At 35.2% G+C, this 144,179-nt stretch overlaps 6 protein-coding genes and 2 long non-coding RNA genes across 15 annotated transcripts; 6 read left to right on the forward strand and 2 right to left on the reverse strand.

Annotated features, from left to right (window-relative positions):
• The first annotated feature begins 9,044 nt into the window (after positions 1-9,044).
• Positions 9,045-77,682, forward strand: LOC100267131 (uncharacterized). Of its 4 annotated transcripts, none has more exons than XM_010654211.3 (17): positions 9,045-9,233; positions 9,465-9,576; positions 9,804-9,892; positions 11,037-11,196; positions 11,298-11,436; positions 14,669-14,762; positions 27,400-27,537; positions 36,261-36,361; positions 45,893-46,006; positions 48,986-49,212; positions 64,267-64,325; positions 64,416-64,601; positions 64,704-64,827; positions 64,915-64,973; positions 66,614-66,759; positions 66,894-67,058; positions 77,065-77,682. In XM_010654211.3, the coding sequence occupies exons 1-17, from the start codon at positions 9,173-9,175 to the stop codon at positions 77,362-77,364; spliced, it is 2,274 nt and encodes a 757-aa protein (XP_010652513.1). In that variant the 5' UTR covers positions 9,045-9,172; the 3' UTR covers positions 77,365-77,682. The 4 variants fall into 4 exon arrangements, with proteins under 4 accessions (XP_010652513.1, XP_019076768.1, XP_010652512.1 ...); XM_019221223.2 differs by having other exon boundaries at positions 9,060-9,233; positions 9,761-9,892; XM_010654210.3 differs by having other exon boundaries at positions 9,060-9,233; positions 9,774-9,892.
• LOC132254051 (uncharacterized) lies at positions 30,723-32,262 on the forward strand. The gene is made up of 2 exons (XM_059737775.1): positions 30,723-31,788; positions 32,109-32,262. The coding sequence occupies exons 1-2, from the start codon at positions 30,723-30,725 to the stop codon at positions 32,141-32,143; spliced, it is 1,101 nt and encodes a 366-aa protein (XP_059593758.1). The 3' UTR covers positions 32,144-32,262.
• LOC104879833 (uncharacterized) lies at positions 41,876-45,622 on the forward strand. Of its 2 annotated transcripts, none has more exons than XM_059738019.1 (5): positions 41,876-42,005; positions 42,747-43,759; positions 43,864-44,673; positions 44,755-44,873; positions 44,983-45,622. In XM_059738019.1, exons 2-5 carry the CDS (start codon positions 42,763-42,765, stop codon positions 45,466-45,468), a joined length of 2,412 nt encoding a protein of 803 aa, XP_059594002.1. In that variant the 5' UTR covers positions 41,876-42,005; positions 42,747-42,762; the 3' UTR covers positions 45,469-45,622. The 2 variants fall into 2 exon arrangements, with proteins under 2 accessions (XP_059594002.1, XP_059594001.1); XM_059738018.1 differs by lacking the exon at positions 41,876-42,005 and adding an exon at positions 42,028-42,493.
• Positions 77,683-84,477: 6,795 nt separating the features above from the next.
• On the forward strand, positions 84,478-87,913 carry LOC100261957 (large ribosomal subunit protein uL13w). Its single transcript, XM_002267455.5, has 4 exons — positions 84,478-84,893; positions 85,699-85,815; positions 85,957-86,044; positions 87,583-87,913. Exons 1-4 carry the CDS (start codon positions 84,622-84,624, stop codon positions 87,724-87,726), a joined length of 621 nt encoding a protein of 206 aa, XP_002267491.1. The 5' UTR covers positions 84,478-84,621; the 3' UTR covers positions 87,727-87,913.
• Positions 87,914-90,954: 3,041 nt separating this feature from the next.
• Positions 90,955-96,777, forward strand: LOC100263624 (probable LRR receptor-like serine/threonine-protein kinase At5g48740). Its single transcript, XM_002268124.5, has 16 exons — positions 90,955-91,538; positions 91,924-92,464; positions 92,548-92,999; positions 93,096-93,213; positions 93,297-93,365; positions 93,465-93,533; positions 93,622-93,690; positions 93,837-93,908; positions 94,002-94,070; positions 94,139-94,374; positions 94,452-94,660; positions 94,912-95,038; positions 95,175-95,243; positions 95,609-95,798; positions 95,896-96,028; positions 96,156-96,777. The coding sequence occupies exons 1-16, from the start codon at positions 91,463-91,465 to the stop codon at positions 96,372-96,374; spliced, it is 2,718 nt and encodes a 905-aa protein (XP_002268160.2). The 5' UTR covers positions 90,955-91,462; the 3' UTR covers positions 96,375-96,777.
• A 2,243-nt stretch (positions 96,778-99,020) lies between these two features.
• LOC104879835 (uncharacterized) lies at positions 99,021-100,411 on the forward strand. Of its 2 annotated transcripts, XR_009465961.1 has the most exons (3): positions 99,021-99,212; positions 99,932-100,027; positions 100,112-100,411. It is a non-coding gene; the product is annotated as an uncharacterized LOC104879835 (long non-coding RNA). The 2 variants fall into 2 exon arrangements; XR_002030418.2 differs by lacking the exon at positions 99,021-99,212 and having other exon boundaries at positions 99,219-100,027.
• A 30,339-nt stretch (positions 100,412-130,750) lies between these two features.
• Positions 130,751-132,150, reverse strand: LOC104879871 (uncharacterized). The gene is made up of 4 exons (XM_019220925.2): positions 132,059-132,150; positions 131,382-131,962; positions 131,185-131,269; positions 130,751-130,923 (listed from the first exon to the last, which is right to left on the reverse strand). Exons 2-4 carry the CDS (start codon positions 131,945-131,947, stop codon positions 130,831-130,833), a joined length of 744 nt encoding a protein of 247 aa, XP_019076470.1. The 5' UTR covers positions 131,948-131,962; positions 132,059-132,150; the 3' UTR covers positions 130,751-130,830.
• Positions 132,151-132,220: 70 nt separating this feature from the next.
• Positions 132,221-136,451, reverse strand: LOC104879836 (uncharacterized). 3 transcript variants are annotated; one of them, XR_786258.3, is made up of 3 exons: positions 136,107-136,445; positions 135,821-135,892; positions 132,221-132,290 (listed from the first exon to the last, which is right to left on the reverse strand). It is a non-coding gene; the product is annotated as an uncharacterized LOC104879836 (long non-coding RNA). The 3 variants fall into 3 exon arrangements; XR_786259.3 differs by having other exon boundaries at positions 135,821-135,889; positions 136,107-136,444; XR_009466035.1 differs by having other exon boundaries at positions 132,224-132,380; positions 136,107-136,451.
• Between the last annotated feature and the right edge of the window lie 7,728 nt (positions 136,452-144,179).

Below are 144,179 nucleotides of genomic sequence, written 5' to 3' on the forward strand. Positions count from 1 at the left end.
AATGCAGGGCGGTGGGTTAATTAAGTGGTAAGTTACTTATCCTTATGCTGAATTAAATTCACAATTCCTGTAGCATATATGAATGAATAAAGTGTTGATGGAGGTTGTAAAATATGTTCATTTCCACAACTTTGGCAGATTGTGGTGATTGTCTCTTGCATGATGAATGGACAACAAACACCACCAGCGCGCGCACACTATTTTGATCCTTCGTTCTCGGTGAACCCTCTAATATCCTAAATTGACATAGCCTCAAAATAGAATAGTATTTTTTTTTATGTTTGTATTGATTAACCCCACCCTTGAACAGGTTGTTCTGAGCAACCTGAAAGCTAATGCAACCAGCCAGGTCATCATGGACAAATGTCGCATGTATCTGGATGCTAATATATTGGGCCATGATCTGGGAACATGTGACATGGTAAATAACGGTTGTTAAAGTTCATTTTCTTAGTAATATATGCAATGGCATTGGGCATGACTATTAACCTATAACATAAAAGCTAATAACTCTTTAATGATAATGCAGATGTTCATCCTGGTTTGTGAGAATAATCACTAGCACGTGTATGTTGTTAATTTTGCAACTGGAAGAGTTGAGATTCTTTCCTCTTTGCCCCTGAGGACATTAGTGTTGCAACAAGACAATTATCAGTGGCAATCCACAAAGCACTGCATGCATATAGAATTCATATGGACGTGGATGTCTCAACTTTTATGGATGTCTCAACTTTTGTGCATGTCCAACCACACCTTGTCCAACAGCTTAATGGGTAAAATATTCATATATTCTAACCAAAAACAGACATTTGTAGTGAATTTTTTTTCTTAGATTTCTATCATCTACATGACAAGCCTAAATGTGATGTGTTATAGATCTGACTGTGGTATCCTCGCACTGAAGTTCATGGAATTTTGGAATAGAGCGACCTTAACTACTTCAATGGCAGAGGTTAGAGCTGGTTTACACCCTAATTTGTACTGTGTTTTTTTTTTTTTTTTTACAACAACATGAAATTAGTTTTTCCCATTTCTATAGGACAAGCTGAACATGTATAGACTCCAGCTAGTTGTGGAACTAGTGCTCAATGAACGCAATAGTGTTAGAGATAAAATTATGGCCTTCTATCATTTGTGACTTCATGGTTAATGATAAGTTTTTTCCTATCTGATACTACTTACCATATAAAGCAATGCTTGATTGTAGTTTGTCCACAAATGATTGAATTCATATCCTATTACATGTTGATATGGTTTTTTTTCCCATTCTAAATCCATTATTTATGTTCTATATCTGTTGTATCTTATTAAGTATACCACATCCCATTGTAACAGTGGCAGTTTAGTGATGTTGAATGTCAAAACTTTATGTACAACAATGGGCAGCGCGTAAGGGAAAGAAAGACTGCATGGTGATGCTGCTGCTATAGCACATGGGAAGGAGTAATATTAGACTAAGTCATATGTTATCCTCTTTCTTCAGATTGTATGAAGCAAACTTGGTTTACCATATGATCAAAATTAAGACATAGATAAATCAATTATTCAATCTTCTTCAAATGAGGAGATTCATCACTGTAATAAGGTTGTTCATTAATGTTAAATATTGTATAGGAAATGGAGTAGGAACATGGAGAGAAGTCAATATTTGTTAATTTATGATGATTACTGGCACTGGTCCATGGTGCATTGGTGACTACTTGGATAACATCTGCATTTGTAAGTTGTGATCCAAAGTGAGAAGTTTATTCTGGGGCATCTTCTGTCAATGTTATAGGTAGGTTGGAGGTTTCTTTGGTTTGTTGACTATATTAGAAATAGTTTGCTGATGTACAAATTCCATGGACTATGTTTGTGTTTTGTTTTATTAGAAACAGGTTGGAGGTTTTCCACCCAATTTCTATATATCTCTAGAACATTCTTTTCACAATAAAAAATAAATTACCACTTCCATTTTTTCATTTCATCAGTCTCCAATCCACAAAAAGATTGAGATTAAACGTCCGATCATTCGCTCCAAAATCCACATGCGCCTCAAGCTATGGCCTTACCAATGCACAAAAAATTTGAAATACAACAACCACTCAAAAATCACTATTGTGCTCCATTTTAAACAAAAAAAAATATTAACACAACAACCCTAAATACAAATTAATTACCTTCACATTTTATGTGGAGGTTAAGGAAAAATGCCATCCAATGAGATGAAGACGAGATTTCTTATTCATGAAGCCAATACATCAGAGGTGTCATTTCCATTCGGGTTCGCTATCCTAAACCAGATTTTCAATCAACACGTACCCTCCTCAAGTCGTCTTCTTAACTGGACGTTGTTTCGATGAAGTACTCCATTTGGTTATTCACAATTTCCAAAAGCAACAAAAATTAGATTAAGGTTTTCAATTAAAGGTTTACACTTTCAAATGTGTGAAATTTTGCAAATTTTGATATCGTCTTCGATTCGGAGGGGTGAGGAAATTGGGATGATCGGGTTCAAATGGTTAGGAATTTGAGAGGAGAAGGGGCTGAAGATAGAAAACTATAGATTGGAGTTTGGGATTAAAGACTTCTCAAATTAAATTAGAGAAATTGTTGAAAAATATACAGGATTCTCTGCTTTAGCTCAATAACGGAGTGAAGACAGATGAGAGGAATGGGTATCAAATGAGAGAGAGGGAAGAAAGAACCGTCGACTAGGGTGTTGAACCGTCGGCTACACTATTTTTGTGGGAAGCTCAAATCACCTCAGTGACAGGGTGAAGACAGATGAGAGGAATGGGTACAAATGAGAGATAGGGAAAAAAGAACCCTCAGCTAGGGTGTTTTTGTGGGAAGCTCAATATTTGATTTTGGAGTTTTCAACCGGTTCAGTTTCAACCTATGCTGACATGCCCTACGGATGCTGCTGACCTGGATACCGGGAGGGGCAATCTTGGTAGAAAAAAGACAACCGGCTCAGAGTGCATGAAACTCATATAAGTTTCCATATTAAAAGATGTTTTTCATATTTCATAAATCTGGGTTCCAAAAACCATATATTTAACAAATTGGCCCATCAAAACACAACTTTCCCTTTTTTATCTTAAAAAAATATGTTAACCAAGAGTTCATGAAAGCCTAAATATTTTTGGGAATATGATTTTAATTTGAAATATAGAAAGTTGGGTGTTTGTTTATTTAGTGTTCAATTTTATCTTTTTATCTTGGATTATTAAGCTATGTTTCATTATCTTGTGAAGAAAGCTCTCTTGTCATTTGTTAATGAAATCTTTCAGCTTTATTGAAAATTAAAAAATGGTCTCAAAACCAAATTATTATTTTAAAAGTTTGTCTAATTTAAGATTAAATTCAAGCTTAGTTAAACTAAATTAAGGAAAAATGTTAGTTAACATGAAACAATTGGTTACCCCATAGGAAGTAAAGATGATAATGATGACAACAACAACAACAAAACTAAATTAAGGAAGAATGTCGATTAACATGAAACAGTTAGTTACCTCATAGAAAGTAAATATGACAATGATGACGACGATGACAACAACAAGAAGTTACTCCGTTGGAAGTAAAGATGATAATGATGACAACAACAACAAAACTAAATTAAAGAAGAATGTCGATTAACATGAAATAGTTGGTTACCCCGTAGGAAGTAAAGATGACAATGATGATGACAACAACAACAACAACAACAAACCTCATTGGAAGTAAAGATGATAATGATGACAACAACAACAAAACTAAATTAAGGAAGAATGTCGATTAACATAAAACAGTTGGTTACTCTGTAGGAAGTAAAGATGACAATGATAACGACGACGACGACAACAATGAAAACAATAATAATAAAACAATAATTATAATAATAATAATTATTATTATAATTGTAATCATCATCAAACAACAACAACAATAATCATAATAATAATAGCAATAATTATAATTACAATCATCATCATAATTCGAGGTTAATCAAAACTAGTAATTAGTAAATGATTTTTATTTTATATTTTTATTATTAGATAAATTTGGGTCACTTAGATTTGACAAATAGAAATTGGGATAAGTTTGTAATGAGATTAGAGTTAAGTTTAGAAGAAGATGAATAATCCAAGAAAAAATTAATTTATGATGAATAAAAAATATAGCTAATGTTAATGGAATGAGATAAACCAAGAGATAACAATTTGGTAATTTTGATTAATAACAATTTGAGGTTAGTAAAAGCTAGTAATTAGTAAATGATTTTGATAAAAAATTTGAGTCAATATATTTAAATAAAAATTATTTAATAAGAAAATAATTTTGATTCTATATATGAATTTATATTAGTGAATATTAATATGAATATTATTCATTGCTCTCAATTTTCAACATATGGAAATTAATTAGAATTATTTTATTTTTTTATATATAAATGACAAGTCTTAAGACATTTTGCTGAATTTGTTACTGTGTAATGTTAGTCAAAGAAGTAATCTAAAAATCAAATCATTTAATTTATTTTTAGAGGGTGTTTGATATGAGAGAATGAGAAGTGATAATAAACATCTTATTTTTTTCATCCCTTATTTTCATGTTTAGATAAATTTTATGAAAATAAGAATGAAATAAAAAAATGATTCCAATAGAAATCAAATCCCACTTATAAATGAGATTTCAATTCATTGCAAGTAGGTGATTATGGACCCCGCATTTCGGCTCAATGCATTCCCACTTGATGGCGAGCTCGCCTTTTATTTTAAAGATGATTTATTTTTTTTTAGAAAATGACTTGGAGTCGTCATTTATTTTTGTTTTATTTTTAAAAGGGAAAACAAAATAAGAAAGAAAAACCCTAAATGTGACTCTTTAAGGGAAAACAGGTCTTTGAAAAAAACCAAGTCTGTGTTCAGGAGTCAGGTTACTTATCGGGAAGGTACGGTAAAGACCATAGCACCCCTCTAAGTCCCTAAAAATGAGTCTCTACTAATAAGATGAAGTAAGCGTGACAATTGGGAAGGAAATCAATGGATACCAAAGTGATCACAAATCAGAAGCAAGTTATGATAATGAATAAATGAACAAAGCGAGAGCAAGAGTGTACCTTAGCTGCAAGTAACAAAGCGCTATCATGAAATAGAGTTAGTGCACAATAACAAATACAAAATATATCGCGCATAGTGTAAGACAAAGATCAGACAATATTCATTAAGCATAACAGTTGACGATCAAAAGAAAAATCTCACATGTAGGGCCCCCACCAAAGTCCAATTGATCTTGCATGAATTAATCTCACAAATTCCATTATTTTGAAATTATGAAAATTGTCTTCTTGCTTATTTAAAATTAAGAGAAACAAAAAAACAAAAAAAAAACATTTTAAAATCAAAGGAAAATTTATGAAAGTGCTTGCCTAAAAGAAAAAGGCAAAAAGTTTATTAAAAACGGGATTTTTGGTGACCTTGAACCTTAAGGAAAGATGAAAAGTGATAGAATTAAAGAAATATTTGACAACTAGTAGTGGAATTAAAACTATTTGAGAGAAAACTGGATTTTTGGGATTTATTTGAAAATTGGAGTCTTGGGAATTAAATTTGAGAATTGGAATTTTGTAAACTAAATTTGAAAGAAATTAGAATTTTGGAAATTATTTGAGAATTGGAGTTTTGAAAATTAAATTTAAGAATTGGAATTTTGGAAATTAAATTTTAAAAAAATTAGAATTTGAAAATCCTTTGAGAATTAGAGTTTTGAAAATTAAATTAAAGAATTGGAACTTTGGAAATTAAATTTAAAAGAAATTAGCAAATTATTTGATAATTGGAGTTTTGAAGATTAAATTATGGAAATTGAAAACTTGGAAATTATTTAAAATTGGAAGCTTTGAAAATTGGAATTTTGAAGAATTATTTGAAGATGAAAATTTTAAAAATAAATAATTAAATAAAATAATAATAATAACGAAATTAATAATGATTAAATAAATAAATGTGAAAAATGGAAATTTGGAAATTAGAAATTAAATTTGGAGATTGGAATTTTGATGAATTATTTAAAGATGGAATTTTAAAAATAAATTAACAAAATAATAATGATTAAATAGATAAATGTGAAAATTGGAATTTTGAAAATTGGAAATTAAATTTGGAAATTGGAATATTGGGAGAATTATTGAAAGATGGAACTTAAAAAATAAATAAGTAAAATAATAATAATAATGAAAATAATAATGATTAAATAAATAAATGTAAAAATTAGAATTTTAGAAATTGGGAATTAAATTGGGAATCATAATTTTAAAGAATTATTTTAAAGATGGAATTAAAAAAAATTAAAATAAATAAATAAAATAATAATAATGATGAAAATAATGATGATTAAATAAAATTGGAAATTGAATTCAAAAATTGGAAAATTGGAGAACTTATTTGAGGATGAAAACTTGAAAATTACGTTCAAGAATTGGGACTTTGAATAACTAAAAACAAATGGGAGTTAAAAGAAATAAATAAATAAATGAAAATTGAATCTTTGAGCATTTTAGATTTGACCTATAGATAAAAGAATAAAAAAAACAAAAGAATGATGAGGCATGACCATTGCATGCCAAAGTGGCCCGCCTCAACATCATTTTCCTTGGAAAACTCCACTTGGAAACCTATTTGCCAAGTTGCATGTTAGGTTGACCTAGGAATGCAGCATGTTAATTGCTTGGAAACGAGCTACTGTAGGTGGACTTTTTGCTACATTTCCAGAACCTTAGTTTGCAACATAAAAACCCATAAACCTCTACCATTCCATACCCCACCGAATGTGCATTCTAGTTCTTCTGGCATGTATTTTTTTTTTTTTTTTGCTTCATGCCCATGTTTTAATATTTTCTCATGAAACGATTCAAAGACCCAAAAGCAATTGGAATTTACAGAGAAAATCGACTGAGAGAACACCACACTATAGTGTTAGAGGAAGTAAAGAGAATTTTTGGAGCTAAACAGTTGAGACCGACCATGAATTTAGAGAGAGAGAGAGGAAAGAGACTGAAACAAGGAACAAGGAAAGTAGAGAGAGAATGGTGGTGACGGGAATGCAAAGATGGGTATGAAAATGTGGAGAGAGGGGAGGGCGGTATATGGTAGAGAGAGAAATGGGTTTTGGGCATTTGAAGAATAATGTTATGGGTATGGTGGCAATGGGTGATAAATAGAGAGTTGGATATGGTAACGGGCATGGCGGGTGAAGGATGGCCATGGGTGGTGAGTGGTGGAATGAGCATGGAGATACATACATGTGGAAATAATGAAAACGAGTGGGTGGGAGGTGAACGACATGAGGAGATAGGTTAAATGAGCATGGGGGGTGATTGGGGTGGTCGTGTACATGGGGCTCCATGCATGTGAAAGAAATAATAGAAATGAGAGGAGGGTGGGTTTGATGGGTGGTGTCTTTGCATTCTTCTTTCTTCTTCCATCCATAACTTCTCTAATTGAGCCATGACTCTGAATTCCCCACAGCAACAGTGATTGTCACAAACATAGCTCCATCTATTTTCATCAAATTCCAAACCAAACAACCCACCAAACACAGCACAAATACAAGGCTAATAGCCAAGACAATAACCAGGGTGAACTATGGGGATTAAAAAAATACTAGAACATGTGATACATGATAGTATAGAGCTCCACTTCAGGTGGCATCCATGAGCTCAAAACAAGTGGGATCAATAGAGAAAATAAACACAAGTTACATTTACCAAGTTCAAAAACCAAACTCATGCATCCATCTTGTACCAAGAAAAACAAAGAAAACTCGAGAACAAGCTATGCACATAGAAGACTGAATTTAACCATGACAACCAAATGACTCTTCTTATCCACGTCGAAGCGGCAAATTGATATCCAGAAAGACAGTTGAGAATGGGAATCAAACCGTGTAAAAATGAGAAGATGATAAGCTATAGTAATCATACCTGGAAAGCACTTCTCAAGCAAAGGGTGGCTCCTCTAGAAATAAAACATGCATCTCCTTTTCCTCCTCAAATTTTATCAGCTGATCCTTCCTTTTTTTCTCCCCCTCCCGCTCTCTCCAATTTTTTTTTTCTTTTAAATCCTCTCTCCGTAACCTAAAAAAAAAAAAAGCCTTTTTCTCCACCTTAGAAAAATCTACCCTTTTCCTAGCTATCCTCCTACCTCTCTGCAACTAGCCACCTTTTCGCTCAATTATGTCCCCCCCTTTTGAAACAACTCATGCATCAACTCTTTTCTTCCTGCTTTCCATCCCGTCTAGCCACCCAAGGACAGCTCCTTCATCAACAGCTCTCTTTCACTTCCAGTCCCCTATTTGGTTGCCGAAGGACAGCTCCTTCATCAACAACTCTCTTTCACTTCCAGTCCCCTCTTTGGATGTCTTGATGCCCAAGGATAGCTCCTTCTCGGGGTTGCCAACAAAATCATAATAAAAAGAATAGAATAGAACCCCTCTATTCGAGGGGGGTCTATAGTGATATTATAATTCATTCATCCCATAAAAAAATATAAAATAGTTTAAAATTACTATTTTACCTTTGAATTTAATTCATCAAGCCTCATGTTTTTTCATACTGAAATAAGACTTTTTTTTTAATTCTTATTATTTAGTAACAAAAAAAATTCTCAAAACTTATTTTTTTTTAAAATGAAAATAAACAAACTATTTTAAACTATGTAGAAATGCATTATTATCAATTTATTCCTTCTTCAATCTTATTCTTATTATTATCAAACATTCTAATGAAAACAAATAATCATTTCAATATTGAATTCTTAAGTTCATATAAACATTATAAATAGAATTACCAAAATCATTTCCATTCACAAAAAATATAAATAAAAACAAAAAATTCATATCCATTACCTATTCCTTCATGCCAAACAGGCCCTTAAATCAAACAAATAAATAAAAAATATTTTTTTCCCTTTTCTAAAAAATTTTATTTGAATTTATTGATAATTTCTGCCTTTTAATTTTTATTTCTTATTTCTTATTATAATAATTCATGATTATTTATTTATTTATTTATGTTTCGGAGAAAAGTTGTCTAAAAATCAAAGGCGGCTGGGGTTTTAGGGGCTTCTGTTCATCCTGCACCGGGACTTAGGCAGCGACACTTTCGCCGTTTTCTCATCGCCGGTCATCATAGCAGAGCCTGTCTCTGGAAATGGCTCTCATGTTACGGCGCTTCAGGCAAATTCCTAGGGTTTTGCCCTGTATTTTCTCTGGTTAACCCTCCCCTCACTCTCCTATTCGTCTCTCTTCTTTCATTTTACTTTCTCTTTCATTCCCAACTCCTGCATTCTCATTTTCAATTAATCCATGCCATTTTCCTTGAAAATCTACTTGTTGTTTGTTTGTCCAGAAAGTTTGAGAAATCTCTTTTGCATTTAGAATTTTGGCTTCTTCATGGTCCTTGGAAGAAAAGAAAATTATTATTATTTTTCTTTATTTATCAGGTGTTCATTATCAACGATCAGAGCAGCCAATCAATCCATTTTCCACTCCTTTGCCTCATGCATGGAAAAAAGTGAATGGTGGGCTTGTGGACAGAGGATGCCAAGCTTACAGGTGAAAATTGAATTTCAATTTCAGTTTCTATATTATTGCTCGTATAAACAATTTCATTTTCAATTCTATGGTATATTTCTTACTGAAATAGGATGATTCATTTTATTTTTTATTATTATGATTATTGGAAAGCTAGATTTTTCTTACTAATTGGTTTGGGTTTTTACTGCCTCCAATCTTGGAGCTTTTCTTTGTAGGGCTAAGTTTCCAATGACAGTCCCTTGCAGGTTCTCAACAATATCGGAGTTATCGCATGAGTCTTGCCCTGAAGTTGAGATTTTGCCTTACATTGAATCGGCTTTTGATTCACTTGAAGGTATTGAATTTACTTCTAAAGAATAATAATCATGCTTAGGGGAACACTAAATTTGAAAGCATTATGTTAATAAATTCATCAATAGACTCAGGGGATTCTGTTTCATCTTCTAATAATGTAAGGGAATGATTGTTGTTTTTCCTATTAATAATTACATCAATGAAGCAATATTTGTGAGAGATATCTCTCTATCTCTCATTCATGCTCTAGATGAGTAGTGTCGTTTGAAACCACCATTATATTATAATTACATAACAGACGGAAGATTAGATTTGGCCTTTTGTGAGTATGGTGCGCAGATCAGGTTTTGATCATTTTCATCAGCTTTGGTCTTATTTAGAATAATTCAGAGGCTAAATCATTTGCTAGTGTATCGCATTCTTTTCATTTCCTTCACTGCTATTCTTGAGTTCTGTTTTTCATGGAATCCAAGCTGAAACCTCCTCATCACCACCACAACTGCTTGCCCCTTGGGCAAACCTCAAGGGCCACCATTCAATCGAATGCTTCACAAACTTTAGTTATTTTTTTGTTCCTGCATCGTAGTCTCTCTTACTTTATAATGTACTATTATTGTTCTAAGCATATTGAAATTTAAAATATGGACAGAGTCTTACATTAATGTCATTCCATAATGTGTGAAGATCATTTCGGTCATTTTTGTTATTTGACTTGAAAGTGAGTCTTCTTCTTTATAAATTATTACATTAGTTATTACACATATTAAGTACAGATAATATAATTGTTTTCACTAACAATAAGATGCGGTAAGGAGCAGTGTTGATCGCCTTTCATCAATATATTGGAATGCCATATCCATGCTTGAACATGCTAATAGGCTGTTAATCAGTGAAATACAAGCTCCTTCTTATCACAATATTTGCTATGAGGCTTTTTGAAATGGTTCTTTAACTCATGATCCAGGGGTAAAGCTACAGTGGGAGCAGGGGAACATGTGCCCCTCCCCCCCTGTCCCCTACCTCTCTCTCTGCCACCAATACCCCTTGGTTTGCATCAGCATGTGGATAAATTGTTTGAGCCTTTGATGGACAACCTGGATTATGACCTCATCATTTCATTATAGCTTGCTTTCCCTTAGCTCTTTCTTTTTTGTTTTGTTTTAAACTTTAGAAATTATTTACAGGTCCTTCTCATTGTTGGTTGAATAAAGTTGAGGAAAGCAAGAATTTCTCTAAGAGAGATCGAATCTTCTTAGTTCTTGCTGGTGTGTTTTGTGAAGATTCTTTGATGTTGGGCTTTGACTCTGTGGTTATGTTTGAAAAACTAAAGTCTCTTCAGCAGAGGTAGAGCAGAATTGGGCATTTGCTGTTGGTATGCTTATGGACTTGCATTAGTTAAATTTAAGAGTAGATGACTCCAAGCAAATTTAAATTTTCTGTTGCAGGTATCCTCTTCTCCATGTTATGGGTTTCCTGTCAGGTTGTTCAAGTTTCTCGGGTGCTGATAAAAGTCATCTACTTCAGATAATCATGAAGGAATACATTACATTTCCTATCTTATTGTCCAACAAGGATTTTTCTGAGGTGAGATACAAATCCTTGGTTTAGTTTTTGGAATCAGTACTCGAAACTTGTGTTTGCTGAATGTTATTTCTATATTCTATGAAAGAGTCATTCCTCATTAACTTGTTTTAGATGAGTTTTGTTTTGTAACTATGCTGTTCAAGAAGATGGTGGGTTAATTGAGATTACATGTTAGACATGGTTCTTTTAAGGAAACCTTAAAATATGCACACTGGTGATGCTTTTACATGTGTATTACACGCAAGTGTTGGTAGGTATAAGAGCCTAAGAGATTATGAAATGATGTACTCATGAGCACAAATGAATGAATGAGTCACTTCTCTAGTGCAGTGCCAGTGTAAGCTGAAATCAATTCTGTATGTGTGTTTCTGTTGAAATATGATATATTCGTCCACAAGTTTCTTGACATCACTGGATATTTTTATTGGAATGAGGGGGTTTAGTTTTTCCTATTATTTTTGGGTGCCACTGAATGCCATGGTAGGGTTCTCAAGTCAAAATGCCTTTTGAATTATTTTTTTTTTGAGGCCTATTAAAAAGCTGAATTGCGTTACAAGTCATCTTATATTTACGGCATTGTGTTTGATGTTGGTGTTTCTGTTTTCCCTCCAAAAAGATGAAAGCACCTAAAAATCTAACATTGGTGTAATGTCTTTCTGTTGGATTGTTATAAATGATACTAGCTTGTTGTGTGACTTGATTGGTTGCACTTGTATAATAGCTGGTTGTAAGTTTCCATCTTGGTCCCTTTGTCTAATGCAATATATCTGGTCTGTCATTGCGGAAAAAGGCAAAGGAGAGATTACAGAGATTGGTGAAATGAAGACAAAAATAATAGAAAGTGAGTCATTTCATATGAAGTTATTTGAGGCATGAAAAAGGATTATGGCTAACGTCAACATTTTCTTGTGGGAAAAATCTTAGGATCTTTTTGTATATGCAATCTACCTTGTTCATCATTGAGAAAAAAAGGGCAAAAGAAGAGAGCCTGGTGGTAAGCTGAACGGTGAGGAAAAATAATAAATTAGGAAGTGAGATTAATTCCAGTTGGAGGCATTCAGAATAGGAACAGTGTCCGTATTAATCTCAACAAGGCTGATTTCATAGAAGTTATTTTATTCTTTATGGACTGGCTAATTTCATTGAAGATATGAACATGTTAAAACAAACATGTGACTGATGATAGATTCAAATACTATCCCAAAAAAAATCTGCACACAAAATTTATGTTTATACCTTATTATATAATGCAAAACTTTGAAAAAATTAGGGGAACTTTTCTTTATATAGTTTGAAAAGTTAATGACATTTTAGTTTAAATATGCAACACCACACTTCATTTCAGGATGTCCTGAATTCATCAATATCTTTGCTGAAGCAGTGATGAGATAGGTCATACTGATACAACTTTTAAGGTGGCCCTATGAGAAATGGAGCTATCCTCATTGGTTATAAACTGATAGCATTGCTACTGATTATGGTATGGAACATCTCAATGATTAAGATCGATGCCAATAGATCTAAGCCTGACCCTGTTGTCTGTTGTCTGTTCCTTTTTTTTTTTTGCCTGTTTGTTTTATAATGAAAGGGAGACCAGAGTGGAGGCTGTCCATGAATTTAGAAGGGGCTATGTAGCATGGAGAAGTGCTTCTAGGTTTTATTTGATTGGTATGTAAAATATTAAATTAAGGAGGATATTTTTGCAGAAGGTTGTACAGCTTGCCATGCTTTATGGCATATAGTGCTGGTTAGGTAAGAATTACATGCCCATAAATGGTTGACGTCACAACTTTGAGATCTTGGTAAGATAAAAAATGATGGAAGTTGAAACAAACTTATTCAGTGCCAAAAAAGGGCATCATCCTAGGTGAATTGTAATTGATTGATTTTCTTGGAGTTCATAATCACAACCTTGTTAGATGATTCTTCTTATTAGGCTAACCATCTTTCTGCAGCTATCAAAGGAGTCTTTGGCATGGTAGTTAATATGTTGGGTGTTCCAATGTTGTTTACTAATTATAGCAATGGTGACCTTTCATTAGGTTCTTGGTCTAGAGCATTTGCACATACAAAAAAAATCCAGGGTTTAATCTAAGAAGGATCATAAAGAAACTTGGTTTGATTGTGAGGTTAGAGTAATGCTGTTAGTCCTTTCTGTCTGATGGAAAGGGTATTCTTCATTGAATCTGAGTAAGTTTTTTTCATAGTTGTGTAGTTTGGTGAGGTCAACATTGGTGAAGGAGAGGAGATCCAGCTTCAGAAATAGGTACACACCATGAGAACTGTTGCCACCGGCCTTGAATGGAGGGGAATTGATTGAGCTCTTTGGCTACCCATTTCACTGTCAGAAGAATCTTCTCTGAAATTGGAGCTGGCTAGGGTAAGCTCGTCAAGATTGATTGGATAACTGTCAAATTTACTGGTGTCTCTATGACTTTTTGAAGGTGGAAGTTATTACCAGTTACTAAGTTCTCTGATTCTGGAAGTTATGGATAGAAGGATTTCTTTAATGTGCAAATTCAAGAATGCCATGAGCTGAACTTTTATTAGCATTGATGATTCTTGTGGCTCATTAGTTGAGTCAACTCTGTGGGTGACCATCAAAGAGGTTATGATATATGATAGTGGCTGGAATAGGTTGCAATCATGAGGTTCTATCTGTGTACTTCTGGTGCAACATGAATCTCGGACAGCTCTTGACATGGTCTATTGATTTATGTAGTCAGGAATGTGTGTAAATTTTCTTTTCAATATGAAATATAATGTAGGAACTCATTGTAGAGAAGTGTCATTTTGATTGTTTTGCTGATTTGATGTGAATATCAGCAACCAAATAACTCAGGCACATACCTATCCCTTCAGTGTAAAATATCCTATAGATATGGGAATTCTTGATTATTACATTTTAACTTCCCAAAGTATGGGGATGTTGCTGGATCTCTCTCTCTCTCTCTCTCTCTCTCTCTCTCTCTTTCCTTTTTGCTTTCTTTCTCTTTTTCCTTTTTCTCCCCAGGAGTATATTGCTGGATATCTCTATTCACACAGATGGCAATCTAGTTTGTCTGTGTTCCTGGTAGAATTGGATGGCTTGTTTTTTCTTTCTAAGTATTGTGTCATTCATTGTGTTCCCTGTTTTCTGTTATTAAAGATTCTGCTAATAGTTTTGTTAATAATTTACATTAATATCCTCCTGATGTATTTTCCTCTCAAACATTCTACTGGATGTATTTAGATGGCAGGTGGGGCATGTTACATTTTATTTAAAGAGTTTAGAAGTCCTTTAATTTACCACGAGAAGGATGTGGATGTTGGAACTCTTAATAAAGGTATGCCTATTTTCCATTTTTGATATGTTTGATTTCTCTGTGAACAATATACCTTCACCTTTTTCTGAATTTGATTTCTTGACATGATTTAGATCTAATTTTGAAATTAATAACTTCCTGTTTGAATGGGAACTTCTTTCATATCATTGTATTTTGTTGGTTTTTGTGTACACTCACAAGACCTAATATTTCGTAGACTTTAATTCTACAGCTAATTCTTCTTTCTTTTTTGCAATTAGCATATAAATAATGCTTCTTTTCTTCCAATTAAAACTAGTAACCTTCAATAGAAAGTGAACAAGTGAAGAGGGCAATATAAGTCTACTCACTGGTGAACATGATATCGCTTGAGAAATTTCAATGTATGTAGATGCCTCAACCCAAAATAGAATAAAAATTATATTTTATCATCAAAATAAAATGGAGCAACATAGAAAGAGGATAACTAATTTTTCAGAGGAAAGAAATAAGGATTGCAGATAGGAGCTATAATAAGAGAGAGAAATGCATGAGGATAGAAGTGACATTTTCTTGGATTGAAGCTGGTCTCTTAGCTAAAGAGTTGGTTTCCACAATCCACGTTGCATGATATATGAGCCTGAGAAAAGCTAGAGATCACTTCTGTGGAAATGATTAGAACTTTGTTAGTTAAGTGTGAATACTTCAAAAATTCCTGGTGGATGTCCTGGGTTAATTGCTTATAATGCTGAAGCCCCCCTCATCTATGATATACCTCAACTTAGATGTTTTGCCTCTTTGAGACCTTCCAAAATGTTGGATTTTGTTGCATCACCCTAACTAGAATGTCAAAAAACCTTGATCATTGGTTTTTCATCTCTATTAATGCTGCCTATCACTAACTTTCTGAATTAATTGAGATAATAACTATCAAAGTTAAATTTTACCTTACTAAAAAGGAGGTGGATTTTGACAAAACTTAGAGGAAATGGAAGCATGTTACTGCATATAGGGTTCTGATGTCCAATTAGGAGGTTATTTAAATTTCTTTTGAACCCCTAGGGTAGAAGAGGTTGAACTCTTCCTAAAATTGATACTGTCAATCCATATAAGGTTTGAAAGATTCTATTTTTCCTATGGAAGAATGAAATTAGGAAATCCATGATTTTGTAATAAGGTAAAGAATTAGGTAATCCATAATCAAAGGGATATGATGTAATTAGGTTAGGAAAATTTCTAATTTTGGTGCTAGGATCTTTTGTATATATATATATGAGTCTCTGTATAGTCTGAATATCAATTAAAAGAATTTTATACCTTTTATTCCTCCCATCTCTCTTTTTCTACATGGTATCAGAGCCCTATGCTCATGAATCTAGGGAGGGAAGGATATTTTTTTGTTTTGGCCATCATTGTTGAGTTAGAGATCATAGTCAACCTTCATTGTTGACCTTAAGAATTTGCCTCTTGTTTGCATCACACCATTATTGCAAACAAAGCCTTAGAAAAACCAATCGCGTAACCAGTTCGAGGCCTTAGTAAAACCCTTGCCATTGCCCCCTTGTCTCAGTCTTGCCATTGCCCTTAGATCTTCCTTGTTGTCGGCCTTCCCTTTGCCTCAGACTTCCATCCTCGCATCATCACAAACTCATCGTGAAACAAAAATAGCACCATTGTTGTTTTCTCTACTAGCGACGATGATCCTTACACATGACGTCTTTGCCTCACACTGAATCTCTTTCTCACCATTGGTGTAAGCGAAGATTTTTCCTTCTATATGCATTGTAGATATTGTTGCAAATCAAGGGTACCGGACCTCTGACATACTTCTGTGAACGTCGAGATTGCCAGACCTCCGACACCACTACGACGACCATCGCTACAACCACCATTATCCCACAATGATACTAGTGGGAGCTTGAACGCGATTGTCTAAGCTCTATGGGTAATCTTTAGTGAGTCCTTTGACCTAAGACTTATTTTAAATTTTCCCAAAAAAAAAAAAAAAAAATGGAAAAGAAAGAAAGAAGGAAAAATGTTTGAGAATTGCAGAATATTCAAATGGTATACAAGCTTAATGGGTAGAATGATTTAAAATGGTCATAACTTGTTTGTACCTTTCTGAAGGGAAAGAGAAATTAAGTCATCTCTTGGGAACTGGATCAAACTTAATGATGCTTGAAATTAGTGCACATATATGCTTCATGACAACTGCTAAAGACATCTGAGATGTAGTTCATCAGACATACTCGAAGGCACTAGATGCAGCCTAAGTGTACAAAATAAAAATTAAGATTGGAGCAACGGAAGTAGGGAAACAAGATAGCCACAAAGTATGTTAATATGTTGAAAAATCTATGACAAGAACTTGATCACTATCGATGCATTGAGACAAAATATCCTGAGGATGCAACAATTTTGAAAAATTATATTGAAAAGGATCGAATTTATGATTTCTTAGTTGGTCTCAATGTCGAGTTTGACCAAGTTAGAGTTCAAATACTTAGCATAGAGCTCCCAACTTTGAATGGTACTATCTTTATTACCTGAGTAGAAGAAAGCAAAAGTGTCATGCTTGAACCTTAGAATATGAAAGGCTCAATGATGGTTGCTAACAAGGGCAATGATCTGAAGGTTAACAATGCTAATAACAAAATGATTGATTGGTTAAGGGCTTCAATGATAATAAGGATAACTTATGGTGCACTTATTGTCGAAAGGCTAAATATACATGAGAGAAATGTTGGAAACTTCATGGCAAGCCAACCACATCTAGCAAAGAGTGAGGTTACAATGGAGGCTAGTAGAGGGATAATGGGTAAGCACATTTGTCTTCTATTCAACTAGTTGAGAAACCTTCAAGTATATGTTCATTGGCTCTTTTAGGTAAGTTTCCTATTTCCATTGGATTAAAAGTCTTGGATGAAACCTTTGCCAATTCATGAGTTATAGATTTAGGTGTCACAGATCACATGATTCATTCATCACACCAATTTAACAACTATAACCCTTGTCCAAGTAGTAGGAAATAGCTACAACGAATGGTTCATTAACCATTGTCGCATGTGTAGGAGATGTCAAAATTAGTTCTACACTCACACTTAGGAATGTGCTTTATGTTCCAAAGTTGTCCACTAATCTTGTCTCTATACAAAAGCTTACACAAGATTTGGGTTGCAATGTGACTTTTTACCCTGCTCGCTATGTATTTCATGACTAGGACGTAGGGAAGATGATTGGACTTGCTAAGGTACGGAATGGGCTACACTACATTTTCAATAAAGAAAAAATCTAGCTTCATCATCATAGACTTGGACATCCGTCATTTAGAACTCTTAGAATCTTGTTTCTTTCTCTATTTAGGAAATTAAATGTTGAGAGCTTTTATTGTGATGTATGTGAACTCACCAAACACAAACGTTCAACCTTTCCCACCAATAACAAAAGAAGTTAAAAGCCTTTTTTATCTAATTTATAGTGATATTTGGGGTCTTTCTCCTATCCCTAACATATCAAAGGCATGTTGTTCAGGTGAAGTTACAACTTTTCTAGTATATGTAGTCAACATCATCATGATGGGAAATGAAGAAAAGGAGAGACAAACTTTGAGGCAATGCTTGCCTAAGGAATTTGATATTAAAGAGTTAGGAAGGTTGAAATACTTTTTAGGAATCAAGGTTGCACAGTCTAAGCATAGAATTTTAATTTCTCAACAGAAATATATAACGAACCTTCTCAAGGAAACAGGGAAATTGACGTGTAAACTAGCAAACACACCAATAGATCCTAATCATAATCTTGAAGAGGCTGGGGAAGATGCTATGTTAGATAGAGAGATATATCAACATGTGGTAGGAAGACTCATTTATCTCTCTCACATAAGATTAGATATAACATATGTTGTAAGTGTGATTAGCCAATTCATGCATAGTCTAAAAGAGGTTCATCTGTAAGCTACTAATCGAGTGTTGCAGTACCTTAAGAGGTCTCTAGGAAAGGGCATCCTATTTAAATGAAGCTTGGGACTAGTACTTAAAGCATACATAGATGTAGATCATGCTGGATCAGTGGTTGATAGAATATCAACAATTAGGTATTACACCTTTTTTAGTAGGAATTTGATGACATGAAGAAGTAAGAAACAAAGTTTGGTGGTGAGGTTCAATACAGAAGCAAAATTTCAGACAATGATCTAAGGAGTCTGTGAACTACTATGGTTGAAGATCATTTTGGAAGATTTGAAGATTAAATTAGATGACCTAATGAGACTTTACTGCGACAACAAATTTGCAATCAGTATTGCATATAATCTAGGTAACATGATCAAATAAAATAGACACATTTTATTAAGGAGAAACTAGATAGTGGATTGATCTATACTCCTTATGTAGTTATTGACTGCCAACTTGTCAGAAAAGGTTTAAGTAATACAAAGTTTCAAGCAAGTGTATCCAAGCTAGGAATGAAAAACATCTTTTCACTAGCTTGAGGTATGGAAGAATGAAATTAGGAAAATCATGATTTTGTAATTAAGGAGAGAATTAGACAATCTCGTAATCAAAGGGATCTGATGTAATTAGGTTAAGAAAGTTCCTAATTTTGGTGTTAGGAATTTTTGTATATATATGTGGGCCTCTATATAGTCTGAATATCAATGAAACAACATTTATACCTTTTATTCCTTCCATCTCTCCACTTCTACATTTCCTTCAATTCTTTTAGCTATTTTTTTTTTAAATAGGAAAATAAGAATAAACACATGAATGCCTAACAAAAAGGGTGTGCAATCTAAGTAGACCAAGAGTACACAAAATTTGGCTAAAAGGCAAGAAAAGAAAATTAGAGCTCAAATGGTGAACAAAATCTTGCAAGGTCATAAAACTATAATCCAAAGACTTCATTGACCAAAGATCAAGAGAAACTTTTATTTTATTTTATTTTTTTATCAGAAATGAAGAAATATGTATTAATAGAAGTAAAGATACAAGAAAAGGATGAGAGGTCCTTCCCATAAAATACAGAAACTGATCAAAGGAGAATACACCCATCTATAGAAAACTATATACAAAGATAAACCCCAACTATCTCAAACTTTTGAATCACAAACCGTAGTCCAGTTGAGTTGTAAAACACTAAGAGGAACTCCCCTAAAAGCAGTAGTACAAAATGCCCATAGAGAGGAATAGAAATGAGGTAAATCCCATAATATTCCTTCCAATCTCCCCTTATCCTAAAAAATCCTAGTGTTTCTCTCTTGCCACACAATCCACAACAAAGTGAGACAAGTGATTTGCCAAGGTGTCTTGCCTCTAATTGAATTCCCTAAACCTCTAAATGCAATAATCATCATGTCCTCAATACTCCTTGGTGGATGCCAACCCTGCTAGATTGAAGAGCTTGTGCCAAAGCCCAATAGTTAAAGGGTAATGAAGAAAGAGGTGGTCGATCAATTCTCCATTTCCCTTGCATAGAATGCACCATTAAAGACAAAGGGATTTTTGTAGGGTCTTCTCGACTGCAGCTTGTCATTGGTGTCTACCTTCCCATGTATTACTAACCAAGCAAGGGCCTTAACCTTTGAAGGGGCTTTTGATCTCTACAAAAAGTTGATCAAAAGGAACAAGATAAGATTTGAGAAATTTGACAAGGCCAAGAAAAAAGATTTAACAAAAAACAAGCCTGATGAGGACAAAGACCAAACTCTTGAATCTGCCACAGAAGGAGAAAAATGCATTGAACTAAGGGAGGGCATGAGTCTTTGAAGGAGTTCAATTTCTGTATCAATGAGATTACGACAAAAATTAAAATTCCAAAAGAGTGGATAGGAATTGCCAAGAACAACTAAGAAGGTGAGGTTTTTCACAGAATTATCTCTATAAAGACCAAGGAATTGAGAGCATAAAGGTTGATTACCCTACCATAGATCTTCCCAAAAACAGATTCTCTCCCCATCCCCCATCACTAGGCAAATAAATAAGGAGAAATCCTGGAAAACTTGAGCAATAGCCTTCCAAGGACATTTGTGTGACCATCTAACCACTATGTTGGCATCCCATCCATTAGGATGTGTCTCATAAATACTTATAATAACCTTATACCGAAGACCACGCCTTTCCCTAGGGAACCTCCAAAGCCATTTCCCTAAGAGAGCATTATTTCTCAAGGAAGTCTTCTTGAATCCCAAACCTATTAACTCCTTTGGCCTACAAACAACATCCTGTCTGATAAAATGATCTTTCTTCCCTTCCCTTGGCCTAGACCAAAGGAAATCCCTTTGCAGTTTCTCAATCTTTGAGGCTATTGATACTAGGATTTTGAAGAGGGATAAGAAGTTGCTTGGGATGTGGGACAGATTTGACTGAAGTAAAGTAATCCTCCCCTCCAGGAACAAAAAAGCCTTTTTTCACCCTTCAACCTTCTCGATATATTCTTTCAACCATCAGATCCCAAAAGCCTATTGTCTTTGGGTTCCCTCCTAATGGAAGACCTAAATAAGACAAAGGCCACTCTAACACTTTGCAATCATGGATCGAAGCCAAACTAGACAACAACTCCTGACTTGTATTAATACCTGATATGATGTTTTTTTCTAAATTGATTTTTAATCCTGATACTTGCCCAAAAACCAAAAGAATTAGCTTGAGGTTTTGAAGATGTTCCTGAGAGGCTTTAGAGAAAAAAATAGTGTCATCTGTAAACTGTTGTAATGACACTCTAGTCTTATCCCTTCCCACAATGAAGCCCTCAGTTAACCCAATTTCTTGTACTCTGATCATCATCTTGCTTAGAACATCTGCTACTAAGGTAAAAAGAAAAGGAGAAAGGGGGTCTCTTTGTCTCAAACCTCTAATGGCCTTAACCCAACCCTTTGCATTTCCGTTAACTAGGATTGCAAAACTTGTTGAAGACAAACAACCCCTCATCCAAGATCTCCATTTTGGGTTGAACCCCTTCCTTTCTAGCACATAGTCCAAAAAGCCCCAATCCACATGATCATAGGCCTTCTCAAAATCGATTTTGAAGACCACCCCTTCCTCTCCCGACCTCTTTTTCTCATCCATCATTTCATTGGTTATAAACATAGCATCCAAAATTTGTCTCCCTTCAACAAAGGCTCCTTGAGAGCCAAAGATTGTTTCATGGAGGACTTTGCATAAACGCCTTGATAAGACCTTAACAATTATCTTTTATAAACTTGTAACCAAGCTAATAGGTCCAAAGTTTGATATTTTAAAGGTTTGGCTTTTCTTAGGCATCATAGCAATGAAGGTAGCATTTGTACTTTGATTTATTATCCCATTAGTGTGGAACTCTAGAAACACCTTCATAAGGTCCTCTTTGATAAAATCCCAGCACTCTTGATACATTGCAATAGTAAACCCATCTGGACCAGGGGTCTTTTTCTTATTCAATTGGAAAACTGCCAAGCATACCTCCTCTTCAAAAAAGGGCCTATCTAACTAAGCCGCACTCTCTCCAGAAATAGGGACCCAATCTAAACCTTCAACCCTCCAAGAAGCACCTTCGGATTTGGAATAGAGCTTCCCAAATAAATTTACAATCTCCTCTAAAATTATTTCAATGTTGCTTAGAGTCACCTCCCCGCCCTTAGAGACCAATGACTTAATGAACTTCCTATTTCGCGTTCCATTGGCCACTTTATGAAAGAACTTAGAATTGCAATCCCTTTCTTTTATCCACTTGACCATAGATTTTTGCCTCCAACGAACCTCTTCCTTTGACCACAATTCCTCTAACTCCCTTCTTCTTAAGGTCCTTTCTGATAACAGATCATGATTCAAGTTCCCTTCTTGTTCAATTAGATCAATTCTACCTAAGTCCAAAAGAATGAAATTTTTCCTCTCTCTTAAATCTCCAAAATGCACTTTATTCCAATATTTCAACTTTGATTTAATGAACTTTAATTTCCTTATGAACTTATGACCTTCCCAACCTTCAATCGGACACTCTTGCCACCAATCACTAAAATTGTCCTTAAACTCAGAATGGAGTGGTCACATATTCTCAAAGTTGAAAGGAGTTGGGCCCTACTTTAAAGGATTAGTTTCCAAATAAATTGGGCTATGATCTAAGGTCCATCTTGGAAGCGCCACATGAAGACTTTGAGGGAAAAAATAGTCCCACTCATATGAAAACAAAAATCTATCTAACCTCTTGCAAATAGGAACATCTTGCATGTTTGACCAAGTAAAAGTTGCGATTCTTAGAGAGGGGTCAAACAAACCGCTCTCCCTTATAAACTCGTCAAAACACCTCATGTTTGGTGTTAATCTAGAAGCACCCAATTTCTCGGAGATCCTCCTTATTACATTAAAGCCCCTTCCTACGCACCACATTGGGAACATTAGACCATATAGGTCTTGTAGCTCCATCCAAAAATCCCTCATCCACAAAGGCTTATTTGGACCATACACTGAAGTTAACCAAAACGAACCTTCTTCACCAGAATTTAAGAGAAACCCCAACATTCTTCAAACTTTTGAAGTACAGACCACAATCCAGTTGAGTTGTAAAACACTTAGAGGAACTCCTCTAAAAGTTTCAGTACAAGAAGCTCATGGAGAAGAATAAAACCAAATCAAATCCCATAACATCTCTTTCGTTCTCCCTTTATCCTCAAAGATCCTATTGTTTCTCTCTTGTCACACCATCCAAATCAAAGTAAGGCTAGCGATTTGCCAAAGTGTCTTGCCTTTTAATGAGTTCCCCAAGCCTTTAAAAGCAATAACCAACATGAGGGACCCAAACCAACCCTACTAGATTGAACAACTTGTGCCAAAGTCCAATGGTAACAGGACAATGAAGAAAAAGGTGGTCAATCGACTCTCCATTTCCTTTGCAAAGAATGCACCATTGAGGACAAAGGGATTTGTAAGGTCTTCTCAATTGCAACTTATCATTGGTGTTTACCTTCCCATGTGCTACTAACCAAGCAAGGGCCTTAACCTTTGAAGGGGCTTTTGAACTCCACAAAAACTTGGCCGGAAGGAATAAGATAGGATTTGAGACTTTTGACAATGCCAAGAAAAAAAAATTCACTGAAAACAATCCTTATGATGAAAAAGACCACGCTCTTGAATTTTCCAAAGAAGGAGAGAAAAGCATAGAACTAAGGGAGGACATTAATCTCTGAAGGAGATCAATTTCTGAATCAGTAAGATTGCGGCTAAAGTTAAAATTCCAAGACAGTGGAAAGGAATTGCTAAAGACATTTGAGACAGTGAGGTTTTTCACAGAAATAACTCTGTAAAGATCAGCAAATTGAGAGCACAAAGTTTAGTTGCCCCACCAAAGATCTTCCCAAAAACGAATTCTCTCCCCATTGCCCACCACTAGGCGGACAAAAGGGAAAAAACCTGGAAAACTTGAGCAATAGCCTTCCAAGGACATCTGTGTGACCATCTAACCACCATGTTGGCGTTCCATCCATTAGGATGTGTCCCATATATACTCGCAATAACCTTATGCCAAAGACCACTCCTTTCTCTAGGGAACCTCCAAAGCCATTTCCCTAAGAGAGCAATATTTCTCAGAGAAGTCTTTCCAAAACCCAAACCTCCCAACTCCTTTGGTCTACTAATAACATCCCATCTGATAAGATGATCTTTCTTCCCTTCCCCCGCCCCAGACCAAAGAAAATCCCTTTGCATCTTCTCAATCTTTGAAGCTATTGATGCTGAGATTTTAAAGAGGGAGAGGAAGTAGCTAGGGATGTGAGACAGACAAGACTGAATTAAAGTAATCCTCCCTCTCAAAGGCAAAAAGGCCTTTTTCCAACCATCCAGCCTCCTCGAAATTCTCTCAATCATCTGATCCCAAAGCCTATTGTCTTTAGGTTCCCTCCCAATGGAAGGCCTAAATAAGACAAAGGCCACTCTGACACTCTGCAATCCAAAACCGAGGCCAAACTAGACAACAACACCTGCCTAGTGTTAAGACCTGAAATGGTGGTTTTTTCTAAATTGATTTTTAAACCAGATACTTGCCCAAAAACCAAAAGGATAATCTTGAGGTTTTGAAGATGTTCCGTAAAGGCTTTAGAGAAAAAGATGGTGTCATTTACAAACTGTAACAAAGACACTTTAGTCCTATCCCTCCCTACAAAGAAACCCTCAGTTATCCCAGTTTCCTTTGCTCTGATCATCATTCTACTTAGAACATCTGCCACTAGAGTAAAAAGGAAAGGAGAAAGGGGGTCTCCTCGTCTCAAACCTCTAGAGGCCTTAACCCAACTCTTTGCATTCCCATTAACTAGGCTTGCAAAACTTGATGAAGACAAACAACCCCTTATCCAAGATCTCCATTTCTGGTTGAACCCCTTCCTTTGTAGCACATGATCTAAAAAGCCCCAATCCACATGATCATAGGCCTTCTCAAAATCGATTTTGAAGACTACCCCTTCCTCCCCTGACCTTCTTTTCTCATCCACCACTTCATTGGCTATCAATACAGCATCCAAAATGTGTCTCCCTTCAACAAAGGCTCCTTGAGAGCCAGAGATTGTTTCATGAAGAACTTTGTGTAAACGCCTTGATAATGTGGCTTGGCAATTGTTATTGAACTGGGAGCAACAAGAATTGTTTTTTTAGAAGTTTGTACTTTCAATTCCTTAATAGGATTAACATTGAGCATTATAAATTGTTACAATCATTTAGGATCTTAAGAAGAGAGAAAAGCTCATTGGCTTCTAGGTTGGTGAGGTTGAAAAAATTGAAATTCCAATGTTGCCTGTTTTCAGGGGTGACCCAAAATTGGTTGTACAGTTGTACTTACAAGATTAAAAGATAAAATAAGTGAGGGAAAGAAACTGACTGAGGGTTGTCCCTCCACAAGAGGTTCGTTCTATAAATTACTTCCAAACCCTTTAACCAGACATGTATATGACAAATTAAGAGAATATTGAGGCTGGGATTAATGATGATTGGCAGATTGATCAGAGATCATGGAGACAGAATGTTCTGCAACAAACCCAAACTTTCGGGTTGTGTTGGGCTGTTTATTGGACCATGCATATTCTTGTAACCTCTTTTAGCTCTATAGCTTCTTTTGCTTTTCTAGAAGCAGTCTGGGCTTGATTTTTCTTATTTTGATCAGACTGCGTGTATCTTTTTTAAAGAGATATCTTGTTCTCCATTATTTTACTAATTCATTGTAATGAAATCATTGTTTCTGGTTCTGAAAAAAAAAAAAATCAAAATCATTGTTTCGGATTGGGAAGGAAAAAAAAAATGAAGAAACAAAGGACCCTGGTTGTGTTTTTGGTCTCTGAGATAGATCCATACTATTTTGGAAGGTTTGATTGAAGTGTTCTCATATGGTATTAGAAACCTCTAGATGGAGGGGGATTTAGTTGTAGTTATCTCATAGATTGCTTGAGGAATGAGGGGGATTTTAGTTGTGGGATTTGCTTCATTTTTTCGTTTCTTTTTGGGCTTACTGTACCGACCTTTTTAAACCCTACCCTTTGAGTGTTATTCAGCTTAGTTGGCTCTCGATTTGTACACATTAGGGTTGGGTTATAAGGGTTGGTTTGTTATACTTGTATAGGCCTTTTGTCCTTATTGTATAGCCTTCTTTGTTTTGTGGAGGTTTACTTAGTTACTTTTGATTAGGTTTGTACTTCATGAGGAGGACCTGTCATCCTTCTTATATTTTTATTATCTATTAATACATTTGTTTGTTTCTGATTAAAAAAAAAAAAAAAAAGGATTATTGACCATTCTGGAGGTTGAGGATGCTTCTTGGTTGGATGCCTAGGTCTGAAGACCAAGTAATTGACAGGTTCGAAGATTTTGTTGGAATTCCTTTCCTTCCTGAGTGTCATGGGTTTTGGGGTTATTGGTTGAGGTTGTAGATTGGATTTTTTTGGGTGCTTTTATGTTGCGTGGATACTTGAAATTTTCCCTTGTTATTGTTATTTTTTTCTCTGCTTTGGTTCAAGGGTGGGTCATCCTTTCTTGTAATCTCTCCCATCTTTGTTTCTGTGAATACAATTTTCTTTGGTTTCATATTGGAAAAGAAGAGGTAAAACCTTGTATTCTTGAATGCTGCTCTTCAAAGGAAAAAAAAAATAGTTCTCACTGGTATATCCGTAAAATCCAAGTACCGATATAGCCTTATTTACTGATATTTTCATCCTTGCATAAAACCCAAGTGTCTTCGAAATAATATCTGCATTGTAATTGGCAAAACCATGGCTAGTTTTCAGGGATTGGGACAGGCTCATTGCCAAGGGTGAATGCTCTAAAGTGCACTTTAAATGTTAAGGGGAGAGCAGTAGGTTATATTTTATCATTATGGAGATTAAGATTATGAACTTGACAGGTTTTTACAGTGTTTTTTTTTTTTTTTTTGCATCCCACATTTTAGAAGGGTCAGTACAGCAACCTCTGCTACAACCTGGAAGTCCTTATTACATGTTTTTTTTTTTTTTTTTTTTTTCCGTAGGTCTTTATGTCTTGCAGGTTTTTGGGAGTTTTCAATGTGCTTATGTTGATCTTCCACATACCTTCAGTTTTATATTAGTGTGGTGGTCTCCACACCTCTCCTTTCATGATTTTTTGTTCCTCTCTTTTACAGGAAGAATCTGATGTGAGAACTTTTTTTTCCTGTTATTATATTTGTTTTCAAGTTTTTTTATTATGCTCTTGTTATGCAGCTGTTGAGGAGTTATATACACAGGATAAGGGGGAATCTGCAACGCTGCAGAACTGGAAAAGCAATGGTTTGAAGCAATCTGATTCCACTAAGGAACCATATGTTGGTTCTTTGCAGAACTTACTTCTCTACTACCCAGGTGTAGTTTGCCTACCAAATAGTTTGTTTTAACCTTCCGTTAGTTGCATGAGCCTTTTTGTTACACCTTCTTGTGTCACTAAAGTTTTTCAAGTTACATGGTTTATTAACATTTTGTTTTCCTTGTTTTAAGTTTGGTCCCTTTTTTTTTTTTTTGTTTGGATAGGTGACATGATTACACAGTTTCCAGTTGTAAGCTGTGTTGAACTTGAAATTCTATGTGAAATTGATAAATTTAAGAACATCTTTCTGAGTTAGATTTAGTTGCTGTATTATTAAACTTGTTTTTAGAATTGTTTATTTTCCTCATTTTTAATAGAAATTGGAAAAAAGAAAAAGTTAACTGTAGTGGGACTGTTCAAGCTACTACAGGATGGTGTTGTTCATACTGTTTGATGGTGAATTGTTAGGGATTTATTTTTAATGTCTTGAGTTTCTATTTACATCTAATTAGTAGTGTTTTCTTGGGTCGCTAGGAGCTCTGGGACCATTCTGTCTACTGGAAATTTGTGTCCAATTTTGTTACTATATATTTTTTTTTGATCAGAAACGAAGAGAAATATATTAATAGAAGGAAAGATACAAGAGAAAGAAAAGAAAAAAGAAACAAAAGAAACCACTAGAAGGATGAGAGGTCCTTCCTACACAATCTGAACAACATAAAAACACCCAACAATAGCTAAAAACAAAGAGAAACCCCCACAAACTCAAACTCTTGAAGCGCAAACCTCACTCCAGTTGAGTTGTAACACATTTAGAGGAACTCCTCTAAAAGCTGCAGAACAAGAAGCCCAAAGAGTGGAATAGAACAAAATCAAATCCCATAATGTCTCTTCCGATCTCCCCTTATCCTCAAAGATCCTCTTGTTTCGCTCTTGCCACACTATCCAAACCAAAGTAAGGCAAGCAACTTGCCAAAGAGTCTTGCCTCTTAAAGAGTTCCCCAAGCCTTTAAAAGCAATAACCAACATATCCTCAAAACTCCTTGGAGGGCCTCAATTTTGTTACTATATTGGTTAGGCTTGTTCTAGAATTGCTTACTCACATTGTGAGTGATAGGCTTAAAGAAAAATGGTCAAAACTATGAAATGCAAGTACATGAGAGGTGTACAAGATACACCTAAAGTATCCAACATAAGAAAATTGAAAAAATGTACAAAGCCACCCATACCCAGGGAACTAATATTATCTATGAAATGTAAAAACAAAATCTCTCCTCATTATACCTTCTTGTGCCCATACATAGAATGGTCAAAGAATGATCTCTTCAGGTTTTTTTTTTTCTTTTTTTCTTTTTTTAAATAAAAAACTATACTTGTATCTTATTAATAAGAATAAGAATGTGTACAAGAGAAAGAAGGATGAGAAATTCTTCAAAAAGGAAAAGAAAGTGTACAGTTATGCTCCTTTATGGCTGTTAGTTACCCAAGACAAAATTGTTGCTGTATCCATCTGTACTAGTAAATTGGTGACACCCAAGACAAAACTGTGCTTTGGATTTTCCTTTGCAGATCCAACACAACATTCAAGCTGACACCTTGATGTGTTGGATTCATTGAGATTGGGTTGAAGAGATGGGGGCAAGGAGCTGCTAGAACCCCAGGTTCAGATGGTGGTTTTTCTAATGGGAGAAGGAGATGGTGGAGGATATTTTTTTTCAGCCTTTGTCTTTGATGATCACATGTGGTGATTTTGTTGATAAGCTGGCATGGAAGGTATCTAGAAAGGGCATTTTCACCATGAGGTCGTACAAGTTTTTTTGTCCAAAAATTGCCTTGTCTTGCCCAACCAGAAAGATTTTGAATTCTAAGGTACCACGAGAGGTGAGCTTCTTTGTCTGGGATGCAATGTAGAGGAAATGTCTTGTCATTGATCATCTTATGAGAAGAGGTTGGGCCATGGTAAATAGGTGTTGTTTCTGTATACAACAAGAAGAATCGGCTGACTGTAGTCTAATACATTGTGAGTGGTCCTTTGAACTATGGTCTGTGATGTTCTGTCTGTTTTGGGTAGCTTTACTTCTTTCTCAGTAGGTCAAAGATTTCCTTTTAGGGTGGCATGGTAGTTTTCTGGGTCATAGGAAAGTCAGTTTGGAAGATCACCCTTTTCTGCTTGTTGTGGAATATCTGCAAAAAGAGATAAAAAAAACTTTTGAAAGCTTGGATCATATGATGTTGATGGCAGAAGATGTATTTTTAAAGTTTTTGATTTCTTGGTAGAATTGTATTTGAGAGTTTATTAATATATAGCTTTATTGATAGTTTGGAGATGGGTTAGAGAAGGGTAGGTTTGTCTTACTGTCATTTTTTTTGTGGACCTTGTTGCAACTTTCATTCTTTGTGTACCTGAGTTGTGGCCCCTTTTTGTTAGGTGTCTTTATTAATTCATGTTATTTTAGTTTGGCTATGAAAAAAAGGCGTTTAACTGTCTACTTTGATTGAAAAGTTGCTTTTTAATAGGGGAGATACTTATTGTCAACAATATGGTGCATATTATATGAAGTGTATTGTCTATGCTATGTGCATCAGGCAGTCTCCTGGGCCACAAGGTAGGGATGTTAATAAAGCTTAAATCAGCATTGGGCAATGTGAGGGTACATTCTGTTCGGTTCATTTTTCCTTCTAAATGGTACAATAAAAAAAATATATAGATAATTTGCAAGAGTGTGTGTCTGTGGGCTTTGCTTTGTTTATTTTCATTTTTATTTTTTAAAAGATAGTAGCCTAGTTATTTTGATATTCTCTTGTATTCCAAAGTGCCAAGCCTCAAGTTTTGTTTTTGTGGAATTCCGGGTTTATGGATGATTGTAGGATGAAATTAGAAGATATTACAGGCTGTAATTAGAGATTTGCTAGCTGTATATAGTTGTAGATTATTTTCTATAGATAGAAGAGAATTTCCTCTCTTGTGGGATCTGATAGAGTTTTTTAAGGAATTACCAGGCTGTTGGTAATCTCCTATTTCCTTATAAATGTATATTTCTGCAGAGTAAATAATATAAAAGAAAATTCTCACAATTATCTTCATGGTATCAGAGCAATTCCGCCTAGACCTATCACTTCTTTCTCGGTTTTAATCCATAACCAATTTTTCTGGGTGCAAACCAATCTTCTTCTTCATCCCAACTCGTTACTTCTTTAAGTTTTTGTTTTTGAGTCTAGTCTCTCATAGGTATTACTTTTCCCTATGGCCTCGGAAACCAATAGCAGTGTTACGGGAACCATGTTTGGCCAGGAACTCGTGAGCAATGGTGGTGCAGAAGGTTCATCATTCCTCATCACTCGACATAAGTTAACTGGCCACAATTACCATCAATGGGCGAAGGCAGTTTTGATGTTTATCACAGGCAGAGGTAAGGATGAATACCTTTTCAACACTACTGAACCGCCTAAGAAGGATGATAAAAGATTCAAGGTTTGGAACACCGAAAACAATCTGGTTATGTCTTGGCTAATCAATGCAATGGACACAGAAATAGGTCAAAATTTTTTGTTTTATGATACTGCACATGAAATCTGGATGGCAGCAAAGGAAACATACTATGATAGTGACAATACTGCTGATCTATTTGACATTAAGGGAGCCCTACATGATCTAAGGCAAGGTGAGATGACTGTGACTCACTATTATAACACTCTTAGTCGTTTCTGGCAACAATTGGATGTGTTTGAGACCATGGATTGGGAGTGCCCAGGAGATGCTAGTCGATACAAAAGGATTATTGAAAAAGAAAGGGTCTTTAAGTTCCTATTGGGATTAGACAAATCCCTAGATGAAGTAAGAGGGAGAATCCTTGGAACCAAGCCTCTCCCTACTATTCGAGAAGCTTTCTCAAAGGTTAGAAGAGAAGAAAGCAGGAAGAAGCTGATGATGGGAACAAGGCCATTCTCCAATGTTCAGGAAGGATCAACACTCATCTCCCAAGGCTCCACAAACATTCAAGAAGGAACTGCCCTTGTTTCCCGAGGATCTACCTATGATGCAAGGCAGAAGAAAGGAAGACCATGGTGTGATCATTGCCGCAGACCAGGTCACACCAAAGAAACATGTTGGAAAATACACGGGAAGCCCACTGACTGGAAGTCAAACAAGGAGGAGGCACGAGCATTTGTGGCAGATCCTGAAGGGAAAGAAAGTAGTACCAATGATTCTGCTCTCTTTAGCAAAGAACAAGTGGAGTGGCTGCAAAAGATGTTTAGCCAAGGATCATCCACTAACCCCGTTATCTCAACCGGATCCGCTGCTCAGAGAGGTAACTTCCTAACTGCTTTACACACAAAAATTGAAGATTCATCAGGTTGGATCATCGATTCGGGTGCCTCCGACCACATGACAGGTGATATATTAGTACTCCATGATTGTATCCCCTGCCATGAGAATTACAAAGTAAGAATTGCTGATGGCTCTCTTTCCACCGTGACTGGTATTGGAAGAGTGATTATTTCCGAGACCCTAACTCTTAATCAAGTTCTTTTGGTTCCCAAGCTCTCATGCAATTTACGATCAATCAGCAAGCTTACCCAAGACCTAAATTGTGTGGCTAAGTTCTCTTCCTCTCATTGTTTGTTTCAGGATTTGGCTTCGGGGATGATGATTGGCAATGCTAAGGAAAGCAAAGGACTCTACTGGTTTAGGGCAACTAGAAAACAAGACTCTCAAGCACATCATGTATCTTTCTTTACTCCTGATCCTAGGTTAAACCTGTCTTTAGATTCAAATAAAGAAAGTACCATCATGTTATTGCATTATCGCCTAGGACATCCAAATTTTATGTACTTATCAAAGATGTTTCCAGCACTATTTAAAAACAAAAATCCCAAACTTTTCCAATGTGAGATTTGCCAATTTTCTAAGCATTGTCGTAACTCTTATCCATCCCAAAATTACAAACCATCAAAACCTTTTTCCATTATTCATAGCGACATTTGGGGACCCTCTCGTGTTCACAATATCTCTGGGGCTAGATGGTTTGTTAGCTTTGTTGATGACCATACTCGAGTTACGTGGGTATTTCTCATGAAGGAAAAATCAGAGGTAGGTTCTATCTTCAAATTCTTTCATTCCATGATTCAAACACAATTTCAAGCTAAGATCCAAGTGTTTAGAACAGACAATGCTAGGGAGTACTTTAATGTTATACTCGGAAATTATCTTCTAGAAAATGGGATTATTCACCAAAGTTCCTGCATTGATACCCCACAATAGAATGGGATAGCCGAGAGAAAAAATCGACACCTTCTAGAGGTAGCCCGATCTATTAGGTTTACCACTCATGTCCCAAAACAATTCTGGGGAGAGGCTGTTTTAAATGCTACATACCTAATAAATAGGATGCCTTCTAGAGTCTTGAAATTTGATACTCCATGCCAAACCCTTTCCAAAAACTTTCCTCTAAATCGGATTATAACTGATATACCTCTCAAGGTCTTTGGATGTTCTGCATATGTTCATCTCCCTCCGCATCAGCGAAGTAAACATGATCCCAAGTCTGTCAAGTGTATCTTTATCGGTTATTCCTCTTATCAGAAGGGGTATAAGTGTTATTGTCCTTCCACTCGGAAAACCTATAACACTATGGATGTGACCTTTCTTGAGAATGTACCTTTTTACACCAAAACTCATATTCAGGGGGAGAATCCAGTCAATCAGCAAGCAGAATATCAGTTTTGGGATGTGCCTGTGCCTGACTTTGGGGTGCCAGAACCTAATTTTTCCAGTGAACCATCTATGGCACCGGATGGACCACCATCAGAGTCATGTCAGATTCAAGGAGACAAGGAGTCCATTGGCAAAGAACTTCAAGTTTACTCAAGGCGTCAGAAGAACCCTTAACCGGTGGACCTACATCCTGAGCTTCCTCCCGTGCCTTGTCAAACTGATGACCCGAAATCAAATCCCACCGGAGTCATTCAAGGTAATATTGATTCTCCTGTTATTACTGATGACATTGACTCTATGGATGATCTCAATAGGCCCATGGCCCATAGAAAGGGAGTAAGATCTTGTACTCAGCATCCCATCTCAAAATTTGTGTCCTATGAGAAGCTATCTCCTAATCTTCGAGCTCTCATCACAAATCTGGAGAGTATTGCTCTCCCAAACTGCATACAAGAGGCCTTACAGCATCCTGAGTGGAGAAAGGCAGTGAATGAAGAAATACAAGCACTGCAGAAGAATGACACTTGGAAGATTACGAAATTACCACAAGGAAAACGCCCCGTGGGTTGTAAGTGGGTCTTCAATGTCAAATATAGGGCAGATGGGAGGATAGACCGGTACAAGGCAAGGTTGGTGGCCAAAGGATTTACACAAACCTATGGGATTGATTTTCAAGAAACTTTTGCACTAGTTGCAAAGTTAAATACAATCCGAGTCTTGCTATCCTTGGCAGCCAACCTTGATTGGAATTTGCATCAACTAGACGTCAAAAACGCATTTCTCAATGGCGATCTTGAAGAAGAAGTCTACATGGAGATTCCTCCAGGCCTAAAACTCTCCAGTAGCAACGACCTAGTCTGCAAACTTCAGAAATCACTCTATGGGCTTAAGCAATCCCCAAGAGCTTGGTTCGAGAGGTTTACTAAGGTGATTAAAGGAGAGGAATTTTCACAAGGGCAATCCGATCACACTCTTTTCATTAAGAGATCACCTAGTGGTAAGATTACAGTTCTAAGTAAAGAATTTGAGATTAAAGATCTAGGAACTTTGAGGTATTTTCTTGGCATGGAGGTAGCAAGGTCAAGCAAGGGTATCTTTGTATCACAACGAAAGTATACTCTTGACTTGTTAAAGGAAACAGGAATGCTTGGATGCAAACCCTCTAATACTCCTATGGATCCATTCAACAAGATAGGCTCAAAAGAAGATTTGGTTGCTGTTGACAAGGGAAGATATCAAAGACTAGTTGGAAGGTTAATCTACTTATCACACACAAGACCTGACATCAACTTTGCAGTGAGTATGGTTAGTCAATTTATGAACAATCCCACCGAAGAACATCAAGAAGCCGTATATAGGATACTACGCTACTTAAAGATGACTCCAGGTAAAGGATTATTCTTCAAAAGAGTGGCAAGCCGTGACGTGGAGATCTTCTCAGATGCAGATTGGGTTGGTTCCTTAACAGATAGAAGGTCTACTTCAGGTTATTGTACCTATGTCTGGGGCAATCTAGTTACTTAGAGGAGTAAGAAGCAATCGGTTGTGGCACGCAACAGTGCAGAAGCGGAAGTTCGTGCCATGGCCCATGGAATTTGTGAAGGGATATGGTTAAAAAGGCTGCTTGAAGAACTCTAGCTCGCTCCTCACGGACCTATGAAGTTGATGTGTGACAATCAAGCAGCAATCAGCATCGCAAAAAATCCAGTCCATCACGATCGAACCAAACATGTTGAGATTGATCGTCACTTCATCAAAGAGAAGATAGAGCAAAAGATCATAGAAGTGGACTACATCCCTACACGGCAACAAATTGCAGATATAATGACAAAGGCTGTTCCTAGAACCCAATTTGACATACTTCTCTCCAAGATGGGAATGATTAACATTCATTGCCCAACTTGAGGGGGAGTGTGGAATTCCGGGTTTATGGATGATTGTAGGATGAAATTAGAAGATATTACAGGCTGTAATTGGAGATTTGCTAGCTGTAAATAGTTGTAGATTATTTTCTATAAATAGAAGATAATTTCCTCTCTTGTGGGATCTGACAGAGTTTTTTAAGGAATTACCAGGCTGTTGGTAATCTCCTATTTCCCTATAAATGTATATTTCTGCAGAGTAAATAATATGAAAGAAAATTCTCACAATTATCTTCAGTTTCATGTTTGAAAATTTTCTAGAGTTAATTGAAAATTCAAAGGTTCACTTAAATGTAGGGTCAAAATAGCAAAGCTTTTGTCTAAATCAGGGATGACTTAAGCATTTTCATAATCTATTAAATTAGTCATCATGTGTTGTTGACTCAAGTTCAAGTGGATGTGCTTGTATTGTGAAGTATTGACAATGAAGCATTTAGAAATTTTGTAGTGCAATTAGAATCTGTTTTTTTTTTTTTTTTAGGTTCAGATAATAAATAGTTAAACTTGAATCATGAAGATGTCCACATTTCAATATGTTTGACATGAATAAATAGATGGCATTTGAGGTTAAAAAATTTTCAAGTGAGCTGTTTTGGTTTTGTGTCACTCTGGTTAATGTTCATTTAGATGGAGGATCTAATGTATGAAAACTAGGTTCAGTGCATTGAGGAGGGTTTTCCACATTTTGTCTCACGGTAGTGTCCTTTTGGTAGAGTCCTCAAACAGACTAATCAGGAAGATGATTCTTTGATAAAGAAGGGAGTTGGATTGGTGGATCCCTCCTCTTTGGTTATTCTTTGCCTATTCCTTGAGAGTGTGTGCATATTATATATATTTAGAGCTTTGTTGTGTTTGTTTCTTTTTCTTTGCAAAAAGATCTCTCACCCTCCTATCTGTATCTATCCTACTTTCTCTTATTGATAACATTCTTTGTCTGTCCTATTAAAAAGGCTCATGATTATTATCAATGGGAAATGCCAATTGTGCTCATTTTATCTCATTATAGGCAGTCAAAGGATGCTTTTGATCTTTGCTCTCAGGATTATTTAAATAACAAAATTATATCTGTTGAGTCATAGTAGTCACGAACTGTGTGGTAAATTAATAATGTGGTTCTGTTTTAATATGCTATCCTCTATCACAGGCTGCATCTCTGTAGATGAAAGTGGAAATCGTTTGTTCCTGTCAGACAGCAATCACCATCGGATTATTATATTTTCCGGCAATGGAAAGATACTAGACTGTGTATGTATGACTTTATATCATTCGAGTTCAACTGAAACAGTGATTCAATTTTAATTCCGTTGCTTGCTAGTATTGTTTGGTTGTCTAATACAAAATTGACATGTCAACATCATGTTTTTCTTTGTACCTTACTACGGCATGTCGTTTTTTTTTAAATCAGCAGTAGAAGGAATATGTGATCTTAAAGTAGGTACTACCTGAAGCACATAATATTACACTTTCAGCTTAATTCTAATATATTTTAAGGATGTATTGAGCTGCCTTGGCTTTAATTGAGTCTTTTTTTTTAAAAAAAAAAATTATTATTATCTTACTGTGGCTCTTCATTTGATGTTGGTTCATAGGTAGGTAGTGCTAGTTTTGTGCTAGAATGTTTGGAACTCAATCAATGACAGCCCATTAACAATCCCTTGTTTGATTTTATGTTTCCTCTAGATTCATAGTGTTCCCTCTCCCCCTTTTCCTGTTTTATTTTCCTTTTACCCACATTGGTGTTTCCCATGTATGCTTCCTGTTTTCTAGGGCCTGGTGCTTCTACTGTATCCTTTTTGTAAATAAAAAGAGGGAAAAAACCTAGCTTTGTGCAAGATGGTGCTTCTATAGGATGTTGTTAAACAAAAGAAAAAAAGGCATTACTAAGGCCTGACTACTTGTTCAGTGTAAAGGATTGTATTTTTTTCACATTCAAGGAAAATATTATTAAAGAAACCCTAGCAAAGAAGTGTATTGAATTACAAAATTTGTATACAAAAGACACCAAAAGGGAAAGCCAGTGAGAGAGAAAACAAAAACAACTCTCTCCCCACAAGTACCCAATCAATCTACAAAATCAACTACAAACATTTGCATCCCATCTATGAACATCCTTATCCACATCAAAAGAGTGCAAAGAAATATGGATTTGATCTGTTTACTTCTTGTTTTCCTATGATCTTTGATTTCTCTCCTTTCAGACGGTCCAAAATTTGCACAAAGGACAATCTCCAAACCTTTTAATGCCTTTTCCATATAAAAGATTCATGCTGACCTAATGGGGTCTCTCCAACCAATAAACCCAACACTGATGCGATTCCAAACAAAGAGAAAACTAGTTGCCATAAAACTCTTGCTTTAGCATAATGGAGGAGAATTTGATTGAATAATTCTTCTTTACCTTTGTAAAGAAGGCATCAATGCACCATGGTTCATCCTTTACTTTGTAACTAGTGCAATGTCAAAATCTTCCTCCATGTGGCTTTCCAAGCAAACAACCTCTCTTTCATCAAAACTGTAGGATTCTAAATCACTCCCATAGGGAAAGAGGCTGATTTTCCACAATACTAAAAAGGAGTATAAGGATCTAATTAAGAAGTTTCCACTCCTCAAATCTATACAAACCTATCTTCCTCATCCTTTTTTTTTTTTTTTTTTGATCGGAAACAAACAAATGTATTAATAGAAAAACAAAAGAAGGATGAGAGGTCCTCCTCATAAAACAAACCTGATCAAAAGTAACTAAGCAAACCTCCGCAAAACAAAGAAGGCTATACAAAAAGAACAAAAAGGCCTATATAAGTAAACCAACAACAGCCCCTATAAACCAACCCTAAAGTGTACAAATTGATAGCCAACTAAGCTGAATTACACTCAAAGGGTAGGGTTTAAAAATGTCTGTACAGTAAGCCCAAAAGGCAACAAAAAAATGAAGCGAATCCCACAATGAATCCGACATCCTCCAAATGTTCTCGAAAATCCTAGCATTCCTCTCTTTCCACACAATCCACAACAAAGAGAGACAAGTTATCCTCCAAAGAGCTCTTCCTCTAAATGAATTCTCAAAACACTTGAAGGAAATCACCATCATATCACAGAGTGCTTGGCGAAACCCACTCCATCCCAACTTATGAAAAAATCCTTTGCCACAATCCCAAAGCAATTGGACAATGCAAGAAAAGATGATCAATTGTCTCAATACTACTCCGACATAGAATGCACCAATCAGGACTAAGGGTTTTGAAAGGTCTTCTCAACTGTAGAAAGTCGTTAGTATTTACTTTCTTAAGTGCCACTAACCATGCAAAGGCCTTGACCTTAGAAGGAACTTTTGAATTCCACATAAAATTAACTGGGTAGAAGGGGATTGAATCTAGAGAATAGGATAAGACTGAAAAAAACGAATTAACTGGGAAAACTCCTAATAAAGACGGTGCCCAAGATCTCGTATTTGAAATATAAGGAGACAGATGGACATTGGACAGTAAGGACATTAATCTTTCAGGATCCTTAATCTTTGTATCTGTTAGATTATGACGAAAGGTAAGATCTCAAGACAACAAAGTGTTATTACCAAGGATAGCTGAAATAAGACAATTTGGTGACTCTAAAAAGACTTGGAAATTGTACACACAAAGGTTGATCCCCCCACCACAAATCTTCCCATAAACGGATTCTAGACCCATCACCCGCCACAAAACGAGTGTGTGTAGAGAAAACTTGAAGCAATTGTGCAATGACCTTCTAAGGGTAATGATGTGACCACCTGATTCTATTGTTGGCATCCCATCCATTAGGATGTGTCCCATAGATACTCAAAATGACCTTATGCTAGAGGGTAGTACTTTCCTTAGGGTACCTCCAAATCCACTTCCCTAATAAAGCTTGATTCCTCAAAGAAATTTTCCCCAACCCTAAACCATCAACTTCCTTTGGCTTATAGACTAAGTCCCAACTCAGTAGATGATCGTTTTTACCTTCCCCACATCCTGACCAAAGAAAATCTCTTTGAAGTTTCTCAATCCTCAAAGCTATAGAAACCGAAATCTTGAAAAGAGATAGAAAGTAACTCGAGATATGCGACAAAGAAGATTGAATGAGGGCGATTCTACCACCAAAGGATAAAAAAACTTTTTTCCACCCATCCAACCTCCTAGAGACTCTTATCTATCACGGGGTCCCACAAGGAACTTGAATTTGGATTTCTCCCTAAAGGGAGACCCAAATATGATAAAGGTCACTCAAAAACTGCGCAATCAGGCAAAGAAGCTAACCTGGTTGTTTGGTCAATGGTAATGTTGATTCCAGATAGAGTGCTCTTATTTAGGTTCATCCTTAGCCTCGACAAACGCCCAGAAACTAATAGAATTAGTTTCAATGAGATAAGCTCTTCTAAGGAAGCTCTAGCAAAGAGAACGGTGTCATCCACAAATTGTAAATGCGACACCCTGGTCCTATTTCTACCCACCCTGAAACCCTCAATAAGACCTTTCTCCTCCGCTCTCACAACCAACCTACTTAAAACGTCAACCACAATGGTGAAGAGAAAGGGGGAAAGGGGATCTCCTTGTCTTAGATCTCTGAAAGCCTTAACCCACACCTTAGCATTACCATTCACTAAGATTGCGAAAGTTGCCAAAGATAAACAACCCCTCATCCAATACCTCCATCTTAAACTAAACCCTTTTCTTTCAAATTTGACCAAGTGAAGGAGGCATTTGTCAAAGGTGGATTAATCAACTCACAATCCCTTATAAAGTCATCAAAATCCCTCATGGTTGGGGTTACCCTAGGCCCTCCTAGCTTTTTAGAAGTTCTTCTAATGACATTGAAGTCCCCACCAACACACCATTTAGGGAAAGTTAAGCCTGAAAGATCTTGAAGCTCCATCCAAAAATCCTTTCTAAATCGTGACGAGTTGGGACCATGCTTTCAATGTTATCTTCCCCGTCCCCTCTAGACTATCCAACTCCAAATCATTCCATTGTATAGAGAAACATGGATTCTCGAGCCTCCCTTACCTAACTAGTCCTATATATTCACCTTTCAAGCATCCTTTGTTGAAGCCATGACATAAAATGAGAGAGGGAAATGCTTAAAGGAGAATCCTTACACCACCCGATCTTCTAGAACTTCACATTCCTACCATCACACACAAAAAAAAGGTTCTACTTTTAAAAATATCGTGTTCATTTTGGATTGCTTCCATAACCCTACCCCAAATGCTTCACTTTGTGAGAACACTAACCCTTCTTTTCTTTTCCAAACTTCCTAGCAATAATCTAATTCCATAGAGGCTCACTTTCTAAAGTATATCTCGAATTCCGCTTGTTAAGCAACATCTTGTTAAGGGAAGAAAGGTGTCTACTCCCATGCATCCTTTTAGCCTTCCCATGCAAATGATCAACCATTTTACCAAATAAGACTTTTTCTCAAGCACTCCTCTACTATGAAGGAACTCTCTTTGAATCTTCTCAAGTCTTAAGCTTACCTTGGGACGACAAATAATGATACAAAATAGATGGGCATGTTAGACTATATGCTTTTGATCAGAGTACGCCTCTACCTTTTGAAAGATATTCCTTTTCCACATAGCAAGTCTTCTATTAAATTTGTCTTCCACCAGATCTCAAACTCTTGTTGACTCATAGAGGGCATCCAAAGGAAGAACCAAGTAAGTGGTAGGAAGGTTGCTTCCTACCCTAATTATAAAAATTGATCAAAACAAAAGAAAAGAAAAACAAACCAGACTACGTCAAGACATCTCAACTTTGCTAATTTAACCTTTTTGATGTGCATGTCAAAATCCAATCAAGTTGAATCATTTTGAGAGGAATGCCCTTGAAAGTTGTTTTAGTATAGGCCCAAAAAATGAGTAGAAATAGACTAAGTCCCGTAACATTTAGGAAGTCCTTTAATTGTCCTCAAAGATCCTTGCATTTCATTCCCGCTATACTATTTAAATCAATGTAAGACAAGCAATTTGCCATAGAACTTGGCCCTTAACATTACTCCTAAAACCCCTAAAAGAAATAGTGAACGTGTCACTAATATTTCTAAGAGGAATCCAACCCAAACTAGCTAGTTTGAAGAATTCATATCTCCAAAGTCATCGAACAGTGTAAAAAAAGATGATCTATCGATTCTCCATTGCTCATAAGAGTACAACAATCTAGACTAAAGGCTTTGAAATGTCTTCTCACCTAAAGTAAATTATTGGTATTAACCTTTTTGTTGGCCATTGACCAAGCAAATGCCTTGACCTTTGATAGGGATTTTGATTTTCCTACGAAATTAGCAGGAGGGAAGAAAACTAAAGTTGATTGATTAGATAAAGCTTGGAGATTATGTGATTCATCTTCTTTTGGTGCCACACTAATCTATCACTCCCACCCTTAGTGCCTATTTTTGTCTATCATCTGTTTTAATGTAGTTTGACTAGACATTTTTCATTGTCCATGTGTAAAAGAATATACTAGAACACCTTGGGATTTTAATGTAACATAGGGGAGAAAGAAGAAAATTTGATACATCATCATTTTTTATGCCATCCTTCATTGTATGTACATATAAAGAGATAAATGGATGGATGGATAGATATATAGAGGGAGGAAGAGGGAGGGATTTTGTTGTACCTTTCCCTTCCTCCAACAATCCCCTCTCTCCCCTCTCATTTGGGTCCATCTATCAAAAGATAAAATGAAGAAGGTACTTGATTCTGACCATAGTTCTGAAAGGCGCGCCTAGGCTCGGGGCGGCGCGACGCCACCCTCCGGCGCCTCGCCTGAAGAGAGGCGACGCCCCTTCACGAAGGCGCCGCTTAGGCGCGCAAGGCGCGCGCCTCCAGCAAGGCGCGAGGCGGTCGCCCGAGTCGCCTCCGACGCCCGACCAGGTACGCCCCTCCTTCTCCTTCTTCTTCTTCTTCTTCTTCTTCTTCTTCTTCTTCTTCTTCTTCTTCTTCAGTCGGGTTGCAGAGACAGCAGCAGCCCTAGGGTTTTTTTAGTTTTTTTTTTTATTTTAACGGCCCAAAACGACGCCGTTTGAGCACTGTGCACTTAAGTGAACAGTGACCAAAACGACGTCGTTTTGGTCACTGTGCACTTAAGTGCACAGTGCTCAAAACGGCGTCGTTTTGGAGCCTGTTCATTTAAGTGAACAGGGACCAAAACGACGTCGTTTTGGACCCTGTTCTTTAACAAATAAAATCTCCTTCCATCCAGCCCCCTTTTCTGCTCTTTTTCAACCCGAGACTACTGCCATTTTTTGCCCTAGCCTCTTCCGTGCTGGAGAAGTGAAGAAGAAGAAGAAAAAGAAGAAGAAAAATAGGGGGAAAATAGGAGAAAAATAAAGGGGAAATAGTAACGTACCTTCCGGACCTCGGTATTTTTCTTTTTTCTTCACTTTTCTGCAATTTTTTCCATTCTTACCTCATAACTCTCATTGGTAATTTTTTTTTTTTAAATATAAATATTATATTTTGAGTTTTTGACATGAAAATTTAACAAAATAAAAATAAATAAATAAAAAGCACTCATGCATATTTGTTGTTAATGTGACATTTGATAATGTGATATGCATTTTTTTTTCAATTTTTTTTCTTAATTTAATTATAATTATTTTATTGTGGAATTAGATAATTTGTTTGCAAGATGGATAATGAGAGTGAGACTCAAGTGGACTCTAGTGCAAGTGGAAGAAGAGATCCGGGGTGGAAATATGGTCGTTTGGTTAATGAAAAAGATTTGAACACCATCATATGCATTTTTTGTGATAAAGTAACCAAAGGAGGCATCTATAGACACAAACAACATCTTGTTGGTGGATATAGAAATGCTAAAAAGTGTAGAAAATGTCCGGAACATGTTAAAGAAGAAATGGAAGAGTATATGACTTCCAAGAAAAATCAAAAAGAGCAAATGAATATGGGGAGCGAATATGTTAATGAAGATTTGTTTGGTTTGGAAGATGAAGATATTGGTGAGGAGATTAATAGTAGAACGAATATCACCAACATTTCTAGTGGAGGTAGTAACCGAGGAGGAAGTGGTGGTAGGACGTTTTCTTCAAAAAAACCAAGACAAAAAGGTCCTATGGATCATTTTTTCACTCCTAATGCAGAGATGGTTGTTCAAAATCAAAGGAGTGGAAAGATGAATCAAACTACCATCAATGATGCCTACAAAAAGGAAGCAAGAGAAAGAGCTTGCACGCTTATCACAAGATGGATGTATGAGGCCGCTATTCCATTTAATGCAGTCACATATCCGAGTTTCCAACCAATGATTGAGGCTATTGGCCAATATGGTGTGGGTATGAAGGGACCAACTTTTCATGAGGTAAGAGTTACTAACCTTAAGAAAGAATTGGCTCTCACAAAAGATTTGATGAAAGATCATATGGTGGAATGGGGGAAAAATGGATGTTCACTTATGTCGGATGGATGGACCGATAGGAAAGAGAGAACTTTGGTGAACTTTTTGGTTAATTGTTCAAAGGGAACCATGTTCATGCAATCCATTGATGCTTCTTCAATGATTAAGACGGGAGAAAAGATGTTTGAGTTACTTGACAAATGGGTAGAGCAAGTTGGTGAAGAGAATGTTATTCAAGTTATAACAGATAATCACTCAAGTTATGTGATGGCAGGTAATAAATACTATTTCTTGAATTTTTATTTTCTTTTAAAATTTGAATTATCTATGATCTATCTTGAGAACTTATGTAAATTTATTATCTACAATTTCATATAGGGAGGTTGTTAGAATTAAAGCGTCCACATTTGTATTGGACACCATGTGCTGCACATTGCCTTGACTTGATGTTGGAAGATATTGGAAAGCTACCAAACATCAAGAGGACATTGGAGAGGGCTATATCACTAAATGGGTATATTTATAATCGCTCAGGGCTACTCAACATGATGAGGCGGTTTACTGGACAAAGGGAATTGCTTAGACCTGCTAAGACTCGGTTTGCAACTGCTTTCATCACATTATCGCGATTGCATGAACAAAAAAACAATTTGAGGAAGATGTTTACAAGCTCAGATTGGTCAGATAGTAAATGGGCAAAAGAGCAGAAGGGGAAAACTATAGCCAACATAGTTCTAATGCCTTCATTTTGGAACACTATTGTGTTTTGCTTAAAGGTTTCGGGTCCCCTAGTTCGTGTGCTTCGTTTGGTTGATGGTGAAAAAAAAGCTCCTATGGGATACATCTATGAGGCCATGAATAGAGCTAAGGATGCAATTGTGAGAAGTTTTAATGGAAATGAAGAGAAGTACAAAGAAATCTTCAACATCATTGATAAGAGGTGGGAGATTCAGCTTCATCGGCCTTTGCATGCAGCAGGGTACTTTTTGAACCCGGAATTCTTCTATGATAAGCCAGAAATAGAGCATGATGCCGAGATTATGAGTGATTTGTATAAATGCATCTTAAGGCTAACAAGAGACCCTGCTAAGCAAGAAAAAGTTGTGGCCGAAGTGAGTTTGTTCACAAATGCCCAAGGACTATTCGGGAATGAGTTAGCTGTTAGGACAAGAAAGACTAGAGCACCAGGTTAGTTATTTAAATGATTAGATTGTATTTTTGCTAAAATAGGTGAATTGTTTCACTAAATTGTTAATATCTATACTACAGCTGAATGGTGGGCTGCATATGGAGCTTCAGCTCCAAATTTGCAAAAGTTTGCAATGAAAGTCCTCAACTTAACATGCAGTGCATCAGGTTGTGAACGGAATTGGAGCATCTTTGAGAATGTGAGTGACCAAATCCAAAATAATTACAAGTAATAGTCTAATAGAGTCTTGAATGTAACTTAAAAGTTAAAATTTTAAAATATATTTATGAGCTTATGAATTTTTGCAGATTCATAGCAAGAGGAGAAATAGGTTAGATCATCAACGCTTGAATGATTTGGTGTACATCAAGTATAATCGAGCCTTGAAGAGAAGATACAATGAACGTAACACCATTGACCCAATTTCCTTGAAAGATATAGATGATAGCAATGAATGGTTGATAGGGAGAATGGAAGATGAGGATTCTCATGGAGGTGCACAAGATGATTTTGTATTTGATGATGACAATTTGACATGGGGTGATGTTGCTAGAGCTGCTGGAGCTGAGGAGGCCAGGTTTGATACTAGAGCTAGAGCTAGAGCAAGCTCAAGCATAATACCACCAACAAGGGGGATAGCTTCAAGTTCTAGAACTTTGCCTTCTTATTCACTAATAGATGAAGATGAAGATGGAGACATGGTTGATTCAGCAGATGAAGAAGATGGGGAAGGCTACAAATGTGGTGATGGAAATGATGATGATGATGATTTTGTTGATTTAGAGGAGGAGTGATGATTGCTTGTTGTGGACAAATTTGTGATTTAAGTGTTTTTTAATGATGTTTTTGAATTGTGGACAAATTTCATGTTTTGGACCTTTAGGTTTGGAAACTTTGGATTTGGATATGTATTAGGCAATTAGCAATATGGATTTGGATTTGTTTTTATGCTTGGAGTTCTTTATTTTTATGTTTTTTGTTTATTAAATTGAAGTTTTGGATGATATTTGATGATTTATGTGTTTAGGACAAATAAATGATTGTTAAATTTGATTATATTATATAAAAATATATATGTAAATTAGGGTGCGCCTCACTTCACTAAAGCCCGCGCCTTAGATGCGCCTTGCGCCTCAGGCTCCAGGACTAGTTTGCGCCTTGGTGCGCCTTGAGCCTTTTAAAACTATGATTCTGACTTTAAAACTATTCATATGTCAGATCGGTTCAGCCCCAGGTTTTGAGGATGGAGAATTTGAATCTGCCAAGTTAGCACGCCCTGCGGCTTCATTTTATCATGCTGATGAAGATTGTCTATATTTTGTTGATTCAGAGGTATGCATTCTGAATTTTTTGAACTATGAGTTATGAACCATATGCTATATCTTGAGCTGGTTCCTTGTCATTTTCTTTTTCTGCTGAACTGGCTGGTTTTTTAATTACTGCATAGATTCATGGGTAAAGAGAAATAGTTTTCTTTTTAGTAAGCATACTCATTCCTCAGCTTATCCCGTAATACAGTTATGGTTTTGTATAGCTTCTATGGAGGTGTTTTCTTTGGAAGCAGAAGTCACTCTGCTTCCCATTTTGAATTCCTATGCACTTGCTTTGTTAATTATGATTTGAATAGGTTGCCTAAGATTCTTGTTTTCTTTGCAGCAGTAAACTACAAATGATTAAAGACTATTCATGAATCACTAATTGGTGATCATTCCGAAAATAATTCTGAATTGCAGCTTGCTTTGTTAATTATGATTTTGATAGGTTGGCTAAGATTCTTGTTTGCTTTTTGGAAGTAAACTTCATTTGATTAAAGACTATTCATGAATCACTAATTGGTGATCAGTCTGAATGGCAGCATATGCTTCTTTTGTCCGCTAATTTATGTTTGGGTGTGCTTGTAGTTTCCCTCTGAAGATGGGATTTCGAAGAACCTTATCTTAGATATAAAAGTCCATTGTTTTATTGTATTTGGAAGGAATACAATGAAAGAATCTTTGATGGGTGCTTCCGGTTGTAGGGTTTTTCTGTTGGTTAGGGCAGCTTGTTGTTAGGGTGGTGGGCATTTCTCCTCTTTTCCTTCTTTGGCTTGCTTTTGGGCCAAATTTGTATACTCCATGTGTAGTTTTTTCCGCCTTTTTGCAAGCGCTTTAATTTATATTTTCTTACCTATAAAAAAAAAAGAGAATCTTTGATGGGAATTGCACCTGAAAAATGTTTTTATGAATTCTTTATTTGAATGGTCTGGTAGATCAGTAGCAGAGTGAAGCCTTTATTTTGTAGATTTCATTATCCGGATGTTTCTTTGGCATAAAGAGACTTTTTGTTTGCTTATGGTCTGGTAGATCAGTAGGAGAGTGAAGCCTTTGTTTTGTAGATTTCATTATCCGGATGTTTCTTAGGCATAAAAAGACTTTTTGTTTTCTTTTATTTTCATGTTCTTTTTATACATATTGTGTACGTGGATTCTGCCCCCTTTCCATTGCTCACTTAATAACATCTTATGAAAAGAAAAGCAAGCTAACATCAATGACCTGCTCCAAGTTAGGATGGTAGGATGGCTCTTGGTCATGGCTGATATTCCTCAGGTTTGAAGTACTAGGGAATTTCTTGACCAAACCAATGTACTTACAGGTGGAAAAAGTTTCTTTTCTTCAGCTAGGATCCTCTAGGTGCTTCAAAAGATATTAACCGATTAGGCACCTTTCTCCCTCTAGATTTAATGAGTAATCTAGCCCATTTCAAGTGATGCATCTCCTTTGTCTCCAAATCCATCCTTACAAAACCTCCTCAAGCATCGCCCACCCTTTTAAAGAACTCTTTTCCCCATAGATTCACCAGAAGACCCAACAGCCTTACCCACACATCGCCAATGCAGGTGCCTTCTCTAAGGCAACCAACATTCGGCTCCCACGGTCCAACTGCAATCGTCTTCCCTTAAATAAGCTAGATCCCAAAAACAAAACTCTTTTGGCCTTGGAAACATTTTCAAACTCAAACGAAATGAGATTGCCTACGAACAAAAGCAGATTTAATTCAGACCCCAAGATTCTCGAGCCCACAAATTCAGCATGTCCAAAACTGGCAATCAGTTTGAAAAACCATCCCACCTCCCCACTAGACACTTCTTGAGAAGCCCCAAATTAGGTAGACCTCTCTTGGCTCACTCCCAATCCACACTTCATCACCCAACTCCCTCATATCTCTGTTCAACACCTCTGCAAAGGAAGCAACCTTAAACAGATTGTCACCTCTCTTTTCCTCCTGACACCTGATTGGCTCCTTTGACTCCTCTAAAGGCCTAGACACAAGGACTACCCCAATGCTCCTAAGACTTGAAGCAAGGATCTTCCAACCCCCTTAGGGAGCCTTTCCTTCTGGAAAAACCAAGGAAACCCTTTTTGCCTCTATGCACATAGCTGAGCACAACAGAAACCTTCCAGCTTTGTTGCTACACAACTCCAGCTTGTAGCCCCTTTCCCCTCCATTTGACACCCTTTTGAGAGGCTCCCTGAACTTCCCTTCACAGTAGTCTTCCATCCCCTCAAGAAGTAAAGAAAGATCCCTCTCCCCAAATCTGATCCAGGAGGAAAACCCCCGACCCCTCTCTACAATCCTCTCCACCATCTTACCATTTAAAGACTCCAAAAAGATCTCAAAGGACTTTGATTCCACACCAAACCAGAAACTTCCATCAAGAGGCCTCTCCTTCAGCCTTGTTTCTTCCATCACATGCTATGACATATTGTCCAGGAAAGCCAAGACAGATGCTTCAAACATGATGCTAAAGTTCTAGGGAAGATTTCAAGGTTTGAAGGCTCAATAACAAACATCCCTTTCCCCATGCACTCCTTCATTCATGATTTTGTACATACAGATTGTCATTCTATCACAATAGAGGAGGGCATTTTTATTTTATAACATATAATTTAATTTAAAAACAAAAAATAGAGAATGAGGTGGCTGTGGAGACACTTTTGGCAGGTGCATTTAACATTTCCCTAATTTCTTTTAACATGAGGCAGGAAAATTTCTGAAATGCCACCTTTTGACAAAAATTTACTAGGTCACTGCATCCTATGATATTCCAGTGCAATGAAACGAAACTCAAATTTATTATTAGAGAGCTTAGTAACCCAAGATATAAAATTAAATTAAAACTCTAGGTCAACGTATTACACCTCCATTCTTACATGTGCACATAATATGAATTGTTTAATATAGTGGTAAGATCTATTATATTGTCGGTTCAGTTCTATTTGTTTTAGTTCTTCCACCATTGTTTTTTAATTGTTCTGGTTGCTATCTCTGAAGAACCATGCCATCAGGAGAGCTGATATGGGAACAAGGGTTTTAGAGACACTCTATCCACCATGCAACACTAACAAAAAGAAAAATGGATTATGGAGCTGGATTGTGAATAAGCTGGGAATGGAAAAAGATGCTGATACAAAGCCAGCCGAATTTGATTCAGGATTACTGATGTTCCCTTGGCATCTGATAAAATTGGTGGATGGTGATCTTTTTATTATCAACCGCAGGTAAAATTAGAATTTTTTGTCATTATTGCTTAAGCACTAACTTCTTGTTGCTTGTTTCTATCTGTTTTGACTCAATTTAAATTTTCTTTGTTGAAATTTTACTTACAATTTTTTCTTGGATGCAACTTCTGCCAAGCATATCTTAATATCTCTGCTACATGATTGCTTGTCTCATGAAAAATGAATTTTCCAAATCTAATTATAATTCTGGAATGCTGTCTATATCCATGGCCTCTTTATTTTGACTAGAGTGAGGTTGTAATGCAAGTGAAGAGCAGGTGGATTGAAGAGAGTTTGGTGACCTTTAGACCTAATAAGAAACATTGTAGGTGTTCCTGTGTCCGATTGACAAAGAAAGATAAATGAAGTGAAATCAAGAGCTCCCTTTCATGGTTATAGGATTTTATAGGTTATTATTTGGGTTTCTTGTATTTGAATGTGATATGAGAATGCATTGTTTGCAATCTGCAATTATGGAAATGGTCATCAAGACATTCATGTCATGCAAATAGTGGTGGAAGGACCATGTTTCGTCTTCCTAATTATCAATGGGTGCTCTTTATGTCTTTAGTGCTTGATTCCATGGTCATGGTATTTTGGTCATGCTCCAAAACCTTGTATTCACTATTTGGAACTAAAGGAATCTTAGAACATGCTCCAAGAAATCTTCTAGCATGATTTCTATTTTTCAATTGGTGTTTAATAGGTCTACCGCTGGTCTGCCTATCTAAACTTTAATTTTAATGTTAGTAGTACTGCCTACACTCTTAACATTGCAATAAAGAATTGCCTGGGCTGGCATTAAATAGGAGATATTATAGGGCTGACATCTGCTCAAATTTCCGAGTCATTGTTCCATGAATTGTTTTGGCTATCATAATAAATCTTCAGACAACATAAATAGAAGATTAGAAGTTTGTCCTTGCTTAATTGCTATCAAATTTGATATGTAACCAGACATAAGATACTACTTCCTTTGGGTAAGCAGTGCACCATATTGCCTCTATCAGTACCAATTTAATTCACATTAGGCTGTATAGAATAGGTTATTAAGGAGTGTGGGAAAAGGATGAAGAGTGGAGGTAGTGTCTGGTTTGGGGTTGATTCTAAGTCCTTTGAGATTTCGCTGGAGTCTCCTAAGGGAAGCTCTCTGGGGTCATCACTGTGAGGGATAGAAGCTTCTCTTCTTGGATCAGATTTGGTGAGAGGGGTCTTTCCTTGCTGCTGGAAGGGGTGGAGGCTTGCTGTCAAAAGGAGGGTTTGAAGATTTTCAACAACTCTTGGTTGGAGGGAGGGAGAAGTTACAAGCTTCAGTTACGTAGCAATGAGGCGGGCAGGTACCTCTTTTGTTCCGTAGTCTCAGTGGAGCGATTCGCTTCGTTTTAATCTTCCCTGAAGGGAAGGGGCTGCCAGGGGGGTGGAATATTTTAGCTCAAAAGTTGAGAGCCTGTGGAGTGAAGTTCCCACTCAAGGTAGGAGATGATCCTAAACCGCAGCACGGCTCTGTGCAGAAGGATTTGCCTTTGAAGGTTGATAATGTGTCAAAGGACTGGAGAAGTGTGAGTGAGTCGATATGGCTGCAGTTTAGGGGTGTTGATGCTTCCAACAAGATGCATATTCTCAACCGTTGCTTGGTGGGACAGTGGGGAGATTTTACAAATGATGCCCTGTTGCTATCTTCTTTGAAGGAGTGGGCTAGGTACCATTGGAGGATAAAGGGGAACCTCTCTCTTTCCTTGTTGGGAGGTGCTTTGATTTTGTTTAGTTTGAAAGTTCAAAGGAGGCAGAGAGGGTGCTGCAGGAAGGAGAGAGGATTTATAAGCAGAAGTTCTTGTTTTTGGATAGATGGGCCCCAACAACAGGTTGTTTCAAAGGAGTTAAAGCTAAGTCCGCTTGGGTGAGGATAATGGGCCTTCCGCTCTGTCTTTGGCGTAGGGAGTTTTTCAAACAAGTGGGTGATGCTAGTCCAGATGAATGGGAGAGAGGCTCCGGGGAAGTTGCAGGTGGTGGTAGGAGACCTTTGTTTTACTGTGCACTTGTGGTGGGAGCTCCTGCCTTGGGTTGCTATGGTAACTTCCTGCAAGGAGAAGTTAGAAGCAAGGAAGAAGAAGTTAGAGGGTTCATGCGTGTCTGCTCGCGTTGGTTTTGAGGGGTTGCTTCCAAAAGGTGAGCTGTTGATTGCTAAATGCCAAGCTCTGCAGGAGGAGTGGCTTCGTCGGCCTTTTATGTGGAAAGGCTGCGTTTGGAGCAGCAGCCTTCTGTCGGAGTTGCGTGGGAGGAGGGAAACTTGCCTCCTATTGCAGTCTCCTTTCCCCATGGACTGGAAAAGGGGTTTGTGGGCCCTTTTAAAGTGGTGGGCTGTGGTTTAGAGGAGGCCAGGCCCTCAGAAAGAATTCCTGGCCTAGTTGATGAGTTTTGAGCTAGGGATGGTAAGTTGGCCCATCCCACTTCTCCGCTGGCCCAAAAGGGCTTTAGGGTCCCTTTTAAAGCCTTGGCAAGTTGGGCTCCTCCCTGTGGGATCGATCTCTGCCCTAAGGAGGTGGTGCCCTCACTCCCGTCAATGAAGCTCTGGTGGAGGAAGCGACTTCATTCCAAGGTACAAGGAACCTTTTCTCTTCTACTTTGGGTTGGGGGCCTCTTTCTTCTACTCCTTCATCTCATGCCCTAAGGGGCTTGGTTGATGAAGCCAGACGTGATTTGGGGATGATCTGTTAGGAGGTTTTGGTGACGAAGGACAATGAGATGCCCTTTGTTGAAAAGGAAGTCAGAGATGGCCCCCTTGCCATGATCACGAAGGAGGGGTGTAAACTGAATCTTCTTTCAAATAGTGACGACTTAAAGTCTGATTTCTGGGGGTGGGAAGAGGATTTGCAGTTAGCCTTTGTTAAGAACAGTAGCTCAATGGAGTTGGGGAGGGACCTCACCTGTTCTCAGGATAGTTTCAAGAAACTACTTGCTTTTAGCAAATTTTTGGGGTTTTCGGTGGATGGCTACGAAGAGGAAATTCTGGGTCTTTTCAGGAATTTGGAATTCCGAGCAAATAAGAAGTCATTGGGGCAAGTGGTGAAAAAGGCTAGGTCCGATGGGTCCAAACTTGAGAGGGAGATAAGGAAATTAGAATGTTCAATTTCTTATAAGACAAAATTTTCAAGTGGGAGAGCAGGAAGGAGCTCTTCCGAGGTATTAGTTGAAGTTTGTCCATGAAGCTAAGAATTTTATCTTGGAACGTGTGAGGGATTAATGAGGGGGATAAGTGCAGAATCATTAAATCTTTGATTCGTTCCCACTTAGCTGACCTTGTCTATAGCTGACCTTGTCTATCTACAAGAAACGAAGGTCCAACAAATGTCAACTTGCCTAGTGAGTTTGGGTGTGGGGAGGTGCCTGGAGTGAGGGGCAGTGGATGCTAGGAGTCCATCAGGGGGTATTTTGGTTTTTTGGGACAATCAGGTACTGGAACTTTTGGATATGGAATTACGTGCCTTTTCAGTCTCTTGTTGTTTCAAAAATTGTGAGGACAATTTTATTTAGATGTTCATAGGGGTATACAACCCTGTTTTGGCTAAGGAGAGGGATGACTTTTGGAATGAATTAGGTGCTATTAGAGGTCTTTGGCACAATCCCTGGTGTGTGAGAGGGGATTTCAATGTAGTCAGATTCCTAGAGGAAAGGAGGAATTGTCCAAGATTATTGGCTTCTATGAGGTGTTTTTCTCAGTTTATTGAGGAAATGTGCCTTAAAAGATCTCCCTCTTTTTGGTGGTATGTTTACTTGGTGTGGTGGGTCTAATAACTAATCTTGTGTGATGCTAGTAAGGAAAACCTTGAGTATCTAAGTTGGGTTTTTATGTGGTTTGAGGCTTGTTCAAGGTTGAAGATCAATCTTGGGAAAAGTGAGTTGATTCTAGTAGAAAATGTCCCAAATTTGGAGGAGCTTGCAAAGGTTTTAGGATGCAAGGTGAGAGCCATCCCAACCACCTATCTTGGTTTCCCTCTTGGAGCTCCCTATAAGTTTCTAAGGTTTGGGAAGGGGTGGAGGAGAGGTTTCAGAAAAAGCTAGCGTGGTGGAAGGGGCAGTACCTCTCAAAAGGCGGAAGACAGACCTTGATTAAGAGCACCTATCTAACTTACCGATTTATTATATGTCCCCTTTTGTCATTCCTAAGAGGGTAGCAGCTAGATTAGAAAAGATTCAAAGGTATTTCCTTTGGGGTGGGGGAGCTCTGGTTAACAAACCCCATCTATTGAGTTGGTCAGTTGTTTGTTTGGAAAAAGTGAAAGCATGGTTGGGATTTAGGAGTCTTGGAACCTTTAATAAGGCCCTTTTGGGGAAGTGGTCTTGGAGGTTTGCAACTGAAAGAAACCCTCTTTGGAAACAGGTAATTATTGGCAAGTGTGGGCAAGAAGATGAGGGTTGGTGCACGAATGGGGTGAGAGAGAGGTATGGAGTGGGGGCTGGGAAGGCAATCAGAAATATGGTTGGGAGGATCTCAAGGTTAGAATGCATTTCAAGGTTAGTTCTGGAAACAGGGTGAAGTTCTGGAAGAATAGATGGTGTGGGGATGTGCCATTGAGGGATGCTTTCTCGGACCTTTTTTCTATAGCTTCCTCTAAGGATGTTCGAGTGGCTGATGATTGGGATGGTGATAGCTGGAATCCTAGGTTTATTAGACAACTGAATGATTGGGAGTTGGAGGAGGTAGATATCTTATTTGAGAGGTTGTATGATCATTCTATTTCTATGGATATTGAGGATTCAGTGGAATGGGTTGACACAAAGAGTGGTATTTTTTTTGTTAGGTCCTTCTACTCCTCCTTGGCTAGTAGAGGAGTGGATCCTTTCCCTCACAGTGTAGTCTGGAACTCCTGGGTCCCTATTAGAGTTTGTTTCTTTGCTTGGGAGGTAACTTGGGTTAAGATATTGACTCTAAATCAACTCAAAAAGAGGGGCTGGAAGATGCCTAATAGATGCTACATGTGCAAAGAGGAAAGAGGAAACGAGTGTTCATATTCTTCTTCATTGCCTGAAAGCTCGTATATTGTGGCAGCTTATTTTTGCTTTATTCGGTGTTCAATGGGTGATGCACTCTTCGGTGAGAGGTTTACTCTTGAGTTGGGGAGGCTTTCCTATTGGTAGAAAAAGGAAAAAGGATTGGAAGGTTGCTCCGTTATGCCTTTTTTGGTATATTTGGAGGGAAATAAATAGAAGAGCCTTTGAAAATTGTGAATGTTCATATTATTCTTTAAAAATTTTTTTTTGTATCTATTTTGGGATTGGGTAAGATTGTATATTGGGGAGGGCTCCTTGTTGATGCTTTATTTTGTAGATTGGTTAGGAGCTCTGTAAGTTGAGATTGTTTTTGTGTGTCTGCACTTTTTTGTTTTTTGTTTCCTTGTATGCATTGTGTATACTTTTCTTTTTAATACAATTACTTTTACCTATCAAAAGAAGAAAAAAAAATGGAATAGGTTATTATAAATAATAACAAATTTTTTGGAAGAATTAAAAAACAAAAGCTAATTTAACTATGTTACTTCTAAAAAGTAAGCAAAATCTTTAAGAGGTTTGGTTTAGTTTCCTCATCTTCTTCATTTTTAAATTAGTATGGTAGTTATGGCAGGGTATATAATGTAGATACCAAATATTGGTTCGGTTGACATTCAATGATCTATGATGTATGTTCTTGGAGTAACTTTATTATTTTCCTTTTGTTTCCGTCTACAGTTTTGGAATTGAAATTTATTTTTGTTGCTGATTTATGGTGAATGGTCAAAAGATTTTAGGCCCCTAGCGAGTCCAACCCATGAAGGATCCTCTAATGGTGGCCTAGATGCATCTTCGTCTTCAAAGCTCCTAAGACCAGGGTTCATTGCAAAGAAAATAATGTCGAAAGGTCATCCTCAAGAATCGTCAAAGCCAAAAGGATCCGCAGTCTCCGTAAGGCGCAGAGCAAGAAGTTGGCTGTAGAGATTAGAGGAGGCGTCTTCTACCCCGAAGCGTAACTTAGAAGGAGGTGGCTCACTGGAGGCAAATCGAGACACTTTTCGGGGCAAATCTCGCTCCAGTAAGAGTGATCTTTCTCCTGGTTTAGAAACATCCAAAGCTTTTATCGGCGAGACAGAGGGAGAAGAGGGGATCTGCAATGCAAATTGGTCAATAAGGTGTGTCCTCCTTTCTTACCTGAATCCGAGCAGGATCTTCCTTTGGTTGGGGCTTTTGAGCCAAAATTTCTTCCTGAATCCTCTGTTTCTTTGGTTCATCCTTCTCGTTGTTAGCCTTTTTCTTCGATTCCGTTGGAGTCAAGCTTTGCCGTTCAGCGTGGTTCCTTTTTTATCTCTCCTGTTGTGAATATCAACCGTTGTGGTGGTGCGTCCTGTTTTGAAGGTGTGGTGTTTCCCCTAGAAACCTCTAACCGAAAATTTAAAGACTGGCCTTTCCTTAGGGAAACACTCAGTAACCCTGAGGAGCGTGGTGTCTCAGGTGAGGCTTCGTCCCCAGAGCTAGAACCTTCCACCCTCCCGTTGGAAGGTTTTCAGGTTGAGGGACTTATGCCTAGGAAGATGGTCAAGGTTTAGTCGATTTTGGAGAGTTTGAGGATTAGAATTGTCAGGGATAATGGAAAAGGTGTGGAAGGAGAGAACAAGAGTGCTCTCTCTGTGGACAAGGTTTATTCCAGAAGAAAGAGGAAAAATGACTCTGGAACTCGAGGAGAGGATTAGTACTGGGTGTTGGTTGTGTCGGGTTGTTTTTGTTTTCATGAAGATCTTAAGTTGGAATACAAGAGGTTTAGGATCTAGGAAGAAAAGGAGGACTGTGAGAAGGTTTTTAAGTACTCAAAACCCAGATGTGGTGATGCTTCAGGAAACAAAGCGAGAAATTTGGGATAGGAGGTCTATGAGTAGTGTTTGGAAAGGTAGAAGTCTGGAATGGGCTGCTCTTCCTGCTTGTGGGGCATCGGGGGGATTGTGATTTTGTGGGATTCAATTAAGTTCAAGTGTACAAAGAAGATGTTAGGATCTTTCTCTGTAACTGTAAAATTGAACTCTGATGAGGAAGGGTCTTTTTGGTTAACCTCAGTGTATGGCCCGAATAAGCCTTTGTGGAGGAAGGACTTTTGGTTGGAGCTTCAAGACCTGTATGGTCTGACTTTCCCAAGGTGGTGCGTAGGAGGGGATTTTAATGTGATCAGGAGGATATCTGAAAAGATGGGTGACTCTAGGTTAACAGTCAACATGAGGTGTTCTGACGAGTTTATAAGGGAGAGTGGTTGGTTGGATCCCCCTCTAAGGAATGCGGCTTTTACATGGTCAAACATGCAAGTCGATCCTATTTGCAAGAGGTTGGATAGGTTTTGTTCTCTTCTGAGTGGGATTCTTTTTTCTCTCAAAGTATTCAAGAAGCCCTTCCTAGATGGACCTCTGATCATAGCCCAATTTGTTTGGAAACTAATCCTTTAAAATGGGGACCAACTCCTTTTAGGTTTGAGAATATGTGGTTGCTCCATTCTGAGTTTAAAGAGAAGTTTAGAGATTGGTGGCAAGAGTGTACGATTGAAGGTTGGGAAGGTCACAAGTTTATGAGGAAACTAAAGTTTATTAAATCAAAGTTGAAAGAGTGGAATATAGTGGTCTTTGGAGATTTAAGAGAGGAAAAAGCACATGCTTTCGGACTTAGGTAGAATTGATCTAATTGAACAAGAAGGGAATTTAAATCTTGATCTAGTTTCGGAAAGGACCTTAAGAAGGAAGGAGCTAGAGGATTTGTTATTAAAGGAAGAGGTTCAATGGAGACAAAAATCTAGGGTTAAGTGGATTAAAGAAGGGGACTGCAACTCTAAGTTTTTTCACAGAGTGGCCATTGGAAGAAGAAGTAGGAAGTTCATTAAGTCTCTGATTTCTGAGAGGGGGGAGACTTTAAGTAACATTGAGGTTATTTCTGAGGAGATTGTAAATTTCTTTGGAAATCTCTATTCCAAACCTAAAGGTGACTCTTGGAGGATTGAAGGGATTGATTGGGCCCCTATTTCTGGAGAGAGTGCAGTTTGGTTGGATAGACCGTTTTTTGAAGAGGAGGTTCGAATGGCAGTTTTCCAATTGAATAAGGAAAAGGCCCCTGGCCCTGATGGCTTGACTATAGTAGTTTATCAAGAGTGTTGGGATGTGATAAAAGAGGATCTTATGAGGGTGTTTTTTAAATTCCACACTAAGGGGGTAATAAATCAAAGTACAAATGCGACATTCATTGCTATGGTGCCTAAGAAAAGCCAAACTTTTAAAATCTCAGATTATAGACCTATTAGCTTGGTTACAAGTTTATATAAGATAATTGCTAAGATCTTATCAAGGTGTTTACGCAAAGTTCTACATGAAACAATCTTTGGCTCTCAAGGAGCCTTTGTGGAAGGGAGACAAATTTTGGATGCTGTATTGATAGCCAATGAAGTGGTGGATGAGAAAAGAAGGTCAGGGGAGGAAGGGGTAGTCTTCAAAATTGATTTTGAGAAGGCCTATGATCATGTGGATTGGGGCTTTTTAGATCATGTGCTTCAAAGGAAGGGGTTCAGCCAAAAATAGAGATCTTGGATGAGGGGCTGTTTGTCTTCATCTAGTTTTGCAATCCTAGTTAATGGGAATGCAAAGGGTTGGGTTAAGGCCTCTAGAGGTTTGAGATAGGGAGACCCTCTTTCTCCTTTCCTTTTTACTCTAGTAGCAGATGTTCTAAGTAGGTTGATGATTAGAGCAGAGGAAACTGGGATAACTGAGGGTTTCTTTGTGGGGAGGGATAGGACTAGAGTGTCTTTGTTACAGTTTTCTGATGATACCATTTTTTTCTCTAAAGCCTCTTTGGATCATCTTCAAAACCTCAAGATTATCCTTTTGGTTTTTGGGCAAGTATTTGGTTTAAAAATCAACTTAGAAAAAAGCACCATTTCAAGTATTAACACTAGGCAAGAGCAGTTGTCTAGTTTGGCTTTGGTTTTGGACTGCAGAGTGTCAGAGTGGCCTTTGTCTTATTTAGGCCTTCCTTTGGGAGGGAACCCAAAGACAATAGGCTTTTGGGATCCAGTGGTTGAGAGAATTTTGAGGAGGCTGGATGGGTGGAAAAAGACCTATTTGTCTTTGGGAGGGAGGATTACTTTAATTCAGTCTTGTCTGTCTCACATCCCTAGCTACTTCCTCTCCCTCTTTAAAATCCCAGTATCAATAGCTTCAAAGATTGAGAAGATGTAAAAGGATTTTCTTTGGTCTGGGGCAGGGGAAGGGAAGAAAGATCACCTTATCAGATGGGAGGTTGTTAGTAGACCAAAGGAGATGGGAGGTTTGGGCTTTGAGAAGACTTCTATGAGAAATATTGCTCTCTTAGGGAAATGGCTTTGGAGGTTCCCTAGAGAAAGGAGCGGTCTTTAGCATAAGGTTATTGCGAGTATATATGGGACACATCCTAATGGATGGGACGCCAACACGGTGGTTAGATGGTCACACAGATGTCCTTGGAAGGCTATTGCTCAAGTTTTCTAGGAGTTCTCCCCTTTTGTCCGCCTAGTGGTGGGCAATGGGGAGAGAATTCGGTTCTGGGAAGATCTTTGGTGGGGAAACCAAACTTTGTGCTCTCAATTTGCTGATCTTTACAAAGTTATTTTTATGAAAAACCTCACTGTCTCAAATGTCCTTGGCAATTCCTTACCACTGTCTTGGAATTTTAACTTTCGCCGCAATCTAACGGATTCAAAAATTGATCTCCTTCAAAGATTAATGTCCTCCCTTAATTCTGTGCTTTTTTCCCCTTCTTCATCAGATTCAAGAGCGTGGCCTTTGTCTTCGTCAGGCTTGTTTTCAATAAAATATGTTTTCTTGGCCTTGTCAAAAGTTTCAAATCCTTTAATGTTCCTTCCGGCTAAGTTTTTATAGAGCTCAAAAGTCCCTTCAAAGGTTAAGGCCCTCGCTTGGTTAGTAGCACATGGGAAGGTAAACACTAATGACAAGTTGCAATTGAGAAGACCCTACAAAGCCCTTTGTCCTCAATGGTGCATTCTTTGCAAAGGAAATGGAGAGTCGATTAACCACCTTTTTCTTCATTATCCTGTTACCATTGGACTTTGGCATAGGTTGTTCAATCTAGTAGGGTTGGTTTGGGTCCCTCCAAGGAGCCTTAAGGACATGTTGGTTATTACTTTTAAAGGCTTGGGGAACTCATTAAGAGGCAACACACTTTGGCAAATTGCTTGCCTTACTTTGATTTGGATGGTGTGGCAAGAAAGAAACAATAGGATCTTTGAGGATAAAGGGAGAACGGAAGAGATGGTTTGGGATTTGATCCGATTTTATTCTTCTCTATGGGCTTCTTGTAATAAAGCTTTTAGAGGAGTTCCTCTAAACATTCTACAACTCAATTGGATTGGGGTTTGCGTTTCAAAAGTTTGAAGATTGATGGGGTTTCTCTTTGTTTTTAGAGTTTTATCCTTTGTTCAAATTGTGTAGGAAAGACCTTTCATCCTTCCCTTGGTTTTTTTTCTCTTTCTATTGTCTCTTTTTTCTCTCCTGTATTTGTTCTTATATTAATATAATCTTCTTCGTTTCTGATTAAAAAAAAAACTTTATTTAATTATTTGATTAGAAACAAGAGATGTATATATTAATGTTAAAGAAAACATGAAAAGGATGAGGAGTTCCCCATAATTACAAAAACCTTATCAAAATATGATCGAACTCCTTCACTATACAAGGAAGTTGTGCAAAAGATTTAGACTATAACATGAAATAAATTATGCTCTCTTCTTGAATTGTTTTAGAATACAATATGTAAATCCTATTTATACACAATTGGGGATTAGATTCACCTAGAATCTCTCCCATAAATCAGGGATTTTATTCACCTACCACCTATTATCCTATAACATCTCCCATAAATCATATTTTACTAAAGAAAGAAAATGAAATAAATAAATACAAAATTATTTATAATTTTCCAACTCTCCCCGTCAAGTTGGAGAATAGATGTTGCCCATTCTTAACTTGCATGTAATTATTTGAAACTCTTGACTAGCCAATCCTTTGGTCAATACATCTGCAAGCTGCCCTTTTGTTGAAACATAAGGCATGCAAATCAAACCAATATCAAGTTTTTCCTTGATAAAGTGTTGATCTACTTTTACATGCTTCATTAGGTCATGTTGTATTGGATTGTAAGCAATATTGATTATTGATTTGTTGTCACAATATAACTTTATTATCCCTTCCTACTTGATTCCTAGATCATCAAGGACAATCCCATGTGTAATAGCTTTGAACTTTACTTCTACACTTGATCGAGCCACCATAGATTGCTTCTTACTTCTCCATGTTACTAGGTTGCCACCTAAATATGTATAGTAACCGAAGGTAGAACATCGATTTGCCACTGATTTTGCCCAATCCGCATCAATGTATGCCTCTAGGCTTAGCTCTTCATTTTTCTTAAATAAAATTCCCTTTCTTGGAGTAAACTTTAAGTAATGTAGAATCTTGTATATCGCCTCTAGACGAACTTCCTTGGGAGAATGCATGAATTGACTTACAACGTTGACGACATAGGCTATATCCGACCTTGTGTGTGATAAGTAGATTAACTTCCCAACTAGACATTGATACATTCCACATTCTACTACTGCATCTTCTTGAGCTTCCCCTAGCTTATGATTTTGTTTAATAGGGGTATCAATAAGCTTACAACCAAGCTTATTGTGTTCTTTCGAAAAATAAAATTTGGGTGGAGAGAGTTCCAACTAAAATTGTGTTCTTTGCGTGGGAAGCCACTTGGGGGAATATTATGACTCTTGACAGACTCCAGAAGAGAGGGTGGCAGCTTCTCAATCACTGTTTTTTGTGTGCTTGTGAAGAGGAAAATGTAAATCACATTCTCATTCATTGTACAATGGCCAGAGTGCTGTGGGACTTAGTTTTGGGTTTGTTTGGGGTGCAGCGGGCATTTCCAAAAACTGTAAAGGAGGTTTTATTTAGTTGGAGGGGTTCTTTTGTGGGGAAAAAAAGGAAAAAACTTTGGAATTTCATTCAGTTATTTATTTTTTGGACGGTTTGGAAGGAAATGAATAGACTAGCTTTTAAGGGGGGAGGGGTAGTAGTTAGCAATTCAGACACTTAAATATTCTTTTGTATGTAACATTTGGGGTTGGACTAAATTGTATATTGGTGAGGAGTCGTATTCCCTTATAGGCTTTCTAGAGTGGTTAGCCTCCAGATAAGGGGAGGTGGGTTTTTTGGTTTTTTGCTTGAGAGGCCTTAGTAGCCTTGTATACCCCCTATATATTGTGTGGCTAGTTTGCCTCTTTTTAATGAATTTTGTGCTTACTTATCAGAAAAAAAAAAAAAAAGCTTACAACCAAGCATGTTGGTCTCCTTAAGAAGATCCAAAATGTACTTCTGTTGAGAGATAAAAATACCCTTCCTTGATTGAGCCACTTCAATGCCTAAAAAATACTTGAGTGTTCCCAAGTCTTTTATCTCAAATTCTTTGGCTAGTTTCTTTGTAAGTCTTTCTATTTCCTCAAAGTCATCTCTTGTCACAATTATGTCATCAACATAAACTATGACAATGGTAAGTTTACCCATATGTGAGCATTTGATGAAGAGTGTATGATCTCCTTGGCTTTGTCAAAACTCCATGTCATTCACAGCTTTTGCAAATCTTCCAAACCACATTTGAGGAGATTGTTTAAGGCTATTGAATATGATGTATTTATAGTGTACAATTGTTCTTTCCCTTCTTAATATAAGTCACATATATGGTAGTTAGTTCAACCTAGCCTTGTATATATGTTTCTCTATTGTAAGAAGTTAAATATATGAATGAGAATTAAGGTTTTCTCTCTCTCTCTTTCAACAAAGGCCATAAAGCACCTTTCTTAGTTTGCACACATTGTTTCTTTTGAAGTCTCCATTGTAACCCAATGGTGTTTCCATATACACTTCTTCTAAATCACCATGCAAGAATGCATTCTTATCATCAAGTTGCTACAAAGACCAACCAAAGTTAGCTACCAACGATAACAATATATGAATGGTATTCATCTTTGCTATCGGAGCAAATGTTTCTTGGTAGTCCACCCTATAAGTTTGCATATACCCCTTGGCCACCAACCTAGCCTTATATCTTTGCAACATCCCGTCAACTCTATATTTAATAGTGAACACCCATTTACACCCAACCGGTTTTTTTTCCCTTGGGTAATTCAACTATTTCCCAAGTTTGGTTTTTCTCAAGAGCTAACATCTCCTCTTCCATGGCTTTCCTCCAATTCTCGCTTCTAAGTGCTTGAACTATTTGAGGGATTTCAATAGGAATTAATTAGGTAAGGAAGGCTTTATGTGACGGGGATAGGTTTTCAAATGAAATAAAATTCGGTTCCTCTAAGGCACTAGTTAGGAGCCAATCTAGGCCTTCTTCGTTTGGGTCATATCTTCCGTTGTTGGAGAAGCAGCCCAATAGGAGCAGGCCTGAGTTGAACCAAGAAGGTCTTTTAAGCCCCTTTGTTGTTGGGACTATTGGCTTGCCCTTGGAGTCACTGACAAATGCTCTCATTTAGACAAAGTCTTTGGGCCTGATGAAGTGGGAGTTAGGAGTCGACGAGATCCTTAAGGCTAAAGTGGTTGGTTTTGAAGATAGGTTCTCTTCCCCCTCTCCTCCTTCTCTGTTTGGGTTTCCCTTTCTTGAAGTAGATTGTTCCGCAAGGGTGGGGCCTTCCTTGGGGTCTTTGGTTTTGAGTCTCCAACCGCTTAGGTTTTTGTTCCAAGATGAAAGGATAGTGGATCTCACAGGAAGCGCACTGAAGGCTCCTAGGGCAGAGGAGTTAGAGGTTAGCAATTGTTCGGAGATTTTAGGGTTTCAGAGGAGAAGAATTTGAGCTTTGGTAGCCTCTCTGATAAGTTTGTTGCCTTCAATTGCTTTTTGGGTTTACATGTGACGAGGTTTAAGAAGGAAATCAATTCCCTTCTCAAGATATTGGAGTCAAGAAGAGGTTGTGGAGTTAAGATTGTTGGGGGAAAGAAGAAATCGCCTTTGGCAACTCAATCGGAGAGGGAGATCATAAAGCTAGAACGCTCGGTCAATTATGGATGCTCCCAACTCTCGGCTAGAGGAGGGGGAGGGGCAGCAGAGTCTATGCTCCCTCTCTTTGAGGTTGTTCTCTTGTTTTGCAGCTTGATGGCAGGTGTTGAGATCCAGATGGCCTCTAGGGTGTCTTATGTTTCCTGCCACTCTTTAGGGGTTTATTTTGGTGTGGGTGGTGCTTTCAGTAATGGCCTTTCCCGATAGGGAGAGTCCGGTTGTTTTCAGATTTTTGTAGTCTAGGATGGTTGGTTTTTCTGTTTCTCTTTCTCTCTTGCTAGCCTTTAGGCGTGGGTTGTATACTTTGTTGTGTACTTGACTGCGCCTTTTGCGCTTTTTAATATATTCTCTCATTTACCTATAAAAAAGAATGGTATATAGATCTCTAAAATGGATATGTCAAATTTAAATGCTAAACTGATAGTATTTTTGCAAAGACTATCTAAGTGCTAATATGAGGTTCGAAGTGCATGGAACACAACTCTAGAACAAAGCTGTATTAGGTTTTGAGCATACCAATTATGCTTCACCACCCACCCAAATGGTTCCACTAAAATATTGAGGAAATATCTTAAATGTCTTACTGATTGGAAAATATGATGTCTACCTAGATTTTGTCAATTTGATATATTAGTTACCAACTTTCCTAAAAACTTATTAGGCCCACAATGTATATCATGCTTTAACACCCTCCCTCACGTGTGGCCTCGTGCCCTCATACCTGCATGCAGAAAGATAGATAGGTAAATGGATGGTCGAGGACTTGTATTCAAGACCTCCAATTAACTAAAGCTTTGGTACCATGCTGAGTTATCAACCTTTTTGATATAAAAGAAAAAATTGTTGAGCTATTAACTTTCCTAAAAGCTTAAGCTATTAGGATTTGGATCCAGATGTATATCATGCTCTAACATGATATATAGTTTCCCTATAATTGATTCATTTCATTTGCAGCTTTGAAACTCTATGGATTATGGCTTTGGCATCAGGGGAGATTAAAGAAGTTGTCAGAGGTCAGGAAATGGTTCTCTAGGTCTTTTGCTTTCTATTAATATGATTTGTTTACTTATTATGTCAAATATTAACTTGCCAATATTCTAAAGGAATTCCAAAGGTTTTGGAGATTTGTGGAGAGATGATCATGGAGAAATTAGCTGTTTTGAATAAGATGCCACATGATTGGTTGCAGCAGCAAGTTGATTCCAATTTTTCTTTAGAGGGGATTCCATATGCTGGCCTTATGTCGTCATTAGCAACCTTTCAGGATGACATAGTTATTTGTGACACAGGTACCAACTTTTATTGGACAAATCACTTGTGCATCTTTATGGATATCAGTTTTTTTAGTTCTTATCCATTATTTATTATGTCTTATACACATGTTTGTGAAGTTGCTCAGAGGATTTTGAGACTGAATGGAGAATCTGGAGACTTTACAAACTTAGAGTTTTCCAATTTTGGGATCCTTGGACTACCCTATTGGTTTTCCTTCCCTCTGGAAAGAGTTTGTGCTGTGTAAGTATGTTTACTTTTCAAAAGTGAGACACTAAAATCTTGTTTGAAACCCACACAATCTTTCTAAAATTTTTGCTCATGTTGCAGAGGTAATCTTATTCGTGGAGCAAATGCTGATCATTTTCAGAGTTTCAGTTTTTTACCTGGTATGTTAATGTCTATGGATTAAATGCATTGTATTTTTGTGTATTCTTTACCTGAAATATCATGAGGTTGCTAAAATGGAGACTTTTCTGTTTCAATTCCGATGTCAGTAACTTATACTAATTTTTAACTTTGATGTAAAGGTAAACTTGATCCCTTTTCTATGTTTTTCTCCATATCTACGTTTTGATTTGAAGTTTCCCCACTTATTGCCCCCTTTTGGTGCTTTTTATTTTCCTGGAAAAAAAAAAGAGATTTGATTAGAAGTAAAATCCTACAAGGCACAGAACAAAGTTTCAAAACATGTGGAGGAAAACATTCTTCAAGAATATTTTGCTTGCTAGCTTACTATAATAGTTTCTTTTCTTAGTTTCCTCATATTAACCTGAATCAATTCAGTGTAATAAGGTGGTTAACTATTGAAGAGGTACAAAATGATTGATGGATGAAAATTCCCTTTTTGCTATCATGCTATTCAAACCCACTTTGTAGATGTGGATTTAAACTTTGGAAGGTATGGATTTATACAAAAGTTTGTAGCTATTCTTGAAGTCCTACATCCTCCTGAAACTTTGGTTGCTTTGGATGTGAAGTTAACCACTGAATTTTAAAATGTTTATTTCAAATCATGGGTGTCCTAACATAAAGAAGAAAACACTACCTTTGTTTAAGAAAATATTTTTGGTGTAAAAAGTCTCAAATTCAGGATCTTCTGGTGCACAGGCTTTTTGGGGGATGAATTCATAGGAATGTAAGTTCAGTGTGTGCCTTACAAACATGGGACTTGGTACTTTTTCTTCCCATAAAAAGGTTGCTCTAAATCTTTTCTTTCTCAAATAGTTGGACCAAGAGCTGAGTGTTGGTTTTGGTTGAACTAGGTTGAAACAGTAAAAGAGGTTCATGGAAGTTTGACAATTGGATGTGCAAAATCAGATGTTGTCAGTGAGTTAGGTTTCTCAATCTCTTGGGGTTCAGGCAACCAAGCCGTAGATTAGTTAACCAAACGAGGAGCTAAGCATTTGGCCTCCTTTGTTAGAGACTTTCTTCCCACTTGAGTGTGCTATATTTATCTTCTTTGTATCTTGGTTTTTTTATTTGTAAGGCTGGACTAGCTTTTATGGGGCTTGGCACTTGGTTACTTTATAATCTTTTTTGTACATCCTTCAAGGATTGCTCATCCTTCTTCTATTTATCTTTTTAAGATAAATGAAGATGGTTGTTTCTGTTCATAAAAAAAAAAAAAAAATTGCAATACTTTAGTCCTGTTATGCTGTCATTCTCTTCACAAGCTAAGCAAATAAGGGCAATAAACCTGTGTGAAGGTGCTGAAATGTTATTCATTTAGGTTGTAAAATTAGTGGTATGAAATTTATTGCTGTTCTTTATTTTCTTTCTGGCAATTTTGTATTTTCCAAAAACAGGAAAAAAAAAAAACAAAACAAAAACAAAACAAAAAAACAAAAAACAAAAAACAAAAACAAAAGCAAAATAAACAAAAACAAAAACAAAGCAAAACAAAAGTGGTCATGCTGTTAGATGTCCTTATCATGTTAATAACCAGAATCTAAAAAAAATACTTGATGCAATTGAGCCATGTTTACCAGTTTTAGTGATCCTCATTTCCCCCCCTTGTGTGAGACAGGCAAGATTAATATACAGTTGATGGTAGAAATTCCTGAGGACACTGAACTTGTAGAACCCTTACAAGATGGTTGTATTTGGCGGCTGGCCAGAGGGGCTGCTGCTGTAGTCTCAGGAGTAGAGGACTTGGTGGCATCATCCGCGAAGGTTCAAACAGTGCAGAGCATTTCTCTAGTTTTGTTAATTTTTCTTTTTCTTCACCTTTTGATTTTCATTTTAGAACTTTTTTGAACCAATTGAATTTCTAGTGTCTTAAAATTTCAGCTCATGGGTCCATACAGGTTGGTGTTGCCCAGCAGTGGTATGATGAATTGGATAACCTTGCCTTTTTTACACCTGAACCTGAGTCAGATGCTGAAGAGGAAAATACAACTTTGGATACACCCTTTCAGGAAGAGAAAGTTCGCATTGATTGTGCTGTTAATACAAGTCCTGGAACAAGTGAGGTACGATTGTTAGAAATTCATACTTTTACATGTTAGTTGCATTGTTTTGGAAGCAACAGAGTCTTTATAGGAGTTGCAACAAGAAATTGCAGGACTTCTCATAAACTCTTTGGCATGAAATTAAATACTGAAATGAACATGAAGCCACTGTTGCCTAGATTGTGAGATATAATGCTATTGTAATAATCAAAATTTTAAAAGCAGAAGCAGTCTAAGCATTTGAACTAGTAACCATTGAGAATGAGTTGTTTAGCCATTGGAATAGGTTTCCTTAAAAACTGAATTGAATTAGTGTTGGGACCGTCCAATCTTTTAAGCCACTTAGACCACTTGAATGCAATGAGGCGTTCAGGTCACCATATGAGAATACAGGGCCAGTAAATTATTTATTTATTAGTTTGATAGAACAAGAAGCTCTGTAGCTAAATAACAACGTTTCAGATGGTTAACATAAAGCGCCAAGAACAACAGTTGCTCATTTAACTGGTTAAGCTAATTCTTTTTCTAGGAATGATTGAGAAGAGAAACTACCCTGACTCATAAGATGAGTCTCCAATAAATGAGAGGTGTCTTGCACAAGGATCCTTTACTTTTGGCCTTGTCATCTATACTGACTGGTACATGTATTGGACACCCTTTCAAAACTCACTCTAGTTTATTCCATTTAGAGTTCACTGTTTTAGACACATTGTACTCTTGTCAAGAACCAACAACCATATCAGGGTTTATATTGCATGGGGCTTAAAAAAAGCCTGGATGTTGGGTTAATTTCTTGAGTTAGCTTTGAGATCCACATCTCTACTCAAAGTACTTGTCGCCATGAATTCAAATAGATATTTGAATTGAGAATTCCCGTAAGTTTCACAAAAACTGCTTGACGTAGCAGTTCCTTTTGTCATTTTGTAAGACCTTTGCTAATTTCAGTTGGCCCTTCTCTTGTTATTGGATGTTTTATCTGGTCATACTCAACTCAAACAGCACCAATTGGATGACTACATGTTACCTGAGTGACTTTTCCTAGAGCAAGCTAGTTGCTTTCCCCATTGTTGTAACCTTTTGTAAAAAGTTAGCATCTTTTTAAGTTCTCATTTCTTTGAACTTGAGCTATTTATAAGAATCCCTATGGCTGATGAATGGCCAAAAGAACAAAGCTAATTGACACTGATATATATGGTTTCAATCTTAGAAGCTAAGTATTGATACTATGGTCAATAAATACAACTATACACACTTTTGATGGGTGCAGATGTTTAGGTGCACAAATTCACAGCAGTTTGTCTTGGGTGCGCCTTAAAAAATTTTCAGGTTCATTGTAAAATTCTTGAGCTGAGAAGTGGAAAAACCATTAAAAAACTAAGATTGTTCACCAAATCTTCCTTTAATGGGGGAACTTCATTCTGTTTTATAGAGACCCAAGGAAATAATTAATGTACCCGTAGGGCTTTATGAAGTGTGGACCACACGTGGTGAAACCCGGCAGGCAGCCCATAGTATGACCTTTGAGGCAGAAGATCAAGATATTGATTCCTATGCAAGTATACGCAAGCACCTGCATCTTTAAGCTGAAGTATCCGAATATTGACTGATTGCTAACTACAAAAAAAATTGTTGGATTTGGAGATCAATATCTAAATAAAATTGGCAAATTTCTTCTCAGATCTCCAAAAGAACAATAAAAGGAATATGCAGAAAAGAGCTTGAAAAACAACTTCTTGAATAATTTTCAAAATTTTCATTTACTTTCTCTCATCCTTGTAAATATTTGATCCGAGTATAGATACTGCATTCCAACTTGTGTTGAATGAGAAACACTTGCCTCATATCCTACTTTGCACTCCATTGCCAATTCTAAGGATTCTTAGGTGGTGAAGTTTGGAATCTTTGTTTTTTTCAAAAATTTTCAAGGTTGGATGTCTATCCCATATTCCTAGCTATTTCCCCTCTCTGTTCAAGATCCCCTCTTCAGTGGCCAGAAAAATTGAGAAATTACAAAGGGATTTTCTTTGGTAAAGGGTTAGGGAGAGCAAGAGAGACCATCTTATTAGTTGGGATTTAGTGTGTAAGTCTAAGGTAGAAGGGGGTCTAGGGTTTGCAAAGATCTCCCTAAGGAATCATGCTCTATTAGGAAAATGGTTATGGAGGCTTTCCTAGGAAAATTTTGGTCTACAACATCAGGTTATTCTAAGCATTTATGGGACGCATACTAATGTTTGGGATGCCAACACTAATCAAGTGGTCACATCATTGCCCATGGAAGGCCATTGCATAGGTCTTTGGGATTTCACTAGGTACACTCGGTTTGTGGTGGGAGATGAGGCGAGAATCAGTTTTTGGGAAGACTTATGGGCGGGGGGATCAACCTTAGGGTTCTCAATTTTCAGGTTTATTCAGAATTGTTACAATTAAAAAGCTTCCTATCTCATCAATTCTTGGATCTTCCTATCCTTTCTCTTGGAATTTTAATTTCCATCGTAACCTATTTGATTTTAAGATAGAAGATCTAAAAAGACTAATGTCCTCTCTTACTTGTTTGCTCTTATCTCCATCCACTCCAAATGCAAGAGCTTGGTCTTCGTCTTCGTCAGGTTTATTTATAGTAAAGTTTTTCTTTGTAATTGTTCAGTCATTTTGACCCAGTTTCTTTCCTCCCTACTAATTTTGTTTGGAAATCTCAAGTCCTTCTTAAGGTCAAGTCCTTTGCTTGTTTAGTGACGCACAAGAAAATAAACACCAATAAAATGTTACAGTTGAGAAGATCCTACAAAGCCTCAGTCTTGATGTTTGTATGTTGTGAATGGAGTATGGAGAATCTGTAGATCACTTTTGTTTACATTGTCCATTGACTTTGGGGTTGTGGCATAGATTATTTAGATTGACTAACCTGGATTGGGTTCTTCTTAGGAGTATTTGTGACATGATAACCATTGCATATAAGGGATTGAGAAGCTCTAATAGAAGCTTGGTACTGTGAGAAACTACTTGTCTGGTTTTGATCGGGGTTGTGTGGTTGGAAAGAAACACTAGGATTTTAAGGATAAGGCGAGAACTTTAGAGATTCTTTGGGATACCATTTATTTCCTTACTTCCTTTTGGGCTTCTTGCACCACAACTTTTAAGGGCATTCCCATTAATGTGGTTCAACTTGATTGGTTGTCAATGTGTAGATCCAAAGGTGTGGGCTAACAAGGCAAGGTTGTTATGTGTACTTTACATATGGTTTATGGTACACCACAAGTGTTTTGATTTACTTAGTATTTTAGAGGTTCCAATTGTTTAGTTCTTTGTTTTTGGGAGGATTTCCCATTCTTCTTTTGTAATTTTAAAATCCTTATTTAATATATGTGGAAATCTATAGAATCCTTTGATCTTAGGGCCTGGTCAGCTCTAAAGGACCTATATCTAGTACATATTAGTTGTTAATATTAGCTAGTAGAATTAGTCAATCAATATACAAGTTAGGATAATTGTAACAGTCAACTTTTGACTTGGATAACTGTAAATTAGTGATTAGGACAGTTGTAAATTGGTCGTTAACCTCTTAGACACTATTTTATATGTGTATTACTTTTTAATCAAAAGTAAGAATTGTTTTTCCCAACCAATATGGTATCAGTGGCTGGCTAAACAAACCTCCAATCAGACTTTCATAGTCCCTAAAGTCTCCAATCAACTCAATAATCCTACTCTCCAAATCACCATCCAAAAACTCAATGATCATAATTTTCTTGAATGGTCTCAGTCAACCAAACTCTTTCTATTTAAGCCGAGGGAAGATGGGGTATCTATGTGAGACAATAACAGAGCCAAAAACTTCAGATCTTAACTTAGAATCATGGGAAGCTGAAAACTCTTTAATAATATTCTGGTTGTTGAATTCAATGCAACCAGAAATGGCTAAGACTTTCTTATTTCTCTCTACGGCAAAGGAGATTTGGGATGATGTTACACATAACTATTCAAAGTAAGGAGATGCCACTCAAGCGTTTGAATTGATGAACAAGATTCATGCAACCAAACAAAGAGACTTGACAGTCACAACATACTATAATACATTAAAGGCATGATGGCATGAGGTGGACATTTATCAACATATTGAAATGGAATCACCAAAGGATGTTGCAAAGCTTGTTGATTTATTTGAAAGACAAAGGATCTTTGAATTCCTTGCTAGCTTGAATTCAGATCAAGTAAGAAGTTGAATCCTTGGAAAAGTTCCCCTTCCTTCCTTGAATGAAAGGTGTTCCCTTGTGCATAGTGAAGAATCCAGAATTAGCGTCATGATGAAAACACCATCTCATGATAATTCTGCTCAAATGGTGGTTGTGGAGAACAATTCAAACACAATCAAGGGAGAGGAAAAAGATATAAGATGGTGTGACTATAGCAAAAGACCCAAACATACAAGAGAGACATGTTGGAAACTGCATGGAAGGCCACAACAAGGGAACAAGAATGTAAAATTATCCAAGCCCGACAGGAGTTTTCAAGTTGAGATAGTATCAGGCCTCACCTTTGTTGCTAATGGATCCATATCAGCTGATGAGAATCTACCTTTTATGAAGGAACAACTTGATCTTTTGTATAAGATCATGGGAAAAGCAGAGGTTACTCCCACTTCTACTTCTTGTGCTTTTGCACAATCAAGTACACTCCATAAAGCTCTTACAACCTGTATTGTATATAATTCTAACTCTTGGATCATTGATTCAGGAGCTAGTGATCAAATGACCAAAGAATCCAATTTTTTCTTGTTGTATATACCCTGTTTTGGCAAACAAAAGGTGTAGGTTGCTTCTTACTTCAGTTAGTGGTAAAGGAAATGTGCCTCTTTCACCAAAGATTACCCTCACTTCTATACTATATGTCCCAAAAATGTCTTGTAACCTTTTGTCAATTAGCAAACTTACAAAAACCTGCTTCAGTAACCTTTTTCCCAAATTATTGTGTTTCCCAGGACCTCACTTCAGGGAAGATGATTGGCTGTACTAAGGAGAGAAATGGCCTATACTACCTAGACACTGAGGAAGGGGGAACAATTTGGGCTTATCAAATAAAGGGGACCACTGAAAGATTTCTTGAATGTTATTGGCTGATGCATACGAGAGATTAGGACGTCCAAGTTTCACTTACCAACAACGGTTGTATCCTAAACTTTGTATCAACCTAGATAACTCTAAGTTCAAGTGTGAAGTGTGTGAATTGGCAAAAAACCATTAGCTTCCCTGTCCTTTAAGTAATAATAGAAGTGAAGTTCCTTTCTCTATTATACATATGGATGTGTGGGGACCTTCAAAGGTAAATTGTCTTTCTGGAGCTAGGTGGTTTATTAGTTTTATCAACAATTGCAGCAGGACTACTTGGGTGTATCTATTAAAGGGGAAATCTGAAACTATTCCCATCTTGCAAAAATTCTACAAAATGGTACAAACACAATTTGGTGTCCAAGTACGAGTGATTAGATCTAATAATGGAACTGAGTACTTCAATGAAAGTCTAAGTACGTTTTTCACTCAAAATGGCATTATCCACAAATCTACATGTGTGGATACCCCTCAACAAAATTTTGTGGTTGAACAAAAGAATAGACATCTCCTTGAAGTAGCTTGAGCACTTGTGTTTGCAAGAAATGTTCCAATGACTTTTTTGGGGGGTATTATCCTTACCACAACCTATTTAATAAATTGTATGCCTTCAAAACTCCCATTGAAACCTTGAAAAATTATTTTTCCCATATACCATGGCTTGGGACTCTCTCTTCAAAAGTGTTTGGATGCACTGTTTTTGTTCATATCCCAAGTAAAGGCAGATCTAAACTTGATCCTAGAGCTACTAAATGTATCTTCTTAGGTTACTCTCCCACTCAAAAGGGTTATAAATGCTTCCATCCTCCTTCTCGAAAGAAATTCGTTACAATGGATGTTAACTTCTTTGAGGACCAGCCTTATTATCAAAAGACTAATCTTCAGGAGGAGAAATTGGAAATGGAAGATCATTCCCAAGACTGGTCCCTACCTTTGCAAATGCCTACTTAGGTGGGTGAGAGAAATGGAATTCAGGAGGTGCCTAAAAACTCAGATCTACGAAATCGGGGGAAACCTCAAGATTCAGAGTTGTTTGTTTACTCAAGAAACTAGGCTGGAACAAGGTCAAGATCCTCTTAAGCACAATCAATCATTGACCCTAGAAAAAGGTACGTCTACTAATTCTCTTGATTCTATGATTTTAAATCCTCCCAATATTGTCCAAGCGGTTGATACTTATCTAGACATTCAGAAGCTTGGAAGGAGGGTGGGGAGATGGGTTGTTGGAGTCCTCACTTCTCAAGACGCCTTAATGATTGGGAGATGAGAGAGGTGGAGTCCTCACTTCTTAAGACGCCTTAATGATTGGGAGATGAGAGAGGTGGATTTTTTGTTTCGGAAGCTTCAACCTTTGGTTGTTAGAAGATCTGTGGAGAACACTTTGAGCTAGAGAGAAAGTAGGAATGGTTGTTTTTTTGTTAGTTCCCTCTACCGTTCCTACACAGGGGCTTCTAGTGATTCTTTCCCTTGGTGCATTATTTGGAGGTCTTTGGCCTCCAGTGAGAGTGAATATTTTTGCTTGGAAAGCGTCTTGGAATAGAATTTTGACTATTGACCAATTGAAAGGAAGGGGATGGAATTTTTCAAATAGATGTTTCTTATGTAAAGAAGAAGATGAAATCAATGACCATCTTTTTCTGTTTTGTAACAAGGTTAGCATATTATGGAATCTAATATTCTCCCTTTTCGGTGTGCATTGGGTTTTGCATTCCACCATGAGGGGAAACTTGCTTGGGTGGAATGGAGCTTTTGTGGGTAAAAGAAGGGAGAAGGCGTGGAGGGCTGCCCCTTTATGCCTAATGTGGACTTTATGGAAGGAAAGGAATGGGAGAGCATTCAACGATGTTAAATGGGCCAAACAAGCTATCAAATTTTCTTTTTTGTATAATTTTATGAATTGGGCTAGGGCATATATAGAGAATCACATTTTGTCTTTGGTTGACTTTATAGATTGGTTGTTTGTTAAGTAAGGGATTGGCTCTTTTGTCTTTGTGTTGTCTAGTTTTTTGGGCATTTAGTGTATACTTCGTGTGCATTGTTTTCTTCGTTTCTAATACATGCTCTTATTTACCTATCCAAAAAAAAACCCTTATCTACACATTCCTATAGCCATCAGAAATGGTGTTAAGAATTGTTTCAAATATCCTTTGTCAAATTTTTCATCTTATCACAGGATGAACAACAGCTATAAGACCTTTACTACAAACTTGGATTCAAGTTCAGTCCCAAAAAATATACAAGAAGCACTTGTTGACCCCAAGTGGAAGGAGGCAATAGATGAAGAAATGAAGGCCATGTATAAGAATGATATGTGGGATATAGTTGATTTACCTAAAGGAAAGCATCCGATTGGATGTAAGTGGGTGTTATTATCAAGTACAAAGCGGATGGCTCTATAGAGAGGTATAAAGCAAGATTGGTCGCCAAGGGGTACACTCAAACCTATAGGATTGACTACCAAGAGACCTTTGCACTTGTTGCAAAGGTGAACTCCATCAGAATCCTACTATCTCTTGCGGCAAATAGCGATTGGTCACTTCAACAATTCGATGTAAAAAATGCTTTTCTTCATGGGAACTAGGAAGAAGTCTTTATGGATGTACTTCATGGATTCAAGGGGCAGTTTAAGAATGGGAAGGTGTGTAAGTTGAGCAAGTCATTATATGGCTTGAAACAGTTCTCAAGGGCTTGGTTTAAAATATTTTCTTGGCCCTTGTGGGGTTTGGATATTAGCAAAGCCAAGGTTACTATGCTTATTGTCTATATGGATAACATTATGGTCATTGGGGATGATTTTGAGGAAATACAAAATTTGAAAGGTAAATTAGGCAAGGAATTTGAAATTAAAGACTTGGGAAATCTTAAATATTTCCTTGGTATTAAAGTTGTACGATTAAAAGAGGGAATATATGTGCCTCAAAGAAAGTACAATCTTGATCTTCTTCTAGAAGAAAGCAGAAAATCAGGGTGTAAGCCTTCAAATACACCTATAAATCATAATCATAAGCTAAGGATAAAGTTAGACGGAGTACCAGTTGATAAAAGAGATATTAAAGGCTTGCTGGCAAGTTGATATACCTATCTCATACAAGGCTTGACATTGCATATGTTGTTGGTGTTGTGAGTCAATTCATACATGCTCCCTTAGAAGATCACTTAGAAGCTATAATAAGGATATTGAGATATCTGAAGGCTACTCCAAGCATGGGATTGTTATTCTCTAAAAACAGTCACATACAAGTAGAGAGGCTCACATTGATGCTAATTATGTTGGATCTATAATTGGCAGGAGATCTACTTAAGGGTATTGCACCATTGTAGGAGGCAACTTGGTGACTTGGAGGAGTAAAAAAACTTGTAGTTGCTAAGTCAAATGTTAAGGCTAAATACCAAGCTATGGCCCTAGGTATTTGTAAACTCATGTGGATCAAGACTTTACTAAAAGAATTACAAGTAGATGTTGAAGAACCCATGAGGCTATATTGCGACAATAAGGCAGCCATAAGCATCGCACATAACCTAATTCAACACGACCGCACTAAACATGTTGAAGTAAATAGACGCTTCATCAAAGAAAAAATTGATGACGGTCTCATTTGCACTCCTTTTGTCTCATCTAAATTGCAGTTGGCTGACATATTCACAAAAGGAGTGTCTAATCCAAGCTTGAACTCAGTGACATGCAAGATAGGAATGAAGAATATCTTTGAACCAACTTGAAGGGGAGTGTTGGAGATCAATAGAATCCTCTGATCTTAGGGCCTGATCAGCTCTAAGGACTTATATTTGGTATATATTAGTTTTTAATATTAGCTAGTAGAATTGGTCAATCAATGTACAAATTAGGATAACAGTCAACTATTGAATAAGACGCTATAAATTAGGTGTCAGCCTCTTAGACACAATTATATATGTATACTACTTTTTAATCAAAAGTAAGAATTGTTTTTCCCAACCAATAATATATTACATTGTTGCTTCTCATAAATAAAAAAAAATTTCAAGGTTGGGAGGTAGAAATGGTGGAAGCATTCCTTAAGTTGGTTTGGAGATTGTTCTCAGTAAAAACCTAATTTTATTTTGGTATCAGCTTTTAGAGGTCCTTTTTCTAGTCAAAGTCGTTGTGAAAAACCGAAGAAAGGCTTAGAGGTTTGCCCCGTTTTGGATCACTTGTTAGGAGAGAAGTTGAAGATTTTTCGAAGGCTCAAAGCAGTGACTCAATCATTAAAGGATTCTTTTAGACGAACATTGTTTCTTTGGTCCAGATTTTGTCTGGAAGCAGGCTGCTCATCCATTCTAGATTTGTGGATTGGGTGGGCTTGCATCGATGTATTCACTTTTCTTGTTTCTTATCCTTTGTGTACTTCCTATGTACTTGGGTTCCTCCCCCTTTTTGATCAGCCCTTCTTTATCAATTGTTCGTTTGCAAAAAACTTACAATTGCTTTAGGAAAGAAACCTCCTGCGATCTCCTGTCTTTTGAATGCAGCTAGTCATTATTTATTTCAATCTTTTGTTGGTTACCATGAAGAACATTTTCTGGTTGTGATCTTATGCAATGATCATTTTAGCAGCAATGAAGATGAGTCAAATGAGAAACGGATTCCTGCAAAAAAGAAAAAAAGAAAAAGAAAACAACCATGTGTGAACCCTAAGTAGCATCGAGATGCCCATGTTTTCTTTCCTTCCCTCTACTTTCTCGACTAGCAAACAGATCATAACTAGACTTACATTCCAAGGTTCTAAGTTTCCGAGTCTGTAACCTGTCTCATCAAAACAAAACCAAACAGCAGAACCTTGAAAACTCAAAATGAACGTAGAAATCTAGACCCTTTCCAACTATAAAAAAAAAAATTATTGACGTCATTTCTCTTTTTGTAGGTGTTGAATTTGTGCTAATCCACTTCATTGTTTCTTTTGATCCAGGTTATCGTTTATGCAGCGCTGTATCTGAAACTGAAAAGGAATCCAAATTCACAAGAGAGAAACCCAGAGAAAAATGCAGCAAGAATATTGAATATTTTGGAGCCTGAGAAAAGTGGAAAGATAACAAGAGAATCATGCATCCAGTTTCTGTCAAAATGGAATGAAGATGTGGAAGACCTCATCTTCATGAAGCCTCTGCATGTAAGAATAGGGTTGGAGTCTCTTAGCCACCCAAAAGCCGAAAACGCCAAAGAGACGGTGTTAACTGAAACCTCCATCCAGGTCAATGTATTCCTTTAGCTCCTAATTGCAGCAGCTGCTCATCTTCAATTTTGGTGATATTCCTTTTTCTTGGTGTTGTAACTTATTCCTCCATAGGAGGCAGTGACTCCTTTCTTTTAGGGTTTAGATTTGGTATATGGGAATAAGCATAGGAATAGGGTAGGAATGAAGGTGAATTGTAATAGCATATAGAATAGATGAATCAAAATTCTAATGAGAGCAAGATTTGGTTTTCATCACAATGAATTTTTAATTATTATTCCCATTGTAAAAAACAAAACAATTCAAATGCATTAATAAATGAGAAATCAAATTGATTTTTTATTCTTATTAAAATTTTGATAGAATTGAGTTTTACTTCCTATGAGAATAAATTCTTGATTTGTTATTGTCATTTCTATTAAAGTAGTGATAAATAGAAAATTATACAAATTTTTCCTTATTTTTTATTTCATTTTTTATAAGAATATAAGAGTTTGTTTGGTAATTGTTTTTTAAAACTATTTGAAAAATAGTTTTTAAGAAAAAAATTTGAAAATTGTTCACTAAAATTTTGTAAAACAAAAATTTATTTAGAAATCTAAAATATTTTTAATCTATTTTTAATATTTTTAAATATGTCTTAAAAATAATTTTTATGTTTAATGTTTTATTTTAAATTATTCTATATGTTATATAATTATTTTTTAAAACAATTTTTAGAAAATAAATGAAAAATAATTAAAAGATGTTCTTTAAAAAATTCTTAATGGTTTTATTTTTGCATTTGTAATTTTGATTATGCCAAGCGAAATAATACAAAGGAGTTGAGTTGTTGTCCTCCTTTTAATTAAATATTTTATTATTAATATATTGTTTGGATATTTATTATTATTATTATTAGTAACGAGGCAAATCCTATATCAAATGCAAAAGGGTTTTGAAATTTGCTTTAAAAAGATAATGGTTTTTAAAAATTTATTAAAAAATTTAGGTATTAAAATTTTATTATTATTTCAAATTTTAAAAGTAATTTTTAAGCAGGTAAAATAATAAAGTCTATCATTATTACATAAAAATTATTATATTTTATATAAAAGTTATTTTTCTATCTTTATTTTTTAAAAATAGAAAATAATAAATATATCTAAATAAATATTAAAATATTTATTTTTAAAAATTTTTAAATATGAAAATAAAATATTTTAATAATTTTAAAAAATATGATTAATTTTCATAAAATGTTTTCCGGCCTTTTGAGAATTACTATTGAATATATTTGTATATTATTATTTTTTTTTCTAAAAATAATTCTCATTTTGGTTTCAAACCCAATAACAGTGAATTAGTTGAGAAAATTATACTCTTTTTTTTTTTCTTTCATTCCAAAATCATTGAACAAACTCGTTGATGGCACAGAGATAACCTACGGAAGTAATGTCCTACTATTTTATTCATCAAACAAATCAATTATATGAAATTGATTTCCTGCGGCATTTTGTAAAATGAAATTAAAAAAAAACGAATATAAAATAGAATAATATAAAATATTAAAAATATAATAATAAAAAGGATATAAATAATACAAAATAAAAATGATTTAAAAATATTGGAATTTGATAAAAACAAATTAATAGTAAATATGAGAAAAAAGGAAAACTCGCAAAAAAGAGTAAAAATTTTAAAATATCTTCAAATTTATGAAAACATAAAAATATTGAAATTTTTTAAAAACAAATTGATATCATAGATGTGGATAGAGGCTGTAACATAAGGGTTTTTCCTAAGAGGTGAATCATATACTTCTTTTGGGACAAATGTAGCCCATAATTAGTGCGTTAGACTTCTATCCTAAGAAAATAGTTGATTTTGTCAAAATCCTTAAAGAGAGAAAATAACATTAAGGTGAGAAATCAAATGGGTTAATTTTGAACTATTACTTTCCGTTATAATAATATTATCCACATAGACTAAAGCAACGACACTAGACTTAAGATGTAAAACCAAGTTGAAGTAAAAAAGACTTTAACCTTTTAAACCAAGCTCGAAGGACTTGTTTCAAGTCATATCATTTTTTATGTAGCTTGTACACTTGCTATGTATTTTGTTCAAAACCAGGTGGTTGCTGCATAAACACATCATCCGACAAAACCCCATTGAGAAATACATTACTAACATCAACCAACCTAATCTCCTATCCTGTAGCTAAAGCAATTGTAAGAACTACTCTAATTGTTATTGGTTTCACCACTAGGCTAAATATTTTAGTAAAATAAAAACCAACTTGTTGATCAAGTCCCTTAGCCAAAAAATTAGCTTTATATCTAGAAATTGAACAATTGAGATTTCTTTTGATTTTGAAGATCCATTTGCAATCATCGACTTTCCTATTTGGAAGTAAATATACAAGAGACCAAGTTTTATTCTTAAGCGAGGCATCATATTTATTTGACATAGCAACCTTCCAATAATCACAACTTTTAAGGCCTTATTAATAGAGGTGGGTTCACTTGTAGATAGATCAATAGCAACATAGGCTTTAGGCTTTAAAATTTCTCTTATATAACAAGTAACCACAGGTTCTAAGTTAGTAGGTAGTGGAACATTACTACAATCAAGAATAAACTAAGACAAAACATGTGTAGGGGGTGATGAAGAATTAGGTTCAAGAGTTGGCACAAGTGACAAGAAAGCAATGAGTGTTGTAGTGGGAGACTCAACAAGATGGTGACTAGGTGAGCCATTTTAGATAAAGGTTGCAAAATAGGAGATGGAAGAGGATGCATTGTGTTGTCAATGATATATGAGGAAAAAGTTTGGTTAGGTGGTTTTGAAGCAAAAGGTAATGTAAATTCATCAAACACATAATGTCATGAGATGTGAATTCTTCCATTAGAAGCCAAGCATCGGTAATCTTTGTGGACATCACTATAGGCTATAGCTAAGAAATGTGCAGAGGAAAGAATGGTATTGTTATTTATGATTATGGTAAGGTCTTAAGTGAGGTTAACAAGTACAACCAAATACCTTTAAGAAGTTATAACTAGGTTTAGTGTAAACCAACACTTCCAACGGTGATCTCTAGCTTAGGATTCATCGCTTTGGTTTCAACTTAAGAAATTTTGAAGGGAACCCGATTCTAAAATAAAATCTCCAAGTCAATAACCTTTGATTGCAACAAGAACTTTATGTTTTCAAGAAAGACAGTTTGTAACATCGTCCAACTTCATTGTAACTAGGTGATTGAGAGGATTAGCTATTTGAAGAATTCGAACAACTGGAGATAACTTTGGACGTGGTGATGGTGTTCATGGAAGAGATTTCTACCATGATTGAGCTTAAGAACTATAATACAATATGAAAGCAAAAATAACAAAGAATTGAAAAGATAACAAAGAGTTGAAATAGAAATGTGAAAATGTGAATCTCAATAATGGAATACACCTAGAGGGGGGTGAATAGGTGTTTTATAACAATTTTGAAATTCTCCCAACAAATATTACCTAACCTTAGACTATCTTAATGTCAAGAAACTTTTCTTCCAACAACTTTTCAACAAATCATAACATCCACAAGCAAGAATGTATGCATCAACACTCTCCCAACAATTTATCAAAGCAAAACACATACAAATGCTTCAACACTCCTAAAAATTAAATCAAAATGTAGAGTGAGAGAAAGAGACAATGAACACCGGATTTTAACATGGAAAACCTCCGAAGAGATAAAAAACCACGGGCCTATCACCGATTGAAAAACTCCACTATGAAGAATAAAAACTGAGTACAAGGTTTTACCTAGTTCAAGCCAACCAATCCTTCCCCGACTACTTGACTAGTACCTTCATTTTCAGCTTCTCTCTTCTTCTTTCGGAGCACACTTGGAGTCCGCACCAAGCTCAATCCCAGCCTCTTCTTGAATCCACACAAGAAGAAAAATGGGTATGTACCCAAACCCAAATAGAATGAGAGATTGAGATGTGTATGAAGCAATGAATCAACCCATTTATTGCTCAAGAAAATCTATTAAAAGCTAGTTTGGAAAACATTAAGAGAAGTGGATTTTCTTTGCAATCAAAAACCCCAAATTAGGAAAGCAAAAATGAGAAAATGAGGAACACTTAGAGTGTGGCTGCTCTCCCCACGTTTTCAGCAGTCTCTCACACCAGAAAATGAGAGAAGATTGGTTTTTAAAGTGTAAAAAGAAACCCTTAATCTAATGACTGATATTTGATAAAAAAATAAAAAAAAACATTAGTTGGATAGATCCACCCCTACACTTGGATCGATCCAGAAACAGATGAATTTTCCCTTGCACCAAAAACCATTTTTCCCAACTTTCTAACACATTTAAAGATTAAAAACCGGGTTGATTCACATCCAATTACTCCACACTCGACTACATACCTCGGCCTCTTAGCAAAGTCTTAGTCTTCAAAGTCAAGTAGTATGAATAGGAATAGGAAAGCCGAGTTAGGGAACACTTAGGAATTTTGTCCGAAATTACCAACCTAGCTAAACACTCACAAAATAATCTTTTAAAATCTTTCTCATATATTTTCATTCTAATTGAGTTATATAATAACTAGGTTATTTATATCTCTACAATAAGTTATTTCTAACATTTACAACAACCCAAAATATTAGGAAAATACAAGTAGCTAAGTGGTTAGCTTCAACACTTTTTACCCTTTTTGTCATAATATTTGTACTCTTCTCACATTTTTTTTTTGTGTATCTTTTCTCCTATTATCCATATCATCTCTTGCAATCTTTGTACTTCCTCACATTTAAATATTATAATAGAAATATGATTTAAATTTTAAAAAAATAATGTAGAAGTATTAAAAATATAATACTAAATAAAAATGACATAAATGATATACAAATATTGGAATTTGATACAATCAAATTGATAGTAAATATGACCAAGTTATTTGAAAGGGGTGAACTCACAAAAAAGTCTAAAAATTTTAAAATATAAATTCTATTAATTATTAAATATTCAAATATTATTTGACACAAAATTTCTAGTTGCATTTATATGAAAAAAATAACAAATATTACCTTAATACTTAATAATCTCTTGAAATCCTTCTTACAATATTTTCTTCAAAAAATGTAAATTCTTTGTTTCCTTTTTTTAAAAGATATAAAACTTTCTCTTCAAATTTATGAAAACATGAAAATAAAAAATATAAAAATATTGAAATTGTTTAAAAACAAATTGATCACAAATATGCCTTAATGATCTCAATTTTGATCAATAATAAACTCATTTAAAAAATCTAAAATTAAATCCTACTAAGAATTAAATATTCAAATATTATTTAACATAATATTTCTACTCACAAAATTTACATTTACAAGAAAAAAAAAAATCAAATATTACTTTATCACTTGTAATTACTTTAAATCATTTTTACATTATCTTATTTAATTTTTGCATTTCTTTTTCAAGATATATTAAGCTAATCTTCAAAATTTTCAAATTTTGACCACCGCTCTTCACCTAGAATCATGAATTTTGAGTCAAAGTGGGTTGTTTGAATACAAAAATATAACTTTTAGGTTTCTTTTAAAACTTATATTCAAGTCTCTTATAATCACTTAAGTGTTACATCATTCTCCCACGAAAAATAAAGCCTCAATTAAAAAAAAAATTAATGATATTCTTCGATAATAAAAGAACTACTTCAAAAATAATTTTGACAAAATGATTAAACTTAAGTGATATTTGTTTTTTTACTTAATTCTAAATAGAACCTTAATACTTAGAACCCGTTTGATAGTGATTCTAATGAAGTGTTTTTATTTGAAGTGTTTTCTGCTATAGTGTTTCTGTGAAGAACACTTTTATGATAATCAGAAAAAATGATTCTAAAGTGTTTTTGATAATATATTGTATAAATATAAAAACACTTTTAATATTAATAAATTACCAAAAAGGACATACAATTTTAATTAAAAAAATGGTATGATAAACAAAAAAACTTTTTATTAATGAAAAAACATCTAAATCACTAAAAAACATAACATTGAATAAAAGATAATTTTAAAATTAAAACAATATATGATTACCTATTAATTCTAAAAAAAAAAAGACTTTTCTAATTAAAAATAATAATTTTTTTATCACTATACTAAAATTTTAAAAAATATTTACAAAAAAATGGAAAAGGAAAACAAAAAAAGAATAGAGGGTTACCTTCGATCCACGATCTCGAATGAAAATAGAGGTTTACTGTGTTGTCTCATATGGAGAGCGATGGAGGAGGAGAATAAAGGAGAGAGGTATGAACGAAAGGGAAGAAAGATATCGGGAATCACTGGGGGGCATTTTTGGAATATTTCAAAAAAATTGAAGTGTTTTTAAAAAAAAAACACCTGTCAAGTGATTCTCTAAAAATCACTTCAAGTGTTTTTCCAGATTTTCAAAAGTGTTTTTTAAAATTTTCCAAACACTTTATTTTCATCCCAAAAACACTTAAAAGTGTTTTTAAGAGTAGAAACACTTTTAAAAATCACTACCAAACGGGCTCTTAATAATGTTAAATATTAAATTATTTATTTTTGTAGTATTTTATTTCTATTAAGTATTAAAAAATAAAGAAAAACTAATATGTTTTTTTTTTCTATTTAGAAAAAACTATATATTTTGGTTTTTTTCTATTTAATAAAAAGTTTATAATAAGTTATGAAAAAATAGAAAAACAAATAACCTAAATTCCAAAAACAAATTACTTTCAAGAAAAAGCCAAAAAAACAAACATCACTTTAGAGTCTGTTTTAGTTGTATGATTTAAAAATAATTTTTTTTTTTTAAAATAAAAAAAAACTGTTTTAAAAAATTTATAACACTATTTGTCATTATTCTGTTAAAACAATTTTTAAAAATAAAGCATAATTTTTAGAGAACAAGTAAAAGTTGCTTTTATTGATTTTTAAAATACAAAAGATTGTTTGCTTGTTTTCAAAAAATATTTTTAAGTTAAAAAATAAAAAATAATTTTTGATAACAAGTTTGAGAAAACATAGGGAAAGGCAACCTTAATTTTTGTTTCCATAATGGGGCTTTTGGCCCAAAACTCCCGCATCACTGCCTACACGTCGACGGGTGATGAAGCAAGCACCCACTAAAGCTAATCCGGATCCAGGACATCCCGAACCGGTATTAGCACACATCTCCCTCGTGACCAAACAACCCCTTAACTCCCTCTCTCTTATAAACCCTCACAAACCCTAGCTGCCATTGTTGGATTCGGCGAGAGAGAAAGAGAGAAAGAGAGAGAGAAGGATGGTGTCGGGATCAGGGATCTGCGCCGGGAGAGTGGTGGTGGACGCAAGGCACCACATGCTGGGGAGGCTGGCGTCGATATTGGCGAAAGAGTTGCTGAATGGGCAGAAAGTGGTGGTAGTGAGATGCGAGGAGATCTGCCTCTCTGGTGGACTCGTTCGCCAGAAGATGAAGTACCTGAGGTTCCTCCGCAAGCGCATGAACACCAAGCCCTCTCATGGGCCCATCCACTTCCGCGCCCCCTCCAAGATCCTCTGGCGTACCATCCGTGGGTGAGTTATTAATATTTTTCTGTTGTCCTTATCAGAAAAATGAGAGTGTCATGGGTCTGGCCCTCCTGGTTCAAATGATCTAATGCTGTTTGGTTTTTCTTGTTTGCTGTTTGTTTTTTTATTATTTATTTGCTCTGCTGTTGTGTATTGACTGTCTGTTTGGTTGCTGAGAAACTTTGGGAAGTGGTAAAGATGGGATATGATCATATATCTTAATTAAGTTATTTATGCCGTGAATAAAAGCATAAGGAAACGAAAATTCTGGATCTTGTATTTTTGCTAAAATCTTAAATGTGCTTTCTTATTTTTCTTCTTGTATTGTTAAATATTAACTATTGTTTAGGAGAAAGAGAAATCAGGTGAAAAGAATGAAAGAATCTTGGCTCAAACTGACTCTCAGCTAAGAGTGGGGGGGTTTATGTCCTTTCCGAAGATTGCTTGCATTTCTCAACAATCAATTTTGTGAATGGGTTTCTGTTTTGAATTGCCGGGTGTTTTAGTCCATGCTCTACTAGGATTTATTACTCATTCACTGAAATGGTAAATGAAAACTGTTCGTTTGGTTGCTGAGAAAATCAGGAAAAGAAAAGAACAAGAAATTTTAAATTGTACAAAACTCGAATTAACTAAGGCATGCTTGCAATGCTCAGTTGAGTGGAGTATTTGTTTGTCTGAATCCAAATCATGGAGAATCTTCAATTAGAAATTTTGGTGCCTGTACCTTTCCTTCACTTCATTAGGTACCATACAGAGCTTAATTTCAACACTGTTTTTAATGAATTTTTTTGGTTTTGTTTTATTGTAGGATGATTCCGCACAAGACCAAGCGTGGAGCAGCAGCCCTTGCACGATTGAAGGCTTATGAGGGAATCCCTCCACCATATGATAAGATGAAGAGGATGGTCATTCCTGATGCACTCAAGTTAGTTTCTTGTTTCTCTTGATTATCGTTGTCTCTGAATTTCTTAATTGGGGTTTGGTTTCAAGTCTATTGTTTTTTTAATCATGTGTTTTAATCTTGTTTCTTGCTAATTGATTTGATGGTTGGTTGAAATAAAATTAGGGTTTTGAGGCTTCAGGCTGGACACAAGTACTGCTTGCTTGGCCGGCTTTCCTCAGAGGTTGGATGGAACCATTACGATACCATCAGAGTAAGATTTCACTTCCCTACCTCTTGGAATCAATTTGAGCTCTCTCTCTCCCCTCCCCAAACAAACACACACTCACATGCATAGATGCACATCAATACTCACTCTAATCTGTACTTATATAACCTATTCTGTACTTGTTGATTGAACTTTTTTTTTTCCATGGTAGTAGGTAAATATATGCAACTATTGTATATTCTGATTTCTTTATGGGCACTAATGTGTCATGTGATACATGCAGCCCATTTATTGATTTTATGGCAAATCATAGTCCAGTTTTGATATGTTTTTTGGCATCTTATTTTTTTTGCAAATTCCGATATTTTAAAAATTTAAAGAATCCTCACTATTCCTTTAATGGTTTTTATGTTATGGTAGCTGTCCACACTATTCTTTTTATGATTTTCATGTTATGGTAGCTGTCTGAGTTCCTTTCAACTTCTGTTTGAAAGTTATGCTTTGCTCTCTCTCTATCTCGGTTTTTGTGAATTTTGTTGCTTGATTATATTTTTGGTTGGTATTCCAATCATGTGCATGGGAAAGTGATATAAATGGGCATTTTCCATCAGTTTTATTTTTTATTGGTATTCTGCCAAGAAAATGGGATGGAATATAAATGGACATTTTTCCTCAGGGTTTTTTTTTTTGGTTAATTTTATTTTTACAGATGTGGGATTGGTGGATTGTGCCTCTTGTGATTAACAGGAATCAAAGATAACTCATCTCACTTTTCACAAGTGGATTTTCTATAAGTGTTTCGTTCCTCTCTTAAAAAAATGCAAGCATTGCTGCATGCCAGCATCAGCTTTAAAAAATTGTCGTTTGGGGGTCAATGTAAAGAGCAAAACAACCAAAGTTTCAACTTCTGAAAATAGTCATAGATGGTCTCTTCTTTGGTGGATGATATTGTGTTTTAAGGAATGAATATGCACTCTGATGTTCAGAAATGATGGGCAGTATGTTCTTTCTGTTTGTATAGTGGATATAATTTGCTGGTTGTGGTGCTTCCTGGCATGTCATATGATAGGAGCTGATGGCTGCATGTAACCAAGAAATATTTGAGGTCCTCTTGGTGTAAATTCCAGTTCAATTAGAATTTATAATGATATGTAATTGTCTATGGATATGGTTTCATTTCTTTAAGAAGTTAAACCTAGCTTTACTACTTTAGCCTACTTTCATTGAACCAATCAACTCAACTTTGAAAGTTTAAGATAGGTTAGGTAGCTCTGTAGCCCAATATAGTTGGGTTTTGGTATACTCATGCTAGAGTGGTACCATGCCTTATATGATGTCTCTTACTTATACAGAGAGGTAGTGATCTTTTTACTTACTAGCTCTATCTACAAAGAAAGTAAATAAAACTAGAGGGTTATGTTCTATATCATGGGTTATACTTTCCAGTTTCTACATCTTTCCCCTTCATTATTGCATCAAATTAATTGATGTAAGACACCTCCCCAAGGAAACTGTGAATTTACAATGGCCACACAAAGTGTTGGTAAGCAAAATCTGTTTTCTAACTTGTTCTGGTGCTACAGGAGCTGGAGAAGAAAAGAAAAGAGAGAGCTCAGCTGGCATATGAGAGGAAGAAGCAACTGACTAAACTTAGGGTGAAGGCTGAGAAAGTGGCTGAGGAGAAGCTTAGCACCCAACTAGACATCCTTGCTGCTGTTAAGTACTAAATTTCTATAGACTACTTAGTTGATTACAATTTTGTTGAGAGGATTATTTCCTGCTGAATTTGCTTTCAGTTTCGATGATTTCTTTTAAGACAATAGAGGGCTCTAGATATCTGGATAAATTATGAACGGCCATCTGTGTTTTCCTACTTTTTGGTTCTACTTGTGATTCAAAACAGGGAATACGTTTAATTTGGGTCCATGTTTATCTGCTGCCCATTCTTGCTTCTTCTGCTCAACACCAAGTATACCTTCAATGATGTCATGGAAACCTTTGTGGGTTTTACAAAGGTCTGCAACTTCTGTGGGTTGGATAAGGTTGAGTGTAACCCAAACCTAATCTGAATTAAGAAATAATCCTCCAGAGAGTTCAACTTAACATGACCTCTAAATAAAGGTATTTAATTCAAATATAATTTAACCTCATTTTTCTAAGTTTGAAGAGGTTGGTGAGGTTAAACTCTGATAGTTGGATTAGAATTGGTTGGTTGGTTATATGATTTTCAAAATACATGATCTATGTATTTATATCAAAATTAAAATAGTAAATATGATGAATTTTCTAGATGAAAATAAAAAGGGATGAATAGATTTATATATATTTCTAAAAAAGTATAATGTGATTGATATATATTATAGAATAATATATACTATTTTAGGATCTCCAAACCTTGGTCAAATTTCAATCCAAATTGAATTGAGCTTGAAAAAACTAAGGTGTTTTTTTTTTTTTTTTTACTTAATTCTAGATATAATCTTAGGTTATGTTTGGTTCTAGACAATACCAAGGAAAGAAAAAAATGTAAAGAAAAATAATTTTTTCATATTTGGTTGTAAAAATATAAAAAAAAATAAAATATAATTAAAATTAATTAAAAATGTATGTATTTTTAAATTATTTAATTTTTATATTAATGAGTTAAAATAAATAAAATGAGTTTGAAGTAACAAAAAAAATAATTTATCGACTTTTAATCTATTTTTTATTTTCCTTTATTTATTTTTTTTTTACTTTTCCTTTATATTTTCTTTCCCTTACATTTTTCCTCAAATTTTCTAGGAACCAAACATAGACTTAATGTTTAATAGTGTTAAATATTATATTATTTATTTTTATTGTATTTTATTTATATTAAGTATTAAAAAGTAAATAAAAACTAATATATTATTTTTTCTATTTATAAAAAGTTATATATTTTTGTTTTTTTTATTTAATAAAAAATTTATAATAAATCATGTAAAAATAAAAAAACAAATATCTTAAATTTTGAAAACAAATTATTTTCAGCAAAAAATAAAAAATACAAACACCATCTTAATCCAAGTTAAACCAAATGCGGGTTAGAGTGTTACAAGGTAGATACTATATAATGCTTATGGCTTTGCCGCTTTGTTGAAATTTGGCTAGCTACCTGAAACAATAGAGTGGCTTGTTTGAGAAATTAAAATGTAACTCTGTGTTTGTAATGTAATGATAGTAAGTTTCTCATATTTTCTCCCCTCCATTTCTCAAATTTTTTAACTCCTTGATTTGATTGGATGAGTCATAGCCTACCACTTCCCATTTTCTTGCTCACTTTTTTTGGATTTTGTTCATATCTTGTGTTCTAAACCCTTAAATAAGGATTAGATGTATGGTTAAGAGTAATGAATGATTAAATAACCTAGACACATTGGCTTTACTGTGCTAGAGCTACAAAGCCAGCGCAGCCATCAACTTGAGAACCTATTCAACCATTCAAAATGGCTACTTTTATTTTGTGAATTATATTTTTAATATGTTTTTATTACGAATAACAATAACTTTAATGTTTTTCAAAATTTTAATTAAATAAAAATCAGATTTGTGCATCATCATCAGTCATGGTCTTTTTTTTTTTTGAAAAGCTCTTTTAGAGAGAGATAAATTAGTAGGACTCACATTATTTATTTGAAACTTAATTCCCTTAAAAGTTACAAGATTTCACCTTCAAATGCTATAAGAGGTTCCCTGAAATGAAGCATTCCCTTAATGGGTTATGCAGTGGAAGAGAAAAGAAAAAAAAGGAAGAAGAAGAGAGAAGGCATAATGATTGATGCATAATGAATAGTATCAGTACGCGATAGGATAATCTTTGCGTGATTTGGGCTTCTTTCCTTTGTCGAAAAGATTTATAAGAAGATGATGGAGTTTGAATTTGCAAGCGAAGTTACCTAAAGGCTAACCTATCATATTCCCTTAATGGGTCCCTTCAGCATCCTGCCTTCCCCCCATATTTTGCCCATCTAAAAAATGGCCCAAGGATGTTCAATTTTATGCCCTGGGCTTAAAATAAGCCTCTAACAACTTGATTTCAGCTCCCAAGTTATTTTATACCACACAAGTTGTTTAATAAAATAACAAATGTACAGGACAAACCCACCTCCTTTTTTTTATTTCTTTCAATGGCTTCACTTTCAAGCTTCTTAAGACAAAAAATTTGACTTTAAACCAGCCACCCAACAATTTATTAATTAAATAGTTTAAAAATTATTATGTTTTTTTAAAAGGGAAAACGAAAGAAGAAAATGGGTGTAAGTTCAATTAATCTCAAATGCACCAGTGAGCAACAATATATATACAATCCAAGCCATTATGAATAAGAAGAAAGAGCCATTTGGATTGCCCAATAAATTTATAAAGAATTGGATTCAAAAGAGTCAAGATTCCATTTTCTTTCTCTCCTGAAAAGGGCTTTGCATAACTAAAAAATCATTCAGAGCTCCAAGGCAACAAATACTAACTTTTGAGTGCATATGTTTGAAACACATGGAGTTACTAATTATATGCATTCTGGGAACTGGTCCAACAACAACAACTCCTTTTCAAAGACAGACATCAATTTATGAACAAAATTTTGTTCATATATATTCTTTTGCTAGTTGCAAATTTACAGCATAAAATATGATTCATCTGGGTATCTGATCAATTTCAACTAGTGATTACTTTTCAATATTATATAGAGAAGTAACTTTTTAAAAACATGGAAAGACCTTTCGTTATGGTAAAATTCAAAGAGGACATCCTTTTTCCCTACTTTTTTCCTACCCAACCTTACCTTTACTTTGATTGAAGAAAAAACTATCTGAGATAAACCTTTTGGTCAAAAGAATCCCAAGCCCTGTTGAGAGGGAGCCGTTTTAAATGGAGAAAAGGACAGGTTTGGCTTAGATTTATTAGCATTTAGTTGCATGTTAACGTCTCTCCCCATGATGAAAAGTTCCATTTTCTTCTGTTTTTTTCAACCTCAATGATTTGGTCCACACAGAGACACTGTAGAAAATGGAGGGCTGTGATCTGGTTGTGTTGTTCAACTTCATCTTCATCTTCTTCCTCATCAGTTGATATTCTACTGTAATTTTACACTAGAATTATACCATGCTTTAATATCCATCTTTGAGTAGTAGTAGTAGTAGTAGTAGTAGTCAAACACCAAAAGAAAAGAGGAAGGCCATAATCATTGCTCCTCTCAACACGCCTTAATCAACACCCTCTCCCCATTGCACCCGCCTCTTTACAGCTTCAATTTGTTCCTTTTACTCATTACTCTTCCCCCCACCAATTCACCATCCATTTCCCACATTCCCTGCTTCTTTTCTTTTCTCTCTTCTTCTTCTTCCGGGGAACTGGTTGAAGTTCAAAGCTTCATGTACACATGAGTATACTTCTCTCTTTGGGTGGTGGACAGAAATATTGAGGAGACATTGAAGGGTCTGATTCATGGACACGGTTTGCTTCTGGGTTTGCTTCTTTTTGTTGTTTTGGCTTGGAAATGTGGGTTTCTGCTATCAAGATGGTATGTGGCTTCAAAACTTTTGACTTTTTTGGAGCATTTTTACTGATGAAATTTGAGGCATTTAGGACATTATGGGCCTGTAGAAAACAGTTTGGTTGCAGAGAAAGTTGTGGAGAAGTAGATGATAGATTCCAAAGGATTATATATTAAAAATTAATACATAATTAGAAATCCAATTTTCCTTTCACTTTCCCTGCAGTTCTCAGCAACCAAAAGTTAGTCCTTTATTCTCTTGAGGTCCTTTTTGGCACTTGTACTGATTTCTATCTTGAATTGAGCCTTGCATCAGCTTCAATTCTATAAGTTATGGATATATTTTCTGTATGGTTGATATTTAAGATCTCATTATGAGCTCAAAATCTCCAATGCAATGTGTATGGAACAGGGTTCTTGAGTTTATCTTGTGGCGCAACTGCAGACTTCGTTGATTCAACCAACATATCATGGGTCTCGGATAGTACTTATGTTGATACAGGCAACACTACCACCATTGACTTCATCGAGGGAACCTCCTCCTCACATGTACCGATTCGGTTTTTCCCAGATTCCAAAGGCCGCAAGTGTTACAGATTACCCGTGAAGAATGTGTCATCAGTGGTTCTTGTTAGAACCCAGTTTGTGTACAAGAACTATGATGGTCTGGCCAAACCCCCTGCATTCTCTGTTTCTCTAGGGACAGCTATTACCACCACTGCAAACCTCACTGTTTCTGATCCATGGACAGAAGAGTTTGTATGGTCAGTTAATCAAGACATCCTCCCATTGTGTTTACATGCCCTTCCAGGAGGTGGAGTTCCGGTTATATCATCACTTGAAGTCCGGCCTCTCCCTCAGAGAGCTTACACAAGTGGCATGGAAGATTTCCCCAATAAGTCCCTCAGGAAGTGTTATAGAATCAATTGTGGCTATGCTAATGGATCACTGAGGTAAGGGCTTTTCTCATCTGGTCTTCTTTGTGTTGCTTTGCAGGTCTGTTGTGAGTTTGTCTGATTGGTTTCTACAAAAACAGGTACCCTTTGGATTCATATGATCGTATATGGGATGCAGATCAAAGCTTTTCACCATTCCATTTGTCAACTGGGTTCAACATTCAGCTCAGCTTCAATTTATCAAGTATTGAGGAGAGCCCTCCTCTGGCTGTTCTTCAAACTGCAAGAGTTTTGGCCAGGAGGGATGCATTGGCTTATTACTTTCCCCTTGATAAGCTAGGGGACTACTACATTGTCCTCTATTTTGCTGGAATTCTTCCTGTGTCTCCAACTTTTGATGTATTGATTAATGGAGATGTTGTATGGTCAAGTTACACTGTGAAAAACTCTGAAGCCACTGCTCTGTTCTTTACGCGAAAGGGAATCAAGAGCTTGAGCATCACATTGAAGAATATCAGCTTCAACCCTCTAATCAATGCAATTGAGGTGTATGAGATGGTTGATATTCCCTCAGAAACTTCCTCAACTACAGGTAATGTTCTCTATGCATTCTGCATACTTAATGAGGCTTTCCTGAAGGCTAAGATTAACCCCATTTTACACTTGGCCTGTTGATATCTTCTTGCAGTTTCGGCACTTCAGGTTATTCAACAATCAACTGGTTTGGATCTTGGATGGCAAGATGATCCATGCTCTCCTACACCATGGGATCATATCAGCTGCCAAGGAAGTCTGGTTACTTCATTGTATGTACATTTCTTGAAGCCATTTCCTTCTCCCTCTTCTTCTTTGCAAGCTGAACTGATATGGGGCTATGGCCTTATTTTAGGGGGCTTCCCAACATTAACTTGAGGTCAATCAGTCCTACATTTGGTGACTTATTGGATCTTAGAACACTGTAAGCTCTTTATATGAACAACAACATAGCTCTGATCTTGTTCATACATTCTTCCATACTCTGACCCTTACATTTCTTTCTGGTGGGGCTACATCTTAGGGATTTGCACAACACATCACTTACAGGGAAGATACAGAACTTGGATAGCCTGCAACACCTTGAAAAACTGTAATGCCTTGCTAAAAACTTATTCATAACCCAAATTTTGTTTCCCTGGATGGCATGAACCAAACATTGTGTGAACTGAAATCTGCAGGAATTTGAGTTTCAATCAGCTAACATCCTTTGGTTCTGATTTGGAGAATTTGATCAGCCTTCAAATTTTGTGAGTTCCAATAGCCTATATGGTTTTAGTACTATTAATTTAGCACAGTTAAGCCCGTATTGATTTTAGCTCTTTGCATTAAAATTGTTACTTATTTTTCTTGAGAAAGGGATGCTTATCCTACACTCATTTTATCTTGTATGAAGGGACTTGCAAAACAATAGTTTAGAGGGAACAGTTCCTGAGAGCTTGGGAGAGTTAAAGGACCTTCACCTATTGTAAGTGAGCATGAAAATGGGATCAGCCAGTAAAGTCCCTGACATTTATCCTAGTTTTGGTAAATTGTATTCAAACTGTTGTTCAATCTGCAGGAATCTGGAAAACAATAAACTTCAAGGCACCCTCCCAGACTCTCTAAACCGAGAAAGTTTGGAAGTTAGGTATGGGACTGGTATATTTTTCATTAATGATACACATTCCATTATTCTGATGCAGCATTTTTGTGCAGATCATCAGGCAATTTGTGCCTTTCCTTCTCCATTTCAACATGTAGTGAGGTTCCATCCAATCCTTCAATTGAGACACCACAAGTTACCATCTTTAACAAAAAGCAGCATGATGATCATAACCTGAGAACAATTATACTTGGAGCGGTTGGTGGAGTTTTGTTTGCAGTTATTGTTACATCCCTGTTAGTGTTCTTGTACATGAGGAGAAAGAGAACTGAAGTCACATACTCAGAAAGTAAGAAAAGTCCCCTAATCATTGCCATACTAGCTTGTTACTTCATTCTCATATGGCCATTGGTTTTACTTGTTCAGGGGCAGGAGTAGATATGAGAAACTGGAATGCAGCAGCAAGAATCTTTTCCCACAAAGAAATCAAAGCAGCTACAAACAACTTCAAGGAGGTTATAGGACGTGGTAGTTTCGGATCTGTTTACATTGGCAAGCTTCCAGATGGAAAACTAGTAGCTGTGAAGGTGCGGTTCGATAGAACACAACTTGGGGCTGATTCCTTTATCAATGAGGTTTGTCATATGAATTCTCCCACATTTTTTTTTTGTACTTGATTTGTTCCCTCTAAGGTGAGGCCCAAACGAGTGATCTCTTGCGATAGTATAGACCGGACTAATTGCAGTTGCTGGTTGATCATCCTAATGATCACAGTTATATGCTATTTAATTATACCTTATGCTTCTTGTTGGATCTAATATTTGGAAAGATAAAGTTGCTGTATAGTTATTTTATCATTTTTTTTCATTTCATGGATTCCTTTTAGGTGCATCTTTTGTCACAAATTCGTCATCAAAATCTTGTCAGTTTGGAAGGATTTTGTCATGAATCAAAGCAGCAAATTCTAGTCTATGAGTATTTGCCTGGTGGATCATTGGCTGACAATCTTTATGGTATGTTATACATGGATGCAACTAATTTTTTTTCCCTTTATTTATGCTTCATTTTAATCCATTCTTGTACTTCTTCCATGAATTCTCCACTTTTTGTTGATATTTATTTGATAATTAGAATTACCCACCATCTCAGGTGCAAATGGTAGAAGGATAACTTTAAGCTGGGTTCGCAGACTGAAAATTGCTGTTGATGCTGCAAAAGGTATACTAGTTTCCCTATTTCCTTATTTCTCACTTAAGCAAAGTCTTATACTGAAAATTGTCACCAAAAAGGTCAATAAGAAGCTCTATGAAGTTTGAATCTCCTCTCTTTACTTGTAATATATACATACTTGGATTATCATTCTTGTATTATAGCTCTTGTGCAAGCCTCAAATATAATGAATGGGAAATAGAATCAATATTCTATCGCAAATCTGTTTATCGAGTTGTAGCCAAATTTAATTCAACTGGTAGTGTGCACATTGAACTACACAGTATCCAAATGTTCACTGATAAGCATATGAAGGGGCTATAAATTTCTTCCTATAGCAGACTAGAAGATCTTAATTATCGGTCTTTTGACAGGGTTGGACTATTTACACAATGGGAGCAATCCAAGAATCATACACCGTGATGTGAAGTGCAGTAATATCCTTTTGGACATGGAGATGAATGCCAAGGTCTGTGACTTTGGCCTTTCCAAGCAAGTAACACAGGCTGATGCAACTCATGTCACTACTGTTGTCAAGGGCACTGCTGGCTATCTTGATCCTGAGTAAGTCTTCTGAATTTGTCATCTCATCGGTTACTCCTTTTTACTTGTATAGGTGAATGTTTTTCCACACAGCTGCTAACCTCACTTTCATGTGCAGATACTACTCCACCCAACAGCTTACCGAGAAAAGTGATGTCTACAGCTTTGGAGTTGTTCTTTTGGAGCTGATTTGTGGGCGAGAACCATTAAGTCACTCTGGAACTCCTGATTCCTTCAATTTGGTCTTATGGGTAATCCAATCTTTTCCTTCATTGCTTCTGCTCCTACTTGCTAATAGTTCACTGGCATTCTTCTCCATTGAAAAAACAGTCGAGAATCAAGTGAATGATGTTGATGAGTTCCCTTGGTGTTGTGCAGGCCAAGCCCTACCTGCAGGCAGGTGCATTTGAGATAGTGGATGAGAGCATAAAGGGAAATTTTGATGTGGAGAGCATGAGAAAGGCAGCCCTGATTGCATCAAGGAGTGTGGAGAGAGATGCAGCACAAAGGCCTGTGATGGCAGAGGTATTGGCAGAGCTCAAAGAGGCCTACAGCATTCAGCTTTCTTATCTAGCATCTTGTGGCCATCTGAATTAAAAAGTTGAGCCAAGCTTTTGAATATGGAATGTGCAGAAAGAGAGGTACGAGTCTTGGCATGATTGGTTCCAAAACCTTATTTATATGTCACAAGTATAGCAAGTGGTTTAGCTGAAGATGGTTTCTTAGTCTATTTATAAAAATGTATATGTATGTATCTATTCATTTCTCGGTATTTCTGAATTCTTACATTGAGTTATTAATGAAGTAGACTGCATTTGGATCTGGGAAAGGATGAGAGAAGAGAAGGGAGAAGTTGTTGAACTACTTTTGGATTTCTTCTCCTTTCTCTTGTTCCTGAAAGAGAGATTCTGTTCAGTGGCATACACCAATTATGTGTGACTTGATTATGGTTATGAGTATGATTAGAACAATCACATTATTTTCAATAATTTGCACCACAGAGGGAAGGCCTTTTTCTGCACATTGTCATTGTCTTTTCTTTCATAGTAGAAGCTCTTTTAATCCACGAAGTAGATGAAGAGTCCTTCTGAGAGTGATCTTAATTAAAGCGGTTCAAGTTAGATTGAAAACAATTTGGTTTAAAATAATTTGTGTTTCTAACGGTTTTTTTATTGAAAATAATTTTTGTTTTTATTGAAAACAATTTGGTTTCACTGGAAATGTTTTTGAAAATCACTTTAATAGTATTTTTTTTTTGTAATGAGTTATATGATAAGAAGTGATTTACCTATTAAATAATTATCAATTGCTTTAATCGGGTCTTTAGATTTTTAAATATAATATTTTTGAAAATTACCAAATACTTAGAGTCTGTTTGGTTTATATTTTCAAGAACTGTTTTCTATTCTTGAAAACAAAAAACCTATTTGGGGAAGGGGGTGTGTTTTTGTTTTTTGTGTTTTCCGTGTTCTTAAAAACCATTTTTTTGAAAATAATAAAAAAAGGTTTTCATTATTTTTTCATTGTTCAAACCATAGATTTTTTTTTGTGTGGTTTTTTTTTTTTAATGTTTTCCACAAAGATGAGCTCTACCCAACTACCACAAAGCATAGATTTTTAAACATAATATTTTTTAAAATTACCAAATACATAATTTTTGTAAGCATTAAAAGCATTAAAAGCATAAAACCATAAAACCATAAGAAATTTATGGTGCAAAGCTACAACATGGCAAACAAAGTCTAATTTTAAGAGAATGCGAAAAACTTTTGCTTTATTAGAAAGAATCCAATTGAGTTATTTTTTTAATTGCCTTAAAAGTATTATATATTTTATTGGGTTAAATGTATTTTTGCCTCCATCTTTCACGTGTTTTATACTTTGTCATCTTATAATGAGAAACATTTTATGTATCTTATATTAAATTCTTTGAATATATTTTTATTATTACTTTATTTAAGTTACAGAATTTTTCATTCTTAAAAGGAAATTTTGAGCTACTTGTTAAAAGCAATTATTAAAATATTGCTATATTTCAATGAAATATCGTGTGTCGATAGATCTTGATACGATATATTGGAAAGAAATATCGGTATTTTGATATTTTGACAATTTATCAAAAATTTCACCTATTTTTCGCAATTTATTGATTTTTCGTTGAAGCGGGGTGGTCAAACTTCAAAATTTTTCAAATTTTTTACTACTTGCCAAAACGTTCCACTTAACCAAGCACGGGGACAAGCTTGCCCCTTGTTATATAGTTGGTACAAAATATATATATACTAAAAGTCATTATATAAACATAATATTAAAAGAATGTTTTAAAGAATAAATTAATTATAATTATTTCATAATTAAATGATTTTTTTAATTAATTATTAAAAATATAAAATTTATCGTGATAATTTCTTCATAGTGTTTTTAATACCCTTAATATATTAATTAAATATTAAAAATCATACCTATATCATTATTTATTTTATATCATTTGATACAATTGAATTAAATGAATTATAAATTTAATTTTAATATTAAATATATTTTTTAATTAAATATATTATAATCAAATATCACAATATTATATCGAATAATATTTGATATAATTTAATAATAAATGTACATTTATAAAATGCATATTTTTATTCATGTATATAATGTTATTATCAAATATGATAAATTGTATTATACATATATCAATTTTTTGAACAAACAATTTTAAAATACGTCTAATATTATTTTTAAGAGTTTTTTATTTTTTATTTTTACATTTTTATAAGTTCTAATCAATTTTAGGTCCATCGACATTTTATGTCAAAATATATCTACTAATATATCTTATATATCCGTAAAATGAAAGTATCGATATATCCGTAATTACTAGTACTTTCATCATTGATTAAAAGTTTGACACCCATAAAAAAAATTTATAGTAATAGCGTAACATGGTGTTCTACGGTAATATATGCCTATTTCTCAATTTGCTCCCCTTTTTTTTTAAATATTTAAATATATATATTTTTAACATTTTTTTTACTAATAACATACATATTTTTCATAAATTGTCCAATTTTTTGTCCTTCAAATTTTTTAAAAATATTTTTTGACTATGTTATTAATTTTGAAATAATAAATTTAAAACTTATTTTGGTAAAAATTTGTTATTTAGAACTTTTGTTTTCTATTTAATTTAAATTTTTGCAGGCTAAAAGAGAATGTTAAACTCAGGATTCTTGTGGCCTTAACGACATCCAAACACGTTCAAGAACGCAGCGCGCACTTGACGTGTGAATTAACGGTTTCAAAAAAACCTGTTCAAGAGCACAGTTGCCAGTTGGCTTCAAAAGTGATATCAATCCATAAAACCCATTCAAGAACGCACAACTCAGCTCTCATTGTCTTTCTCTCTGAAGCTTCTCTCTAAAAGCTTCCTCATAGGTAAGTTCAAAACCCCAGTTCAAAACCGATTATGAGTTCTTCTCACGGGTTTTCTCAACAACCAAATAACCATTGTTTTATGTTATTTTCATGATATCTCCGTCTGGTTTAGATTTGATCGTTTTTTCATATACATTTTTTTTTTCTTTTCAAGATTTTCCTTTCTTTTTCTTGGTTTTCTCGGCAACCAAACAGCTGTTCTTGTGGGGTTTCGATAAGGGGATTCAGTATAGATTGTGGTGTTTTCGATTTAATTATGTTAAATTTTTGTAGGGTAAAAGAGAATGTTAAACTCAGGATTTTAATGACATCCAAACACGTTAAAAAACGTAGCTCTCACCTGACGTGTGAGACTAACGGCTTCAAAAGTGAGAGTAAAACCTGTTCAATAACACAGTTGCCAGTTAGCTTCAAAAGTGGGAGTATGGCGATATCAATCCATAAAACCCATTCAAGAACGCAGTACTCAGCTCTCATTGTCTTTCTCTCTAAAGCTCCTCTCTAAAAGCTTCCTCATAGATAAGTTCAAAACCCTAGTTCAAAACCGATTATGAGTTCTTCTCATGGGTTTTCTCAACAACCAAATAACCATTGTTTAATGTTATTTTCGTGATATCTCCGTCTGGTTTAGATTTGATCGTTTTTTCATATACATTTTTTTTTTCTTTTCAAGAGTTTCATTTCCTTTCCTTTTCTTGGTTTTCTCGGCAACCAAACAGCTGTTCTTGTAGGGTTTCGATAAGGGGATTCAGTGAAGATTGTGGTGTTTTCGTTCTTCGGACACTTAAATTTCTCAAACTGAATTATTCTTTCAGGTTATAACCACTTTGATTCATTTGTTTATTTATGAAGATCTCAATTGTAGTTTCTCTGTTCTTATGGATTTTCGTTTAAATCAGATTGTTGTGGAATTTAGCTGAATTTTCCTTCATAACTCAAGGAAAACTAAGGGCTCGGAGAGGAGAGGAGTGAAGATTCAGAGGGTTTCGATAAGGGGATTCGGTGAAGATTGTGGTGTTTTCGATCTTCAGACTGTTAAATTTGTCAAACTCGACAATTCTTTTAGGCTGTAACCTCTTTTATTCATTTGTTTATTTATGAAGATCTCAATTGTAGTTTCTCTGTTCTTATGGATTTTTGTTTAAATCGGATTATTGTGGAATTTGGCTGAATTTTTGTTCATATACTTTTGATTTCTATTGATCTGATCATTTCAGTTTCTGTTGATCTGATTATTTCCGTTTGTTTATTTTTGTAATTTTCAGATTGTGATGTTTTTGATCTTCGGACCGTTAAATTTCACATACTGAACTATTCTTTTAGGTTATATCCTCTTTAGTTCAGTTATTTATTTATGAAGATCTCAATTGTAGTTTCTCTGTTCTTATGGATTTTCATTTAAATCAGATTATTGTGGAATTTGGTTGAATTTTCGTTCATGTACTTTTGATTTCTATTGATCTGCTTATTTCGGAGAAATCAATTGTAATTATTTGAGATTCCTTTTATTGTGTGTTGATTTAGATTATAGAACCCTAATTAGTTTATTTTTGTAAATTTTGGATTGCTCTGTTGGAATCTCTTATTTTTATATCTGTTCATCCATTTTTGGATCATGTTGATTTTTGGCTGTTTCAAAATATTCGTTTGAGATTTTGTATTCTTTGTATATTATGTGTGGATTGAGATCATTTTTTTCTGGAGTCATAAGTTATTATTGAATGTAAATCCGTGATTGATCTTTCTTGATTAAAGCGTTGTATAATTATAGGTTGAATTTTTCTTAGGTTGCAATCATTAGAATTCGTTTGCCCAAGTCATAATTCTTTATTAGGTCTTTTTAATCCACGTTAATTTGATCATTTTATGTAATCAGTTTATGACTTGTTTTAAGTTTCTGGAGATCCCTATTGATTTAATGAATTAGACTATGGTTTTGTTGATTTAAATGAATTCAGTTCTTCCCGATCTTTGCTTCATAATTTTCCTTAAATTTCTTTCAATTTATAATGATTTGATCTAATTTGAAAATTTTAGTGGAATATTTGATAATTTGATTAGATTTGTTTACTTAATAATTTTTAATCTACGGTTTTCTTCGTTTTTTTTTTCTATTTATCTTTGTTTTTAATTAATTCAATTGAGGGTTTGGATTAAGTTTCTGTTGGTCCAATTATGTTAATTCAATTAGAGTATAGAAGTGTTAACAGTTAAATTCAAGGTTGATGGATCCCTTGGACAATATAAAGGAATGTTGGTTGCAAAGGAATGCACACAAAACATATGAAGTGGACTATCAAGAAAATTTTGCAGTCTTACTAAAGATGAATATAATGAGGATTTTATTGTCTTTGATAACTCATTTTGATAGAGATTTACAATTATTTGATGTAAAGAATGTCTTTCTATGTCGTGAAATTGATGAAGAAATCTATATAAAAGTTTCTCTCAGGAAGTTTAGACAAGAATAAGGTGTTAGGTTGGAGGAAGAAGGTGTTTGCATGGATTGAAATAATCTCTTAGAGCGTGGTTTGGAAGATTTAAAAGGTTATATTAAGTATAGGGTTTTTAGACAAAGCTGGTGGTCATACTTTGTTCATTAAAATTTAATTCAGGGGGAGTTACAGGCTTATTGGTGTATGTTGATGACATAATTGTGATAGAAAATGATCTAAAAGAAAAATAGGCATTTTGATAATGACTTGCAAAGAAGTTTATGAGAGTTGCAGTCACACGGTAAAAAAAAGGTATATTTTGTATCACAACATAAATATGTCCCTTGACTTGCTCAAGGAGATGAAAAGATTGGATGTAAACCTGTAACAACTCTTATAAGGCAAACCATAAGTTTGAGCAAGCATCATTGAAAGATAAAGGAGCGGATCAAGGTGTACATCAAATATTAGTGAGACGATTGATTTATTTGTTGCACACAAGACCGAATATTGCCTATGTCATGAGTATGGTGAGCCAATTTATGCATAATCCAAAGGAGGTATATTTACAAGTTGTCCATCAAATTTTACAATATCTTAAAGGAAGATTAGGAATGAGAATTCTCTTGAGAAAATATATGAATTAGTTCTTTGAAGTCTACATGTATGTTGACTATATTGAATCAATGGTAGACATGAGATCCACATCAGTTACTATACCTTTCTTGGAGGAAACTTAGTGATTTAAAGGAGTAAAAAAAACCTAGTTATGTCAAGGTCTAGTGTGGAAGCAAAGTTTAGAGCTATGGCATAAAGAAGTTGTGAGTTACTATGACTTCAAATTATTCTTGAGGGTCTACAAATTAAATGAGAAGGACTAATGGGGTTGTACTATGATAACAAATTAGTCATAAACATTACTCTTAATTCAGAACAATATGACCGAAGAAAACATGTTGAAGTTGATAGACACTTCATAAAGAAAATGTTGGAAAGTGGTTTGATTTGCACTCTATTTGTATCATCTAGAAGACAACTTACAAATGTTTTGATCAAGAGTTTGGTGAGCACAACATTTCAAACAATTATAAGTAAGGTGGAAATGGATAATATCTATTCCCTAGCTTAAGGGAGAGTCTTAGAATTTTGAATTTTACTATTTGAGGTTTTTTGTATATATATATATGTATGTAAAATTATGCATACAATTGTAAATTAGATTAGGAAGAATAATCCCTCATTTCTTGGGATTGTTTTGATTTATAGGGATTGCTAGTTTATTTATTTCCTTTAATATAGGATATAAATTATCACAACTAATTAAATAAGAATTCAATACCATTTTTTGCCACAACTTGGAAATGTAAGTGTAAGAATCACAACTTTGACAAGAAACCTAGAAGAACTAGAACGAAAGATAATCTATAAATGAATTGTTAGAAATGGCTCAGACTTGTGCCATATGCGAGTCTAGAGGACACATAACCAATAAGGGTCTTACCATTCCTATAGTGAAAGATATTTTTAGTGAAAAAGCTGTTGTAATTGGAATCTTAGTTGGTTGAATGGTGGCAGGTTTAGACAAGAAAGGAATTACCCATTCTAGAACACCTATAATGCAAGCTAGAGAAATCATCTAAATTTTTCTTGGAGCAATCTAAACAATTTTCAAGAAAGATATGAAACCAAGGGATGATCTAAGGGAATAAAGGTGTCAATGTGATCAATTTAATCAACCTTAGTCTCAAACTACAAATCAACTCCAAAAGCATCAAATCGTAAACCTTCTTTATCATCCTCATTAGAAGCAAGATTTCATTGAAGATTAAGAAAAGTATAATGAAGAGCTTAGGAAATTTTCTGTTAAGTAAAAGAAATGGAATGAAGAACAATACAAATTCAATTCTTAAACACCCCAAGCCCTCACCAATATCCAAACAACCTTAAATAAGTTGAAAATATAGACTAATGGGGATAAAGGGAAATTTCCAGCCTAACCTCATCAGAATGGAAGGGCTCTTTATAAAGCAAAGAAAGGTGAAAGTTATTCTCACAATCAATAAGAGGTGAAAGAAGTAGTTTCATTGAGAAGTAGAAATTTTTTTAAGGAAACTAAAAAAGAGAAAGAGGTTGATGTTGAGAAAAAACAAAACATAACTAAACTTCATGGTAAGGTAAAGGAGATGGAAGAAAACGAACCAAGAAAAGGGAGGAAGATATAAAAGGAAAGACCAGAACATCGTTGCTCAATTTCCTTGTACTTTAAAGGGTAAGAGATCTGAGAATAAATATGATGAATTTTTTTATGTGTTGAAGCAAGTGAAAGTCAACATACCTTTGCTTCATGTTGTCAAACAAGTGAGAGTGATAATTGAATGTAAAACCCTTGTAGAGTACAAGGATCGAGGATGTCCAACAATCTCTATTACTATCGAAGATGAATTTATGGAAAAGACATTGTTAGATCTAAGGGCTAGAGACAATCTATTATTATACTCTTTGTACAAGAAATTGGATTCGGGGAACCCGAAAAAGACAAGCATCACTTAACCGTTGATAGATCTTTTAATCAAAATACCTAGAGGTTTGAGGGAGGATGTTTTGGCATAAATGGACAAATTCTTTTATCCTTGTATTGGATACCAAGCTAATTCAAATGAGATCTAATTTGGTGCTTCTTATTTTCAAAAGACCATTCTTGCTACTATTAATGTTATAATAAATTGTATGAATGGAATAATGAAATTAACTTTTAGTAATATGACTTTAGAGACAAACATATTGCACATGAGAAAGCAATTATTTGTACAAAAAGAAGAAATAGAAGTCTTCTCGGTTAACACTCTTATCCAAGAACATGATGATTTTCTACTAGAGAGTAAAGTTGATGAAACATATGTTTGTTTCAAGGTATTGAGCAGTGATATGAGGTAGAGGAAACTTTTGTTGAGGTGCGGGTCTAAGAGTAAGGAAATCTTAGGTACTGAAAATGTTAAAAACACTAAGAAGTATTGAGGAGAAAAACAAAGAAAGACAACCCTTGTACAAAAGGGGTTGCAATGTGTCTTTTCAAAACATATCAGTGATTATCCCTACAGAGCTTAAGGTTAAACAAGAAAAGATGCTGATCAAAACTTTAAGAAGTTGTCAAAAAACCATAGGTTGGTCAATTGAAGACTTAAAAGGAATAAGCCCATTGATCTATACACATCATTGGACAAAGGAGCTAACATGGTTCACCAACCTTAAAGAACATTGAGTACTCATATGCAAGAAGTTGTGAGGGCTAAGGTGATTAAGCTCCTTGATCCCAAAATTATTTACCTTATTTCTGATAACACTTAGGGTAGATTGAGTTATGTTGTGCCAAAGAAAAGTGGTATCACAATAGTTATTAATGAAAAAGAGGAAGTCATTCTTACAAGACTAACTTTTGGTTGGAGGTTATGGGTTGATTACATAAAGTAAAATATAGTAGCTATGGAAGACTATTGTTTTCTAGCATTCCTTGACCAAACTCTAAAAAAGGGTAGTTAGATGGTTCTTCTAGATATTTTCAAATTGACATAACTCCAATGGATTTGGTGAAACTTACCTTACATATATAGAAAGATGCCTTTAGGGTTTTGGAATGCTCTTACACCATTTAAAAGGTGCATGATCCATATATTTTCAAAATCGTGAGAAAGAGAAATGGAAGATTTCATATGAAGGATATAATTTCAACAAGGTGAATTGAAGTAGGACAAGAAAAAATAGTTGATTATGAAACTACCCAATCGCTCTAGTATGAGATGGAATGTGTCTTTTTAAGACAAATCGGTGATTATCCCTATAGAGCTTAAGATTGAACAAGAAGAGAAGCGAATTAAAACATGAAGAAGTTATCAAAAAACCATGGGTTGGTCAATTGAATACTTAAAAGGAATGAGCACGTTGATCTATAAGCATCTTTGGAGAAAGGAGCTAACATTGTTCACTAACCTTAAAGAACATTGAATCCTCATATGCAAGAAGTTGTGATTACTAAGGTTATTAAACTCCTTGATCCCCAAATTATTTACTCTATTTCTGATAGCAATTGGATTAGTTCGAAATAAGTTGTGCCAAAGAAAAGTGGTATTAGAGTTGTTAAGAATGAAAAAGTGGAAGCCATTCTTACAATATTAACTATTGGTTGATTACAAAAAGTAAAAGATGGCAGCTAGGAAAGACTATTGTTTTCTACCATTCCTTGACCAAACACTAGAAAACGTAGTTGGATATCATTTCTATTACATTGATTGTTGATTTAGATATTGTCAAATTGGCATAACTCTAAAGGATTGGGCTAAAACTACTCTTACTGTTTTTGGGATATATGTATGTAGAAAGATGCCTTTAGGGTTATGGAATGCTCCTACAACTTTTAAAAGGTGTATGATCATTATATTTTCAAAATTGTTAGAAAGAGAAGTTGAAGTATTCATAGAAAGGATATAATTTCGAAAAGTGGAATTGAAGTTGGACATGTAAAAATTGAGTTTATTGTGAAATTTCCTAGTCTCTCTTGTATGAGTTGAAATTTACCTTTTTAAAACAACTTGGTGATTATGCCAATAGAGCTTAAGGTTGAATGAGAAGAGAAGCTGATAAAAAATTTAAGAAGTTAAAAAAACAATAGGTGGGTGACTTGATGACCTAAAAGGAATAAGCCCATTAATCTATATACATCATTGGACCAAGGAACTAGCATTGATAACCAACCTTAAAGAACATTGAATCCGCATATGCAAGAAGTTGTGAGGATTAAGATGATTAAGCTAGTTGATCACAAAACTATTTACCCTATTTCTAATAGCACTTTTGTGAGTTTGAGTTAAGTTGTGCCAAAGAAAAATGGTGTGATTCGTGCCCAATTGGTGTCTCAGCTGATTCGTGTCCAGCTGGTGTTCCTTGATTGAGGGAGTAATCAACAAAATTTATAACCTATTACACCATTTACTAGGATAGCAAAGACAAAGCTACTATAGCATAGTGGCTCTAAGATCATTCACTGGGATGAGTTTTCACTTTGCAAATGATATTAATTCAAAGCTGAATTGGTGCCTTTTCATTTCAAGGTTAGCTTTAAAAGAAAACATAAATATGTTTGAATGAAAAAGGTTTGGTTTTAAACTAATCAAAAATAGTAATTGATTTTACTTACAAAGAAAAGTGTTTCTTGGAGTTTCAGATCACTAGGCTCAGATTCCTCATACAAAAAGGGAGTTCCGGTCACTTGTTTCTTTTCCTCGCATTAGAGAATTAACATATAGTTAATTCTCTAACCGGTGTTGTACAGATGCTTCCCATTAATGGGTTCAAACACTAAATCCCTCTCACTGATGCACCTTGCAATGGCTCATACCTCTCACCTAGCACTTGCCATTCAAGGCGATCTTTAACCTTGGATTACCCGTCAAAAGCTCGCAAGAGATAACTAATGGATGTCTCCGTGGAGTCCAAAAGCTTACCAAGTGTTGGCTATTCTAGAAAATCCTACCTTCAAGTCACCTCCCAGAGGCTCGTAAGGGGTAAACTAGTGCATCTCCATGGACGGAGATCACTTGCCTTACCAAGTGTTGACCCAGGTGATTTAAAGGCGTTTTAAGTTAACTAAAAAAATAAAAACCATTAACGGGTCACACTTTCTCTTCATTAAAAACTAAAACAACAAAACTTCCAAATTATGCATGTGGAAACTTACCCGGATTTCCTCACTCCAAGAGACGAAAAGCCTAGCCTCTCATCCTCTGAGGAAAAATCCTCAGAGTTTGGTTAGCAAGAAAATGAAAATGAAAGAGAAGGAAAAACAGAGCAAAGCTCTGTATATTCTATATATTTATATATCTATCTCCCGTTGGATTACATGATTCTATCTTACATGATTTTTTGAGAACAAGCTCCCGAGAGCTATATATAAAGAAAATTACAAAACAAAATATCTGAGGTTATTCACCCCTTTTCCAAACTTAATAACTAAAGAATCCTATAATTGGTGGGTTACAAGGAGAAAATGGAGATTTAGATATCAAAAAAATCTAAAGAAAAATATCTCACAATGTCGGTCGCAACTATCGGGAAGCTTTAGGAGAACACCCGTGCACTGTGCAAAATGGCTGCGAAATTCTCGCAGCAAAAGGCTGATTTCGCAGCCGTGCAAAAATCTTCCTTCAGCTTGGAGTGATCGGCTTGCAATGGCTCTAACTCCTTCATTTCAACTCCGAATTGCACACCGTTTGAAGCATTGGATTCTTGACTTGCTGAGATTTGAAATGGTATATAACATGTAGAAAATGGACTTCGGGAAGTTCTCCAAAAGTGCGAAAGAAGACTGCAGCTGCTGTCCTCTGTTTTCTTCACTCTGTTTTTCCTCTCTCCTTTGTTCTTTCCTTGCATACTTTGAACGACTTTGGAAAAGGGCTATGGAGCTCCAAAGCTTGGTTCTTCATGAATTTGAGCTTCCAAAAGCTTTGCCATGAAATATATACAGCTCTCCCTCATTCTTGGATTGCTTTGGTGTAGCTAAAAGCTATCAAAAACACCAAAACTTAACACAATTTGATTAGAAACGATTGCAAGGGTCCTTAACATGTCAATTGGGTTAAAATGCAATAACTACTACTCAAAAGTGTTTAAAAGATTTAATTACAAGCTATCAAATAGCACTTTTTGAGTAGTAATCACTCCCCCCAACCGACATATTGCTAGTCCCTTAGCAATGAAGAAGAGAAAAATAAAAATAAACAATACTATAATTTACAACATCATGCTGATCAAAAAAAAATTTCAAGTGGCATGATGATCTAGCTCTCACATGGAACGTTAAAGAAATAAAACTCAAACTTCAACAAGAGTTATCAAATAACTTGTCTAATCACAATTCATAAAGAGAAGGCATTATGCAAATTTAAGCTTTAAAAGAGTTTCCACTCCCAAAGGGTCAAACCTTACTCTTCCACAAAAACCTAAGTGTTAATTATTAGTTTCCGAATATAGTATGTTGAACTAATCTCTCTCCCCAACCTAGTTCTTTTTCAAAGCTTAGCAAACTGATCAACCTCTAATAGGTTAAGAACGCACCTTTTTTTTTTTTACAATTTTTTTCATTGTAAGAGTACAAGGCTTAAAGGTATTCTTTTCTAAATTGTCCATGTAACGGGGGTCCATCGATGACTCCCAACCAATTAAGGTTTAGGGCATCAAGCTTTAAGGATCTTTCAACCACTAACTCCCCGGATTTTACCCCGGACTTTTGAGAATGAATTTTTAATACCCAAGCACCTACAGTATGTTAAACTCCACCTATTCACCCTTGTAACGAGTATTGAGGTCGATGACTCCCAACCAATTAAGGCTTAGGGCACCAGGTTTTAAAGATTTTCACCATATACCCCTCAGACCTTGCTCGGGTTTCAAGGCAAGCAAACATTTTTTTTTTCTTTTTCAAAGACTCATTGGCCTTTTATAAGGTGTCCCAACACTATTAAATGAGGTCAAAGGTACCAAGTCTAAAATTTTCCTAAGTCAAGAGGGAAATAGTTTTTCATCTTATAATCGGAACCTAGTGTGCACAGTGTGTGAATAGCTTAAAGTGGAAGAACTGAGGTTGAATTCAAAAGAAGTTTCAACAATTTATCAACTTTAGTAAGTATAATACAAACTCTAAGTCAAGTAAAAAGACAAAAATTCAATTTCTCCCATTTCATTTTGAAAATTTTTCCTTAATAACCATGGGGAGTAGAATAAAAACTTTTAAAAATTTTAAAAATTAACCAAAAAGCAACTAAATTACCAAAATAACTTAGCATTATTAACAATACTTACTTCCTTAACTCTCCCCCCAACTAAGTTGAACATTGTCCTCAATGTGACAAAAGCGATTGAAAAATAGGGAGGAAGTGGTGCCTCCTGAGTGACATGGAGTCTGAGTCGTATAGGAGAAACCACATGTTTCAAAGAAAATATAAGAGTTAGTGAGTAGAGGAAATAGAAAAATGCCAAGTTTAAACAAAAATTGATGTCTATATATGATGCATCATCAGTAATACATCCAATCCCAGAATATAAGACATCAAAACATGGAATTATCTATACTAATATAATATGTAAAGACAAAAAGTAAAGAGATGATCAAGTAATGATAAGGTCCTGTGGAGCTAAATGTGTCTATGGTGGCCTCTTGAATGGGTTGGATCAGGACTTTGGCTTCTGTTCTGGTAGTCTCCTTAGGTGGCATAGTCTCCTTAACTGGAGCTCTCAGTTGGTAGCTATGGGCTCTGATGGTTTTAGGAGGTTAGAAATGGAGTGAAAGGCTTAGTGTGTGTGATCTCAAGGTGCGCAGGGCTCTCCTCATCAGATGCATGGTCGCGGGGCTCTGATGGCATTTTAGCAACTTCCCTTGGCTTTGCAAGGTGTTTTTGCAAACCTTCCTCCATTTCGCAAGTCAATTTCGCAATTTGAAGGCCATTTCGACGCTTGGAGATGATTTCGCAGCCATTTCAAAGCTTGGAGATGATTTCGTAGCCATTTCGAAGCTCAAAGGTGATTTCGCAGCCACGAAATGAGTGTATGGGGCTTCGAAATGGCATTCGTGTGCCAAAGGGTGGTTTCGCAGCTGCAAAACACCCTGCGAAATGGGGCTTTGGCTGCGAATTTTTTTTTTTTTTCTCAGAGCAAAGGCTTTGTTTTTTTTTTTTGGATTTCGCAGCCATTTCGCAGCTGTGAAATGAGATTCACTGTGCTGCGAAATGGCACTCGTGTGCCAAAAATGGTTTCGCAGTTGCGAAACTCCCTACGGAATGGAGCTTTGGCTGCGAAATTGAGAATTTTCACATTTTGGAGCTTCGTAGCCGTTTCGCAGCTGCGAAATGGGGGCTTCTGTGCTGTGAAGTGGCATTCGTGTGCCAAACTTGGTTTCGCAGCTGTGAAAATTTTTGCAGAGAGGGGCCTGAGGCTGCGAACTGGTTTTGCAGCAAAGTGTCGATTTCGCAGAGGTTGTGAAATCTCGCAGACTCCTATTTTTGCCCTGTTTTTGACCCGTTTTTGCTCCAAAAGACTTCCTTTCAATTTCTTTGCAATTCCTCCTGATTTTGATCATCCAAAAACCTATATTACATCAAAACAAATTAGAATTAAAGCATTGAAATCAAAATTAAAGCATTGAAATCAAAATTAAAACAAGTAAAAAAAACAAAACAAAAAAATATGGACTAGCTAGTCTTTAAAAAGACTAAGTCCATCAAAAAATTTGATCCTGATTTAGCTTGCCCGGATCCCATATGAAGTTTGCATCTCTCACTTGGGGCTTTCTCTGTATGATTTTGCCATACAAAGCTTGGAGAAAAGGTGGAGGCATGTGTTTCTTCATGAATTCTTCTTTGATGACTATCCTCTGTGGTTCTCTTTGTACATTAACATCATAGCCATCATTCTCTATGCTTTTCCCCTTTTTCTTTCCTTTGATTTCCTCCCTCTTTTCTTTCTCTGTTTCACTCTCTACCTTATGCTCTAGCTTGCATGTGGGTAGATCAACCTCTTTACCACTCAAAGTGATAACCGTTTTAACTTCCTTCACCATTGAAGATTCTTCCTCTTGAGCCTCCACTACATGGATGCCCTTGGAATTTTGATAAGGTTGAGAAGGAGAGTTTTCTTTCTCTTGCATTGTGTTGAGGTTGGCAAACCTTGAGATTGAATCTTGGAGATTATCTATCTTCTGAGATAGATCATTTTGCATTTCATCCATCCTTTTAATCAATGAACTCTCTACACTGTCAATTCTTTGACTGAGATGAGCATTGATGGATTTCTGAGCTCCAACAAAGTCTCCCACGACCTTGCTAAGATTCACCATAGCTTGTTCAAGGCTTGAGGCTTGCTGTGGTGCTTGAGCAGGTTGCTTGTACTGAGGCGGCTGTGGTTTCCAAGAGAAATTTGGATGGTCCCTCCAATTGGAATTGTAGGTGTTGCAATCACCAAACATTTCCCTCTCGGCTGGAATGGTAGGACACTCATCCACCAAGTGCTCATAAGATAGACAAATGGCACAAGGCATAGCTTGCAATGGTGTCTGAGAGATGGCTTGCACTGGTTGCATATTCGTCATTTCTAGCTTTTCCAATCTCCTTTCCATAGCTGCAAACTTTGCTTTCATGTCTATGCCGTCATTCAAAATATACATCTCACCCTTAACATCAGGTTGAGATGTCATTCTTCCCATATCTCTAGCATTTGGTTCATCCCATCCTCTTGAGACTTCAACCACATAACTCATGAAGTTCATGGCTTCCTCTGCTATGGTATTCAATATGGCATGCACAACTTAGCAATTTGTGAATTAAAAACAGAGAACACAAAAGAAAAACAATTCAAAGAAAGAAAAAAAAATTAAGGTAGACTAAAAACTAAAGAAAAGGTATACTAAAATATGAACAAAGAAAAATAAATAAATAAAAAGAGTTAGTAAAAGGAAAAGAAAAGTCACCAAACTTGTGATGAAGATCACAAGTACTCTGAAAAGGTGATATCACTGTAAAGTGGCACCGTCCCCGGCAACGGCGCCATTTGATTCGTGCCCAATTGGTGTCTCAACTGATTCATGTCCAGCTGGTGTTCCTTGATTGAGGGAGTAATCAACAAAATTTATAACCTATTACACTATTTACTAGGGTAACAAAGACAAAGCTACTATAGCATAGTGACTCTAGGATCGTTCACTGGGATGGGTTTTCACTTTGCAAATGATATTAATTCAAAGCTGAATTGGTGCCTTTTCATTTCAAGGTTAGCTTTAAAAGAAAACATAAAGATGTTTGAATGAAAAAGGTTTGGTTTTAAACTAATAAAAAATAGTAACTGATTTTACTTACAAAGAAAAGTGTTTCTTGGAGTTTCAGATCACTAGGCTCAGATTCCTCATACAAAAAAGGAGTTCCGGTCACTTTCTTTTCCTCGCATTAGAGAATTAACATATAGTTAATTCTCTAACCGGTGTTGTACAGATGCTTCCCATTAATGGGTTCAAACACTAAATCCTTCTCATTGATGCACCTTGCAATGACTCATACCTCTCACCTAGCACTTGCCATTCAAGGTGATCTTTAACCTTGGATTACCCGTCAAAAGCTCGCAAGAGATAACTAATGGATGTCTCCGTGGAGTCCAAAAGCTTACCAAGTGTTGGCTATTCTAGAAAATCCTACCTTCAAGTCACCTCCCAGAGGCTCGCAAGGGGTAAACTAGTGCATCTCCATGGACGGAGATTACTTGCCTTACCAAGTGTTGACCCAGGTGATTTAAAGGCGTTTTAAGTTAACTAAAAAAATAAAAACCATTAACGGGTCACACTTTCTCTTCATTAAAAACTAAAACAACAAAACTTCCAAATTATGCATGTGGAAACTTACCCGGATTTCCTCACTCCAAGAGACGAAAAGCCTAACCTTTCATCCTCTGAGGAAAAATCCTCAGAGTTTGGTTAGAAAGAAAATGAAAATGAAAGAGAAGGAAAAACAGAGCAAGGCTCTGTATATTCTATATATTTATATATCTATCTCCTGTCGGATTACATGATTCTATCTTACATGATTTTTTGAGAACAAGCTCCCGAGAGCTATATATAAAGAAAATTACAAAACAAAATATCTGAGGTTATTCATCCCTTTTCCAAACTTAATAACTAATGAATTCTATAATTGGTGGGTTACAAGGAGAAAATGGAGATTTAGATATCAAAAAATCTAAAGAAAAATATCTCACAATGTCAGTCGCAACTATCGGGAAGCTTCAGGAGAACACCCGTGCACTGTGCAAAATGGCTGCAAAATTCTCGCAGCAAAAGGCTGATTTCGCAGCCGTGCAAAAATCTTCCTTCAGCTTGGAGTGATCGTCTTGCAATGACTGTAACTCCTTCATTTCAACTCCGAATTGCACACCGTTTGAAGCATTGGATTCTTGACTTCCTGAGCTTTGAAATGGTATATAGCATGTAGAAAATGGACTTCAGTAAGTGCTCCAAAAGTGCGAAAGAAGACTGCAACTGCTGTCCTCTATTTTCTTCACTCTGTTTTTCCTCTCTCCTTTGTTCTTTCCTTGCATACTTTGAACGACTTTGGCAAAGGGCTATGGAGCTCCAAAGCTTGGTTCTTCATGAATTTGAGCTTCCAAAAGATTTGCCATGAAATATATACAGCTCTCTCTCATTCTTGAATTGCTTTGGTATAGCTAAAAGCTATCAAAAACACCAAAACTTAGCACAATTTGATTAGAAACGATTGCAAGGGTCCTTAACATGTCAATTGGGTTAAAATGCAATAACTACTACTCAAAAGTGTTTAAAAGAGTTAATTACAAGCTATCAAATAACACTTTTTGAGTAGTAATCATGGTGTCACACTAGTTAAGAATGAAAAAGAGGAATTCACTCTTGCAAGACTAACTATTGGTTGGAAAGTATGGATTGATTACAAAAAGATTAAAATATTGTAGCTAGGAAACACTATTGTTTGTACCATTCCTTAACCAAACACCAGAAAAAGAAGTTGGATATCTTTTCTATTACATAGATGGTTGTTCTAGATATTTTCAAATTAGCATAACTCTAAAGGATTGGGTGAGAACTACTCTCGCTTCGCTCGGGATATATGTGTATGGAAAGATGCCTTTAAGTTTATGAAATGCTACTACAACTTTTTAAAGGTGCATGCTTAGTACATTCTCAAAATTGTTAGAAAGAGAAATGAAAGTTTTCATAGAAAGGATATAATTTCAATAAGAAGAATTGAAGTCGGACAAGTAAATCTTGAGTTGATTGTGAAACTTCCTAATTCATCTAGTATGAGTTGAAATGTGTCTTTTTAAATCAAATCGGTGATAATGACTATAGAGCTTAAGGTTGAATAAGAAGAGAAGCTGATCAAAACTTTCACAAGTTATCAAAAAACCATAGGTGGGTTAATTGATGACTTAAAAGGATTAAGCCCATTGATCTATACACATCATTGGATAAATGAGCTAACTTTGTTAACCATCCTTGAAGAACATTGAATCCTTATATGCAAGAAGTTGTGAGGACTAAGGTGATGAAGCTGGTAGACTACAAAAATTTTTTTCCTATTTTTGATAGCATTCGTTAGTTTGACTTAAGTCGTGCCAAAGAAAAGTGGTATGATAGTAGTTAAGAATGAGAAAGAGGAAGTCATTCTTAAAAGACAAACTATTTGTTAGAGGTTGTGGCTTGATTACAAAAAGTGAAATATAGCAGGTAGGAAAGGCTATTGTTTTCTACAATTTCTTAACCAAACACTAGAGAAGGTAGTTGAATATCTTTTCTTTTACTTAGTTGTTCTACATATTTTCAAATTGGCATAAAATCCAATGGATTGGGTGAAAGCTACTCTCTCTTCTTTTGGGATATATGTATATGGAAAGGTGCTTTTAGGGTTATGGAATGCTCCTGTAACTTTTAATAAGTGCATGATCAATATATTTTCAAAATTGTTGGAAAGAAAAATGGATGATTTCATAGAAAGGATATAATTTCAAAAAGGAGAATTCAAGTAGGACAAACAAAATATAGTTGCTTATGAAACTACCTAATCCCTTTAGTATGAGTTGGAATTAGTTTGTTTCAAACAAAAGGTGATTATCCCTATAGATCTTAAGGTTGAACAAGAAGAGAAGCTGATCAAAACTTTAAGAAGTTATAAAAAAACCATTGGTTGGTCAAGTGAAGACTTAAAAGGAATAAGCCTATTGATCTATACATATCATTGGAAAAGGAGCTAACATTGTTCACCATGCATAAAGAACATTGAATTCTTATATGCAAGAAGTTGTAAGACTAAGGTGATTAAGCTCCTTGATCCCAAAATTATTTGCCTTATTTCTAATAGCATTTGTGTTAGTTTGACTTAAGTTGTCCTAATGAAAAGTGGTATCAGAGTAGTTAAGAATGAAAAAGAGGAAATGATTCTTACAAGACTAACTATTGGTTGGAGGGTATGGGTTGATTACAAAAAGTAAAATATATTGGCTTGGAATGACCATTGTTTTCTAGCATTCCTATACCAAACACTAGAAAAGGTATTTGGATATCCTTTCTATTACTTACATGGTTGTTCTTGATATTTTCAAATTGACACAACTCTAAAGGATTAGGGTTAAACTACTCTCACTCCTTCTGGTATATATGTATATAAAAAGATGCCTTTTGGGTTATGAAATGCTCTTAAAACTTTTAAAAGGTGCTTAATCAATGTATTTTCAAAATTTTTAGAAAGAGATGGAAGTTTTCATAGAAAGGATATAATTTCAAAAGGGAGAATTGAAGTAGGACAAGAAAAAATTGAGTTGATTGTAAAGTTTCCTAATCTCTTTAGTATGAGTTGGAATGGGCATCTTTAAAACAAATCGGTGATTATCCCTATAGAGCTTAAGGTTTAACAAGAAGAGAAGTTGATCAAAACTTTAAGAAGCTATCAAAAAACCATAGGTTGGTCAATTGAAGACGTAAAAGGAATAAGCTCATTGATCTATACACGTCATTGGACAAAGGAGCTAACATTGTTGACCAACCTTGAAGAACACTGAATCCTCATATGCAAAGAGTTGTGAAGACTAAGGTGATTAAGCTCCTTGATCCCTAAATTATTTACCCTATTTGTGGTAGCACTTGGGTTAGTTTGACTTAAGTTGTGCCAAAGAATAGTGGTATCATAGTGGTTGATAATGAAAAAGAGGAAGTCATTCTTACAAGACAAACTATTGGTTGGATGGTATGGGTGATTACAAAAAGTAAAATACAGTAGCTTGGAAGGATTATTGTTGTCTACCATTCCTTTACCAAACACTAGAAAAGGTAGTTGGATATCCTTTTTATCACTTAGATGGTTGTTCTAGATATTTTCAAATCAGGATAACTCTAAAGGATTAGGTGAAAACTACTCTCACTCTTTTTGGGATATATGTATATAGAAAGATGTTTTTATGGTTATGGAATACTCCTACAACTTTTAAAAGGTGTATGATCGATATATTTTCACACTTGTTAGAAAGAGACATGAAAGATTTCATAGGAAAGATATAATTTTAAAAAGGAGAATTGAAATAAGACTAGCTAAAATTGAGTTGATTATGAAACTACCTATGCCTTTAGTATGAGTTTGAATATGTCTTTTGAAAACTAATCGATGATTATCCCTATAGAGCTTAAGGTTGATCAAGATGAAAAGTTGATCAAAACTTGAAGAAGTTAACAAAAAACCATAGGTTGGTCAATTGAATACTTAAAAGGAATAAGCCCATTGATCTTATACACATCATTGAACGAAGGAGCTAACATTGTTCACCAACCTTAAGGAACATTGAATCCTCATATGCAAGAAGTTGTGAGGACTAAGGTGATTATGCTCCTTGATCCCAAAATTATTTACCCTATTTTTGATAGCACTTGGGTTAGTTTGACTTAATTTGTGCCAAAGAAAAGTGGTATTAGAGTAGTTAAGAATGGAAAAGAGGAAGTCATTCTTACAAGACTAACTATTGATTAGAGGGTTTTGGTTGATTACAAAAATGTATAATACAGTAGCTTGGAAGGACTATTGTTGTCTACCATTCCTTTAGCAAACACTAGGAAAGGTAGTTGAATATCCTTTCTATCACTTCGATGGTTGTTCAAGATATTTTCAAATTTGCAAAACTCTAAAGGATTAGGTGAAAACTATTCTCACTCCTTTTGGAATATATGTATATAGAAAGATGCCTTTAGGGTTGTGGAATTGTCCTACAACTTTTAAAAGGTCCATGGTTAATATATTTTCAAAATTATTTGAAAGAGAAATGGAAGATTTCATAGAAAGTATATAATTTTAAAAAGGAGCATTAAAGTAGCATAAGAAAAAATTGAGTTGATTATTAAACTACCTAATCCCTCTTGTATGAGTTGGAATATGTCTCTTTAAGACATATCGGTGATTGTCCCTATAGAGCTTCAGATTGAACAAGAAGAGAAGTTGATCAAAACTTAAATAAGTTATCAAAAAACCATAGGTTGGTCAATTGAAGAGTGAAAAGGAACATGCTCATTGATCTATACACATCATTGGACAAATGAGCTAACATTGTCGATCACCCTTAAAGAGCATTGAATCCTCTTATGCAAGAAGTTGTGAGCAATAAGGTGATAAAGCTCCTTGATCCCAAAATTATTTACCATATTTGTGATAGCACTTGGGTTAGTTTCAGTTAAGTTGTGCCAAAGAAAAGTGGTATCGCAATATTTAAGAATAGAAAGGAGGAAGTCATTCTTACAAGACTAACTATTGGTTAGCGTGTATGGGTTGATTACAAAAAGTAAAATATAGTGGTTAGGCATGACTATTGTCTTCTACCATTCCTTGACTAAACTCTACAGAAGAGTAGTTGGATATCCTTTCTATTACTTAGATGGTTGTTCAATATATTTTCAAGTTGGCATAATTTCAATGGATTAAGTGAAAACTATTCTCACTCCTTTTGGGATATATGAATATAGAAAGATGCCTTTAGAATTAAGGAATGCTCCTACAACTTTTAAAAGGTGCATGATCAGTATATTTTCAAAATTGTTAGAAAGATGAATAGAATTTTTCATACAAAGGATATATTTTCAAAAGAGAGAATTGAAGTAGGACAAGTAAAAATTGAGGGTATGTGTTGATTACAAAAAGTAAAATGTAGTAGCTTCGAAAGATTATTTACTTGGGTGATTATTTTAGATATTTTCAAATTGGCATAACTCTAAAGGATTGGGTGAAAACTGCCCTCACTCCTTTTGGGATATATGAATATAGAAAGATGCCTTTAGGGTTAAGGAATGCTCCTACAATTTTTAAAAGGTGCATGATCAATATATTTTCAAAATTGTTAGAAAGATGAATGGAAGTTTTCATATAAAGGATATATTTTCAAAAGAAAGAATTGAAGTAGGACAATAAAAAATTGAGTTTATTGTGAAACTACCTAATCCCTTTAGTATGAGTTCAAATGTGTCTTTTTAAAACAAGTCGGTGATTATCTCTACAGAGCTTAAGGTTGAATAAGAAGAGAAGCTGATCAAAACTTTAAGAAGTTGTAAAAATACCATAGGTTGGTCAATTGAAGACTTAAAAAGAATAAGCTAATTGATCTATAGACATCATTGAACAAAGGAGCTAGCATTGTTCATCAACCTTAACTAACATTGAGTACTCATATGCAAGTTGTTATGAGGAATAAGTTGATTAAGCCCCTTGATTTGAAAATTATTTATTTACTATATTTCTGATAGTACTTGGGTTAATTTGATGTAAGTTGTGTCAAAGAAAAGTGGTATCAAAGTAGTTAAGAATAGAAAAGAGGAAGTCATTCAACAAGACTATTGGATGGAGGGTATGGGTTGATTACAAAAAGTAAAGGATAGTAGCTAGAAAAGACTTTGTTTTCTACCATTCTTTTACCAAACACTAGAAAAGGTAGTTTGATATCATTTCCATTACTTATATGGTTGTTCTAGGTATTTTCAAATTGGCATAACTCTAAAGGATTAGGTGAAAACTACTCACTCCTTTTGGGATATATATACATAGAAAGATGCCTTTTAAGGTTTTGGAATGCTCTTACACCATTTAAAAGGTGCATGATCAATATATTTTCAAAATTGTTCGAAAGAGAAATGGAAGATTTCATAGAATGGATATAATTTCAAAAAGGAGAATTGAAATAGGACAAGCAAAAATTCAGAGCATTATGAAACTACCCAATCCCACTAGTATGAGTTGAAATGTGTCTTTAAGACAAATGGGTGAGTATCCTTATCGAGCTAAAGATCGATCAAGAAGAGAAACTGATCAAAACTTTAAGAAGTTATTAAAAGACCATAGGTTGGTCAATTGAATATTTAAAAGGAATAAGCACATTGATCTATAGACATCATTGGACAAAGAAGCAAACATCGTTCACCAACCTTAAAGATCATTGAATCTTCATATGCAAGTTGTGAGGATTAAGGTTATTAAACTCCTTGATCCCAAAATTATTTACCCTATTTCTGATAGCACTTGGGTTAGATAGATTTAAGTTGTGCCAAATAAAAGTGGTATGAGAGTAGATAAGAATGAAAAAGAGGAAGTCATTCTTACAAGACTAACTATTGGTTGGAGGGCATGGGTTGATTACAAAAAGTAAAAGATAGTAGCTAGGAAAGACTATTGTTTTCTACCATTCCTGGACCAAACAGTAGAAAACATAGTTGGATATCCTTTCTATTGCATAGATGGTTTTTCTAGATATTTTCATATTGGCATAACTCTCAAGGATTGGGCGAAGACTACTCTTACTCTTTTTGGGATATATGCATGTAGAAAGAGGCCTTTAGGGTTATGGAATGCTCCTACAACTTTTAAATGGTGCATGATCATTATAGTTTCAAAATTGTTTGAAAGAGAAATGGAGATTTTCTTGGAATGGATATAATTTCAAAAAGTAGAATTGAAGTTGGATATGTAAAAATCGACTTTATTGTGAAACTTCCTAATGCCTCTAGTATGAGTTGAAATTTGCCCTTTTAAAACAACGCGGTGATTATGCATATAAAGCTTAAGGTTGAACAGGAAGAGAAGTTGATCGAAACTTTAAGAAGTTAAAAAAAACCATAGGTGGGTCAATTGAAGAGCTAAAAGGAATAAGCCCATTTTTTATACACATCATTAGACAAAGAAACTAACATTGTTAACCAACCTTAAAGAACATTGAAGATATCCAAGAAGTTGTGAGGACTAAGATGATTAAGCTCGTTGATCGCAAAACTATTTACCCATTTTTGATAGCACTTGTTTTAGTTTGAGTTTAGTTGTGCCAAAGAATAGTGGTGTCACATTAGTTATGAATGAAAAAGAGGAAGTCATTCTTACAAGACTAACTATTGGTTGTCAGGTATGGATTGATTACAAAAAGTAAAATATTTTAGTTAAGAAACACTATTGTTTGTTCCATTCCTTGACCAAACATTAGAAAAGGTAGTTGGATATCCTTCCTTTTACTTGATGGTTGTTCTAGATATTTTCAAATTAACATAACACTAAAGGATTGAGTGAAAACAACTCTCGCTTTGTTCGGGATATATGTGTATAGAAAGATGTCTTTAGGTTTATGAAATGCTCCTACAACTTTTTAAAGGTGCATGATCAATATATTTTCAAAATTGTTAGAAAGAGAAATGGAAGTTTTCATAGAAATGATATAATTTCAATAAGGGGAATTGAAGTCGGACAAGTAAATCTTGAGTTGATTGTGAAACTTCCTAATCCCTTTAGTGTGAGTTGAAATGTGTCTTTTTAAAACAAATCGGTGATTATGACTATAGAGGTTAAGGTTGAATAAGAAGAGAAGCTAATCAAAACTTTTAGAAGTTATCAAAAAAGCATAGGTGGGTCAATTGAAGACCTAAAAGGATTAAGCCCATTGATCTATACATATCATTGGACAAAGGAGCTATCATTGTTAACCAACCTTGAAGAACATTAAATCCTTATATGAAGGAAGTTGTAAGGACTAAGGTGATGAAGCTCGTTGATCACAAAATTATGTACCCTATTTCTAATAGCAGTGGTTAGTTTGACTTTGGTTGTGCCAAAGAAAAGTGGTATGATAGTAGTTAAGAATGAGAACGAGGAACTCATTCTTACAAGACAAACTATTTGTTGGAGTGTGTGTTGATTACAAAAAGTAAAATATAGCAGGTAGGAAAGGCTATTGTTTTCTACCATTTCTTAACCAAACATTAGAGAAGATAGTTGGATATCCTTTCTATTACTTAGATTGTTGTTCTAGATATTTTCAAATTGGCATAAATCTAAAAGATTGGGTGAAAGCTACTCTCACTCCTTTGGTGATATATGTATATGGAAAGAGGCCTTTAGTGTTATGGAATGCTCCTACAACTTTTAAAAGGTGTAACATCAATATATTTTCAAAATTTTTAGAAAGTGAAATGGAGTTGATTGTGAAACATTCCAATCTCTCTAGTATGAGTTGAAATGTGTCTATTTAAAACAAAACTGTTATTATGCATATAGAGCTTAAGGTTGTATAGGAAGTGAAGCTAATGAAAATTTTAAGAAGCTATCAAAAAATCATAGGTCGATCAATTGAAGACTTGAAAGGAATAAGCCCATTGATCTATACATATTATTGGACAAAGGAGCGAACATTGCTCACCAACCTTAAAGAACATTGAATCCTCATATACAAGAAGTTGTGAGGATTAAGGTGATTAAGCTTTTTGATCCCAAAATTATTTACCCTATTTGTGATAGAAATTGGGTTTGTTTGAGTTAAGTTGTGCCCAAGAAAAGTGGTATCACAGTATTTAAGAATGGAAAAGAGGAAGTCATTCTTACAAGACCAACTATTGGTTAGAGGGTATGAGTTGATTACAAAAAGTTTAATATAGTGGTTAGGTATGACTATTATTTTCTACCATTCCTTTACCAAAAAATAGAAACGGTAGTTGGATACCCTTTCTATTACCTAAATTGTTGTTCTAGATATTTTTAAATTGGCATAACTCTAAAGGATTAGGTGAAAACTACTCTCACTGCTTTTGGGATATATGTATATAGAAAGATGCCTTTAGCGTTATGAAATGCTCCTACAACTTTTGAATGGTGCATGATCAATGTATTTTCAAAATTGTTGGAAAGAGAAATGGAAGTTTTCATAGTAAGGATATAATTTCAAAAAAGAGAATTGAAGTAGGACATGTAAAAATTGAGTTGATTGTGAAGCTTCCTAATCTCTCTAGTATGAGTTGAAATGTGCCTTTTTAAATCCAATCTGTGATTATCCCTATAGAGCTTAAGGTTGAACAAGAAGAGAATTTGATCAAAACATTAAGAAGTTGTAAAAAAAACCATCGGTTGGTCAATTGAAAACTTGAAAGGAATAAGCCAATTGATCTACACACATAATTGGAGAAAGGAGCTAACATTGTTCACTAACCATAAAGAACATTGAATCCTCATATGCAAGAAGTTGTAAGGACTAAGGTGATTAAGCTCCTTGATCCCAAAATTATTTGCCTTATTTCTGATAGCACTTAGGTTAGTTTGACTTAAGTTGTGCCAATGAACAGTGGTATCACTATAGTTAAGAACGAAAAAGAGGAAGTCATTCTTACAAGACTAATTATTGGTTGAAGGGTATGGGTTGATTACAAAAAGTAAAATATATTGGCTAGTAATGACTATTGTTTTCTAGCATTCTTTTGCCAAACACTAGAAAAGGTAGTTGGATATCCTTTCTATTATTTAGATGGTTGTTCTAGATATATTCAAATTGGCACAACTTTAAACAATTGGGGTAAAAATACTCTCACTCTTTTTAGTATTTATGTATATAGAAAGATGCCTCTTGGGTTATGGAATACTCCTAAAACATTTAAAAGGTACACGATCAATGTATTTTCAAAATTGTTAGCAAGCAAAATGGAGGTTTTCATAGAATGGATATAATTTTGAAAAGGAGAATTGAAATAGGACAAGTGAAAATTGAGTTGATTGTGAAACTTCCTAATCTCTCTAGTAGTTAGGAAAGACTAGTGTTTTCTACCATTCCTTGACCAAACTCTAAAAAAGGGTAGTTAGATTTTCTATTACTTAGATGGTTGTTTTAGATATTTTCAAATTGGCATAGCTCCAATGGATTGGGTGAAAACCACTCTCACTCCTTTTTCGGTATATGTATATAGAAAGATTCCTTTAAGGTTTTGGAATGCTCCTTCAACTTTTAAAAGGTGCATGATCAATATATTTTCAAAATTGTTAAAAAGAGAAATGGAAGATTTCGTAGAAAGGATGTAATTTCAAAAAGGAGAATTGAAGTAGGGCAAACAAAAGTTGAGTTGATTATGAAGCTACCACATTCCTCTAGTATTAGTTGGAATGTGTCTTTTTAAGACAAATCGGTGATTGTCCCTATAAAGCTTAACATTGAACAAGAAGAGAAGCTAACCAAATTTTTCAGAAGTTATAAAAAAACCATAGGTTGGTCAATTGAAGACTAAAATGGAATAAGCCCATTGATCTATACACATCATTAGACAAAGGAGCTATCATTGTTGACCAACCTTAAAGAACATTGAATCCTCATATGAAAGAAGTTGTGAGGACTAAGGTGATTAAGCTCCTTGATCCTAAAATTATATGCCTTATTTTTTAGAGCAGTTGGGTTAGCTTGACTTAAGTTTTGCCTAAGAAAAGTGATATCACAATATTTAAGAATGAAAAAGAGGAAGTCATTCTTACAAGACTAACTATTGGTTAGAGGGTATGGGTTGATTACAAAAAGTAAAATATAGTAGCTAGGGAAGAATATTGTTTTCTACCATTCTTTTACCAAACTCTAAAAAAGGGTAGTTGGATATCCTTTCTATTACTTAGATGGTTGTTCTAGATATTTTCAAATTGTCTAGCTCCAATGGATTGGGCAAAAACTACTCACTCCTTTTGGGATATATGTATATAGAAAGATGCCTTTAGGGTTTTGGAATGCACCTACAACTTTAAAAACATGCATGATCAATATATTTCAAAATTGTGAGAAAGAGAAATGGAAGATTTCATAGAAAGGAGAATTGAAGTAGGACAAGCAAAAGTTGAGTTGATTATGAAGCTACCCAATCCTTCTAGTATGAATTGGAATGTGTCTTTTTAAGAAAAATCCATGATTATCCCTATAAAGCTTAAGATTGAACAAGAAGAAACTTTAAGGAGTTATAAAAAAACCATAGGTTGGTCAATTGAAGACAAAAGGAATAAGCCCATTGATCTATACGCATCATTGGACAAAGGAGCTAACAATGTTGACCAACCAAAAAGAACATTGAATCCTCATATGCAAGAAGTTGTGAGTACTAAGGTGATTAAGCTCCTTGATCCCAAAATTATTTGCCCTATTTGTGATAGCACTTGGGTTAGTTTGACTCAAGTTATGGCATAGAGAAGTGGTATCATAGTAGTTATGAATGTAGAAGAGGACGTCATTCTTACAAGACTAACTATTAGTTGGAGGGTATGGGTTGATTTCAAAAAGTAAAATATAGTGGCTAGGAAAGTCTTTTGTTTTCTACCGTTCCTTGACCAAACACTTGAATTCTATTACTTATATGGTTGTTCTTGATATTTTCAAATTGGCATAACTCTAAAGGATTGGTTGAAAACTTCTCTCACTCATTTTAGGATATATATATATGGAAAGATGCCTTTAGGGTTATGAAATGCTCCTACAACTTTTAAAAGGTGCATGATTGATGTAGGAGAAACAAAAATTGAGTTGATAACGAAACTACCTAATCCCTCAAGTATGATTGTTGTTCACTAATTCCTTAGACATGAAAGATTCTATAAGAGATTCATTAAGGTGTTTTCTAAAATCGCTCAACGTCTTTTGCAGTAGCACTTCTACTTAAAGTTATTGAATTCAAGCGGTAAGAAGATTACCAGAAACCCTTTGATAAAGGAAAATGTCATTTCTGCACCCTATTGGAGGTTAGCTGTTGAACTTATGTCTGATACTAGTGATGTTGCCATTAGAGCAGTTTTGGGATTGAGGATGGAAGGAAAACCATATGTGGTCTACTATGAAACATAAGGTTATATGAAATTCAAAGGACTTATACCACTACGAATAAGGAACTTCTTGCTCTAGTATATACTAGGCAAATTCAGATGTTACCTTTTCAACACCATTATTGTTGTATTTATTGACCACTTTACACCAAGGTACACATTGGGGAAGAAGGACGTGAGGTCAAGATCAATCATATGGATTTTTCTCCTAGGACAATTCTATATAGAATGTGGTAGTTGATCATTTGTTTAGAATAAATTAAATTTAAAGGAAAGGAGTAGATTAATGATGATTTTCATGATGTTGCACTCCTAGTTGAGAACAAAACTCTATAGTATGCTCAAATAGTACTAAATTTTTTTGTTACTCGTGGATCTACCCTTAGAATGGAAGAACGAGGATAAGAAAGTTTCTCATCAAAGATGAAATATTACCTTTTGACAATCCTTATCCATACAAGTATGGTTTAGATCAAATAATGAGAAGATTTATTTTTGAAGAGAAGATGGGAGATGTCTTGAAAATGTGCCATGATGATGCATGTGGTGGGACTTTTCAAGAAAAATAGCTACAAATGTACTTTAGTCAAGGCTTTATAGGAATCACTACTAAAGGATGCTTGGAAATAAATGAAGAGTTGTGAGAAATTTCATTTAAGATCAATCAATAGAAAATTGGTCATGCCTTTGAACAACAACCTTGTTAAAGTATTTGACTATTGGTGAACTGACTTTGTGGGCCCTTTTCCAACTTTATTTGGACATAACCATATTCTGGTAGTTGTGCACTATATGTCTAAGTGGCTGGAAGCAACACCCAATAGGACAAACGACATAGCACGTGCAAGTGACTTAAATTGATGAAAATTCCTGAAATTTGTTTTGAACTTGATGAAAGTTCTTGAAAATTCATGGTAAATAAATTTGTATGAATGAAGATTTTAAGGAAAAGATATTTCTATATCTCCATCATACCATTGAATCCATTTCAATACTAAGACTAATAATCTCCATATGTGTCTAGATAAAGATGATTTTGACATTGGAATGCTTTACCAAAATATCAATACCTTTGTAACTTTGAGAATTGCAACCTTTTGAGCCTGATAGTATTTATTGATTCATTTTTACACTACATTATTGTGACACTAAAGAAAAATGTATGAAGAATAAGAGTTTATTTAATTTAATTTAATTCAATTCAATAAGACGAAGCCTAGTATTAGATTTTCAATACCTCTCTCTATCATTTTTGTAAAAATGTCCCATATCTAATGTTGAAAATTTTGGAAAAATTTTAGTTGAAACACACATTTTAGGATGTTTGGACATTGGAACTGCCAAATGGTAAGAGAAAAGTGAGGTATTGACAATTTTGATAGCATGGAGAGAAATTCGATGATAATTTTCACATTAGTTCAAAAGAAGAAGAAAAAAAGTCTTTTATCAATTATATTTTGATATGGAATGAATAAAGGGTTTAGTGTAAAAATTTCCCAAAATTGAAAAGCAACATCAATTTTTGATATGTATTCGAAAGCTTGGGTTCCTTCTTTATATAGAAAGATTGTGTGTATATGTATGAGGGTTTTACTTGTAAAAGAGTATGTTGGTTGAATTGTAGATGCCAACTTGTATATGTTAAAAAATAGAGGAATCATTGTAATCTATGCAGGTAGATTTCCCCTTTAATATACCAATAGGTGGTATTAGAGCGAGCTTGTGGGAACTCGACATCCATGGTAAAACTTAACAATTCAAATTGGGTTATGTGGAAGTCCATATTGGAAGATTTTCTCACCATCAAAGATTTGTCCAATACTCTTGAGGGCGAAGAAGCCAAGCCTAAAAATATTTTTTATTTGGCATGGAATAAGTTGAACAAAAAGGCAATTATATATATTAGGCAATGGATTGATACATCCTTACGTCATCATGTGGCAAATGAAACAAATGACTATAATCTCTAAAAGAAATTAGAGATGGTGTTTGAACAAAAAACTACTAGGAATAAAGTTTTCTTATTAAAGAAGCTAGTAAACATGAAGTTAAAGGAAGGAACACTACGACAGATCACTTAAATGCTTTTAAAAGTATTGTAAATCAGTTGGCTCCAAGGAAAATGGCTATAGATGATGAGATGTAAGCATTGTTGTTGCTTTGTTCATTGTTAGACAATTGGGAAACTTTTGTTGTGATTATTAGTAACTTTATTCCAAAAGGTCCATTATTTATAGAGCTTGTGAAGGGAAATTTGTTTAATGAAGAGATAAGAAGGAAGACTAGTGACATAGAAAATGAACAGGCCCTAATCATAGCAAGTAGAAGAAGAAACAAGAATAGAGGATAGAAAGATCATGACAAGTTCAAGGGAAGGTCCCAGTCCAAAGATAAAATAAAATATTTCCATTGTGGAAAAGGACATGAAAAGGAATTATAGCATTTGGAAAAGGGAACAAAATAGGCCAAATTAGGAAAAAGAAAATGACAAAAATACCTAGCCTTTGTATCAAACAGTGATGATGTTTTAGTATTCCCATATGAGTGTTTGCAGGTAGATAAGCAAGAATTTTAGTGGATTATTGGTAATGCAGTCTCCTACCTTACTTCTCCTGACTTTGAGTTGTTTTTTCTACCTACAAAGTTGGGGTTGTTGGCATAGGCAAGATGCAAAACTCTAGTCACTCCAAAATTATAGGGATTGGTGATATTTGCTTTGAAACCAATATGGTGCAAGTTGACATTGAAAGATGTAAGGCATGTTCAAAATTTACGCCTTAATCTAATGTCAAGTTTTTCCTTAGACAAGCAAGGTTATGAAAGCCACTTTGGCAAAGGCAAATGAAAGCTCACTAAGGATTCATTGGTTGTTGCAAAATAAGAAGTATGTTGCACTTTGTACAAGTCCCAAGGGAAAGTTTTTAATGATGAGTTATACGTTATAAAAGTCACTTCCTTGGAGTTGTGGCATAAGAGGTTGGAGCATATTAGTGAGAAAGGATTGCAAGATCTAGCAAGGAAGTTCTTAATTCCCATGGCTAAAAATGAATCATCGTCTTCTTACGATCATTGTTTGGTTGGAAAACAACATAAGGTTTCTTTTAGTAGCATATCTAAGAAAAAGTTAGAGAAGTAGGAGTTGGTATAGTCTAATGTTTGTTGCCTTATGTATGTGCAAACTCTTGGAGGAAACTGATACTTTGTCACCTTTATTGATGCTGCTACCAGGAAGGTATGGATTATTTACTCAAATCAAAGGATCAAGTTGTTTAATTTTTTTTACAGTTTCATGCCATAGTTAAGTGAGAGACTAGAAAGAAGTTGAAGTGTCTTAGGTTTGATAATGGTGGACAGTACAACTCAAGGGAGTTTGAAACATAGTGCATTAATAATGGTCTAAGGTATGAGAAAACAGTTCCTAGCACTCCACATTATAATGGTGTGGTTGAAAGGATGAATCACACCATCATTGAGAGAGTTAAGCATATGCTAAAGATTGCAGAGTTGTCTTTGGATGAAGTTGCTCAGACTGCCTACTATTTGATAAATAGATCTCCATTAAGTCCATTGAACTTTGAGGTTCCAAGGAAGACGTGGACAGGAAAAGATGTTTCCTATTCCCACTTGTGGGTTTGTAGGTGTAAAACTTTTGTGCATATTACCAAAGAACAGAGATCCAAATTTGATGATAAGGCGGTTCCACATGTCTTTGTTAAGTATGGTGATGAAGAGTTTGGATTCAAGTTGTTGGATCCAACCAAGAAAAAATTGGTGAAAAGTAGAGATGTGGTATTCCAAGAAAAGCAAACCTTGAGGGATTTTGAAATAGCTAATCGGTCCAAGAGGTATAAGTGATGAATCCATTGAGTCGGTACCTATTCCTCCATCATTAGAGCAACCTAGAAATGAAGAGGAAATTGATGAGCTAGTAAGAGAGGGTGGAGCAAGGGACTTGCAAAACAATAGTTTAGAGGGAACAACTAGTAAGGGACCTTGGCATTCTATTCTAGTTTTGGTGAATTGTATTCAAACTCTTGTTCAATCTGTAGGAATCTGGAAAACAATAAACTACAAGGCACCCTCCCAGACTCTCGAAACCGAGAAAGTTTATGAGTAATGAAGGAACTTATTATTTTAGAGGGTTCCTTCCACAACACTCCCCTAGGAAATATTAATGCAGGAACAAGTCATCCTTTGTCTTATTAAATGTCTAACCATCAAAAATCACTCTAAACTAAGTTTAGTATCAATTGCTTTATAGATGCGAGACATCCAAACCCACAATAAGATGGTAACAAGGATTCTTTCAGCTAAACAGAAAATACAGTCATTTGGCCAAATTGGTTTACAGGGTTGTTGAATTATCTAATAATTAGCTCATGATTATACATAAACATAGAAAATTGGGGATAAGTTTAAGCAACCAGACCATGTCATTACAATATTATCAACTGATTTAAACAGGTTATATGGAATAGCACAAACGATTTATGGAAGCATAAAGAAATTGTCAATAATATAACCTTAAAAAATAAAAATGTCATTTACTATAGTTTTATATATATATAGGGAGGAGATAACACCTAACCTGGTAGTCAAATGAACCATGCATGCATTGGAAGCAGTCTTGATAACTTATCCCTTCTATTGTACCATAAAAAAGACATGACATAGCCTCAAAATCTATTATTCACTATTGATGACCAAGTTGAAGTTTAAATTTGAATGTATAGTTAAAAAATTGAATGAAATAAAACAAAAGAAATTAATTGTGAAGGTTACCCAATACTATTCTGCATCGTTGGTTGACCAAATATTAGCTGTAACCATTTCACCAATTTCGTTTTCGCTATCAAGAACCATGAGTTGCAAATTTCAATTTTTCAAGGCTCATGCATTCCTACACATTAAACTTATGTTAGACCCTACATCCCGGTAACATTTAACATGTACATTTGAAAATAAAAACATAACATCATATTTAACAACTTATAGAATTAATGGTTCTATTAAGACCACTTCCATCCCAATGTTGCATATAGAGAATACCATACATCCCAGTATGACATCTGCAATAACAAGTATGATTTGTGACATGTTATTAACATAGGACCCAATTAGGATTGAAAATGAATACATGAAAAAAAATATATATGTAACTAACAATTTTGGATCGCCAACGATATCTGCATACTGTGGATGTAAATTATTTATATTCACATCATTCCGTTTGAAGGAATTTTTTAATAACTGCGACATAAATCCAACTACTTTGAAAGCTTCATTAACAAAGTGAACACGTTGAATGCTATTATAAGATGAAAGTAGATCCACCCTTTTAGCCTCCAAATTGATTACCATGATGACCCATTCATTAAATTGGAATAAGGGGATATAAAACTATAAAACATAAAATCATCATAACAATAATGAAGGCTTAAATATTTGAAATATAAATTCAAAATTATTAAAAAATTGTCATCAATCTATGTAATCAATACAATAGTCAAGCATTACCTAGTTGCAACATTCAAGATTAACACAATAGCTACCTAATATTTTCTTGAGTGTTGATTTTGAGGTAGACTTGCTCATTGAACCACATATTTCCTGTAAAAAGTTATTGAGATCATAGTAACAATGAATGACTAAAACTATACATGCATCTTATATTAGGGACAAGATTTGGTGTACTCAAGAAAAAAACCTCACCCCAAAATATGGATTAAAAAAGTGTTTGCGAGAAGGATTCTCTTCTTTTGCATTCATGTATCGGTAAAACATGGAAATCACCTACATAATGCCTCTTCATTAGTTAAAATGATCAATGGAAAGATGAAGGTATTTTTTCTTTTTTATCATAAACCTTACCGGAATATCAATGAAGCTCTCCCCTACTAAGCATTGAAGTTGTTCCCGTGTCACGCCATAGCCACCATATGCACAAAGCATCTCACTATTAATCACATGAAACACAAGACGTGAGTAATTTTTTTTGTTTTCTAGACAAATCCATAATCATAGTCTTTTAAGAACAATACTTGTTAAACGTGTGATTTAGGACTAACCTAGGATCTTTTGACTCATCAAACACATAGTCGGCAACATGTGTCTCTTCCTCCGTCAACCTTTTATATTTTGATACACATAATTGTACAAAAGGTGACTTGCACGCAGCTGCTCGTTGCCTATGACGATGTACTTTCATTTTTACTCTTCGTGGTCGTATTTCTTCTGAGGCTTGTGGTGCTACATCCACATTGGTGTTCATGCACGATTGCACTAACACCAACATATTGTGTGGCCCAGGGTGAAGGGGATCCTCGTTTGAAAAGAACACACCATCTTCTACGTTGGGTCTTTCTGACACCCCTTCATTTGTACATCCAAGGTCATCTTCAGAAGATCTTCTTTGACCACCAGAATGAATAGGTGAATGCTGTGGATTATTTGTATAAAATGGTGCACCACTTTCATTAACATGTTCATGAAAATTTGACGGTTGGCCTTCATCTGTGCAATAGTGTGAAGAGGTGAAACGAGTCCTCAACACTTTCACGTCACGGTTGTATGATGCAATAAGACTATTAAGATGACTTTGTGCATCGGTGATTTGACGTTGTGTTGCCTCCATGCGAGCACAAATAACCTAAGTCAAACATAATGAAGGAACATTAAATGACATATATTTAAACTAAGCCTTAATATAAGTTACTATTCATAGTCATTAGGTATGAAGGATTACATCAAAGTCTTCATTCTCATCTGGCTCAACTAGGTCATCAACTGCAGGAGCCTTATTTTTTTCTGTTTCATCTTGCTCCGCCGATTAACCAACTATCGTTGCAAAACATGTAAAATGTCATCCCAATAATCTAATTACAATGGTAATCAACTATCTTAATATAACTAAAAGCTAATTATACCTCAACTTTGCCAAATCCTCCAAGCATTTCTAACTCCAACTTGATGCGTTGCTTGACCAAAAAATCGTTCCATGCTGCAATGCGAGGAGTGGTAAGTTCCGCATACATGGCTGGAAAATTAGATATTGAAAAGTAGAATATCTATTGCATTATATAAGACATAATTAGTGGTAACATCATGGCCAACATAGTGTATAACCATTATTGAATATCTAATACATGGACATATACTTATAAATAAGACAAAAAGTTACCTGTAGAAACATCAAACACCTTTTAATCTAAACACTTTCCTTCCTCCTATGTTCATGTATAGCTTGAATAAAAAATTCTAGGACATATTCTCCCCAATTTATGTTCCCAAGTAACTGCTCTTGGGGTGTATACCATAACGAGTGACTACCTTCCAAACGAGATGTGGGTGCCAATAAGGTTGCACAAGCGAAAATCAAGAAGACCCGCTTAAATTCCTCCATATCATCGATGCCAACCATCATTGACTCTATATCTTGCAAACTCGACATTTGACTAGCTTTAACACTTGCCTTCTCAACAATTAACTTTCTTCCACCATGTGGAATGCCCATCGTCATCCCAACATCATGACATGTCAAAGAAACCTTCTTACCCCTAAATAACTCGAGTTGGGAATAAGCAATGTTTATGTTTTTTATCAACCAAAAACATAAATCTAAATTAACCTCCTTACAACCTAATTGCAATAGCCCACCAAAACCAAGTTCTCTTATTACATCCTTCTTCACTTCTGAGAGCAAATGGATTCCAGAGAGGAATCTACGGCCAGAACAACGACACCGTATGTTCATATTATCATTGCATTAAACAACCATAATTCATTAATAAATTAATCAAATGTTAAAGACATGTGAACGTGAATATAGTGTTCCTATATACATTCATGATAATTATTACACAAATATAACATATATTAACAAAGAAATGGGAAACATTTTGTTACATCATGTAAATGAAAATCATTAAGATCGATTTCCTCTAGCCTTTCAATAATATGGTTATCAATAAGGGTGAAATTGTTATATATAGGGTCACCCACTATGACACCCACTGCAAAAAAAAAAAAAAAAAACACAAACAATGTGCATTTTAGTGGGTCAGCCAATTAAACAAATGGTATGGCTCAAAGTTACATACTCATCTAACCAAATCAATATAGTTTAGGGAAAAGTGGGATTTGATTCACGAATAAGAAAATATATGGTAAAAAGAATCCCAAATATTTTAAATTAGTATTATCTTCATCTATTTAAAAATAATTTGAAATACATGCACTGAGTTATCCAATTATTCCAAAAAACGTCATTTTATTTTTTATGTTATTCAAATCAATTGACAACTACACTCCTCCATATAAATTTTTCCTTATTATTTAAGATTTTTTTATTTTTATTATTTTATTATTTAAGATTTTTTTTCCTCTAGAAACAAACACCTTATAGGATTCTTATTTTAGTTTTCTAAAAGTTTAGGAAATATTGTCAAACAAATCATATTTAATCATAAGTACCAATTCAAAAAGTAATAAGATTGTTTATTAAATAATAAAGAATAAACTTCGTAATATATAATTATTTTAATATTATAACAAATTTATTATTGAAAAACTCTAATAACAAATTTTATTCATTATTATATTAAACAATTATTAATATTATATAATAAATAGAAATTTATTATTGGTTTATTTATTATCAAGAATATGAATCTATTTTTAACTTATTAATACTATAATAAATTCTGTTTTTTTTTTTTGTCAAATTCTTACTTTATAATGTTTCTAGAGAAAAAAAATTTCCAAGTAATAAAATAATAAAATAATAAAATAAAATAATAATAATAATAATAATAATAATAATAATAATATTTTAAGATTATTGACAACTACACTCCTCCATATAAATGTTTCCTTATTATTTTAGATTTTTTTATATTATTTTATTATTTTAGATTTTTCTTCCTCTAGAAACAAATAACTTATAGGATTCTTATTTTAGTTTTCTAAAAGTTTAGGAAATATTGTCAAACAAATCATATTTAATCATAATTACCAATTCAAAAAGTAATAAGATTGTTTATTAAATAATAAAGAATAAACTTCGTAATATATAATTATTTTAATATTATAACAAATTTATTATTGAAAAACTCTAATATCAAATTTTATTCATTATTATATTAAACAATTATTAATATTATATAATAAATTGAAATTTATTATTGGTTTATTTATTATCAAGAATATGAATCTATTTTTAACTTATTAATACTATAATAAATTCTGTTTTTTTTTTCAAAATCTTACTTTATAATGTTTCTAGAGAAAAAAAATTCTCAAATTCCCAAATAATAAAATAATAAAGTAATAATAATAATAATAATAATAATAATAATAATAATAATATTTTAAGATTATTGATAACTACACTCCTCCATATAAATGTTTCCTTATTATTTTAGATTTTTTTTTTATTTTATTATTTTAGATTTTTTTTCCTCTAGAAACAAACACCTTATAGGATTCTTATTTTAGTTTTCTAAAAGTTTTATTGTCAAACAAATCATATTTAATCATAATTACCAATTCACAAAGTAATAAGATTGTTTATTAAATAATAAAGAATAAACTTCGTAATATATAATTATTTTAATATTATAACAAATTTATTATTGAAAAACTCTAATAACAAATTTTATTCATTATTATATCAAACAGTTATTAATATTATATAATAAATAGAAATTTATTAGAAAAACCCAAAAACGATAAGAAAAGAACAATAATAAAAGACATATGGCCCCAAATCTAGAGTTCTAGAATCTTGTAAGATCAAAGAAAGCCCATTTGCTGAAAACAAGAAGCGACCAGCAATATTGAAGTACCTAAATATGCCCCACAAGTCCTGTACAAAGCTATGATCATTCCATGCATATGAAGTTTAAAAACAAATTTCAAAAATTTTCAAAAGCACAGAGGTATTTAAACCTCAATAATTGCTTATGAAAGTGAGAGAATTTATTTTACAGGTAATACCAGGCCGTCCAATTAAGGAACCATCGCCCAAATACTTCTAAAAATACCAAAACACCCTTTTTACATATGAAATGAAACCATGAACAACCATCAAATGAAGAGTATTATGGGGGACCATGGAGGGCATTTTGGTGAAGCCATTTCAAGACTGCAACTTTACTTTTCAAGAATGTGATCATAATTAATGATAGTGGAATAAGGTAAGCAAATTCACTCTACAGGGGTTGTTAACTTGGACCTGATCTAATCCAAAGGCTGAGATTTGTAGGAGCGACAAGGGTGAGATTGATTCTCAACTGTATTCTCATTTTTTTAAGTCCATAAATAAAGCTGGCATTTCATGGAGAGAGATAGAGAAAGACTTTTCTTTGAAGAGAAGATAGGAGTCTCTATCTACAATTGGATTCCTATGGAGTGTATTAAAATTCATCAAAATAGAGTCAATGGACCACCCCCACAAAAAATAATAAGAAATTTGAGTGCAATAAATATGAAAAATTAGTCAAAATACCTCAAATTACTTTGTCCTTCTATCACATTCAAAGCACCCAACTTTTCACAGCCACCAAACGATGCCACTCTGCTGTAAAGTAACCACAAAAACAAAACAACAAAAAACCTCCCAATGAGATAGATTTCTCTTTGTTAAGCATCCAGATGATAGTGAAATGAAAATAAGCAAAACCCTGATAGTCCAAAGAAAAGGGGGAAAAGAGGAAAAAAAAAAAAAGAACTTTTTTTTAAAAGCTGAAGTAGGGATTAAAGAAAGCAAAGCAAGAACAGCTTCAATGACCAACCTTTAAGCCTCAGAAACACAAGAAGCTTGTCCATTTTTCCCCACAAAGCAAACACAATAGCTTGTTCTGCAAAACAGTATCCCTTTCTGAACACTGTAAACCCAAGAATATTTTTTTTTAGAGAACGAGATAAACCCACAAATATTGCTAGAGAACAAGAGAAACCCATAAATATTTCTAGAGAAAATGAAGAGAGCCCAGAAACTATGTTGGTCCGTCCAAAAAATGGGAAGGAGACATTAAACGGTAAAAAACATTTAAAAACAAGAAAACAGGAAAATCTCTTATGAGAAGACATTGGTTGGTAAAACCCAGAAGGCATTTGAGCTTTAACGCTAGAAGACAAATTCAAAAGCATTTGAAACTAACCCTGGCAATCAAAATTCAAACCTTCATCTTCTTCTCTCTCTCACTCTAGAACTCTCTCTCTCTATCTCTCCTCTCTTAACGTGAGTAGGGTCCATCCGTGGTCAGACTCCCTCTGAAAACAACCCATTGTGCTTGTGAACGAATAAGAAAAAACATGAGTTTTTGGTGTTAGGGTTTGGTTGAAGAAAGAAGAAGATATTTGGGGGTAAATATTGTTTAAAACATCAATCCATGTGGAATGTCTAGCTGGCCGATGACATGTAATTGAGCCATGTCATTGGCTTAAGTGGACAACAAGCAACTTATCCAACTAGGAGAGATGTCAAACTATAGGAGGGTATTTTTGGAAGGGCCCTCAATATCACTATTACAGTGTATGAAAGATGGTTTATTTTTCACAAAATCCATTGAATTTGAAAAGTAAAAAGTTAAGTTTCCAAAAGACAAAATTTTGCCCCTTGGTGTATGGTTACATAAATTCCCTTATAATAAAATAGTGATTTTTTAAGACCACATTGAATTAAGTTATTGATCATTGACAAGTCTAAAAGGTATAATTATGAAATTTATCTCTAACAACATCCTTAGTATTTTTTTTTGCTCCCAAATGAAATTTATGGTGCAAAACTAGGATATGGTAAACAAAATTCAAGTTAGAATATGAAAAACCGTTGTTTTAAAAAGAATCCAATCAAGTAGTTTCTTTAATTGCCTTAAAAGGTGTCATATATTTTATTGGGTTGTATACATTTTTGCCTCAAGATGTGTTGTATATTTTGTCATCTCATATTCAAAAGTTAATACTTTGTCCCCAAATTTAATTACGTTGCATCATTTTATGTATCTTATATTAAATTCTTTTAATATATTTTTATTATCATTTTATCTAAGCTATAGAATTTTTCATTATTAAAAGAAATTTTGAGCTACTTGTTAAAGGTTTAAGACCCACGAAAAAAATTCTACTAGTGTAACATAGTGTTTCACACTAATATATGCTATTTCCCCATTTGCTCCAATTTTTTGTTTTTCAAAAGATTTGAACATATATGTTTTCAATATTTTATTTTTTTACTAATAACATACATATTTTTCATACATTGTCCAATTTTTTGTTCTTCAAATTTTTAAAAGTAATATTTTTATTATCACTTTATCTAAGTTATAGAATTTTTCATTCTTAAAAGGAATTTTGAACGTTAAGTTCAAAATTGTCTTTCTCTCAGCTATCAATCCATAAATCCCATTCAAGAACATTATACTCAGCTCTCATTGTCTTTCTCTCTAAAGCTTCTCTCTAAAAGCTTTGTCATAGGTAAGTTCAAAATCGATTATGAGTTCTTCTCACGGGTTTTCTCAACAACCAAATAACCATTGTTTTATGTTATTTTCGTGATATCTCCATCTAGTTTAGATTTGATCATTTTTTCATATACATTTTTTTTTCTTTTCAAGATTTTCCTTTCCTTTTCTTGGTTTTCTCGACAACCAAACAACCGTTCTTGTAGGGTTTCGATAAGGGGATTCAGTAAAGATTGTGGTATTTTCGATTTAATTATGTTAAATTTTTGTAGGGTAAAAGAGAATGTTAAACTTAGGATTCTTGTGGCCTTAACGACATCCAAACACATTAAAAAACGCAGCTTTCACCTGAAGTGTGAGACTAATAGCTTCAAAAGTGAGTAAAACTTGTTCAATGACACAGTTGCCAGTTAGCTTCAAAAGTAGGAGTATGGCGATATCAATCCATACAACTCATTCAAGAACGCAGTACTCAGCTCTCATTGTCTTTCTCTCTAAAGCTTCTCTCTCTAAAAGCTTCCTTATAGGTAAGTTCAAAACGCTAGTTCAAAACCGATTATGAGTTATTCTCATGGGTTTTCTCAACAATCAAATAACCATTGTTTAATGTTATTTTCGTGATATCTTCATTTGGTTTAGATTTGATCATTTTTTCATATACATTTTTTTTTTCTTTTCAAGAGTTTCCTTTTCTTTTCTTGGTTTTCTTGGCAACCAAACAGCTGTTTTTGTAGGGTTTCAATAAGGGGATTCAATGAAGATTGTGGTGTTTTCGATCTTCGGACTATTAAATTTCTCAAACTGAACTAGTCTTTCAGGTTATAACCTCTTTAATTCATTCGTTTATTTATAAAGATCTCAATGGTAGTTTTTCTGTTCTTATGGATTTTTGTTTAAGTCGGATTATTGTGGAATTTGGCTGAATTTTCCTTCATAACTCAAGGAAAGCTTAGGGCTTGGAGAGGAGAGTAGTGACGATTGAGAGGGTTTCAATAAGAGGATTCGGTGAAGATTGTGGTTTTTTCAATCTTCAGACTGTTAAATTTGTCAAACTAAACAATTCTTTTAGGTGATAACCTATTTTATTCATTCGTTTATTTATGAAGATCTCAATCGTAGTTTCTCTATTCTTATAGATTTTCATTTAAATCAGATTATTGTGGAATTTGGTTGAATATTTGTTCATATACTTTTGATTTCTATTGATCTGATCATTTCAGTTTCTATTGATCTGATTATTTCCATTCGTTTATTTTTATAAATTTCGGATTGTGGTGTTTTTTTATCTTTGGACTGTTAAATTTCACAAACTGAACTATTCTTTTAAGTTATAACCTCTTGAGTCCAGTCATTTATTTATGAAGATCCCAATTGTAGTTTCTCTATTCTTATGGATTTTTGTTTAAATCAGATTATTGTGGGATTTGGTTGAATATTTGGTCATGTACCTTTGATTTCTATTGATCTGATTATTTCGGAGAAATCAATAGTAATTATTTGAGATTCATTTTATTGTGTGTTGAGTTGGATTATAAAACCCTAATTAGTTTATTTTTGTAAATTTTGGATTGCTTTGTTGGAATCTCTTATTTGTATATCTGTTCATCCATTTTTGGATCATGTTGATTTGGCTATGTTGAATATAATGTATTTATAGTGTACAATCTTTCTTTCCTTTCTTAATATAGGCCACATATATGGTAGTTAATTCAACCTAGCCTTGTATATATATTTCTCTATTGTAAAAAGTTAACAATATGAATGAGAATTAAAGTTTTTTTTTTCTCTCTCTCTTTCAACATGGTATTAGAGCCAAGGGAGAAAACTTTATTCTTTCTGGTTTACCCGCGTAATTAATTCCGGGAATCCGTCCAATGACCGTGTTTCATTTCGGTCACATTTTCCATCTCCCAAAGCTTTCTAATCAGTCATATTGTGGTCAAAAAACCCTTATCACCGTTAACATTTTTCCGACAATATTTTCCGGCGACTTTTTTTTCGGCGATATTTTCCGACACGGACCGCATCATCAGGAGCGTAGAGATGAGATCTGCAACTTTTCTCAAAGAATGGAGCCAAAAACCCACCCACGCGCCATTTTTCTCTGGCGGCTTGAATCCCATGCGCCGGCGCATGAGGGCACGTGGCCCACTTTCTGGTACTGTGCTTCTTCCAGCAGGCTCGTCCGGTGCCATCTTGCACTTCTAAGCCTCCGTTAGTCATCTCCGAACCATACTTCTCCATTTTTTTGGCATTTCAGCCTCCGATGGCAGCTCTCCTCCTTGGCCGAGACCTGTGTGTGCCTTAGGAAGACCTTTTCTTCATCTCCAGTCATTTTTCTCCTTTGTTTGGGTCCCGACATACCAGGTTCTTCTTTCATACCTGTGATCCGACCTTCCTTTAGGGCTCTCTTCGATCCAAACGTGATTCAATCTTAGGTGAAGTGGATATGGCAACTAAAAATCCTATTTTTATATCTGTCATCTCTAGATCTCCTACTATCACATCGAAAAAATTGATTGGTAGTGAGAATTATCTTTCCTCGTCAGCGTCCGTGGAACTTTGGTTTATGGGACAAGGTTATGAGGATCATCTTGTTACACCTGAGGATGCTATACCTGATGTTGACAAAGTGCAATGGAAGAAAATCGATGCACAATTATGCAACATATTATGGCAATTTGTTGATCCCAAAATTTTACATCATCTTCATGCCTACAAAATCTGCTTTAAATTTTGGACTCAGGCTAAAGGATTATACACGAATGATATTCAATGATTTTATAAGGTGGTTTATGATATTGTTCATGTGAGACAATAGGACATGGATCTGTCTACTTATATTGGTCGGATTATGTCTCTTAAGGAGGAGTTCTTAACTTTGATGCCCTTCACTAATGGTGCTGAAACTCAATAAATACAAGCTGACAAGTTCTTTATGGTGTTAACCCTCATTGGCCTCCGTCCAGATCTTGAGTCTATCCGAGATCAGATTCTTGCTAGTCCATCAGTACCATCATTGGATGATGTGTTCGCTCGTCTCTTACGCCTCTCCTCTACTCAAACCTTGTTGATTGATGGTCCTTCAGATTCATCTGTGTTAGCCTCTCAGACTAACTCTCGAGGACATAGTGACAATCGGGGTCGAGGACAACGTCCTTAGTGCACCTATTGTAATAAGCTTGGTCACACTCGAGATCGTTGCTATCAGTTACATGGATGACCTCCTCACACTGCCCACATTGTTCAGTCATCTGATTCTCTGCTATCTCGACCTGACTTCGCTGCGAGCTTCACATCTCAGAGTATCACCCTTATTGGTAGTGATTATGATGCCTATCTTCGATATCAGGCAGCCACATCAGCTTTTGTTGCTTCTGTTGCCCAGACCGGTAATGTCTCTATCTACTTTAGTCAGTCTTCTTCTCTTAGCCCATGGATTTTAGATTCTAGAGCATCTGATCATATCTCTGGTAATAAACACCTTTTCTCCTCTATTACTACTACCTCTGCCTTACCTACTGTTACTTTAGTTAATGGTTCCCAAACTATGGCTAAAGGTATTGGTTTGACTCATCCTCTCTCTTCGCTACCTCTCAATTATGTCCTTTATGCCCCTAAGTGTCCTTTTAATCTTATTTCCATCAGCAAAATAACTTGCACTCTTAACTGTTCTATCACTTTTTTTTATAAATCTGTAATCTTGCAGGACCAGAGTATGGGGAAGATGATTGGCATAGGGCGTGAGTCTCAAGGCCTTATCACCTCACATCACCTTCATCTCTTGCAGTTTGCATTTCCACCGATGCTCATCTTCTCATTCACAGTCGTCTGGGTCATCCTAGTCTCTCCAAGTTCCAGAAGATGGTCCCTCGTTTTTCCACTTTGTCGTCGCTTGCGTGTGAGTCATGTCATCTTGGGAAACATACCCGTGTCTCGTTCCCAAAGTGTTTGAATAATTGGGCAAAGTCTTCTTTTGAACTTGTCCACACTGATGTTTGGGGTCCATGTCAGATCGCGTCTACTTTAGGATTTCAGTATTTTGTCACTTTCATTGATGACTATTCAAGATGTACTTGGTTATTTTTAATGAAAAATCGAGCTGAGTTATTCTCTATTTTCCATAAATTTTATGCGGAAATCCAAACACAATTCAATGTTTCTATTCGAGTGTTACGTAGTGACAATGCTCGGGAATATTTTTCTACACCCTTTACTTATTTTATGTCCCAACATGGGATCCTCCATCAGTCATCTTGTGCTCATTCTCCTCAACAAAATGGGGTTGCTGAACATAAAAATTGACATCTTGTTGAGACAGCTCGTACCCTCCTTCTCCATAGTCATGTTCCTTTTCATTTTTGGGGGGATGCTGTTCTTACAGCCTATTACTTGATTAATCATATGCCCTCATCTATATTACATGACCAAATCCCTCATTCCCTCATTTTTCCTACCCAACCTCTTTATTTCCTTCATCTTCGTGTCTTTGGTTGTACTTATTTTGTTCATACTCTCACACCTGGACAAGACAAGCTCTCCGCCAAGGCTACGAAATGCATCTTCTTGGGATACTCTCAACTTCAGAACAGCTATCGTTGTTATTACCCTGACACTCATCGTTATTTTCTCTCCGTTGATGTCACCTTCTTTGAGGACTCTCCATTCTTCTCATGCTCTAAATCTTTTCCCATTTCTGAAGTATTGCCACTTCCCTATATATCCCCCCTTTAGATGCGCTCTCTCGTCCTCTTCAGGTTTATCATCGTCGACATTGTGTTGTTGCTCCTCCTCTCTCTTCAGCTGAGGTACCTAATGACTCACGTCTTGTCCCACTGATTTCTCCTACCTCGGCCTGTCATCTACTGACCATTTGCCTATTGCTTTTTGGAAAGGTAATCGATCTACTCGTAATCCTCGTCCTATTTATAATCTTTTGAGCTATCATTGATTATCTCCATCCTATTCTGCCTTTGTCTCTACTTTATCCTCTATTTCTCTTCCTAAGAGCACTAGTGAGACACTTTCTCATCCTAGGTGGCGATAGGCAATGGTTGATGAAATGGCTGCCCTGTACTCCAATGACACATGGGATCTTGTTTCTTTACCTCTTGGTAAATCTATAGTTGGATTTCGTTAGGTCTACACTATTAACGTTAGTCCTGATGGTCAGGTTGATCGCCTTAAGGCCCGCTTGGTTGCTAAAGGTTATACTCAGATTTATGGTTGTGACTATGGTGACACATTCTTTCCTGTTACCAAGATTGCTTCTATTTGCTTATTTCTCTCCATTGTAGCTATGTGTCATTGGCCTCTTTATCAGTTGGATATTAAGAATGTTTTCCTTCTTGGTGAACTTCTCAATGAAGTGTATATGGAGCAACCACCTGGTTTTGTTACTTAGGGAGAGTCCGGTTTAGTGTGCAAGTTACGTTGCTCTCTATATGGCTTGAAACAGTCTCCTCGGGCATGGTTTGGGCGTTTTATTTCAATTGTTCAAGAGTTTGGAATGATTCGGAGTGAAGCAGATCATTCAGTATTCTATCATCATAACTCTTCGAGCCAGTGCATCTATTTGGTAGTTTATGTGGATGACATTGTCATTATAGGCAATGATCAGGAGGGTATCCAAAGACTAAAGCAACACCTTTTTAACCACTTTCAAACCAAAGACTTGGGCAAACTCAAGTACTTTCTGGGACTTGAAATAGCTCAATCCAGTTTAGGTGTGGTTATGTCACAAAGGAAGTATGCCTTAGACATCTTGGAAGAAACAGGTATGTTAGAATGTAAACCTGTTGACACTCCTATGGATCCAAATGTCAAACTTGTACCAGGACAGGGGAGCCTCTAAGAGATCCTGGGAGATATCGACGACTTGTAGGCAAATTGAACTACCTCACCATCACTCGGCCAGACATCTCTTTTACTGTGAATGTGATTAGTCAATTTCTACAGTCAGCATGTGACAACCATTGGGATGCTGTGATCCACATTCTTCGATATATTAAAGGAACACCAGGCCAAGGTATGTTGTATGAAGACAGGGGTTATACCCAAATTGTTGGTTTCACAGATGCAGAATGGGCTAGTTCACCCTCAGATAGGCGTTCCACCTCATGGTATTGTGTTTTTATTGGATGTAACTTAATATCCTGGAAGAGTAAGAAACAAGATGTGGTGGCCAGATCAAGTGTCGAAGCTGAGTATCGAGCTATGGCTTTGGCAACATGTGAACTCATATGGTTGAGACAACTCCTTCAGGAATTGAGATTTGGAAAAGATGAACAGATAAAGCTAGTCTGTGACAATCAGGCCGCATTACATATTGCATCCAATCCAGTCTTTCATGAAATGACCAAGCATATTGAAGTTGACTATCACTTCATTAGAGAGAAGATC

The sequence above is a fragment of the Vitis vinifera genome, chromosome 7, assembly GCF_030704535.1.
Source record: "Vitis vinifera cultivar Pinot Noir 40024 chromosome 7, ASM3070453v1".
Lineage (NCBI taxonomy): Eukaryota > Viridiplantae > Streptophyta > Magnoliopsida > Vitales > Vitaceae > Vitis > Vitis vinifera.

Coding starts and splice junctions, on each gene's coding strand:
- LOC100267131 (XM_010654210.3), top strand. CDS start 9,173: ATGGCTCTCATGTTACGGCGCTTCAGGCAAATTCCTAGGGTTTTGCCC. Junction 9,893..11,036: donor GGCTTTTGATTCACTTGAAG/GTATTGAATTTA, acceptor AATTATTTACAG/GTCCTTCTCATTGTTGGTTG. Junction 64,828..64,914: donor CTGGAAAGAGTTTGTGCTGT/GTAAGTATGTTT, acceptor CTCATGTTGCAG/AGGTAATCTTATTCGTGGAG.
- LOC132254051 (XM_059737775.1), top strand. CDS start 30,723: ATGGCCTCGGAAACCAATAGCAGTGTTACGGGAACCATGTTTGGCCAG. Junction 31,789..32,108: donor CGGATCCGCTGCTCAGAGAG/GTAACTTCCTAA, acceptor TGTTTGTTTCAG/GATTTGGCTTCGGGGATGAT.
- LOC104879833 (XM_059738019.1), top strand. CDS start 42,763: ATGGATAATGAGAGTGAGACTCAAGTGGACTCTAGTGCAAGTGGAAGA. Junction 43,760..43,863: donor CTCAAGTTATGTGATGGCAG/GTAATAAATACT, acceptor AATTTCATATAG/GGAGGTTGTTAGAATTAAAG. Junction 44,674..44,754: donor AAGAAAGACTAGAGCACCAG/GTTAGTTATTTA, acceptor TCTATACTACAG/CTGAATGGTGGGCTGCATAT.
- LOC100261957 (XM_002267455.5), top strand. CDS start 84,622: ATGGTGTCGGGATCAGGGATCTGCGCCGGGAGAGTGGTGGTGGACGCA. Junction 84,894..85,698: donor CTCTGGCGTACCATCCGTGG/GTGAGTTATTAA, acceptor GTTTTATTGTAG/GATGATTCCGCACAAGACCA. Junction 86,045..87,582: donor ACCATTACGATACCATCAGA/GTAAGATTTCAC, acceptor CTGGTGCTACAG/GAGCTGGAGAAGAAAAGAAA.
- LOC100263624 (XM_002268124.5), top strand. CDS start 91,463: ATGGACACGGTTTGCTTCTGGGTTTGCTTCTTTTTGTTGTTTTGGCTT. Junction 91,539..91,923: donor GGGTTTCTGCTATCAAGATG/GTATGTGGCTTC, acceptor TGTATGGAACAG/GGTTCTTGAGTTTATCTTGT. Junction 93,909..94,001: donor TTAAAGGACCTTCACCTATT/GTAAGTGAGCAT, acceptor TTCAATCTGCAG/GAATCTGGAAAACAATAAAC.
- LOC104879871 (XM_019220925.2), bottom strand. CDS start 131,947: ATGGAGGCAACACAACGTCAAATCACCGATGCACAAAGTCATCTTAAT. Junction 131,270..131,381: donor GATGAGTCAAAAGATCCTAG/GTTAGTCCTAAA, acceptor TGTGATTAATAG/TGAGATGCTTTGTGCATATG. Junction 130,924..131,184: donor AGAGCTTCATTGATATTCCG/GTAAGGTTTATG, acceptor AACTTTTTACAG/GAAATATGTGGTTCAATGAG.